General features: G+C 51.4%; 4 protein-coding genes, 1 non-coding gene and 1 pseudogene across 5 annotated transcripts; 4 read left to right on the top strand and 2 right to left on the bottom strand.

Annotated features, from left to right (window-relative positions):
* The first annotated feature begins 3,970 nt into the window (after window positions 1-3,970).
* MAPK7 (mitogen-activated protein kinase 7) lies at window positions 3,971-8,914 on the top strand. Its single transcript, XM_068976473.1, has 6 exons — window positions 3,971-4,594; window positions 5,192-5,357; window positions 6,216-7,294; window positions 7,377-7,954; window positions 8,215-8,348; window positions 8,511-8,914. The coding sequence occupies exons 1-6, from the start codon at window positions 4,363-4,365 to the stop codon at window positions 8,662-8,664; spliced, it is 2,343 nt and encodes a 780-aa protein (XP_068832574.1). The 5' UTR covers window positions 3,971-4,362; the 3' UTR covers window positions 8,665-8,914.
* A 30-nt stretch (window positions 8,915-8,944) lies between these two features.
* On the bottom strand, window positions 8,945-11,568 carry MFAP4 (microfibril associated protein 4). The gene is made up of 6 exons (XM_068976472.1): window positions 11,522-11,568; window positions 11,232-11,310; window positions 10,869-11,023; window positions 10,358-10,454; window positions 10,098-10,280; window positions 8,945-9,960 (listed from the first exon to the last, which is right to left on the bottom strand). The coding sequence occupies exons 1-6, from the start codon at window positions 11,525-11,527 to the stop codon at window positions 9,713-9,715; spliced, it is 768 nt and encodes a 255-aa protein (XP_068832573.1). The 5' UTR covers window positions 11,528-11,568; the 3' UTR covers window positions 8,945-9,712.
* A 13,187-nt stretch (window positions 11,569-24,755) lies between these two features.
* RNF112 (ring finger protein 112) lies at window positions 24,756-29,056 on the top strand. The gene is made up of 14 exons (XM_068977832.1): window positions 24,756-24,809; window positions 24,991-25,031; window positions 25,537-25,825; window positions 26,010-26,216; window positions 26,329-26,457; window positions 26,631-26,735; window positions 27,140-27,190; window positions 27,437-27,493; window positions 27,570-27,644; window positions 27,720-27,837; window positions 27,961-28,127; window positions 28,201-28,254; window positions 28,378-28,452; window positions 28,586-29,056. Exons 1-14 carry the CDS (start codon window positions 24,756-24,758, stop codon window positions 29,054-29,056), a joined length of 1,893 nt encoding a protein of 630 aa, XP_068833933.1.
* Window positions 29,057-52,742: 23,686 nt separating this feature from the next.
* LOC138084783 (small integral membrane protein 15-like) lies at window positions 52,743-52,959 on the bottom strand (annotated as a pseudogene).
* Window positions 52,960-66,126: 13,167 nt separating this feature from the next.
* TRNAW-CCA (transfer RNA tryptophan (anticodon CCA)) lies at window positions 66,127-66,198 on the top strand. The gene has a single exon. It is a non-coding gene; the product is annotated as a tRNA-Trp (tRNA).
* Window positions 66,199-78,620: 12,422 nt separating this feature from the next.
* SLC47A1 (solute carrier family 47 member 1) lies at window positions 78,621-116,866 on the top strand. Its single transcript, XM_068977460.1, has 21 exons — window positions 78,621-78,755; window positions 86,726-86,827; window positions 88,368-88,436; window positions 89,921-90,069; window positions 91,265-91,307; window positions 92,906-92,950; window positions 95,827-95,924; window positions 96,128-96,225; window positions 96,332-96,445; window positions 96,528-96,595; window positions 97,420-97,528; window positions 97,622-97,697; window positions 101,330-101,399; window positions 101,624-101,756; window positions 105,003-105,097; window positions 106,103-106,181; window positions 107,095-107,317; window positions 109,806-109,902; window positions 110,147-110,229; window positions 116,565-116,637; window positions 116,753-116,866. Exons 1-21 carry the CDS (start codon window positions 78,621-78,623, stop codon window positions 116,864-116,866), a joined length of 2,073 nt encoding a protein of 690 aa, XP_068833561.1.
* Window positions 116,867-118,762: the final 1,896 nt, after the last annotated feature.

The following is a 118,762-nucleotide window of genomic DNA, read 5'->3' as shown; positions in this document are numbered from 1 at the left end:
AGAGAGTAGCCTCAGCTTGCTGCAACTAGAGGAAAAGCTCTCGAGGCAACAAAGACCCAACACAGCCAAAAGCAAACAAACAAAACAGAAAGGAACTGAATAGACACTGAACAGACATTTCCCCAAAGAAGAATGGCTGATAAGCCCGTGAGAAGATGTTCAACATCATTAGTCATGAAAGAAAGTAAAAGTGAAGTCACTCAGTTGTGTCCGACTCTTTGCCACCTTGTGGACTGTAGCCCACCAGGCTCCTCCGTCCATGGGATTCTCCAGGCAAGAATACTGGGGTGGGTTGCCATTTCCTTCTCCAGGGGATCTTCCCGACCCAGGGATCAAACCCAGGTCTCCTGCATTGCAGGCAGAGGCTTTAACCTCTGAGCCACCAGGGAAGCCCTCATTAGTCATGAGAGTAATGCAAATCAAAACCACAATGACATACTACTTCATACCCACCAGGATGACTACAATTTAAAAAAGAAAAATAAGAAAATAATAAGTGCTGGTGAGGATGTGGAGAAATTGCAACCCTCAAATACACTGGGGAGATAGTGAACCGGTGTGACCACTAAAGCAAACAGTTTGGCAGTTCCTCAAAATGTTTAAAAAGTTTACCATATGACCCAGCAATCATACCCTTAGATCTGTACCCAAGAGCTCGGAAAGCCTAGGTCCACACAAACCTTGTCTGTGAATGTCCAGAGCACAATTAGTCACACCAGCCAAAAAGTGGAACGAACCCTAATGTCCATCAGCTGATAATGGGATAAACAAATGTGGTCTATCTATACAGTGTAACACATTCAGCTTTAAAAATAAAAATGAAGTTCTGATACAAGGATGAACCTGGAAAACATTAGGCTGAGTGAAAAAAGTCAAATACAAAAGGTCTCAAGGTCGCAGAGTATATGATTGCATTGATCTGAAACATCCAGAATAGGCAGTCTGGAGACAGGAAGTAGATTAGTGGTTGCCAGGGGCTGGTGAGGGGAAATCAGGAGTGACTAATGGCTTTCTTTTGAGTTGATGACAATGTTCTAAAATTGGGTGGAGTGATGGTTGCACAACTCTGTGAACCTACTAAATTCACGTACTGAATTGTACACTATAAATGTTCTACAGTATGCGAATTATATCTCAAAAAAAAAAAGCTGTTATAAGAATGAGAGATCCCTCTGGTTTTTGATACTTAATGATTTCAGGAAAAGTGTAAATGATTTGCTATATTTTGTCAAGGGGACAAAGAATGTATAGTTGTATTTGTGTGTTTCAGATTTTTATTGTTTCTTTTTTACTTCCAATGAAAGTGAAAGTGGCTCAGTCGTGTCCCCAGGCCAGAATACTGGAGTGGGTAGTCTTTCCCTTCTCCAGATCTTCCCAACCCAGGGATCAAACCTAGGTGTCCCACCTTGCAGGATTCTTTACCAGCTGAGCCACAAGGGAAGCCCAACAGGAAACTATAAAATCAGCCACCTGGCGTGAGACCAGGATTTTCACTTGAACCTTTTTATTATGATTTGAATTTTGAGCCACATGAGAACTTTTTCTTGAAGTAGTCAGTTGTGTCATATGAAGTAAGCTCATAAGACAAGGCTGAAGAATGTTAGATAACTGACAACTTTCTCAGGACAGAGTCAGGGTCTAGTAGGGGAAGTAAAGCAGCTCATGATGGATTCAAAAGTAAATGAAGGGACTTCTCTGGTGGTTCAGTGATTAAGAATCTGTCTTGTAATGCAGGGATCAGTGGGTTCAATGCCTGGTTGGAGAACTAGGTAGGATCCCACATGCCCCAGACCAACTAAGCCTGTGTGCTGCAGCTACTGACTTTGCATGCTCTGGAGCCACTCAGTGCAGCCAAACAAATAAGTAAAATATTTTTTTAAAAGTAAATGAGAAACAGGGAGGTTTTGCCAGAGAAAGTTGAATCGTCTATAACTTGTATACCAATTCTAGCTGAAATATTTCTAAAGAAGTATTTAAAGCATTCAAAATGTATGGGTCTTTTCTGCTATCTTATGCTTTATTCCTTTAGCAGACCAGATTGTCACAGAACTGGGCATTGGGTTCCCTGAGAAGACATGTTTCTGGGTCCTGCAGTTTTATGCCCTCTCTTTTCACTGATGGACACTGCAGAACTTAATGCACACATACGTCAGAGTTAAGGAAGGTTGTCTACCGTGTCACTTAAGGAAAGGCCATCATGGAAATGTTTTCAGAACTCAGTGCAGAAAATGTCCACTCCCCATGAATATGGTTTATTAATGGTCAAGGCAAATCATGTAACAGATAATTCGGCTTTTTGCTATGCTTTCAGGAAAACCAGAACCAAAGGTATAGTTAACTCAGGAGGTCCAAGTGATCTTTCCATGTTTAAATACGAGGTATTTATTTGTCCTGCTGCTGCTGCTAAGTCACTTCAGTTGTGTCCGACTCTGTGCGACCCCAGAGACGGCAGCCCACCAGGCTCCCCCGTCCCTGGGATTCTCCAGGCAAGAACACTGGAGTGGGTTGCCATTTCCTTCTCCAATGCATGAAAGTGAAAAGTGAAAGGGAAGTCGCTCAGTCATATCCGACTCTTAGCAACCCCATGGACTGCAGCCTACCAGGCTCTTCCGTCCACAGGATTTTCCAGGCAAGAGTACTGGAGTGGGGTGCCATTGCCTTCTCCATTTATTTGTCCTAGAGCTGACGTTATGCTCTCAGACATTTTCCCTGATGTTGTATTTTTAAAATGCAATCTCCACTTTTCCATCTTAATGTATGGGCCCCAGTGAACCTCCTAGAATTCACGGCAACCGACCCCCAAAGTATGGAAAAGAGTCAACAGAAAGAAGTTGTAACCACTAGAAAAGAGAAAGGGCTTCTGAAGTGCTGGAAATGTTCTGGATTTTTTTTTTTCCTCCACGTGACTTCGATACAGTGATATGTTCAGTTTGTGAATTTATTCATACACTTACGCTGTGTGGAACTTCCTGTAAGTATGTTTTAGTAAAAAATAAACCTCCAACAGTGGGGAATGTAAACAAAATTCCTTTCCAGTCTAAGGGATGGACCCTCCCTAGGGCCCTCAGGCCTAACTTCTGGGCTCCCTGCCCCCTGGCTCTCTTCTCGTCAGTCACTGGAGGACACACGACCTCCCGTGAGCCGCCTCAGGACGCAGAGATCAGCGCTCGGCGCGCACTCGCTGCGAGGTCGAACGCGGGCCCTGAAGATTGGCAGGGCACTGGCTCCGGCGGAGCTCTGCCTCCTCCAGGCGCAGCTGACCCTGTGGCCCTGCCTGCTGCCCTGCAGCCACAGCGCGGGAGTCGCTGGACGGAGCCGCCCCACGGAAGGTTCCCCGCCGAGGCTAGCGAACCGCTGGCCGAAGTCCGGGGCGCCGGAAGCTGAGCTGAGAGGATACCGGAAGTCAGGGCGGCTTCGAGCCGACGCTCTAGAACCCGGAGGACCGGGATCTCTGTGGTTGGATGTGACGGATCACCGTCTACCTGGGACCACGCATTCCCAAGCGCCAGGCTTCCGGGGCCCATCGGGAAAATGGGGGACGCAATACTCGGGCTTATAGGGGCTGATAAGGGAAGAGGGGCCTAAAGGGGACTGAGTGATGGTAACTACCGGTAACCTCAGCCCTCCAAGATCCCGAGGCCACCAGCAACTGACCTGAGAGGACCTGGAAGATCGGAGCGGATGCGCGCGCGCGCACGTAGGAGGCGGTGCCTCGCAGTCTCGCGGCTCCCGGGGCTGCTGGCGCGCCTGCGTCCGAGGACCGAGCCAGGCGGCCGCGCCCCGGCTAAGCGCCGAGCGCGGGTTGGGTGGTTCCCTCCTGGAGACTGGACCACGGCGCGGGCGCGGGTGGAGGCGTGGCTTCCTCGGAAGGTAGGCGCGGATTGGAGGAGCAAGTGGAAGGGGTGGGGACCTCAGTAAAGGCCATTCAAGGACTGGTTAGAGACTGAGGGGCGTGGTCTTGAGGGGGCGGGGCGGGAGACCGGCGGAGTTGAGCGTTCCGCTGAGGTGGTGGAGGCTGCCAGACCTATTGAGGGAGCGGGTATTCGGGTCCCACCCCCCAACCCCGACCCCGGGGCTGAACGCCTGGGCGGCGTCGAGGGCCCGTGCGGCGTCGGGGTGAGGCACCATTAGCCTAGTGAGGACCAAGAAGAGCGGGCGGCCCGCCCCTCGCTTTCTTCCTGGACCACGCCTCGCGGCGCCTCCCCCACCGCCGACCCTGCTTCCCGCGCTGGGTTGAGCTGGGGGCTCCCCTTGTGCGGGACGCGGAGTGCACGTGCTGCTCGGCCTGCGGGTCTGGAGCCTCCGAGGGGCCCCTGAGTCCGGGGCCGGGCCCCTCCTCGCCCGCGTGTCCACGCAGACGCCATGGCCGAGCCCCTGAAGGAGGACGACGGTGAGGACGGCTCCGGGGAGCCCCCCGGGCCGGTGAAGGCGGAACCCGCTGGCACCGCCGCCTCGGTGGCGGCCAAGAACCTGGCCCTGCTGAAGGCACGGTCCTTCGACGTGACCTTCGACGTGGGGGACGAGTACGAGATCATCGAGACCATTGGCAACGGGGCCTACGGGGTGGTGTCCTCCGCGCGCCGCCGCCTTACTGGTGAGCGACCCTCCCGGCCGCTCTCATGTGTGGGAACCAAGTCCCAGGGGGTGGGACCCGCCGTCCCAGCAGCCAGCAGAGAAGCTGGGATGTGAAATCTCAGTCAAGTCAGCAAGCAGGGGTTGGGCGCTGTCTGGGGGCCGGCCTCTGTGTTGGGCTCGGGTCTCTAGAAACTCTGGTGGCTCTACCAGCGCAGCAGTCTGCTTCCTCCTTAGAAAGGTGACAGTCTGGGTGATATCAGAATGGAGGTTCACCGGAGTGCGTTGTGGAGCAGACAGCAGGCATTGGGTTGGTGGTGGGATGAAGAGGCCTGAGACGCAGAGTGTAGGGAGGTACTGCTAACTCGCTGTGCAGTGTGCCCAACAAATTGCTGTGCCCAGGTCTCCATGTCTGTGACTTTGAGCTGTGTACCTGCCTTGGGACAGAGGTGAAGGGGAGATGTGGTCATGTACCTACTGTGCTCAGCGCAGGATCTGGCACATAGTAGGCCCTCTGTGGTAGCTGTTGTCACATGCATAGCATATCGAAAGAGGCCATGTGCTACTCTGCAGCTCACCAGCTATCCCAAGTGGCATCTACTTTTCCCCTGTTCCCCAGGCCAGCAGGTGGCCATTAAGAAGATCCCTAATGCTTTTGACGTGGTGACCAATGCCAAGCGGACCCTCAGAGAGCTGAAGATCCTCAAGCACTTCAAGCATGACAACATCATTGCCATAAAGGACATCCTGAGGCCCACTGTACCCTATGGCGAGTTCAAATCTGTGTAAGGAGCGGGGATAGGGAGGGAGGCAGAGTTGGCACCTTTTCTGAAGGCTGGAGCCACTCTGCTAAAGTTCTGGAAGGGCAGCTGAACCTAATGTAGGGTAGGCTGGGGAAATTCCCATGACTCCAGGACCAGTGCTCCCTAAGGGTTTGCCAGGGACAGCTATGATTTCTTCAAAAAAAGTGTAGAAGTGACAGGTTTATAGAATCTCAGTATGTGTGCATGCTAAGTCACTTCAGTCATGTCTTGACTCTTTGCGACCCTGTGGACTGTAGCTTGCCAGGCTCCTCTGTCCATGGGGATTCTCCAGGCAAGGATGCTCAAGTGGGTTCCCATGCCCTCCTCCAAGAGATCTTTCCTGACTCAGAGATCGAACCCGCGTCTCCTGCATTGGCAGGTGGCTTCTTTACTGCTGGTGCCACCTGGGAAGCCCAGAATCTCAGTATATAGGATGGCAAATGTAGGGTATTCATCCTATGTCTGTTCTTTCCTATTCCAGTAGCAGACGTCACTAGTCAGTCACAGAACACTGTCCTGCAGATTGCAGAAGGCTTTAAATTTTCATCATAGCCTTTCAAGCAGCCACTACCACACAACGAAGAGGGCCCCCAAACTAAACCCTGGGGGCCAGGCTGGTCTAGTCCAGCCTCATCTTTTCTCTGATGAGAAAAGCTAGGCCTGGAGAGAAAAGTGATTTCACTTGAGTCCATGGAAAAGTTGTAGAGAATCTTGATACCATGCGGGCAGCCCCTATAGGGTCTAAGAGTAAGACCTTGACCTGTCTGGAGCTGGGAGGGCGTGGTGACAGTGGGGTTGGAGTTTGGGCAAGACAGCCTGCGTCTCTCCCCTGCCTCTCAGCTACGTGGTCCTGGACCTGATGGAGAGCGACCTGCACCAGATCATCCACTCCTCACAGCCGCTGACACTGGAGCACGTGCGCTACTTCCTGTACCAGCTGCTGCGGGGCCTCAAGTACATGCACTCGGCTCAGGTCATCCACCGCGACCTCAAGCCCTCCAATCTGCTGGTGAACGAGAACTGCGAGCTCAAGATTGGGGACTTTGGCATGGCCCGTGGCCTGTGCACCTCGCCCGCTGAGCACCAGTACTTCATGACTGAGTATGTGGCCACTCGCTGGTACCGCGCCCCCGAGCTCATGCTCTCGCTGCACGAGTACACGCAGGCCATTGACCTGTGGTCCGTGGGCTGCATCTTTGGGGAGATGCTGGCCCGGCGCCAACTCTTCCCAGGTAAAAACTATGTGCACCAGCTGCAGCTGATCATGACGGTGCTGGGTACTCCGTCGCCGGCCGTGATTCAGGCTGTGGGAGCTGAGAGGGTGCGGGCCTATATCCAGAGCCTGCCACCACGCCAGGCTGTGCCCTGGGAGACGGTGTACCCGGGTGCTGACCGCCAGGCGCTCTCCCTACTGGGGCGCATGCTACGTTTCGAGCCCAGCGCCCGTGTCTCTGCAGCTGCTGCCCTCCGCCACCCCTTCCTGGCCAAGTACCATGACCCCGACGACGAGCCTGACTGTGCCCCGCCCTTTGACTTTGCCTTTGACCGCGAAGCCCTTACACGGGAGCGCATTAAGGAGGCCATCGTGGCAGAGATCGAGGACTTCCACGCACGGCGCGAGGGCATCCGCCAGCAGATCCGCTTCCAGCCTTCCCTGCAGCCTGTGGCCAGTGAGCCCAGCTGCCCCGACGTGGAAATGCCCAGCCCCTGGGCTCCGAGTGGGGACTGCGCCATGGAGTCCCCTCCACCAGCCCCACTGCCGTGCCCTGGCCCTGCGCCCGACACCATTGATCTGACCCTGCAACCGCCCCCACCAGCCAGTGAACCAGCCCCTCCAAAGAAGGAGGGGGCCATCTCAGACAACACCAAGGCTGCCCTCAAGGCTGCCTTGCTCAAGTCCTTGCGGAGCCGGCTCCGAGGTGCCTGGCTGGGGAATGGGGGGCAGAGGGGGAACCCCTGCCTGGACTGACTCTTACCTTCACCTTCCCATCCTCCTCGCAGATGGCCCCAGTGCCCCCCTGGAAGCTCCTGAGCCTCGGAAGCCGGTGACTGCTCAGGAGCGCCAGCGGGAGCGGGAGGAGAAACGCCGACGGCGGCAGGAGCGGGCCAAGGAGCGGGAGAAGAGGCGGCAGGAGCGCGAGCGCAAGGAGCGGGGCGCGGGGGTCTCGGGGGGCCCCTCCGCTGACCCCCTGGCTGGGCTGGTGCTCAGTGAAAACGACCGCAGCCTGCTGGAGCGTTGGACTCGCATGGCCCAGCCCCCTGCCCCCGCGCCCACAGCCCGGCCCCCCAGCCCTCCCGCTGGCCCTGCCACCCAGCCCACTGGGCCCCTGCCACAGCCGGCCTGCCCACCCCCTGCACCTGCAGCTGGCCCTGCTGCTCCCCAGACCACTGCCACCTCCAGCCTTCTGGCCCCCCAGCCACTGGTGCCGCCCCCTGGGCTGCCCGGCCCCAGTGCCCTGAGTGTTCTCCCTTACTTCCCCTCTGGCCCACCCCCTCCAGACCCCGGGGGGGCCCCACAGCCCTCCACATCGGAGTCACCTGACGTCACCCTGGTGACCCAGCAGCTATCCAAGTCGCAGGTGAGAGAGAGGCCTGATCGTGGGGATGCCTGGGTCTGATGCGGGGGAGGTGGGCTCTGAGGTTGTTGAGGCCAGAGCCTAGTGCTGACGAGCAGATTGTTAGAGACCCCAGCCCACGCTCAGGGTTTGTTGAGGCTGGCGCTGTCACCGCTGCTGTCCCGGCCTGGGCATGGGTGGGGCGGTATCATGGCCGGGCACCCTGCCAACCTCAGTCGGCTCTTGGTGGTGCCTGTGTTGTGAGCTGCCGTCATCCCCTGCAGGTGGAGGACCCTTTGCCCCCCGTGTTCTCGGGCACCCCCAAGGGCAGTGGAGCTGGCTATGGTGTTGGCTTTGACCTGGAGGAATTCCTAAACCAGTCTTTTGACATGGGTGTGGCTGATGGGCCACAAGACGGGTAAGAGCTGGGTCTGACCTTTTGAGTTGGGCTGTGGGTCCAATGGGGCTCTGGGTCCGGTGGGGCTCTGGGTCCGGTGGGGCTCTGGGTTTGGTAGGGCTGTCGGTTGGGGCTCCCTCTGCAGGAGAAGCCTCTCACCCCGTCTCCCCGCCGCACCCACAGCCAGGCAGACTCAGCCTCACTCTCAGCCTCCCTGCTCGCTGACTGGCTCGAGGGCCATGGCATGAACCCTGCCGACATCGAGTCCCTGCAGCGTGAGATCCAGATGGATTCCCCCATGCTGCTGGCCGACCTGCCCGACCTCCAGGAGCCCTGAGGCCCGCAGTCTGTGCCTTGCTGCCAGGGGCAGACCCAGCTTCAAGATCTGCAGGACTGTCCTGCTGGAGCCCTGCGCCCAGTCGGGGAATCAGCTCAGATCATTCTGCAGCTTCATCTCAGACCCACCTTGTGGCCTTAAGCAGCCACCTGAGCCAGCACAAGCCACACCAAGAGGGGGAGCCCCTCCCCCAAGCGATTCTTTTCAGTATCATAATTTTATTATTATTATTATTACATTATTATGATGACACAGTTTTTTTGCCCTCGGAAGGTTGCCTGTGAAATACAAGGTCTCCTCTAGTGCCTGTCTCCAGGGTGTGTTTTCGGAGTCGAGGACAGTGTGCCGTCATGGGGGCAGGCAAAGGTATCTGCGTGCACAACAGTAAGGCCGGTTTGTTCAGGTCCTGAGGTTTATTGAGACCTCTACTCCCACCTGCTCCCAGCCCCACAGAGGCGGTCCTCTGACCTTCGCACAGTCACACTCACCCCCGGGGCTGGTGGGGGGACCTCACATCTGTGCCCGCCTTGGCTGTGGCATTTTAGGGTGGCCTGTGGGAGCTGTGGTGAAATACAGTTTGGGTGTTGCGCTTCAGGTGCCTGGGTCAGGCAGGCAGGGGGCCGCTGAGCATGAGTGCAATGGGGCCGGGCCGTGGTGCTCACCCCAGGGGAACACGGGGGTGGGAGGAGGGTGAAGGGCCAGCCAGTGGGACTGCTGGGGTGGCCTGGCAGATGCCAGGAGAGGTCTACAGGGTCGGCCGGCAGAGGCCGCGGTCAGGAAGCTGGCTAAAGTGGGACACAGCCCCGTGTCCTTCGGGACAGGGTCTGAGTCCGGGCTGGACCGCGGTGCCTTTTGGAGGTGTGGGACGCTGCGGCAGCATAGCCTCGGGTGGCAGGGAGCAGGGGCCTGGCCGAGAGGTGGATGCCAGGGATGGGGACATCCAGCTGGAACCACGGGGGCCTGGCCGAGGCGGTGCTGAGAGCAGCGGAGCTGCCGGTGGGCCGGGTGGGATAGGGAAGGGGCGGTGGGCCGCGAGGGGGCCAGCCCCTCAGGCCCGGCGGATCTTCATCTCGGTGCGCTTGAGCGAGTAGTAGAAGCCCTTCCACTGGGCCCAGTTGATGCCATTGGCGTAGGAGAGGTGGGAGCCGCCCAGGTAGAAGCCATTGAGGTTGGCAAAGTGGCAGCTGCGGAACCAGAAGGCGCCCGAGGAGAGCGCTGCACAGTTCTGCACGAAGAGGTCCTGGTCTCGGTCAAAGGTGGAGAACTTCTGGCCGCTGTGGTAGGTCAGCGAGTCGCCTGGCAGAGGGGAGGGGCACAGGGCAGCTGAGATAGGAGGGCGGCCTGGGAGGGCCCCCCGAGCCAGATGCGGGGTGGTGGTGCTTGGGCCCAGTGCCCTTCCCCACCCCCAGCCCCACACAACTGGTGGAGTGTACCTGCCCCACCGTCCTCAAAGCCTGACACGTAGAGGGTGTAGCCGTCCTCCTCCGCGCTGACAGCATTGGGTGAGATGGAGAAGTCGGCGTACTTGGCGAAGGCCGTGTTGTTCTCAAAGTCCTCCAGGTCCACCCGCAGCTCGTACTTCTGCTTCAGTGTCAGCAGGTGCATGTTCTGCAGCCCTGAGAAGGGGGGTGCAATTGGCTGGTCAGCGGGGCCCTGGCTCCAGGGGCCCCCAGCCCACTGGGCCCTGCCTTACCCAGCCAGTACTCCCCGTCAGCACGGCCAAAGCCCAGCTTGTAGTCATTCCAGCCCCGGAAGAAGCTCACTGAGCCGTTGAATCTCTTCTGGAAAACCTGGAGCAGAGAGGGTGGGCCTGGGTGCCTGAGGGGCCGGGGGCAGTGCCCTCACCCAGGCACAGACCCTGTGAAGCTAAGGTGGTTTGTGAAAGGACCAAGTGGGGGCCAAGAGGAGGTGCGTGCTGGCCCCGGGGGCAAGAGCAGGTGGAGGGAGCCAGCGGGCTGGAGTTCAGGCACCTGGGGTGGAGTCTGGCACTGGCTGTGTGACTTGGGCAAGTTACTGCACCTCTCTGGGCTCCAGACTGTCATTTGTAAGGGGCACCTTGCTCCCAGGGTTATGGTGCAATGCAGTGCAGCCCCTAACCTACCTTAGGTGCCTAGCGTTTGGGGGTGGTGGCGCTCCACACACTGCTGTGAGCATCGTCCCAGGCTCACAGCCATGCAATGTGCCCCCGTTCCCCCTCCACTCACCGTCCACTTCCCGCCCTCCGTGGTCATGTCGCAGAAGACAGGCACGGGCACGCTGGGGCCTGAGGGGTAGATGAGGTACACGCCATCCGCCTGGTAGCCCTGGGCGTAGATGTCATCACAGTCCAGGGGCAGCTGGAGGCACGACTTCTCCAGAGCTGGGGCAGGTGAGGAGAAGGGGCCTGAGGCGACGGACACCTCCGCACCCCATGCCTGCCTCCCTCCCTAGGCCAGGGGTGCCAACTGGCTGGCCTACCCGCCCCATCTTAACAGGTTCAGCCAGCCCCACGCCCAGCTGTGAGGGCCCGGGACAGCCCCTCGCCCAGCCTGTCACCCAGCCTGCAGGCCAGGAGCGAGGCAGCTTACCATCTCCCCGGATCCCCAGGAGCTGGGGAGCGCAGGGGCCAGCGGAGAGCAGTACCAGCAGTGGCAGGACCAGGAGGGCCTGGCGACAGGAGAGCAGGGTCAGCACTCAGCCCTGAAGCCCCTGTCTCCCTGCACTTGCCCCTCACAGGAGCCAGCCCCGCCAGGAACCCCTGGTCTGCCCTGCCACCTCCACCTCCTCTGGGACAGGCTTGCGACAGCCCCCGTCTGTCCGTGAGGGCCCTCTGCGCACGGTGGGCTCAGCCCATACGGCCCTCTTCCCAGCCCCGTACCTCCATGCTGCGAGCTGGGCTCCGAGCTGGGCTCCAGCGGCTGGGTGTCTGCTGTCCCAGACTCTGTCCGCCCAGAGTTATGTGCTGGGCCCCCAGCCAGCCGCCTGCCCCGCCCCGCGGCTGCAGCACCCCTTCCCCTCCCCCGCTCCACTCATGCTGTCGGGGACCCGGGATGGGCCTGGGCCAAGGGACCACCTGGATCTCATTAGGCCTGTCTGGGCAAAGCGCAGAGGATGTCCACGCCCAGCAGACACCCCCGGACCCCTCCGCCGGCACCCCAGCCCCTGCCCTGCTTCCTGACCGCCCCCCTGCTCATGTCTGTTTATTTTCTCCCTCCTTCCCTGGCCTGGGTTTCATTAGCCGTGGTCTTTGTCCAGGGGAAGGCTGGGGTGAGGGTGTGGGGGTATGTCTAGGTTCTGGGGAGGGGAGGCCCGTTCCGGGGAGCAGAGGTGGGGTGGGGGGTAGCTCCAGAGCTCCCGATGAGGGGGCCGTGCCGGGGCCCAGGCTGGGGCCGGGCGTCTCCTGGCAGGGCTGGGACATTGCTGAGCTGTGAGCACAGGCCGCAGGCGTCCAAGTGCTGTCTGCCAGCCCAAGCCAGGGCCCCTCTCCAGCCCCCTGCAGCAGGCCCCCTCCCTCCCCCTCTCACACAGTCCTCTGTTTTTCTTTCTCTTGCCCCATTGCCGTCTTCCAAATGCCTTCACTGGGCGCGTCCCACCTCAGTCAGTTGCCTCAGCCCTGAAGCCCACCTCACGTCCTGCCCCCTGAGCCTCCGGCTCCGTCTCTGCCTCAGGCTCCCTCTCTCAGGGCTCCGGTGTCTGCTCAGGCTTCCAGGACAGTCTTCCCTGGGGGCCACCCTGCCACCTTCCCTACCGCCTCCTTCCCCTGCCCCCCACTCCAGGCCTCCCCGTGGCCTCAGGCCTGAGGCTGGGCTTCTCATCTTGGACTTGACAGGAGAGTTAAGTGTGACTCTGGCCCACCTGGAGGGCCTCAACCATGGCTGCTTGTGACCCCCGAAGTGCAGCCCAGCCACACCAGGCTTGTCCTGAGGAGGCCCCAGCTGAGCCCGCTCTGTTCCCCGAAGGGCCACCTGCCTGCTCCTTACTTGGCCTTGACCGTTGGTGGGCTGGTGTCGCTGGTGTCGCGGCCCACTTGTGGGTCAGACATCTGAGCACCTGCTGTGTTGGCTGCCCACGGAGTGGCAAATGCAGGCACCAGACAGTTCATCACACATGTCACATGTGTTGAGGAGCAGTGTTGGTTGAGCGGATGAGATGTGCAAAGGCTCAAAGTAAGAGCAGCGCCGGCCTCGGCCCCTTCTCCCTCCTGAGTCCTGGCCCCTTGAGTTTGTGAACGCTGATGACGGTCTTCTCTTCATAGCTGTGTGTGTCCCGGGGGAACCTGGAGCCAGTCTGCCTGCACCCAAGTCCAAGTTGTGCCACCTGTTAGCTACGTAACTTTGGACAGTTTCCCTAGCCTCTCTGGGCCTTGGTTAGCCCCTCTGTAGAACGAGGCCTGTGGTTGGGAACACACCAGGTGCCTGGCGCAGGGCCCACGGTTGATAACTATGTAGTGAATAGTCACCCTCATCATCACAAACGTAATAATTGTGTAATAATTTTTCTGCTGTGAACAGATTGCCTGAAATGGGACTTTTAGCCTCATCTGTGGAAGAGACGGTAGTCTTCCTCTCAAGAGCCGTTCTTCCCTTAGTCTTGAGTAGTGAGGTCCTGCCTCTTCGCTAGCCCCAGTGGTCCAGCCTCCCTTACTGAGGCCACATGTCTGAAATCTGGCCAAAAAGATGCACATGGATGTGGTGCAAAGGCAGCCGCTCTTCGCTCTTCTCTGAGCCCTCTGACCTGTCCGTGGGCACAGCAGCTGGACAGGGAGGAGGAGGCCCCTCCCATGGGTGGTAGGGGGTGATCGGGGAGGAGCTCAGCCCCTTGGACTTCGTGGCATGGTCGAGAGCCAGCCCTGACTGCCCTTCCCCAGGCCTCTTTCAGGCCGCAGAGAAAGGAACTTCTATCTAGTTTTAAGCCTCTTTGGGCTCTTTCCTGTTACACACAGCTGAATCTAATCCTAAGACATCTATCCTTTCAGCTAATTTTAGCACAGGCTACAGCAAGGAAAATAATGGATAATCAGTCTTCAAAACTAATAAAATGTAAAATTAAAAAAAAATACTAATAAACATGTCCTAATTCTAGCATCAAAGACTTCTGCCGAGTACAGCTAATAAGCCTAGGCCCCACCCCCTGCCCCCGAAGAAACCCAGAACACACACACCAAAAACAGAAGAGGAAAGACGGGGTAATTAAGGAGTGAGGTGGTCCCTATTGTGTTTTGCTTGTTAATTTTTCCTTAAAACCTTCACGTGGGTCAGCAAAGCAGGCACTCTGCTTGTTGGGTGTGGTGGGGTTTAGATGCACTCTTCAAGGACAGAAATCTGGCCCCATGCACTCCCTGTGAAGGTGGTGTCTGATGGAAACCCTTGGATGTCCTGAAGACATATTAGTGGGCATGTTTATTGGCCACCCAGCATGGACATGTCTTCCTGGGTTTGGGGGAGCCCCTGCCTGGAATGGTTGGTTGGTTTTGCAGATCTAATCTGCTGCCCTGGGACCCACTGTGGGAGGTGTTGATTTAAGCCAGGGTGGGGGAATCCACTCCAATCCATTGGAGTGCCAGTCACCCCCAGCATGTCTGCTCCTGGGTCACTGGCTGGGCAGCGGTAACTTTGCAGGTGAGGTGCTGGGTCTCGTCAGCTCTGCCTGGGCTGCCAGCCCTGAGCCTGGGTCTCAGTTCCTTGCTGCTTGGTTTATTCTGGTTATGAGTCTGAGGAAGTCCCCTTGCTGTGAGTGAGGGGCTTCTCTGACCAGCATTGCCAGGAGGCGGGAGAACTCGGGGTGATGGGATGGGGCAGTGGGCCCACTGGACAGGCCTATCTGCTGCGGCCCCCACCCCACAGGCCTTGCACGGGTCACCTGCCCACTGTGCTCCACCTGTCTGTCCTGCTCTGGCCCGGTGGGCCCAGCTGCTGGCTGAATTTGGCCCTCAGCAGGCACCAGCTGGGCGTGGGGGAGAGGTGCTCCCAGGCCCACCCTGCCAGGACCCTAGTTTGGCAATGGCTGTGTCCCCTCTCCACCCCAAGACGGCTCCCATGTAACCACCCCAGCTGGCCCTGACGACCTGCCTCCTCCCTTTATCCCTGCAGCCCAGGGTGGTCCCAGGTGCCTTCCTTAAGGCCCACAGCCCGGTGACAGTCACTTTATGAAATTCTCTACAAAGCAGAGCAGGTAAGTCTGCCTTTGTTCCCTGCCAGATCCTGGATGATACAGGTCTGATGCTGATTTTGTCCTGAAAGCCTGGCAGCCTGCAGAGCATCCGGGACCACAGCCAAAGATGAGGCCCCTCATCTCCCGCAGGCGGGCACCGCTCCTTCCACCTGAGCTGGAGAAGGCTGGGTGTGTGTTCCCCAGCCCCGGCTGAGTGAGGGGCTGCCTGCTGTAAGGAAGGAGGGGCTGACTGAGCCACTGACCCCAGGCCCCTCCCCAGAGGCTGCACCTGCACTGGGAGGGAGGCTGATGGGGAAGGGGTGGGGCCCTGGGGCCCCATGGGTGCTGTGGAGCGTCACATCAGGCCCACCGTGGGGTCAGGGCTTCAGGAGGTGACGTTTGAGGACACAGGCCAGCCCATCACCCCTGTGCCGGCGGCAGTAGACAGACACAGCCTCAGCAGTCCTGGAGCCAGAGGGGAGAGCGTGATGACAGGTGGGATGGTGGGGGATGGGGGAACCCTGCAGGAGGGTTTTTAAACACACGGTGCGGGAGGGGGTCACCAGGTGTGTGATGAGCTTGTGTACCGCCCTCTGATTGGCTGGCAGTGAGGGGACAGCCTGGTGTTTGCAGAATGTCAGTCATCCACCTCTGGGTCACACCAGGCTGGGATCTGCGTGCCAGTGGGCTGTGTGCAGTGAGCTTCTCCCACCTGGTAGGGGTCCAGTCTCTGCAGCACTCAGAGGCCGTGGTTCAGACTGCATGATCCAGTCCAGTTCCCTGAGGAGGAACGGAAGATCCTGGGCTTTGTTTTATGGCTAAACTATTATTATTTTGTCTTACTTGTCTTCTTCCCATTGTTTCTGCGTTTACTCACTTCTCTGATGAAACTTATTCTTTGGAATTCAGGGAAGACCTAGGAGGCTAAAGTTTTCCTATAAACAAGAGGCAGGCAGAGGCCATGGTCTGGGGCAGTCTTTCCCAGGAAGACCCCATCAGACCCCACACCCCCACCCTGACACAAGCGCAGCTCCCCAACAACAGCCCCACCAGACCCACGCCCTCAGGTCAGCATCACTCGGAGCCCACAGCTGATGTGAGGGGTCATGCCTGGCGCTGTGCAGCCTGCATCACATCCTGACACACACACAAAGCACTGTATAGAAGAGTCTTCCTGCCCTGGGGGTCCTCTCTGCTCCGCTTAGTCGTCCTGTGGCACCCTCCCCACCCCGCCCACCCCCACAGCCAGGGAGCCACCTTGAGGTGCTGATGCTGGGGGGTGAGGTGAGCAGCTCTCTGCCCAGGCGCTGGCCCCTGCTGCAGAGAAGAAGCCTGGGTTTGGGGGCCCAGCGCCCTGAGGAGGTTGCAGGTGCCGGGGTGGGGGGGTGCGTGCAGCACGGGGAGCCCGGCAGGCTGGAACAAGGGTGGTGTGCCTTTGTGGGCTGCAAAGCGCCCTGCACTTCATGTCCTTCCTGGAGATGACTTAGAGCCCCAGAGTGAGAAGTGTGGCCAAGGGTCATTCCACCTGATCAGGAAGACCAAGTGGCACAGAATTCTGCTTCCAGCAAGTGTTCTTCTCACCACCGTCAGCTCTGAACAAGCACAAACATCCCTTCATCTTTGCATCCCTCAGTGTTTATGGGTGCCTGTGCCATGCCAGTCATCACCGGGCACTCACGATGTGAGCAGTTTAGGGGATGCAGATGGACACCCACGTTCTCAGCATCCATCTCTGGAGCCTGGCACACTGCCATGCCGAGATGACCAGGATATACCCAGGAGCAGACCCAGTGGATGGCCTGCCCACATCAGTGATTGAAGGCAGGGAGTCTCATAGAGTTCAAGTTCGGGGCAGGAAGCCTCAGTGAGCAGTGAGAAGGTTCTGAGGGACCGAGACTGGGTGAGCAGCTTTGTCTATAAATGGCCAGATGTGAAATAGCTCAGGCTTCAGGAGCTCTTTGGTCTCAGACTTGAATCTTCAGCTCTGCCACCTTGGCCGTCCCTAGACATGCATGAGATGGCTGGGCTCCAGTGAGCCTTATTGACAGATGATGGGGAGGGGGCTGATTGGTGTCTGGACCCCTGGAATAAAGACTGCAGGGCCAAGGAGGGAGCAGTGCAGACATTCCAGTAAAGAGAGGTCTGAGCAGTGGAGTGACGTGCAAAGGCCCTGGGGTAGGAGGCACCTTTGCATTTGAGGGCTGGGGCGGCAGCTGACTGGCTAGGCAGAAAGGACAAGCGAGGACACAGGAGAGGCTCAGAGAAGGCGGGGCAGGGTCCTTTGGGGCCTCGCAGACACAGGACGGACTTTGGCTTGTGCAATTGTAAACAGTGGGAAGGGAGGGCCGTGGAGAATGCCAAGGCCCGTGCCTAATTGTCTCCCCGTGGTTACTCCAAGTCTCCTTCCTGCCTGAGGCAGAACTAAGAGCCCGTTCTTTTTCCTGCAAAGAGAGCTGGTCCTGAGTCAAAAGACAGACTCACTGAGGGAAGAAAAGTCCTTGGCCAAACATGTCCAGACCTGGTGGAAGCAAGCAAGGGTAGGTGTGGGGAACAGTTGTGTCCCCTGATCCTGCTGGTCCCCCAGGGACTGGGTCTCCCTCATATAGCAGTGGCCTTGCCGGTGAGTATCCCGTGAACTCTAGGGTCTGCCCTGGCTGCACCAGGGTGATCTCGGGTCTTATGGAGAGCAGGCGTGCCCTTGGAAGCTGGGGCCCCCACAGGCGGCCTCCGATCCTTGTGAACTGATTGGGGGCATGTCCTGGCAGTTCTAATGAAGCTGAAGCCAGGTCCAAGGTGGAAGAGCATGATGTTAATGGTTTTCCTTTTATCGAGGTCAGCGATGGTGCAGGCAGGGGTGCAGCTCATACTGGGTGAACCACTGTGTCACTACCTGCAGGTCAAGAGACAGAAGGTTTCCAGCCCAGAAGGTCACGTCTGTGTCTCCCACTCCCCAGCCCAAGGGAGACACCATTGTCACTGCTCTCGACTTGCAGTGGTTTTGTCTGTTCCTGAACCTCCTATAAATGGAATAATTCAATTCATATTCTTAAGCATCCAGTGTTCTGCTCAATACAAAAGTTTTTTTAAAAATAGTTCCATGTAGTGCTTCTCAGAGTGTCATCTGGGGTTCCCTGTGGGTGTCTGGGGCCCTTCCAGGGATCTGAGCGATGGAAAGCATTTTCACAGTAGTGTGTTAGTTGCACTCTGTGCCCTGCTTTTCCAGGGAGTGGGATGGAGTTTGCAGAGCCTGTGACTGCGGCTTCTCAAGACTGAACACAGAGGCTGGACGGCAGTGGGATTGCAGTGGGGCCCAGGGGCTTCTCTGGGCCATGCTTACTTTGGGTGAGATGCAGGCAAGGAGGCCCTCAGCTTGGGGGGAATGAGTGAGGGGCTGGAGGAGGGGAGGGCTGGGGAGCTGGGGGGGACTTGAGATGGGCAGGCCTCATGGGGAGGGAGTGTCAGGCTATCCTACAGGCAACAGAAAGCCGGTGTCCCATTTTAAGCAGGAAGGGACACCCTTCTAGATTGTTATTTTATTTTTAACTAGACTTTTGGTCTTGAGGTCATGGTAGGTTTCCATGCACTTGTGTAAATTGATACAGAGAGTGCCCAGGCATCTTTTTCTCCCCTTCCCCCCCTTTTTTTTGGCTGTGCCTGGTCTTAGTTGCAGCATGCAGAATCTTGCCTCATCCTTGCAGTGTCGGGATCTTTTCTTACGGTGACCTGTGAACTCTTGGTTGCAGAATGCAGGACCTTGTTTTTAGTTGAGGCACATGGAATCTTTAGTTGTGGCATGTGGGATCTGGTTCCCTGACCAGGGATAGAACCCAGCCCCCTGCACTAGGAGCGCAGAGTCTCAGCCACTGGACCACAGGGGAGATTCCGAGCCCTGGTACCTTGTCCTGTTTCCCCAGTGGGCACACGTTGTACGTTTGTCCTTCAGCATCACAACCCAGATGATACCATGGATGCGGTCAGCGTGCAGGACGTTTCCAGGACCGCAGGGTCTGCCCTCTGGCCCCGTTGATGGCCACTTGGTGCTGAATCCTGAACGGTGGGACACCTCATCACACGACGCCCTGGATCCTGGATCCTGTTGTCCCCTGTCTCGAGGCTTTCTCTGACACCCCTCCAGCAAGGGACAGGGTGCAGCCTCAGGGTGCTGATGCAGGTGGGCGTCCAGGCTCCTTACTCTGCCAACCCCACCAGTGCCCCAGGAGGGGCTGTGACCACCAGACAGGCTCAAGGTTCTGACTCCCCAGGTGGCCTCCACAGTGCTTTGGGGTCACGAGAGCACCTGTCCCCAGCTGGGAGAAAAGTCCAGGCTTCCTACATGGCCTCTTCTGACACGGCCAGGTGAGGGGGCATCTAGTCCCCCCTGGTGTCTGCTGGGGTGGCTAGGCTGGGGCTGTATCTCTTCGTGGTGTTTGGCTGGAGTGTTTGCTGTCTAAAAGTTTCCCATCTTGCAAGGCTGTCCCTCTCCTGATTCCTCAATTAGAGTGGGGATGCGGGGAGTTCACTGGGACTTTTTATGTCTGCCTGTTGGCCTTTCTGGGCTGCCCCTTGTCCAGCATCAGGTTCAGGACAGTGAGGCAGAAGGAGAATCCAGGGCACCAGCCTCCATGTGGCTCCTCAGGTCCCGAGGCCCCAGCCCCTCGCCTTCTCTCTCCTTTAGAGTCTTGTCTTGTTCTCTGCCTGGTGTCCGAGCATTTCATCATACTTCACACAGGAATGGGACAAGGCACACCTGCTCCATCTCCCTGTGAGTGGGATTTGCTCAACAAGACTGTGATGCAGTGTGACTTACATGGAGCACCGTGGGCCCATCTCCATGGACATGAGCCCCTGGCCACCTGATGAAGCAGGATCCCTTGTTCCTGAAGGACTCGTTTTGATTTACATTCGGGCTGGCAGGGTGTAGGGCTTCCCAGGTGGGCTAGTGGTGTAGAACCCGCCTGCCAATGAAAGATACATAAGAGATGTGGATTTGATTCCTGGTCAGGAAGATCCCTGGAGAGGGAAATGGCAACCCACTCCAGTGTCCTTGCCTGGAGAATCCCATGGACAGAGGAGCCTGGTGGACTACAGACCATGGGGTTGCAAAAAGAAGTCAGACACACACTAAAGTGAGTTAGCACATATGCATAATACTGGTGGAGCGTGTGGGGCAGGGGCTGTCAGCCCACAGTCTGTTCCTGGTGGCCACTGTGGATGGGCAGGGCTGGCCTCGGCCCTGGGGATGGCTCCCCAGCCTTCTCAGGCCTGTCAGCCGACCACCTCCCCGCCTCTGGCCCTGGAACATCCTCCGGGACCAGCTGCTCCGATTGGGGTGGGGCTCCTGCTCTTCCTGCCACCAGATTCATCATCAGAAAGCAGAAGCAGATTCCAGCGTTCAGACACCATCCTCCCTGACCTCTGGGGTCAGCTGGTCACTTCCTGTTACCTAACCTCACTCCACACTAGATTTCATCAACAAACAGACTGTGTGGTGGATTGCTGAGCACCTGGCTGTTATGGCCGCTCTGCTCTCTCCGGGTCTAGGCTATAGGGTGGGGAGGGGTTGAGAGAGGAAGAAGTGTGTGTGTGTGTACACATGTGTGTCTATGTATGTGTGTATGTGTGTGTGAGGGAGTGAGGTTAGCAGGAGGCAGGCATGGCTGTGAGCATCTGCAGAGCCTCAGTTTCCTCATCTGTAAAGTGGAGGAATGATTCCACCTTTGGAGGAAATCGGGGAGAACTACGTTTCTGTTGTTGAAAGGATTCAGCCTACCTTCAGTTCAATTCAGTTCAGTTGCTCAGTCGTGTCCGACTCTTAGCAACTCCATGGACTGCAGCCTACCAGGCTCCTCTGTCCATGGGATTTTCCAGGCAAGAGTACTGGAGTGGGGTGCCATTGCCTTCTCCGCCAGGCTTCCCTATCCATCACCAATTCCTGGAGCTTGCTCAAACTCATGTCCATTGAATCGGTGATGCCATCCATGGGATGGCAGCCTACCTTAGGGGCGAGTAAATGCCTGTGACCATCTCATCAGAGTAACAAACTAGCTGAAACTGGACTCTGTCTATAGGGCATGGTCTTCTCGCCCTCAGGCCCTGCCTCTGTAGGAACCTCTCGGATTCTTATTTGACAAGAGGAAGGGTCAGGCCCACTGGACGAGGAGGGGGCTGAGAGACCAGGCAGGGGGCAAACAGTGGGGAGACGCTGGCACAGTGAGGTGAGGTTGAGCCCAGCTGGCATTTATTGAGCACCAGCTGCATGCCAGGCTCTCACAATAACCCGGCAGGGGGGAGATTGTTATCTTTAGCTTTACTGTCAGGAAGCTGAGCTGCAGGGAGGGGAGTGACCAGGCTGGCAAGCTGGGCAGGGTTGGCATTTGCACCAAGGCCTGGGTGCTGCCAGGGCCTTCCAGCTGGTCTGGTCCACCTGGGGACAGCCTTGGCCACCAGATGGCTGTGGCGGTCTGGATGCAGAGGCTGAGCCTGCAGGGGGCCCGGCCCCAATCTGGCTGGCTGGCTGGCTGTCCAGCTGCAAGCTGCTGCCTCTCACCTCGGAGGGGTCCGGGGGGCCGGGCCCGGCTGGGTGGAGACTGTGGCGGGGAGTCTGCTCCTCAGGGCCAGCTGGCCACATCCTCAGCATCCTGGCCGACTGCCTGGATGCTCCAGACCTGGTGGGTGGCTAGGAGTCCAAATGGGGGATTTCAGGGGAGGGGCCTGGAGCTGGGCATGGGCTCGGATTCGGAGAAGTTGGTGCGTGATAGCGCAGGTTCCTCGGTTGCTGGTGGCCCCCCGCTAGCCAGTGTGAACCTCAGGGGGCCTTTAAGCGTTACCACTGTCACCTCCTGTCCCGACAGTAGTCAGTCAGTGCCCCGGCCTGGGCGTCGCGCCCCTGAAGCCCACCTTCCTGTCCGCCGTGCTGGGACTGTGGCTTCTCTACCCCTTCCTGACCCCCAGGCAGGCCACCCCAAGCCTCTGTGAGGTCATGTGACTCTGAATCTCTGCTTTCTTGTTTGCAGAGTGGGGCTGTGAGGGTTAAGAGGTGGCTCCAGTGTCCGTGGCCCCCTGCCCTCTGCCAACCTCCCAGATAGGCCGCTGAGCCCCTCTTCTGACTGACCACACCACTGCCCAGAAGTTTCTAGGTGCTCCACAAAATCTCCACTCTTGTCCTCATGCCCTTTGTTTCAGGGGACAGAGCCTAGTGTGCTCAGCCTGACTGCCAGGGCCTTTCCGGTGGGCTGCCCGGCTGCTGGCACACAGCAGGGACCACCTGTGTCTGCTGTCTGAGAGAAGCAAGAACAGATGAGATTCTAATTGGAAATGGACTCAGCCCAAAACAGACCCCTGGGTACCTAGTATCAACAACAGCTCTGCCCACGCCACCCTGCGGCTGAAGCGTCTAGTTTTAAATCAACTATTTATTTATCTATGACTGGACACTGAGGATGCTTTAATCTCCCCCCTTTAATTAGAAAAAAAAGTTTTTGATGACATGGCAGACCATTAACCTCAAAACTCCAGAGCAAGTCAGACGTGCCTGGAACCACCCTTCATTGTTTGTGGCTGAAGTCGGCAAAGATCAGTGTGTGAGTTGACCTCTATGCAGGTGAAGATCCCCACCAGCTGGGCGGTGGTGTAAGGGCAGGAGCCCCCAGCACAGCACCGCCTGCTCTAGCAAAACTTGGTGGCACTCTGGACGCAGTCCCTGGGGGTCAGGTCTCAGGCCTGGTTTAGCCGCCAGGTCTCCTGTAGTCTCTCTGCGTGGGTTCAGGGACGCAGATCTCATCACACGCCTCCTGCTTCAACTCCTTTAGGTTCCCATCGTCACGTCAGGAAAGTCTAAAAGCTGCCCCAAGTCCTCCCTAGGTCTGTGCTCTGTGGACCGCACTCCCCAGCACTGCCCCAGCCTGGCCTTGACACAGGCTGCTCCCTGTGCCTGCAACACCCACCCCCACCCAGCGCCTTTCACGGAGAGGGGTTAATGTCCACCCATCCCACAAGACTGAGCCTCAACAGCTGCAGGTCTGGCTGCAGGGCTTCCCCAGTCCCACAGTCTTCTGGGTTTCAGTGTCCGTGCTCGGGGTGGAGGCCTGTCCTGGGTTTGAACACAGCCTTTGAGCTCCCCCGGGTGAGGACCCCATCTGTCTCTGGTAGCCCTGGCAGCAGACTCCATAATTGGTACAGAAGAGGCACTTCCTAAAGCTTTGAGAACAAAGAGCGGAAAGGATAGATGGGGAAGCTCTCTGAGGGTGTCTGAGCCAGCTTGGGCCTGGGCTTCGGGGTGGTTGCTGGGGGCTCTCTGTCTGGGTAAACCCCCCAGCGTGGGTTGTGGGGAGGTGGCAACAGAGGGCTGCCTGTGCTGTGGGGACTGGGGGAGGCAGCTCTTGGTGACAGGTGTGACCCTGAATTGCTAAGCAGGTGTGGGATGATTGTTCTGCTATGTCCTCTTAGGGCAGGGCGGAGGTCGCCTTGATGGGAGGGGACTGGTGGCCCTGGGGGGTGGGGGTGTGTACTCAGCACATCCTGCTGTTCCTCAGGGCTTGGGAGGGTCCCAGCCACGAAGGCAGCTGAGTCTGGGTTTACCCACTGGACAGTACCCAGAGGCCGCTGGCTAGACAATGGCCTCCTGGGCCAGAGAGGGCCCTGGGGACAGGACTGAGGGATAGGCTGCAGAGGGTCCTGCGCGCCCCACTCCTGGCCTCTCCTCCCCCTCTCTCTCCCTGGGAGAAACGTCCTCCTACCCTCACCCCTTTGCTGGCCTAGCCTCCCCAGGAATGCAGATCCAAGTGCCCTGCCTTTGCTTGGTGCCCCCAGAGACCTGGATTCAATCCCTGGGTTGAGAAGATCCCTTAGAGGAGGGCACAACAACCCACTCCAGTATTCTTGCCTGGAAAATCCCATGGACAGAGGAGTCCCATGGGCTACAGTCCATGGGGTCACAAACAGTCAGACACGACTGAGCGACTAACACACAGAGGAGCCTGGTGGCCCGCTACAGCCACAGGGGAACACTGGGTGGAGGGTAGAGGTGGAGGAGGGAGGGCTGCTCAGGGAGGTTCAGGCCCTCAGGTGCAGACCAGGAACTTTGGATTCCAATCTAATGGTCGTATGGAGCCGGAGCTGTGGCAGGTATTTGAGTAGCCAGGGGTCAGCTGTGCTCAGGGGTCTGGGCTGGCTGTGTACTGCAGGGTGAGTGGGAGGGGCCCAGTTAGAGGGTCCAGAGATAACTCAGTGGGAGAGCAAGACACCACAGGACAAAGAGCCAATGTGAGAGCAGCCCAGGGGGCTGAGGAAGGCATAGCTGAAATGACCCTAGGGGAGGGATGACCCTGGGGGAGGGACTACCGCGGGGGAGGGTCTTGTAGGCCATGTGTTGTGGGTAGCATCATGGGCCCCAGCAGATGCCCAGCACCACGACCGTCCACGGGAGGAAGGAGACCATCTGGGGCTCTGGGTCAGCGCCCACCACGTGCTTTCCCGGTTCCCACACTTCTGTACCTCCTGCCTGCGGCCCTGGAAGAGACCCGCTGGGCCAGCAGGGGCAGTGCCAGCCTAGTTCTGTGTCTGCCACGCACCCATATGGTTTTGCTCTCCCTCCACCCTCCCCCGCCCTGTCCTTATCTTTCCCTCGTCTCCATGACGACTCACCACCTCGCTTGCCTGCATCCCAGCCTCTGCCAGGGATTCTGGGCTCAGCTCTTCTCGTCCCTCCCTCCTCCGGAGCCCTGGTTCCCGCAGTCCTGTCTCCTCCCCCTGGGGTGAGTCCAGAGGCAGCCTTCTCTTTTCCGACTGTCACATCCATTTCCCAGCCCTGCCCAGTCGTCTCCTCCGGGGAGACCACCCTCCCCCTCACCAGCCTCCACCTGCCACAGCCCCACCAGCGCTTCCAGGAGAAGAGCCATCCTCAGCACCGGCAAGGTCTCTCGGGTCTGTTCTCTGCTCTGGGACTCTTGCCCCGCCAGCCTCCCATGCCGAGGTCTGCCTTGTCAGTCATTTCCTTTTGTCACCGGCTTGGCAAACAGGCAAGGTCTTGGTCCTGAGATCTGGGGAGGAAGTGTGGGGTGGTGCTGGGAAGAGGCCCCCTTGCGGGGGATGGGTCTCCAGAGGGGGGATGGGGGCACCTAAGACCCAGGATGAAGACAGAACTCTGGATTCTCTTCTAAATAACATTTTTTGGGTTTTCTCTCCCCAATTTTCTCCAAGGAGAGAAAACGGAGCTTCATGGGGAACAGCAGCAACAGTTGGTAAGTGGAGGGCCTGGAGGCGGGTACGGGCCATGTGGGTGGGCTGGCTGGGAGCACGGAGGCCTGTCCCAGGGGAGGCAACACGAGGCTGGCCCTGGTGGGCTGTGGAGGGAAGGTCGGGAAATCAGGTGGGGTGCTTCAGGAAGCCTGTGCCAGTTCAGCCCTGGAATCTTCCGAGAGCCATCTGCCCCGCTGCGGGAGCCCCCTTATGTCCGCAGGCCCAGCGTGTTGAAGCCACTGCAGGGAGGGGGTATGGGTAGGTGGCCCCTGGAGGGACCCCTCCCCTCGAAGCAGGAGGCCGTGGGGGTGGATTTTCTTGGCATCTGTGCCAGACGCCGGCACCATCTTGTCTGCCCGTCCCTGCCTCCTTTCCTGGAGGGTTAGAAACAGGCCAGACCCGGGCGGGAACTTACCCGCGACGGCTCCATCCAGGGTTCCTCGTTTCGGGGGGCCCCTCTCACCCCTGTCTGGGGTCCCCGCACCCCGCCCCCACCGCCGCCCCCAGGTCCCACACGCCGTTCCCCAAGCTGGAGCTGGGGCTGGGGTCCCGGCCCACGGCGCCCCGCGAGCCGCCCGCCTGCTCCATCTGCCTGGAGAGGCCGCGTGAGCCCATCTCGCTGGACTGTGGCCACGACTTCTGCCCGCGGTGCTTCAGCACCCACCGCGTGCCTGGCTGCGGGCCGCCCTGCTGCCCCGAGTGCCGCAAGACCTGCAAGCGGAGGAAGGGCCTGCGGGGCCTAGGGGAGAGGATGAGGCTCCTGCCGCAGAGGCCGCTGCCTGCCGCCGCGCTGCAGGTGCCGACCTGGACCTGGAAGGAGGGGGTGGGGCGGAGGAGGGGGCGGGGCGATGGAGGTGAGCTTGCCGGCTTGGGCTGGGGCGACGGAGGGGCGTGGCTATGGGGCGGGGCGACGGAGGGAGTGGAGTTCGGGGTGGACACGCTCCAGCCTGGTGCTCAGGGAGCCTAGTCTCTGGGCCCAGGAGACCTGCGCTGTGCGGGCTGAGCCGCTGCTGCTGGTGCGGATCAACGCCTCGGGGGGCCTCATCCTGCGAATGGGCGCCATCAACCGCTGCCTGAAGCACCCGCTGGCCAGGGACACCCCCGTCTGCCTCCTTGCCGTCCTGGGAGGGCCACACTCAGGGAAGACCTTCCTCCTCAACCACCTGCTCCAGGGCCTGCCCGGCCTGGTGAGCGCGGGGCCGGGAGGGGGCTGGGGGACAGGACCAGGGTCCCAGGCGGGTTTGGCGAAGGGGAGCAGGGCCGGATGGTCCAAAGCTGCTCTGCTTCTCTGCCCCTCAGGCATCCGGCGAGGGCAGCTGGCCGAGGGGCGCGGGCTCCGGGCAGGGATTCCGGTGGGGAGCCAACGGCCTCTCCAGGGGCATCTGGATGTGGAGCCACCCCTTCCTGCTGGGGAAGGAGGGGAGGAAGGTGAGGGGTGAAGGGACAGAGGGGTCCAGGCCGATTCGGGCAGTGTGGGGGGCGGGGAGCAGAGAGGGTGGTGGGCAGGAAAGCTTTGGGGGCCAGGATGGGAAGGCGGGGTGGGAAGGGGCAGGGTTGGGGAGGTGCCTGGCAGGCTGACCCATGGCTGGCACTCTACGCAGGTGGCCGTGTTCCTGGTGGACACGGGGGACGTCATGAGCCCGGAGCTGAGCAGGGAAACAAGGACCCGGCTCTGCGCCCTCACCTCCATGCTGAGCTCCTACCAGGTGAGGCCCTGCCAGCTCCTCAAGGCTCTCTCCACCTTCCCAAGGCCATCTCAGCCGAGCCCCGTCCCACCAAGGAAGGTCACCTTGGCCCCAGAGCAGGTTCTGGAGGCGCCCCTGCGAGGGGGTGACCTCAGGGAAGGTGGGAATGTGGTTTGTCCTGAAGTTCAGTTGAAGTTTCCTGGGGCAGCTGAAGGTCTGTGGACCATTCTTGGGCCTGCCCCCCACCCCACCAAGGTCAGGCTAGTCCTGCCCCATTGCAGGGTGCAAGGGGTTTCCCCTCCCCCGGCTGATCCCTCCCACATCCTGAGCCCCACGGCTCACCTGAGGGTCCTTCCTTGCCTGGGTCCTCCCAGTGTCTCCTTGTCGTCACAGCCCCTCCCGCACCTTGTTCTCCTTGGTTGCAGATCCTCACAGCCTCTCAGGAGCTGAAGGACACAGACCTGGAGCACCTGGAGGTGAGGGGATGGCTGGCCTGGGGCTGCTCCCTGTCCCTGTGTTGACCGTGAGGCAGGGGACTGGGCAGCTGGAATCGAGTGCTGCCCGGCTCTGCCCCAGGGTTTGGTGACGTGGAGCAGGGCTGTGGGCTGGGGGCTGAGGAGAGGCCTGAGGGTCGTGGGCTGGGAGTTGGGAGGGTGTCCTCCGGGGGCTGGGAGGCACATCTTTGGAGTGGTCCAGTCGTGACCCCTGTGCCCTGTCCCCAGACATTTGTCCACGTGGCCGAGGTGATGGGCAGACACTATGGCATGGTGCCAATCCAGGTGAGAGCCCATCTCTGGACTTGGAGCCCAGACCCCGACGCCCCAGCTGCTGCTGTCAGCATCCCTTCTCTTCCAGCACCTGGACCTCTTAGTTCATGACTCCTCCCACCCCAGCAAGGCTTGGCAGGGTCACATGGGCGACGTCATCCAGGTGAGGGAGGGGACAGAGGGCCAGGCAGATGGGGCAGGTATGGGGAGCTAGCTCAGAGTGCTCCCCCTCCTTTAGAAATCATCCGGCAAGTACCCCAAGGTCCAGGGGCTGCTCCAAGGGAGGAGAGCCCGCTGCTACCTCCTGCCGGCTCCTGGGCGGCGGTGGGCGAGCCGAGGCCATGGAAGCTCAGGCGGTGAGTGTCCCTGGAGCAGGGACTCCCTGGCCTGCCCTCTTCCAGGCGCCCAGCCTGATACCCTCTCTCCTCCTAAAGCCGGTCCTGCTCCGGGCTCCTCTGCATGAGGGATCTCTTCCTCAGACACAGATGATGATGCCGGCCGCCTGCGCGCCTATGTGGCTGACGTGCTGAGTGCGGCCCCCCAGCACGCCAAGAGCCGCTGCCCAGGCTACTGGAGCGAGGGGCGCCCCACAGCCCGGGGGGACCGACGCCTGCTCACAGGGCAGCAGCTGGCTCAGGAGGTCAAGGTGTGAAAGCCCCCTGGAGCCCTGGACACCTGCTGCCCCTGCACCCCCTGACCCCCTACCGCTGTCTCTACAGAACCTCTCGGGCTGGATGGGAAGGACAGGGCCCAGCTGCGCCTCCCCGGATGAGGTACTGGGCCGAGGGGAGGACGTGGGGGTGGGGGAGATGGGCCGGACTCCTCTGGATGGAGCCGGGCAACCAGCAGGGGACAGGGGCAAAGGAGGGAGGCAGCCGGGTTTTCCCCCTGGACAGATGGCCGCCCAGCTGCACGACCTGCGGACGGTGGAAGCTGCCAAGAAGGAGTTTGAGGAATACGTGCGGCAGCAGGTGAGCCTGGCCTGCTGGGAGCCTGGGTGTCCTGCAGCAGAGGAGCCAGGCATCGTATAGGAGGAGCCCAGGCAGGGGTCTGGTGGGAGGTACTTGGCTCCGGGTCAGGCCCCTTCTTCCTCCTCCATCACAGGATGCAGCCACCAAGCGCATATTCTCTGCGCTCCGGGTACTGCCGGACACCATGCGGAACCTCCTGTCAGCCCAGAAGGACACGCTACTGGCCCGGCACGGGGCAACCTTGCTGTGCACCGGGAGGGAGCAGACCTTAGAGGCCCTGGAGGCCGAGCTGCAGGCCGAGGCCAAGGCCTTCATGGACTCCTACACCGTGCGCTTCTGTGGCCACCTGGCCGCCGTCGGCGGCGCAGTGGGCGCGGGGCTCATGGGCCTGGCAGGGGGCGTGGTGGGCGCTGGCATGGCCGCAGCGGCGCTGGCCGCAGAGGCTGGGATGGTGGCAGCGGGAGCCGCGGTGGGGGCCACAGGGGCGGCCGTGGTGGGGGGAGGTGTGGGTGCCGGGCTGGCGGCCACGGTGGGCTGCATGGAGAAGGAGGAAGATGAGAGGGTGCAGGAGGGGGACCGGGAGCCCCTGCTGCAGGAGGAGTGACCCCCGCCCGGATGCTCCAGGGCTGGATGCTGGGGGGAGGGGCGGATGTGGGAGAGGGCTGGGGGTGCTGATCCGAGGGCCCCTGTGTACCACACTATCCTACGGCCCATCTGGGCGGTGACAGAATCACAGTCACCAAGAAAGCGAGAGGGCCCAGGGCTGGGAGGGGCCTGAACAAAGCCTTGGGCTGTTTCTGTCCCAGACAGTCCCAGACCTGCCTCTCTTCCTAGATGAACAGTCCCAGGGTCTCCCACCAAGAGCGTGACCCACCCTCTCCACCCTGGCTGCTTTCCTGGGACTGCAGCAGGGCTGGGCGGGCACCATTCTGAAGCCTCCCCTTCAGAGACACAAGCAGCCCCGGGATGGAGGGTCCTGGTGATCAGGATCAGGAGCCCCGAAGAAGGGCTGAGAATGGGACTGGTGCCCCCACCCCAGGTGGCACACAGTGGCCTAACCCCAGAGCAGAGACTCCTCCCAAAGTTACCCCAGCAGAACGGGGGCTGCCCCTCCTCCGGCAGCCCCAGGGAGCCTGCACGCTCCCTGAGAGCAGGGCCCCTTACGTGTCCCTCGTGGTTGTGCCCTTTGTCCAGCCTGGTCAGTGCCCACGTTCTCTATGGAATGCCGTCCCAGCAACAGGTCAGAACCAAAGAAAAACACCAGTAGTTGTTGAATTACACCAACAGCCCTCATTGCAGATTCTAGGAAAGTCCTGGGGGGACAGGTCCACGGACCACACCGCCCCCTGACCCTGGGGGAGACCCCTCGGGCCCGTTGGCAGGAGACCTGAATGCAGCCCTACGACAAGCCCGAGGAGAACGGGAGAGCCCCACGAGGAGGCTTCTAGGCTATTAAACTGCGAAGGATTAATGGGTGCATCCTACAAAAAATAAAACGTGTGTGCTCGAGTGTCAGCGTCCCAGTAAATCATTGAAGCAGCTCTAGAGCTCAGCCTCCACGGGGCTTTGGGGACTGGGCAGTGAGCCCAGGCGCTCCATGACGGGGACCTGCAGACAAGGAAGAGGGGCCAAAATCCAGAGACCTGGGGGCCAAGGGCTTGTCCGCCCACTATGACTGGGTCCCACTCCCATCGTCTCTCCCACCTCGCTGGCCCTGGGGAAGGTTGTCACTTGGTTTCCATCTAAGGGTGGAGGTGGACGGGGAGTGACTACTGGAGCCAGAGGCAGGAGGAGCCAGGACCTCTCTGCAGGCCAGCACCTGGCGATCATCTGCTGCCCTGGTTCTGCCCAGGCTGCACTCAGCAGGACAGCAACTGAGTCTGCGTCGGAACCCTGTCCTTTGCAGATGCAAACCCAGAGAGGGGACATCTCAGCTGACACTGCCCTGGTGGCTGATGGCAGGAGAGCCTCCAAACTCCTGACCCCTAGCTGGTATCCCTCTGCCGAACTGAGAGATTCCTTTAGGGTCAGCTGTGCTGAAATTGAGGTGTCAGGACCAGCTCTGGGAAGCAGTGTCTGGAGACAGACAGAAGGGCATGGTCTGGGATCCAGCTCCACAGCAGAAGTCAGAGAAATCCCAATGCCCGGCCTGGGACGGGTGGAGATGGAGGGGCGGGGTGACTCTGGAACTTCTAGGGTTGGGGCTAGAAGTGAAGGCAGGGCCCAGAACGTGTGTGTTTGTCGAGGACAGTTTCTGGAAGCATCTCATTGGGTTGTTCCCTTGTCATCCAGTGGACACACAGGCTACAGAGCCTCGCAGGCTTTGGGGTTCGCAGGCTCAGGATGTAGGGGAGTCTCCGAGGAGTCAGGAAGGGAGGGGGCGGTCTAGCTGGAAGCTCCCTCCCCTGGGGCTGCAAGGAACTGCAGTGCGCCGCACCCACTGCTCTCTGGACAGAAGGGAGACTTCCTAGTGGGCCAGGCAAGCACTCTGCAGAGGCCGGAAGGATCACATTGAGCCACATTTGCCTTGTGTCTTACAGCTCTTAGAGCGTCTCCCCAGAGCCTGGGGCCCACCTGGGGCATCGAGGACATCGAGGGCCCGCTTTTATCAGAAGTTCAGAGAAATGCCGCGTCTCCATTGAGAAAACTAGTCAGAGATGAGCTGGGCCTCGAACACACAATCTCTGATGCCAAATTCGTTGCTCAGGTAAGCCCACATCACTCCCTCCCCCAACCCAGATCCTGCGATCAGGCCTCTCCAACACTGGTTCTGTAATTCACAAGAGCCCAGGGACTGTGTCGAGACCTCGAAGCCTGGTTGGTTGTAACCTTTCTCTCTTGTGAAGGTAACTGATTCCACATTCTTTGGGTGACAAGTGTCAGGTTAGAGATCTGGCTGGGGACTTGGCCTGTGGTGCTTGCTTCTGGAGCCTCCTGGTGCTGAAGCTGGCCACAGAGGGAGGGAAGCTGCATCCTTGGGCCCCCTCCCCACCCCGAGCCCCCAAGTCATACTCTGAAACCCTCGTGCCCAGTGTGTGGTATTAGCGGGTGAGGCTTTTGGGAGGGATTAGGTATTGAGGGTGCAGCTCTCATGTATGGGGTTAGTGTCCTTGTCAGAGATGAACAGACCTGGCAGAGCCCGCAGCCCCTTCCACGTGTGAGGGCCCAGCTGGCTATGCTCCAGCAAGTGGGCCCTCCCCAGCTGCAACAGCTTGTCCGCTGGCCCCAGGAGCTTGGACTTTCAACTCCTCAAGCATGAGGAATAAACACTGCCCCTTCTGTGGATTTTATTACAGCAGTCCCTTTATGTTGACGTTTCTGGGAAGAAAAATCTCTGAGTTTTAATTCTGGTAAAAAGCTTATTTTGGGCTTCCCATGTGGCTGAATGGTAAAGAATCCACCTGCCAAAGCAGGAGACACTAGAGGCACAGGTTCAATCCTTGGGTGGGGAAGATCCCCTGGAGGAGGAAATGGCTACCCACTCCAGTATTCTTGCCTGGAGAATCCCATGGACAGAGGAGCCTGGTGGGCTACAGTCCGTGACTGAAGCAACTGAGCATGCAGGCAAAAAGCTTATTTAGCCTTTAAAAACATTTGCATACCTATCAACAGGACAGAGGAAGAATTTACAAATATGAATTTTCTCTAGGAAAAGTCTTAAGGGAGGGGGGCAAAAAGAGCTCTTCCCTTTGATAACCAGGGAAAATTCAGTCTTACATTTATTCACCCTCCAGATTTTCCCCTTTTGTTGTTATTTTAGAGCAATGAGACAGGCTGGGACCCCGGACTATTTCCCAGAGCGCTTGCACCTGGACAAACGTGAGGGCACACACGTGGGGGCAATCATGAACAATGAGCTGCAGAAGCCACAAACCAACCACCATGGCTGAGGTGCGGGAGCTAAAGCTGGGAGCTGGGGAAGATCTCTGTGCACTGCCCCACCCAGGGGGCGGGCAGACCGCCCAAGCTGCCCCCCGGCCCCACCCGCCCTAGTTAAGGGCCCAGCCCGCCCCTAAGAGCCACAAAGCCGCCTGTTGCTTGTTCCCACTGCGCATGTGGCAGGAGCTCCAATAAGCCTCACCTGAATTTCTTATCTGGCCTCATCGATTTCTGTTGATCAAAGAGTCCAAGGACTCGGGTCAGGGCTATACTTGGTGACCACCCTGGTGGGCTGTCTGTGGGGCCTTTGCCTCTTCCCTGGGAGAGGATGCAGGCACCTTCGGGACCACTGAACAAGCTTCCCTGAGCGGCCGGGACCCCGTGTTTCAGCGTCTCTCCTTCAGTAAGTCTGCTCCCTCACCCCAGGGCCTCGGCACCGGTGCTCAGGCACAACTTCTCTCCCCTTTGTCCCAGCCCTCTCCTGACCTCTCTCATCTCCTCCTCCTGTCCTCTTCTTCCACGGCGGTGGACGACGGGCAGCTACAGCTTTTCTCAGCCGCAACAGCTGCTCCCTCTGGCCAGCAGCGGTCACCTGACGAGGGACAGACAGGCAGGAGACATGTGACTGGCTGGTGTCCAGGCTCCATCACCCCAGGGGGCAGTGGACAGGGTACTCAGCCCTTTCTGGAAGCGAAGGGACTGGTGCTTGAATAGACGCCCACCGCCTGGGTTGAAATGGCAGCTTCTCTCTCTCTGTCTTTTCTGTCCTTCCTCCCCACCTTGGTTCTCACACCCACACTGCCGCCCCTCTCACTCTGGACACTCCCTATGGGGTCACATTTTCATGACTCCCCCAGTGCTTTTCTGTCCCCAGCTCCCGCCAGCAGGAGGGGCATCTAAGAGGGGAGCAGGGCTGCACAGAGTCCTCCAGGGACAACGTGCAGTGACCTCATCTCTCTGTTTCTTGTCTGTAATAGACAGTGTCTGTTGCTGCTACATGTTAAGGCTTGAGCAGTGAGTTTAAAGGGGTCTGTGTTTCATGGGGTTTTGTCTGTCCAGCCTCTCCTGTGCGTCTCTGCTGGGCTTAAATCCAACACGTGAGGCTTGAAATGCAAGCACAGCCCATGTGGCCTGAGACTCCCGCCTTGGGTGACTTAGTCGGACTTCAGAGAATTAACCTGTTGATTAAAATAGAGTCCAAGGGGCTTCCCTGGTGGTCCAGTGATTAAGAATTCGCCTGCTAATGCAGAGGATGCCGGTTCAATCCCTGGTCCAGGAAGACCCACATACCATGAAGCAACTAAGCCTGCGCCAACGATTGAGCCCGGGTGCGGCGAATGCAGAGGCCGAGCGCCTGGAGCCTGTGCCGCATGAGAGAAGCCCCTGCAACGGAAAGCCTGTGCACCACAGTGGAGAGCAGCCCCTACTCACAAACCTGGAGACAGCTCACCAGCAACAAAGGCCCAGCACAGCCAAAAATAACTAAGTAAATAAATATATTTTTTAAAGCAGAATCTATTTAAAAAAAGAAATTAAAAATAAAGAGTTCAAACACCTGGGTCAGTAACAGCAACACTACAATTTCTAATGATCTCCGTTGCTATTTCTACCTTTCTTGTATTTTGCAGCCATTGGAATTTTCAGCCATTCTGTAAATACAATGCCAAGTAATTATCAGAATCCCAATGGGGTGAATTAGAGAAGTCAGTACAATACATGATTTGAGGAGAAATCTTTAATGCATACCAGTGTTAAACACTTAAATTCTTGATTATGTGAGGGAGGAAAAAGCATCTTTTCTTTTGCTGTATATCTGTTAAAAGCAAGATGACATTCTCAAAATGGAGTCACTGATGCTGAGCTCCACATCACCAAACTTCACTTAATTACCGTTTCAGACTCTCCCCGAAATAGGATCTTAAACCAGGGAAACAGGAATTGCCTGGTCGATACCAGTGAGGTCACACTGGCCTGGTGGACCCCGGCTTCCCCTACAGGGAAGTGACCTCTCAACTACCACCTCACTTTTCAGCCCAGCGTGACTTCCTGTTCCTGCCCCTTCTGCCTGTGAAAGTCTTGCCCTCTGTACAGTTCCTTGGAGCTCCTGCCAGAGGCAATGCCATCTAATTCATAAGTCATTGAACAAAGCCAGTAAGATCTTTAAAACTGTACGCAGTTGAATTTTGTTTCTTAACATACTTGTCTGCGTTCTCAGCTGGGAGCCATGCAACAAAAGCCAGATGAACAAGAGAAAAGCACACAGATTTATTTAATGTAAGTTGTCTGGGATGCGGGAGCCTCGGTAAGGAAACAGAAGCCTGAAGAGGTGGTTACACCTGTGTGTTTTTAGAGAAACATGCTAGAACCAGAAAGGGTACGACTCGCTCCATGGATTAGCGGCAGGGGGAGGGGGCTCCACAATGCCTGTCCGTACTCTTTCCTCCCCTCCTCACTCATCGAGGAAACAAGGGGTTCCTTTCCTCCAGCTGTGGGAGGGGTCCCCTCTCACACGACAGCGTTATGAGAGTCAGAAACTGCTTCCTGAACCTGCCATTTCTCAAATCCCTTCATCTTAAAATATTCAGTGTGCCAAGGTGCCAAATTCTGGGGCAGTGTGTCCTGAATCCCGCTGATAAGCAGCGTGCAAAATCCCCCTTCTGGTGCACGTTAGTTTTACAAACCATATTCACTGTTGCTCACACTTTCACATGATCAACTATTTGAGTATCATTCTGTTGCTCACAGTCCCACCCAATCTTTCTTTGCTCGAACCACACAGCCTGTGGAACTTCCCGGACCGGGGTGGAACCCAAGTCCCCTGCAGTGGAAGGGCAGAGTCTTAACTCCTGGACCACTCAATGCTAACCTTAGGAACAGTGTAACTCCAGGGCCTGATAGTTGGAACATGCTAACATTTTCTCTTGTAAGAACCAACACATTTGTCCCAAGATCCCCGTGATCACACAAGAAGCTTCACACTTCTGTGATAACTTTGGCCCTTAAGTAAGTTTCTGTCATCCTAAATGTTTCCCAGACACAAAAGAAAAGACACCCATAGCCATCACCTAGTACTGACACATCTCGTGAGGTGCCCTTAGGAGGTTCAGGCTCAGCTTCCACGGCTCTGAGTCTCAGGACTGACCCCCTGGGGGCCATTTCCCACACCAGTCGCTGTGTGATTACAGCCAGTCTGAGCTGTCTGTGCTGGTGATGTTCTCAGAGCCACAGTGAGGCCACAGGCTCAGCTGCATTATGGCTGAGTGACCTCTGAGTCCTTGTGGGGAGTTTTTGTCCCAGTAGTATTCTGAATTTCCCCCATTTCCATTCCAATTGTGTTTGTTTTAGTAATTGTCTCAAAGTACTAAGTTTACTAATCAAAATATTAACATCAAAAAGCATCAGCTAGGACTTACCTGGTGGCGCAATGGATGAGAATCCACTTGCGAACGCAGGGGACATGGGTTTGATGCTCAGTTGGGATGGTCCCCTGGAGGAGGGCACGGCAATTCACTCCAGTATTCTTGCCCGGAGAATCCCATGAACAGAGGAGCCTGGCGGGCTACAGTCCACGGGGTCACAAGAGTCGGACACGACCTAGTGGCTAAACAACATCAAGAAGCCTGTTAGTTACTTTCACTTCAACGTTGTCACAGATTACTTGTGAAGAGGGTCCAGCTTTACTTTGTGGCTACGTGAGTTGCTGGACACCTGTGCCCAGACCATGTTTGGGAACCCCAAGAAGACCATGCCTGGGGGGACACAGCAGTATGATGGCACCTTTGTGGCCAATGAATTGTGAGTCTTTGAGCAGCTGAGGTGTCACAGCTGTGAACAGGACACGGGGGCTGCCTGTGATGACAGACAACTCTACTAGGAAAATTTTCTCCCTGGAGTTCCAAGCAACCTCAGTGATTCTAGAAAACTTGTGTCCAGTCCTCTGGGAATGTCCCTCACCTTGGAAGCATGGATCTGGCTGGGTTCTTCTCTCACGTGGAAGTTGCATCAGTGCATGTGAGGGATCCTCCCGGGTGACAGTGCCCGTGTGGCTGGTCCCTCCAGCTCCTGCGACTCGAGGCCTCAGGGTGTCCAGGGAAAGCAGGCCTTTTGGGTATGAGTGGACCAGCCTGGGAGTCCTGTGTCCACGGGACATGGCCTCAGATCCAAGGTCACAGGCCCACTTGATACCAGTGTGTTATGTTCAGAGGGTGCAGCTCTGTTGCTGGGACGGTGGGACAAAGCTTCTAGAGTTGGGCTGGTCCACTCCACTGTCTGGTGGGCCAAGAGGTTGGGGCAAACGCAGCACGATTCACCAATGATAGTGGACATAAGGCCAGCTGGGCATCCCACTGACCACGGCAGGAGACCTCACCCCTTCCAAGGCCTCAGTCTACAGGCACAACTGGTCCCAGAAGCATCCTGGGCTTTCCTGGCAGCAGCCGGACAGACAACTCATCTCCGGTATGTGGTGGACATGATGTCCTCTGGGGAGAGCATGGTGCCTGCAGACTCCCTCTTGGGTGGTAGACTCACATGGTTCTATGATGAGACAGCAAAGCAAGCAGGTGTGCTGAGGCACAGCAGTTGTTTTGTTGGCTGGTGGCCAGAGTTTAGTAGAGTTCATTTCATCCTTTCTCAACCCATTTGTCTGTTTCCTTTTGTGAATCATTATTTTTTCAAACGAACAGCAGTCATCTGTCACATTGCAAGAGAGAGCATCCACCGTTCAGCAGGGGCTTGGGCAGCAAAACGGCCCCCACCTCCCTGGAACCCAGCCTGGGCCCCATGGATCCTGTCTGCCTGAGGGTGCTTGAGCGGTGAGGCCCCAAACAACACAGAGCCTGATTTCCTGTGAGACATTGTAGTTCCCACCATAGGCATGAATGCCCTATTTTCCCAAATTTGCCCTGTTGCATAACAAGCCCTAAACAGATGTTCACAAATACCACAGATACTTACTGCCTGTAGATTTGCTGTGAGTCCTGAGCTGGGAGCGATGGTCCAGGGGCTGCTGAGGGTTATCTCAGCTCTGGCCGCTTTCCTTTCAGGCAGAGCCTGGGCTCCTGAGGCTCCCTGGCACCTAGCACCACTTGAAAGCTGATTTCAGCCATTTTCATCCCACACCTGGTCCAGCAGAGGATGGGAGCAAACCTGAACTCGGGACAGCAACATCAGGTGAGTCAGACTGGGCCTGCTGGCTTCCTCAGCGCCCCTCGTGTCGCCTACCTGGCTGTGGCCCAGGGTCCGGTGAGAGAGCTCAGGGCTGGCTGGTGATGCTCCTCCACAGCTCGTGGACGGGCGCCTGCAGCGCTGGGTGTCATGCACCTGAAAGGGGCCTGTCAGGGCGTGTGCAATATGCAAAGTCCAGTGACCCAAAGCGGACTCAGGCCCTTTTGGCCCACGTGTCTGCTGCCACCACAGCATGAGGCTAGTTCCAGCAGCGCCGGGAAGTGGGCTGTGGGCCTGGAGTCTGTTAAACTCTGCTTCCTGTTCTGTGAAGTTCTGTGGATTAGCTGCAGACTGGTCAGGGGTGTCGAGTCGTTCTTCTAGACGCAGCATTGGGACGTTTTTCTCTGCAGCTGGGGAATCCGTCCCTGAGAATCCACTTTGACATTAAATCTACTCCAGGTGTGTGTGATTCAGTGGTTGCTCAGAATAGCTTTTTTTATTCTTTTACGTTAAACTGTGTCTTTATATTGAGGGTGGGTTTCTTATGGGCAACATGTTTTGAGTTTGTTTTTTTTAGCCCATTTTGATAGGATCTGTTTTTTGTTTGCAGCATTTAGGCTATTTATATTTAAAATAGTTGTTGATGGGATGTACCTTCGTGTGGTCTTCTTCATGGTTCCTGTGCTTAGAGTTCCTTGAGCTTCTTGGATCTGTTGGTTTCTATCAAATTTGAAATTTAGGACATTGCTCTTCATATAGTTGGTCCTGCTCCCTCTCGTTCTAGGATTCCAATGGCACATATGCTGCATTAGTTGATGTTGCCCTGATGTTCTTTTTTTCCTCTCTCTTCAGGCTTTCCCTGTCTCTTCTTCTCCGATCTTTTCTCTGTCATGCCTACTCTGCTAGTAGTCCCAGCTAGTCTTTCTTTTTTAAAAAAATTCTCCCATTTGTCTCCTGGTCCTCTGCATTCTCCAGCACACAGGGCATCTTTATGATGCTGTTTGTACGTCTTTGTCTAAGAAGTCCATCATCTCTGTCACACATCTGCAATTTTCTCCTGGCTGTGGGTAATATTGCTGATAATCCCTGGTGGCTCAGTGGTAAAGAATCCACCTGCCAGTGGAGGAGACATGGGTTTGATCCCTGGGTTGGGAAGATCCCCTGAAGAAGGAAATGGCAATCCACTCCAATATTCTTGCCTGGAGAATTCCATGGACAGAGGAGCTTGGTGGGCTATAGTCCATGGGGTCGCAAAGAGTCGAGTGAGACAAAACAGCAACAACAATGGGTAATATCTTCCTGCTTTTTTTCATGCTTTTTGATTTTAAAAAAATTAAATATTTTAAAAACATACAGGAGCTTCCCTGGGGTCCAATGGCTAAGACTTTGCCTTCCACTGCAGGGGATGAGGGTGTGATCCCCGGTCGAGGAAATTTCATATGCCATGAGGTGTGGCCAAAAAAAGAAAAATCCAACATGAAAGCTTTAAAAAATATATATATGTATAATGTAAGTTTACCATTGTTATCATCTTAAAGTGCACCATTTGGTGGCCTTAAGTTATATTCAGGAGCCATCACCACCATCCATCTCCAGACTATTTTCACCTTGCACAACTGAGACTCTATACCCATTAAACACTGACTCCCCCTCCCCACTCTTCCCAGCCCCTGGAAACCACCTTTCTACTTTGTCTCTAGAAATCTGATAATTCTAGGAACTTCCCATGGGTGAAATTGCACAGTATTTGTCCTTCTGTGACTGGCTTATGTCATGGGGCGTAATGTCTTCAAGGTTCATCCATGTTGTAGCATGTTTCAAAATTCCCTTCCTTTTTCAGTCATGCCTATTGACATTTAGTTGGATGCTTGACATTGTGACTTTTATAGTGTCTTTGGGTCCCAGATGTTGTTTAATTCCTTTAAAGAGTCTGAGGTTTTCTGAGAACAAATAACTTGAAAGGATCAAACTGATCCCTGGTAGCTTCACTGTGTTCTGGAAAAAAACGCAACGGTCTTTCAAGGAAGACAGTAATTGGCCTCGTGTATTACAAGGTTTTTCCATGGTGGAAATTTCCCCATCCTGAGTGAGTGCCAGTTGTTCAGTCTGCAAGTTCCACATCAGATTTCTGGGTGAAAAACCTCAGAGGCACTAAGCAAACGATCAGTTTGAAATACCATATTGGTATCAGTGAAATCTAAAAACACAAGTCCAGTGGGCTCATTCCTATTGTAATAAATGCGGATTATACTCCCAGTATAATACAGGCTTCACTGGGATGTTATGTGGATATCCTAACTTATCCTGTATACTCTGAGTAATTGTTAGAGGTTTCCAGATATTTAACCACCCCTCCAGTCACTCATACATCCTAAAAAGAACATCCAGCAGCTTCTAAGACAAAATTAACACCAGCTATTTAAAAAGAAACTTCCAGAAGGAATCTGATTCCCTTTCCACGCATACTCCACAGAATACAATTCCCACAAAGGGAATAAAACAACTAGAAAAAGTGGTGCAGGCGTGTCTCTAACCTTTACAGAAGTCGTAAATGATGTCACATGTTCTGAATGCCTAATAAACCGATCTAAAGGCTTACACTAAAACAGGCACAGATGATGGGACAGCCTTTGACCTGCCGTTAGCCTGCTGTACAAAAATCAGTACTCCTTGTGAGGCCTACATCAGTACAGCAGGGCAGACAGAACAGCAAGTGACGGGGCTGGAAGGGAACGGGTCTGTCTGTCTAAAGCAGACCCTATAAAATTCTGGGCCCTGTGGGCTTTGAGACCTACAGGAAGTATTAAGAGTCATTTTCTTTATGTTAATTGTCTATTTTGTTGTTGGTTTGTATGTCTTTCCAGAGATTTTGTTTGCTTATTTTATTTTCGAGAGATGAATTTTTTTATTGGAGTATAATTGTTTTACAATGTTGTGTTCGTTTCTGCTGTACAACACAGTGAATCAGCCATATGTATATATAATAATCCCCTGAAATCTAGTTGATTTACAGTATTGTGTTAGTTTCAGGCTTACAGCAAAGTGATTCCATTATATGTGTATATATATATATTTCAGATTATTTTCAATTATAGGTTATTACAAGTGATTGAATAGAGTTCCCTGTGCTATACAGTAAATCCTTGTTGCTTATCGATTGTATGTATAGTAGTCTGTATCTGTTAATCTCACACTCCTAATTTATCCCTCCTCCCACCTTTGGTAATCAGAAGTTTGTTCTGCTTGTCTGAGTCCCTTTCTGTTTTGTATATAGATTCATTTGTATTATTCTTTATATTCCACATATAAGTGATATATGATATTGTTTGACTTCACTAAGTATAATATTCTTTAGGTCCATCCATATTGCTGCAAATGGAAATATTTCATTCTTTTTTATGACTCATACCATCTGCTAATGGGCACTTGGGTTGTTTCCATGTCTTGGCTATTGTAAAACAATAGCCAAACCTCATTGTAGTTTTGATCTGCATTTCTCTAATATTTAATGATGCTGAGCATTTTTCATGTGCCTATTGATCATCTGTGTGTCTTCTCTGGAGAAATGTCTGTTTAGGTCTTCTGCCTGTTGGGTTGTTTTTTCCGATACTGAGGTGTATGAGTTGTCTGGATATTTTGGACATTAAACCCCTGTCAACAGCATCATTCACACATATTTCTCCCATTCAGCAGGTTGTCTTTTTATTTTTTTGATGGTTTCCTTTGCTGTGCACACATGTCTTGTCCAAGGTTTAAATGCTACCGTATAGCCGCTGTCACATCAGACGGTTCAACCATGCAGCCTACAGCAGAGAGAAAAAAGGGATTAACCCTGAGTCCCCTAGAGAGTGTGTGTAACACACATGCTTCTGGTCTTAATCAACAGAGTGTTGACAAGGGTAAAAATCTGGGCATCATGAATTAATGTCCTGCGGCCTGATGTCATCTGTCTTTGGCCAAAAGCGGAACTGAGAGAGAAGAAAGCAGCTCCTGACATCTGGAGCTGATCTGACACTTGCAGCTAGATCTTAGCACAGTCACGAGCTGTCTGAGGCTCACCGCCAAGCCGTTATGTTCTGTCGGACATAAAATCCTCGCAGACGATCAGCCTCAGGGGTTACTGAGGTTACTCAGAGACCAGGATAAAATGAAACACAATAAGCCCGCTTAACAGCTTTGTCTAAGAACAGACACAAAGGTCACCCACAAAGTTCCCAGTCTTAGCGTGGTCCCTGCACCTGGGAGCATTCCATTCCAGAGCAGACCCAGCTTCCTCAGATGCTGCTCCAAACTGCCTACCACCACCCAAGTCCTGCTCCAAGCTCTGCTCCACAGAGCCTCAACGATGTCACCTACAGAGGAGTCCCTGACCAGAAAGGGTTAAACACCACGTGTCACAGAGACCTCCCTGCGCTGAGCCCATCCCAGGAGCAGCATGGCACACACCCGACAGACACAGGATTCTTAGACATACCTCTGTATAGAGTCACTCATGTCTGTGCCACTGGTAAACACAAGCTTCAACTTCATTTTTTATTTAAATTAATTCAGTTCAGTTCAGTCGCTCAGTCGTGTCCAACTCTTTGCGACCCCATGAATCGCAGCATGCCAGGCCTCCCTGTCCATCACCAACTCCTGGAGTTCACTCAGACTCACGTCCATCAAGTCAGTGATGCCATCCAGCCATCTCATCCTCTGTCGTCCCCTTCTGCTCCTGCCCCCAATCCCTCTCAGCATCAGAGTCTTTTCCAATGAGTCAACTCTTCGCATGAGGTGGCCAAAGTACTGGACTTTCAGCTTTAGCATCATTCCTTCCAAAGAACACCCAGGGCTGATCTCCTTCAGAATGGACTGGTTGGATCTCCTTGCAGTCCAAGGGACTCTCAAGAGTCTTCAACACCACAGTTCAAAAGCATCAATTCTTCAGTGCTCAGCCTTCTTCACAGTCCAACTCTCACATCCATACATGACTACTGGAAAAACCATAGCCTTGACCGGACGGACCTTAGTCGGCAAAGTAATGTCTCTGCTTTTGAATATGCTATCTAGGTTGGTCATAGCTTTTCTTCCAAGGAGTAAGCGTCTTTTAATTTCATGGCTGCAGTCACCATCTGCAGTGATTTTGGAGCCCCCCAAAATAAAGTCTGACACTGTTTCCACTGTTTCCCCATCTATTTCCCATGAAGTGATGGGACTGGCTGCCATGATCTTTGTTTTCTGAATGTTGAGCTTTAAGCCAACTTTTTCACTCTCCTCTTTCACTTTCATCAAGAGGCTCTTTAGTTCCTCTTCACTTTCTGCCATAAGGGTGGTGTCATCTGCATATCTGAGGTTATTGATATTTCTCCTGGCAATCTTGATTCCAGCTTGTGCTTCTTCCAGTCCAGTGTTTCTCATGATGTACTCTGCATAGAAGTTACATAAGCAGGGTGACAATATACAGCCTTGACGTACTCCTTTTCCTATTTGGAACCAGTCTGTTGTTCCATGTCCAGTTCTAACTGTTGCTTCCTGACCTGCATACAGATTTCTCAAGAGGCAGGTCAGGTGATCTTGTGTTCCCATCTCTCAGAATTTTCCACAGTTTATTGTGATCCACACGGTCAAAGGCTTTGGCATAGTCAATAAAGCAGAAATAGATGTTTTTCTGGAACTCTCTTGCTTTTTCCATGATCCAGTGGATGTTGGCAATTTGATCTCTGGTTCCTCCACCTTTTCTAAAACCACCTTGAACATCTGGAAGTTCACGGTTCATGTATTGTTGAAGCCTGGCTTGGAGAATTTTAAGCATTACTTTGCTAGCGTGTGAGAAGAGTGCAATTGTGAGGTAGTTTGAACATTCTTTGGCATTGCCTTTCTTTGGGATTGGAATGAAAACTGACCTTTTCCACTCCTGTGGCCACTGCTGAGTTCTCCAAATTTGCTGGCATATTGAGTGCAGCACTTTCAGAGCATCATCTTTCAGGATTTGAAATAGCTCCACTGGAATTCCATCACCTTCACTAGCTTTGTTTGTAGTGATGCTTTCTAAGGCCCACTTGACTTCACATTCCAGGATGTTTGGCTCTAGATGAGTGATCACACCATCGTGATTATCCGGGTCACGAAGATCTTTTTTGTACAGTTCTTCTGTGTATTCTTGCCACCTCTTCTTAATATCTTCTGCTTCTGTTAGGTCCATACCATTTCTGTCCTTTATCGAGCCCATCTTTGCATGAAATGTTCCCTTGGTATCTCTAATTTTCTTGAAGAGATCTCTAGTCTTTCCCATTCTGTTCTTTTCCTCTATTTCTTTGCATTGATCACTGAAGAAGGCTTTCTTATCTCTTCTTGCTATTCTCTGGAACTCTGCATTCAGGTGCTTAAATCTTTCCTTTTCTCCTTTGCTTTTTGCTTCTCTTCTTTTCACAGCTATTTGTAAGGCCTCCCCAGACAGCCATTTTGCTTTTTTGCATTTCTTTTCCATGGGGATGGTCTTGATCCCTGTCTCCTGTACAGTGTCACAAACCTCATTCCATAGTTCATCAGGCACTCTATCTATCAGATCTAGGCCCTTAAATCTACTTCTCACTTCCACTGTATAATCATAAGGGATTTGATTTAGGTCATACCTGAATGGTCTAGCGGTTTTCCCTACTTTCTTCAATTTAAGTCTGAATTTGGCAATAAGGAGTTCATGATCTGAGCCACAGTCAGCTCCTGGTCTTGTTTTTGCTGACTGTATAGAGCTTCTCCATCTTTGGCTGCAAAGAATATAATCAGTCTGATTTCGGTGTTGACCATCTGGTGATGTCCATGTGTAGAGTCTTCTCTTGTGTTGTTGGAAGAGGGTGTTTGCTATGACCAGTGCATTTTCTTGGCAAAACTCTATATAGTGGCTGTGACGGCCGGCGCACTAAGTGCAAGCGGCTGCGACGGCCGAGAGGAGCTACTCCACGTCCGAGGTCAGGGGCAGCGGCCAAGAGTGCCAGGTTGCAATGGCGCAGGAATGGCCGAGAGGAGCCACCCTGTGTCCGAGGCCAGGGGCGGCAGCCAGGAAGAGCAACCCACATCCAAGGAGCGGTGGCTGCGCTGGCGCAGGAGGGCCTAGAGGAGCTATCCCACGTTGAAGGTCAGGAAGGGAGGCGGTGAGGAGATACCCTTCGTCCAAGGTAAGGAGCAGTGGCTGCGCTTTGCTGGAGCAGCCGTGAAGAGATACCCCACGCCCAAGGTAAGAGAAACCCAAGGAAATTAATTATCTATTTTTCGCTGTGCTGGGTCTTCATTGCTGCGCTCGTTCTCTAGTTGCAGTCAGCAGGGGCTCCTCTTCATTGCGGTGCGCGGGCTTCTCATTGTGGCGGCTTCTCTCGCTGTGGCTACCCAGCTCTAGGAGCACAGGCTCAGTAGTTGCGGCCCACGGGCTTAGTTGCCCTGTGGCGTGTGGGATCTTCCCAGACCAAGAATCTAACCCATGTCCCCTGCACTGGCAGGTGGATTCCTCACCACTGGACCACCAGAGAAGTCCCTAGTTATATTTCTAGATGATAACAATGAGCAACCCAAAAAGGACATTAAGAGAACAACTGCACGTAAAATAGCATCCACATGAAAGAGATGGGGTCAATCTAGAAAGTGTAATACTCATATTGTAAAAAGTATGAACATTGTCGAAAGAATTTAAGTTCAGTTCAGTTGTTCAGTAGTGTCCGATTCTTTTGCAACCCCACGGACTGCAGCATGCCAGGCTTCCCTGTCCATCGCCAACTACCGGAGCTTGCTCAGACTCATGTCCATCAAGTTGGTGATGCCATCTATCCATATCATCCTCTGTCATCCCCTTCTCCTTCTGCCTTCAATCTTTCCTAGCATCAGGGTCTTTTCAAATGAGTCAGTTCTTTGCATGAGGTGTCCAAAGGATTGGAGTTTCAACTTCAGCATCAGTCCTTCCAATGAATATTCAGGGTTGACTTCCTTTAGGTTGACTGGTTTGGTCTCCTTGCAGTCCAAGAGACTCTCAAGAGTCTTCTCCAACACCACAGTTCAAAAGCATCACTTCTTTGGCACTCAGCTATCTTTATAGTGCAACTCTCATATCCATACATGACTACTGGAAAAACCATAGCCTTGACTAGATGGACCTTTGCCAGCAAAGTAATGTCTCTGCTTTTTAATGTACTGTCTAGGTTGGTCATAACTTCTCTTCCAAGGAGCAAGCATCTTTTAATTTCATGGCTGCAGTCACCATCTGCAGTGATTTTGGAGCCCCCCCAAAATAAAGTCTGTCACTGTTTCCATTATTCTCCCATCTATTTGCCATGAAGTGACGAGACCAGATACCATGTTCTTAGTTTTCTGAATGTTGAGTTTTAAGCCAACTTTTTAACTCTCCTCTTTCACTTTCATCAAGAGGCTCTTTAGTTTCTCTTCGCTTTCTGCCATAAGGGTGGTGTCATCTGTGTATCTAAGGTTATCGATATTTCTCCTGGCAATCTTGATTCCAGCTTGTGCTTCATCCAACCCAGCATTTCTCATGATGTACTCTGCATATAAGTTAAATAAGCAGGGTGACAATATACAGCCTTGATGTACTCTTTTCCCGATTTGGAACCAGTCCATTTTTCCATGTCCAGTTCTAACTGTTGCTTCTTGACCTGCACACAGGTTTCTCAGGAGGCCAGTAGGTAGTCTGGTATTCTCATCTCTAAGAATTTTCCAGTTTGTTGTCATCCACACAGTCAGAGTCTTTGGTGTAGTCAATAAAGCAGAAGTAGATGTTTTTGGGGAACTCTTGCTTTTTTGATGATCCAACAGATGTTGGCAATTTGATCTCTGGTTCCTCCACCTTTTCTAAATCCAGCTTGAACATCTGGAAGTTCATGGTTCACATACTGTTGAAGCCTGGCTTGGAGAATTTTAAGCATTACTTTGCTAGCATGTGAGAAGAGTGCAATTGTGAGGTAGTTTGAACATTCTTTGGCATTGCCTTTCTTTGAGATTGGAATGAAAACTGACCTTTTCCACTCCTGTGGCCACTGCTGAGTTTTCCAAAGTTGCTGGCATATTGAGTACAGCACTTTCACAGCATCATCTTTTAGGATTGAAATAGCTCAACTGGAATTCCATCACCTCCACTAGCTTTGTTCATAGTGATGCTTCCTAAGGCCCACTTGACTTCTCATTCCAGGATGTCCGGCTCTAGGTGAGTGATCACACCATCGTGGTTATCTGGGTCTTTAAGATCTTTTTTGTATAGTTCTTCTGTGTATTCTTGCCACCTCATCTTAATGTCTTCTGCTTCTGTTAGGTTCATACCATTTCTGTCCTTTATTATGCCCATCTTTGCTGAAATGTTCCCTTGGTATCTCTAATTTTCTTGAAGAGATCTCTAGTCTTTCCCATTCTATTGTTTTCCTCTATTTGCACTGATCACTGAGGAAGATTTTCTTATCTCTCCTTGTTATTCTTCTGAGCTCTGCATTCAGATGGGTATATCTTTCCTTTCTCCTTTGCCTTTTGCTTCTCTTCTTTTCTCAGCTATTTGTAAGGCCTCCTCTGACAGCCATTTTGCCTTTTGCATTTCTTTTTCTTGGAGATGGTCTTGATCTTGCCTCCTGTACAATGTCAAGAATCTCCATCCATAGTTCTTCAGGCACTCTATCTATCAGATCTCATCCCTTGAATCTATTTGTCACTTCCACTGTATAATTGTAAGGGATTTGATTTAGGTCATACGTGAATGGTCTAGTGGTTTTCCCTGCTTTCTTCAATTTACGTCTGAATTTTGCAATAAGGAGTTCATGATCTGAGCCATAGTCAGCTCCCGGTCTTGTTTTTGCTGACTGTATAGAGCTTCTCCATCTGCAGCAAAGAATATCATCAATCCGATTTCAGTATCGACTGTCTGGTGATATCCATGTGTAGAGTCTTCTCTTGTGTTGTTGGAAGGGAGTGTTTGGTATGATCAGTGCGTTCTCTTGGGAAAACTCTATCAGCCTTGAAGGAGTCTTTTGGGCCTAGAAAAGAAAATAACAGTTTCAAAGGCCCTTGCTGAATCATCTAACTTCAGAGAAAACAAAACAGAACTTTAGGTTGCATCTATCTGGGACTTATCACCCCCTAGCCAGAAACCTTCCACCCCCTACACCTGCACAGAAGAGTTATCACCCCCTGCCCAACTACAAATGCCATCTCAACTAAAGAATACCCAAAACATCCCACCTGATTAATGTTTCCCTTATTGCTTCCACAAACCTTCCTATAAATATGGAGCCTCCCTGATCCCTCTCCACACTCAGCCTGGTTGTTAGGCCGACTGTCGCCCCTCCTTGTCTGAATAAAGGTAACCTAAAAGCCTCTTCATGAAAGTGAAAGAGGAGAGTGAAAAAGTTGGCTTAAAGCTCAACATTCAGAAAACAAAGATCATGGCAGCCGGTCCCATCACTTCATGGGAAATAGATGGGGAAACAGTGGAAACAGTGTCAGACTTTATTTTGGGGGGCTCCAAAATCACTGCAGATGGTGACTGCAGCCATGAAATTAAAAGACGCTTACTCCTTGGAAGAAAAGCTATGACCAACCTAGATAGCATATTCAAAAGCAGAGACATTACTTTGCCGACTAAGGTCCGTCCGGTCAAGGCTATGGTTTTTCCAGTAGTCATGTATGGATGTGAGAGTTGGACTGTGAAGAAGGCTGAGCACTGAAGAATTGATGCTTTTGAACTGTGGTGTTGAAGACTCTTGAGAGTCCCTTGGACTGCAAGGAGATCCAACCAGTCCATTCTGAAGGAGATCAGCCCTGGGTGTTCTTTGGAAGGAATGATGCTAAAGCTGAAAGTCCAGTACTTTGGCCACCTCATGCGAAGAGTTGACTCATTGGAAAAGACTCTGATGCTGAGAGGGATTGGGGGCAAGAGCAGAAGGGGACGACAGAGGATGAGATGGCTGGATGGCATCACTGACTTGATGGACGTGAGTCTGAGTGAACTCTGGGAGTTGGTGATGGACAGGGAGGCCTGGCGTGCTGCGATTCATGGGGTCGCAAAGAGTCAGACACGACTGAGCTACTGAACTGAACTTCTATTGAGGTCGTCTTTCCTCTTTCTGCCTCGCCCGAACTATACCTTACAAGCCTTTGCCTTGCTCCATTTTGTACTTAGGCCAAATTTGCCTGTTACTCCAGGTATCTCTTGACTTCCTACTTTTGCATTCCAGGCCCCTATAATGAAAATGACATCTTTTTTGGGTGTTAGTTCTAGAAGGTCTCTACAAGACCTTCATACATAGCTTCTACAAGGTCTTCATACAACCGTTCAACTTCAGTTTCTTCAGCATTACTGGTTGGGGCATAGACTTGGATTACTGTGATAGTGAATGGTTTGCCTTGGAAACGAACAGAGATCATTCTATTGTTTTTGAGATTGTATCCAAGTACTGCATTTCGGACTCTTTTGTTGACTATGAGGGCTACTCCATTTCTTCTAAGGGATTCCTGCCCACAGTAGTAGATATAATGGCCATCTGAGTTAAATTCACCCATTCCAGTTCATTTAGTTCACTGATTCCTAAAATGTCAATGTTCGCTCTTGCCATCTCCTGTCTGACCACTTCCAATTTACCTTGATTCATGGACCTAACATTCCAGGTTCCTATGCAATATTGTTCTTTATAGCATCAGACTTTACTTCCATCACCAGGCACATCCACAACTGGGAATTTGAAGAATTTAAATTTAAAAGAATTTAAAGACCTAAATAAATGAAAAGACATCCTGTGTCCATGGATTGGAATGTTTAATATTGTTAAGATGATGTTATTCCCTGGGGACTTACTGATTCAAGACCATCTCTCTCAAAACCCTATCAGCATTTTCGTGCAAAAATGGAAAATCTGACCCTAAAATTTATACAGATCACTGTTTTCCAGAATTACAGGGCTCAGATTGTCCCTACTGCCAACGTGTGCTCAACTGACACAGACACTCGGGGAGGGGGAGCTACTTGTGTAGGGTTATGAAAGCAAGGGGTATGCAGTATAAGATACTCCTCCACCTTGCCAAAAAAAAAAAAAAAAAAAGGAGAACATGTACAAGAAGAGCCAGGTGATGGATATGCAATGCGAGGGACAATGTGGATCTGCTTGCCGGCAAATCTGGTGAAAATTATAAAAGCAGATGGGGTTGCAAAGAGTTGGAAAACACTGAGACAACTCAGCACGCATTGGAGACGTTCAAGCCCGAGGGTGCTCTCGGGGGTGGAGGATGTGGTGAAAGGCAGTTGGAGGGAGGTTGGTGGGATCACTGGACACACAAGCTAACTTCAGCCTGGTTGGTTTGCCCCAAAACCGGGAAGGGAGAGAGCTGGGAGGAGACCACTTGGGGTGATAACACATCTCAAACCCTGAGCCCTACAGATATCTCTTCAAATGAGTGGGAACTTGATGGGTTCGGGCTGTGGGGCAAGTTACACCCCCAGGGGACTGCTGCAAACAATGGAGGAAACAGCATGTAATTAGTGAGGTTTAACAGCTGAATGTACTCAGGGAAAGAGACAGAGAGCCCTGCCAAAACCAGTGTCATTCCAAGGTGAGCACCGCATATCCAAGGCTGTGCCCTCAAGGACCTTCCAGGCTCAACACTGCAAGGATGCAAACAGACTCTACTGAAATGATCCAACCAGTCACTAAACAAATAAAAAAGAAGTGATAACAGACCCCAGGGAGAGGACCAGTACCCAGAGTTGCTGTCATGTATTATCCAGAACGTCAGGGTCCAACAGAATTATGAGACATGCAAAGAAGGTGGAAAGTATGACCCATTCACCAGGACAGAAGCGGGGTGGGGGGTGGGGCGGGGGGGGCGGCGGTGGGGGGGGGGGAAGCAGGCACAGAAACTGACAGTGAGTGAGACCAGATGTTGGTTTTCACAGACCAAGCCTTCAGAATAGCCATTATAAATAAATTCAGTAAGTCAAGGAAGACATGATGATGGTGCTGCATTCAACAGAGGGTAAAAACAAAGAGACTGAAATTGTTTTCAAAAACGAATCAAATGGATCTTCTGGAATTGAAAGGACAATAGCTGAAATAAAAGAAAAAATTAACTAGGGGAGCTTGGCAGTATATTTGAACTGACAGAAGAAAGAATCTGTGAACTTGAGGATAGGTCCATAGAGATTTCACGATTCGGTCCCTTCTGGTTTGTAATGTTTCTGCTGAGAAATCTGCTAATCATCTGATGGGAGCTCCCTTGAATTGGACAGGCCGCTTTTCTCTTGCTGCTTACAGGATTCTCTCTTTTCCTTTTGACAGTTTGATTAAAATGTGTCTCAGTGTGGGCCCTTATCCTAGTTGGAGTCCTTTGAGCTTCTTAACTTTGGATGCTCCTTCTGTTCCTCAGAGCTTGGCCATCATATCTTCCATTAAGTTTTCTCTCCCTTTCTCTCTCTGTCTCCTCACTCTGGAAATCTCAATGTCTGTACTGTCAACTTGAAGTGTTCTATAGGTTCCTACGGCTCTCTTCACTTTTCCTCATTCTTTCTTCGTTTTGTTCCTCCAACTCAGTGGTTGCGAATGACTTGTCTTTGGGTTTCCTGGTTCTTTCTTTTGCTTGACCCAGGTGGCTAGTGAACCCCTCTAATGAATTTTTAAATTCAGTTATTGTATTTACAATTCAGAATTTGTTCAGTTCTTTTTTTGTAATAGTTTCTTTCTTGATACTCATTTTGCTCATCATTTTCCTGATTTTGTTTAGTTGTCTATCTGTGTTCTCCTGTAGATCATTAAACTTCTTTAACACAATTATTTTGACTTATTTGACAAGTAATTCAGAGATCTCCCTTTTTTCTTTTTTTGGTTTGGTTTCTGGACATTGATTTTGTTCCTTTGATTGGGGCATCTTTCCTTGTTTGTTCATGTGTCTTGTGATTGTTTGCTGATTTTTTAAGTATCAAATTTATTTCTATATCTAGTTTCATTTTTAAATTAAAGCTATTGGACAGTTTTTTGCAATTTAAAATTTATTAATAGAGGTGAAGAAAACATTAATAAGCTATTAATTATTGACAACAAATAAAATTATCAACCATGTATTTTAAAAAGCCATGTTAAAGAGTAAAAAGTTTCAATTATACTATTTAACTGAAGGAAATATCCTTTTACCTCTTTATTTCTAGTTATAACATTCTCATTTTGACATAATTTACCCCTTTTTCACCCAATTAATACAATGCAAACAAAATTTTTCCAAATGTTAAGACTTTCTTTACCATTTACAACATATGACATAACTGTAACTCTTTAAAAGTTCCTTAAAAGAAAGTTGAAATTTTAATTTTTACTGTGAACCTGTCTGATCAAAAATTAAAGACATCACTACCACATGAATTAAAACAAAGAATGGAATAAAAACAAAAGTGGTTTCTATATAATCAGGAAGTTATCTGATAAGACATTTTAACTACTTCACATTTCTACTTAGCACAAGTGAGAATAAACTGGTTCTAAGGTATATTACAACGTTTGGCATTTCCACTCTTAAGCTTTAAATCATAGTGTTACTCTACTCAAGTCATTGCTAAGAAAATGGCAGTGTTCATAAGTACAAAAATTATTATATCCAGTAGGTGGTCTTCTACACAGTCAAGATAACAGGACAATTCTTTATAAAATTAGATTTTTAAAAATGCAGGATATCTGGTAATTATCAGTATCTCAAAAGCTAAAATGAGAAAAATACAGAAAATAGAGAGGTACGCATTGAATAATATTATTTAGCTTTGAGGAAACCAGAAATTATTCTATTCCAAGAAATAAGTAATAATGATAAGAGATGTAATTAATACACCATATATCTTTTAAGCCAAAGCACATTTTTCTGCTCAGAACAACTTTGATTTCTACATTCTTAATCTCCTTTGTCCAGAACAGGAGCCCATTTTAAGCCATTATTTGAGTAGAGTTCATAAACTAAAGCCACTTTTCTTCACAGGATGTTTTCATTTTAGTATTCATACGTAAGCTGCAAAAAGGCAAATGAAAGTACTAAGAATTTGTAGCATAATAAATGCCAATTTACAGTCTGTCAACAGACTTCTATTCTGAACCTGAAAAGTTGCCACAGTACAGGTGAGAACTACATGATTCTTCCATAGACTCAGACTTCGTTTAGTAATATTGTCATAAGATCCGAAAGGAAACCTTAATGGGTCCTTTCAAGGATGCATGATTTTCCGAATAGTTTTTCTCTGGATGCACAGCCTGTTCATTCTTTCAATCCTTTTTTAGTCATTCAGCTTTTGCGATATTTTCTTGATGTTTTTGTTTCTTCTTTTGCTCCTTTTCCCTGGCCTCAATCATCTTGGCCAGTTTCGAAGATAGCACAGCGCTTGCTCAGAAAAGATGGAGTCAGAGCCAAAATAAGGAAGCCATATGGGTCCTTTGCAGCCCATTCCACAGCATACTCAGCCCAAGCCTTTAAGTCAAACATCTTCGTGGAAGCCTTATGCTTGAGTAGTGATCTCTGATTTTGTCCAGGGATTATCAGCCAGTCACAATTTCAGATGACCTTTGGTTGGCTGTCTTCTTTAACTCTACCAATATACTTCTGAGAGAAGGCTTAAATTCTATATACTCCTGTGCACCTCAATTTCGGACCCCAAGTGCAAGCACCCTACATAGTTTAAGGAATAAATATTCTTCTTCTTCCTTCAGGAAAGGATCCACCAGGCTTGCTCTCCCGACCAGACCCACATGGCGCCTGAAGCTAAGGACAGCTCAACAGCCACCCACACTTTCACTTCCTTGTGTTTTCCTCTAGCTCACCCTTCCTCCCCCGCGGGCCCAGCGGGGTGCGAACAGCCTGTGGTCCCGGGAATCAGGGGTCGCCCCCACCACACCCTGGGCCACTGGCCCCGTGGCCACCTCCACTGAGCACTGCCGCCCGCCTCCCCTTCATCTCACAGGGGACACTGGGTTCGGACCCCCACTCCCGACCTATTTGCTGAATTTTATGCTTTGAGAAAAGTCACCTCTCCCAGGCTTTCTACAAGGGAATGCACTCACCAATTAGCACAGCTAGAGACTCTGGTGTCTCTGAAACCTTATGTGGGCCTGCCTGCAACTTCTTCCACGTGACTTCCCGATTAGGTTTGCCGGGTTCTTCTCCAGGAGCACTTAGGCCTTTGCTCCCTCTAGTGTGCATCTGTGGGACTGCATGTTCCCTGGCTCTGTTCCCCAGCAACCCTTAGGCATCTGAAGTATGCCAGCTGTCCATTAGCTCCCCAGAGCCTGGGAGATAAATACCAGTCCTCAGAATGCCAGCTGGATTCATGCTCTGCTCTTCTCTCTCCCTCCTGGGGGTGCTACTCAGTCAGGCATGTCCTCCTGATCGCACCAAGGTGCCCTGGCCTCCGTGTGCCGCACTATGGGCCCCGCTGGTGTTAGTGCTGCTGAAAACTGCCCTCATTCCTTCTAGCTTTCGGCAACCTCCAGACCTCCAAACTGCGTTAGTTCTGTTAGCCCTGGAGTCAGGAGAGACAGACACCAGTCCCTCGAGTGGCCCTCTAAAAGCCTGGAGTGTTGGTCCACGTCTTATGTTCTCTTCCCCAACACCCTGGGACAAGCCGCGCCAGCCAGGGGGTGGGCAGTCACAGAGGAAATGAAAGGCTCTTCTTACACTTCTCTGTGGAGCTGTTGTTGACTCTGCATTTGCCTAGGGGACTACAGCTTCTTGGAAATGGCACCCCCACTCCAGTGTCCTAGCCTGGAGAGTCCTGTGGATGAAGGAGCTTAGTGGGCTACAGTCCAAAGAGTCGTACAGAGTCAGACACAGCAACTAAGCACAGCCCTGCAACTTGTTAGCTGGTTTCTGAGGTTCTCCTAAAGGTATTTTGGTGTTTCTAGGGTTAATTTGGTGTCTCTGTTGGGGATGAGGGCTGAGCCTTCCTATTCTACCATCTTGCTGCCATCACCCTGAGTCTTCTGTTCATTACCGAGAGATCACATGAGGTGTCAAGACGTATAGAGCATGTCAGTCACTCAGTTGTGGCTGGCTTTTTGCGACCCCATGGACAGTAGTCCACCAAGCTCCTCTGTCTGTGGAATTCTCCAGGCAAGAATACTGGAGTGGGTAACCATTTCCTTCTCCAGGGGATCTTCCTTCCCCAGGGATTGATCCTGCATCTCCTGCATTGCAGGCGGACTTTTTGCCATCTGAGCCACCAGGGAAGCCCAGGATGTATAGAGTCCAGTTGTCTAAAAGGTGCTTAACACAGACTTTGAATGAAAGGCTGAATGAGTGACACACAAAGACCCCATCTCCTTTAACTAGTAAGGAAACTAAAGATCAGGAATGCCCAAAGTCCAAGGCCACCTGCAAGCAAGAGATGAGTCTGCAGTGGGTTGAATGGTGTCACCCAAAAAGGCACGCCCACCATAAACCTCAGTTGCGACCTTATTTGGAAATAATAGGGTCTTTGCAGACATAATCCAGTTAAGGGTCTCAAGATCGTCCTGGATTTAAAGTAGGTCACAGTTCCATTGACCGAAGTCCTCCTAAGAGGAAGGAGGGGGAAACCGGAGACAGGGATACAGAATTGAAGATGTCTCATGAAGACAGAGGTAGCTACAGGCCAAGGACTGCCAGCAACCCCAGCAGCCAGGAAAGAGGCATGAAACACATGCTCCCCCAGAGCTTCCTAGAGAACTAACCCTGCTGCCACCTTGGCTTCAGACCACTGGCCTCCAGACTGGGAGAGAATAAATTTCTGGCGTTTTAAGCCCCCAGTTTGTGGTTCTTCATTCCAGCAGCCCTAGGGATCTAATATAGGATGTAACTTCCCACTCAGAGTTGTAACTTCTATTCCCGATCCCACCATAGATCTTGAGAAGGGAGTTGGGTCTGTTAAAAAAAAAAAAAAAAAAACAAAAAACAACTACAGGTCCGAAAATGGAGTCACCTGCAGACAAATACTATCTAACCTAACTACACTTGCAGTGTCTCCCAGGAATGTGACCTTTAACCAGTCAGCTGGAATTAGGTATCTGCATGATGGAACCCCCCCTCCCCCCAAAAGAAGGTGACCCTGCCTAAAGCAATCCACTCTTAGAAACTGTCTTTTTTTCCTAGTCCCCTTTTGCCTGTAAAAGCCTTCATTCTGTACAGCTCCTTGAATCTCTTCCTCATGTGCTGGATGAAATGCTGCCTGATTCAAGAATCTCTGAATAGAGACTTTTCTGGTGGTTCCCTAAGACTGTGCTTCCACTTCAGGGGTCACCGGTTCAATTCCTGGTCAGGGAACTAAGATCCCACCTGCCTCGCAGTGTGGCCAACAAATAAATAATTAAAAAAGAATTGGATTAAATCATGAAAACACTGACAGAGCACAGGTATGTTCAGAGTACTTTATTGGTTCCCATGCTAACCTCACAGTAGCCCTGAAGTGAGGCTCCCACTGTCGGTCCTCTTTATACCTAGAGCTGAGAGTGAGGGAGTTTAAGACACACCCTAGACCCACGCGAGGGCCAGTGACAGGTAGGGACTCCACCCAGGCAGCCCAGCTCGAAAGCCATTCGATTACACTCTCAGAATGTGGGCAGTAGCCGTCCTCCAGCTCAGTGACTTCAGATGGACTGTGGAGGGAAGGAGCAGCAGGCCAGTCCTGGGGCGTCAGGAAACCTTGCTGTGACTAGCATCTCTCCCAGCTCACTACTCAGACAGACCCCTTCGTGGACTTCCCGCTGGGAACACAGAGAAGGTTAGGGTCCTCAGGGACAACATTTGCAATTCTCATCCAGTCTTAATTACTCGGCGGGTACGGTGTTCACTCTCCTCTGGGAGCTGTGAGGAGCAGACTCTCAGAATCCACACTCGCAGCCAATTAGACCTGACCCGGACGCACAGCGCCTCATTTTCTGTGCCCTCAGATTCCCCTCCCAGCCTTCCTCCTAAGCCAGCTCATCTGCGTCGTCGGGCAACTGGCCTCGATACGGTCTACGATGAAGTGAACAATAAACTGGAGACATCGCTGTACAGGACACACGCGGACTCCTGGGGATCGAGCCGGGAGGGGGCGGGGAAGGTTGGCGGACTTCCGGGATGGTGACTGGGTGCATGACGTCACCGCGCCCCATCCAGGCGTTCGCGGAGCCGCCTCGGGATTGGCTGCCGGCAGGTGCGGCGGGAGCTAGAGGCGGAGCTCATTGCCTCAGTGCGCCCTCCTTGTGGTCGAGGGTCTTGCGCCTGGGGGTTGAGACCCGGCCTCGCCCACCTCCCACCGCCCGCCAGGTCTGGGCGTGGCATGCGAGTCCTGCGGATCCACCTGCCCCTCGGCACCTTCTGCCGCCTCCCTTCCGGGGAGCGGGACGGGGGCGAAGTCCAGAGGAGCGTTGCCCTCGGCTCGGCTGGGCTGGGCGGCGTAGGCACAAAGAGGACACTGATGGCCCGCGGGACCGCGCTACAGCCTGGGGACAAATTGAGCCTGGAGCGCACTGAGCCTCTGGAAACACCCATAAAGAGACTGAGTTAAGAGTGTAGGAACTGGGTGGTCCAGTGGTTAAAAATCCACCTTCCAGTGCAGCGGGTGCGTGTTCCATCCCTAACCCTAACCCCTACCCCTAGCCCGGGGAACTAGATACCCCATACTGTGGGGCAGCTAACCCTGTGGGCTGCAACTCCTGGGCATGTGCCCCATAGTGGGGAGAAGCCGGAGTGCCACTACTGAGACCGGATGCCGCCAAAAATAAATATTTTAAAATATAGAGTTTAGAACTCTCAGCTCCCAAAGGTGTGGAGAGTGCAGTTCTTTTGCGAGGAACCCTGGGGTTGGGTTACTGGTGTTTTTTCTGGAGTAGGTTGAGGCCCTTGGTCCTGGGCTGGAATTTTTGGAAGCATTTTGGGAGCCTACAGTTATTCCTGTTTTATTCTTAGGAACATTTGCCTTCAGATAGAGAAGCTATAGATAGACTGAACAACAGATTAAACATTCAAAAATATCTCTGTAAAAATGGCAAAGTCCTTATACTGTGACAATATGAATGGAAGCCCAAAGCAGAAAAATCTTTCTGGGAAAGTTAAAAAATAGCTCAAGTCTCCTCCAGGAGAGTTATTTCACATGAGAAAGAATGGAAGAAAATGCAGAAAGACTGTTGCTAACCTGTATCCTTCAGTCCTGCAGTACTTGTAACTGCTCAGCAGTGAGATGGAAGAAAGAGCCTGTAGACAGTGACAGACAGAGGCATCAGTGTTTTTTGGATGGGCACCTTAACAGGTCAGAGGCAAAGGTCCTGGAGCAACACCCCACTGAGTACAGGGGAGGGCAAGCAGGACGTGGCAGCGGTCTTCACTGGAGGGGGCTGCTCTCAGTTGTAGGGAGCATGATGTTAGAAGCCCCCCTTGGTCAACAGGGGGACTCCCACACAGCTCTGGGTTAGCAACAGTCATGAAGGCTGATGTCTCCTGATGATGACCAAACATACTGGAGCCATTCTGGTCCTTTGGCTAGAACAAATTTTAGCTGGGGGTCAGGCTGATCACTGGAGAAGGCAATGGCAACCCACTCCAGTATTCTTGCCTGGAGAATCCCATGGACAGCAGAACCTGGCAAGCTACAGTCCAAGGGGTTGCAAAGAGTCAGCCACGACTGAGAGACTAACACACACACAGCCTGATCATGCTGGCGATTCCTTATTAAACTTGCAGATAAAGACGGGGATGCAGTGACTTCCCTGGTAGTCCAGTTGTTAAGAATGCAGGGGACTCAGGTGTGATCTGTGGTCAGGGACCTAAGAGCCCACATGCCACGAAGCAACTAAGCCCATGAGCCACAGCTAGAGTCCCTGTGTGAAATGAAGAGCCTGTATGCTGCAACTAAGACCTGAGCAGCTAAATGAATAAATAGTTAAAAAAAATAATAGGAAGCAATCTTTTGCTTAGCATAAGGGTGAGGCAGGGCCAGTGGGGCATGGGATGTACCAAGAGCAAGAGAGCAGCCATTTATGGGGACCGACAGACCATACAATCATAGGAAAAGGCAGAGTTCCATGAAGAATTCAGGTTGTGAAGACTAAATGAGGTGACATATAAAATACCTACTGGGACCTCCCTGGTGCTCCAGGGGTTAAGGTTTCACCCTTGAAACGCAGGGTACGAGGGTTGAATCTCTGGTCCCAAAACTAGGATCCCACATTGCCACAGGGCAGCTAAGCCCATGCTCCACAAAGAGAGAAGCCGAGCAGCCACAATAAAGACCCAATGCAGCCAAAGAGTAAAATGTGTACCACGGTGCCAGGGACGTGGTAGGTCCTCAGAAAAGTGGTAAAATTGCAAAGATCTGAGTTTCCAGATGACTCAGAGTAGGTTTATGAATCATTTTGTGATGATTCCCCGATTTACATATCCGTCAGATAATACAAGGTCACACTGGCTATCCTGGGGACCCAAACAGGGTGATTTGGTTGGACTCCATTAATCCCTAATCAGAGAAGAACAATACATTTTTGAGAGGGAGAGAAATAACACAAGAATGTAAGGTGGAATAGGGGCTGTGAGGTACCCATTTTCCAGCTTACAGGACTCTGAGTAAGTACTGACAGCAGGTTTGCTTACTGCTTGTGCTTGGAGAGAGCCCAGCATTAGGTTAAATCACATCTCGCTCCATAGCCCTGGGCAGTCCTGACAGCCCCATGGTCATGAACTCTGACATGTCCATGGAAGCCTAATAGACACTCTTAAGAATCAGGAAACAGGGATGTCCTGGTGGTCCTGTAGGTTGACTCTGAGCTCCCAATACAGGGGGTGGGATGAACAGATTCGATCTCTGGTCAGGAAACTAGATATCCCCCTGCTGCAACTAAAAAAAATTTTTTTAGAAACATATTGTGCTCTTTGGAGCTCGTTTTCAAAGCATTACTTGGCTTACAATCCTTTTACTCCGGTTATATCACAGTTTAGATTGAGGCATGTTGCAACACATGGACTGTAGCCTGCCAGGCTCCTCTGTCCATGGGATTTTCCAGGGAAGAATACTGGGAGTGGGTTGCCATTTCCTCCTCCAGGGAATCTTCCAGACCCAGGGATGGAATGTGCATCTCCTGTGTTTCCTGCATTGGTAGGCAGGTTCTTTACCACTAAGCCCTCTGGGAAGCTCTTAGAATTGAGGAGTCCATGGCAAAGAAAAGCTGGGTGATTTGTCTGGTGTCACACAGATAGTGGCAAAGACAGGACTGGTACGCTTGCCACCTCCTTGGTAGAGGGAACCTTCCACAGTAATGTTCTTTGTCTAAGTTTAAACCCATATTTAAATCCTGATGAATAGGGACAGGCTCTTCCTTTTATCATTCTTTCATGTTGGAAGACAGGGGTTTTAGTTCCCAGGGGATGGCACTGTCTCCATTTGACTGTTGATGGAATTTCAGGGCCCTGTCTGTCATCAAGGCCTCTGTGTGTGTGCAGCACACAGCTGCATCTGGTGAGTGACAGCCGGAGGGTCTTTGATTTAGTAAAATGCCAAGGCTCTCTCTAGGCTGGGGACTTCCCTGGTAATCCAGTGGCTAAGACTCTGCCCTCCCAATGCAGGGGACCCTGTGTTTGATCCCTGGTTGGGGAACTAGATCCCACATTCCACAACCAAGACCGATGCAGCCAAATAAACAAACAAATATATATTTTTAAAAAGGAAAAGAAGGGCTTCCCTGGTGGCTCAGTGGCAAAGAATCCACCTGCCAGTGCAGGAGACACAGGTTCAGTCCCTGGTCCGGGATCCATAACTGCTGAGCCCACGTACCCTAGAGCCTGTAGTCCACGACAAGAGAAACCCCCACAATGAGAAGCCCATGCACCACAACTAGAGAGCAGCCCCCACTTGCTTCAACTAGAGAAAAGTCCAGGCAGCAATGAAGACCCAGCACAGACAAAAATAAATTAATTAATTACTGAAAAAGTTTTTTTAATAGTAATAGAAGATTGACGATCCCAAGTGCCACAACTAAGACCAAATAAATTAAAAAAAAAAATCTCCAGGCTGAAGAACATCTCCAGAAACACGTACAGTCAACACTGTCACATGGGGCAAAGTTGAGAAAGTCACACTTATTGTCACGTGGAGTAACTGGACAGGACCCTCATCCTCGCTAGCTGCACCCACAGCTGATGACCGTAGATGGAACTTTCTGCTTTCAGCTCTCCGTCTCCAAGGTAAAGGACATCCACACTGCCCCAGTCTCCCCTGACCACAAACAAGCATGGCAACCTTCTCATTAGCTCAGTGAAGACATTCTAGCCCTGACAGATCAGCCAGACTTACTTGGGTTTATACCAAACCACATCCTCAGCAAAACCAAAACCTAAGAGGGTCACAGAAGCTTTAAAAGGAAAAGACAGGCAGGGAGGTGCAGACTGGTTTCAACTATAATCCTCTTGAATTTTCCTGTGTTGAAGGAGGGCTTTTTTTTTTTCCTAATCAAGGTTTTCAAGGCACAGAGCAAAGAAGGAAAACCTGGCATAATACAAAATCGTCATGAAACTAGAAATGCCTGAAATTCAAGACTCTCTGTCGACACAAATAATAACCAGAGTATAACAGGAATGACAAGAGTTTTATTTGAGTCAAACAGGACTGTAGCCTGGGAGACAGCCTCGGAGGAGCTGCTTCGGAGAAGCATGGTTTTCAGCTCAGTTTTATATCTTGTCAGAACAAAGGACATCAAACAAGTCTGGGGTACATTCCTTCAAGGTTTCAAAAAGCAGATGAGCCAATATACAGCGAGTCAAAATGGCCTTGGTGCCTGGGAAGGGAGTCTTACCACTGAAGGAGAAACCAACACTGGCGTCCCAGGCAGGGAGTCTTTTAATATTTATATATTTTTAACATGGACATTCTTTGCTTCTGGTCTGTGAACATGTTAATGATCAAAGCAGATGTACAATGTACATTTGATAGGCCCCAAACAGGCTGTTCTGGTTAGCATCAAATTCAAGTTAACTCCTGTATAAACCAGAATGACTTTCTCATACCTCAGTATGTGAAAACTTCTTCCATTATCCCCAAATCTGCATTTTTAAAACTTTAATTTTTCTTTCTTTTTTTTTTACCTCTGTGCCACGGCCGGAGGCATCCCTCTCCCATCATGGGATGTAGTGGCTTTTCTTCTCAATTAATCAGGAGGCCACAGCTTGGAGGAGTCCTGCCCTTGGCCTGGGCCTCCAGATTACCCAACATTGGTTTCTAATATATCTAATGAAAAAATGGTTTAAGTTGTTTTTTTTTTTTTGACCATTGTAAAAGCCTTTCTTGAATTTGTTACAACATTGCTTCTGTTGTTTTATGTTTTGGTTTGTTTGGCTGCAAGGCATGTGGGATCTTAGCTCCTGGACCAGGGATCGAAACTGCACCGCTGTTAGAAGAATTAAGATTGAAGCCTTGTTCAGGTTTCAGAGACAAAGAAAGCAGAGCAGGCCTCTGACTTGTCCCTAATCTGCCTGGATGCCACCCTGGCTACGTGCCTGCCTGCACTTGCACCGACTTTTACCAGCCAGCTGGGCGGCATCATAGATAAGATAGGGAGTGAGTCTTGGAATTCTCCTGAGCCCTGGAGATCCAACCAGTCTCCTGGGCCTGGAGACTATCAATGCTCATAAGATAAAACAGACAGCATTAACCTGAAACCAGAGCTGAAGTTTGCTCACAGACTGATGGCTATATCAGTCTGTGGCCTGGGATTTTAAGTGGGAATCTCAGAACTGAAGTTTTGAAGTCTCACCCACAAAGTGGACTCACTGCCTGGGACATTTTCCCAGTTCAGACTCCGGACTTGCTGTGACAGGGGATTTCCCAGTGCTGTTTAAGTCTGGATGTTGGTTACAACCCAGTCTGATGATGTATCCTCCGCTGTTTCTATTTCTCTTTTAATGTTAATATATTGAAAGTAAGCTAGATAATTCTCTAATAAATACTGGTATTGTTCATTTGTTTGCAACGTGATTAATTTTGTTAACAAATCCTTTGAACCTGAGATGAAAGTTAAAACTTTTGGCAGAACAACATGCTGCATTAGAAGGCAAAGTTTAACCACTGGGTTGCCAGAGAAATCCTTGTAATGAACAATGAAATGTCCCATCCCTGCATTCTTCCTCCGTAACAGTTACCCCTGGAGTCTCAATACAACGTCTCTTTATTCAGGGAGCTCATAAGCACAAGCACTTGCCAAGGCCAGCCCCTGTGCTCACTCCCTTGGAAATTAGACTGAGCTGTGGATCTTGGGTTTCACTGTCACCAACACAGCTCTGATGAGAACAATCTGGACAGTGCATCTTTGCACACATCCTTAACTGGTTCTTTAGTACCTATTCCTTTTCTCTAGAAGAGCAGATGTTTAGACAGAAGCATTTTTAAAATATTTGCCACATTACAATCCAAACAGCTATTTCCTGTTCTTTTCCAGTCCTGAGTGAGAATATCTATTTCCCCACACACCTTTGTTACTGATGGCAGTTATCCTTTTTTTTTTTTATATTTTATTGGACATTGACTGTTTTGTCATTTTGAAAATTTCTATATTTTGCAGGAGTTTTTTGTTCTTGTTCTCTCTCTCTCTCTCTCTTTTTTTTTTTTTTTGGCATAATGGAGTTTAGTTCTAAAATAAGGAAGCAGTTCTTTTTGATTTCTGGGCATCAGCAGAATTTTGTTGAACAGCAGGGCTGGAACTAGGGTGAAGCAAGTGAGGCATTCTCTGAGGGGTTGGGGCTTATCTCCACAGTTAAATTTTTTAAGTTTAAAAAATATTTTTAAATAAGATAAGTTTTTAAAATGTAGTCTTTTGAAAAATAAAAATTGTTGAACTTCCCTGGAGGTCCAGGGACTAAGCTTCTCAGCCTCCACAGCATGGGCTGCGAGTTTGGTCCCTAGTGGGGGAATTAAGATCCCCCATGCCTCAGGCGTGGTCAAAAAAATCTACAAATAGATGCAAAAAATTCATGATGAACAAGCAAGCAAAGTTTTTTTTTTTTTTTGCAAGCAAAGTTTTAAGAGGAGTTGACCCTGGAGGATTTCCCTAGCCGGCCAGTGGTTAAGGCTCCCTGCTCCCATTGGGCATGGGTCCGATAACCCCGAGGCGGGACCAAGGGTAAAAGAGGACCTGACTGATGCTGCACAACTGCACACCTGCCTCACTCCTTCGCTCTGGTCTGCCCTGGCGGGGACGGCGCTCACTTTTAAAAGGGCCCGCGGATGGCATCCGTACAAACCTCTGCCATCCCTCCGTCCGAGTGCATCACCGTACTGGCCTGTAGGGGCGTACGCACAGCGCATCACACATCAGGTTTGCATCAACATCCCAGGAGGAGGGGCCCGGGCCTGAGTATCCAGAACTCTGAGCTGGGTTTCAAGAATGTATCTGACCTTTCCTTGTATTAAGGCATTCTTTCCAGGAGATTCTGGGCCCTCGACATCCGTGGGAAAGGCACTGGCTCCTCCTCACAGTGACCTTGCTGTGCGGCCAGGGCTGGAGGCTTGCGGGGAGGAGCGACGCGAGGGAGTGACCTGCCCGAAGCTGCGACCAGATCTCGTTCACTCCCTCCCCTCTCTCGGCTCCCCATTCCTGCACCACCCCCAGCAGGGTACACTTCACCCCTGGGCCATCAAAATTGATAAGGAGGTGACTCGGGGCTCTGGCTCCCTGGCATCTGGACACGGAACCAGCAATGGTGCTGCGGGCTGGCAGGCCCTTTTCCTGGAAGATCGGGGACAGAGGCTCCAGTCTCTGATGCCCTGATGGCCTTGGGTCCACCCCAAATGCTCCCAATGTCATACGTGGCCACAAACACAGAGACTGCCGCAATCCCTTTCCATTGACAAGTAGAAGCTCTGGTGGTCTCACCTGCTCCCTCCAACCCACACTGCCCCCCCACCCCCCAGCCCCAGCTTCACCCGTGAGCACCAGACACAGTTTTCCTTCTTCCCACAAAGGCTTCCCTCTCTCCTTCTGTAAAGAATGCCAGGACCTTCGGATGTCCTAGTTATTGAATTAACTGATACCTCTTGTTCTTAATCAGGCCAGGAGAGCACTCTTTCTTACTTCTACCTTTTTAACTTAGGAGTATGTTTACTCATTTATTAAATAGTTTTGCCTTTCTTATCCAATAAAAAGGAAAAAGTACTGTTCAAAAGCAGGGACTCAGGATTCCCATGAAGTGATCAATGAGCCCTTTAAAATTATGATACATCGTGTGCTAAGTCGCTTCAGTCATGTTCTACTTTGTCCAATCCTATGGGCTGTAGCCTGCCAGGCTCCTCTGTCGATCCAGTTCTCCAGGCAAGAATATTGGAGTGGGTAGCCATTTCCTCCTGCAGCGGATCTTCCTGACCCAGGGATTGAACCCGCATTTCTGGCATCACCTGAATTGGCAGAGGATTCTTTACCATTAGTGCCACCTGGGAAGCCCTGCCCTGAAATTAGGCTAGGAAATGTATTAATTAACATATGGGGACAATATAGTGACAAGTGAGAATATAAAAAAAAAACCAAACCGTTATGTACAGTATAATCTCATCTCAAAAATGCACTGGAAGAGGGATGCTTAGGTCTTTCTCTGTCTGGGAGCCAGATACACATTATCACTTTGTGAAAATTCACGGTTGCTTTTCTGGGTGTGTGTTAGTTGCTCAGTCTTGTCGAACTCTTTGCGACCCTTTGGACTGTAGCCTATCAGGCTCCTCTATCCAAGGGATTTTTCAGGCGAGAATACTGGAGTGGGTTGCCATTTCCTTCTCCAGGGGATCTTCCCTGACCCAGGGATTGAACCTGTGTCTCTTGCATTGCAGGCGGATTCTTTACCCACTCAGCCAGCAGGGAAGCCCTTCTGGGTGTATACGACCCATTACTTGAAAGTTCAGTACCGGATTTGGGAAGTAGAGGTAGCTGATAAAAAAATCTGCAAAAAAAAAAAAAAAAACAAACACAAACCCCAATCAATATCTCTGGGTGGTGGACGGTCAGAGATTCCAATTTTCTTCCAGGCACTGTTGTGATTTTCCTCAAAGACAAAGTTTACTTCTATGGTTTAGAAACAATAATTATATATCAACTATGTTGTTGTTTAACTGTTAAGTCGTGTCCAACTCTTTTGTGACCCCATGGACTTGTATCCCGCCAGGCTCCTTTGGCCATGAGATTTCCCAGGCAAGAATACCGGAGCAGGTTGCCCGGTCCTCCTCCAGGGGGTTTTCCCCACCCAGGGATCGAACCTCGGTCTCCTGAGTTGGGAAGCGGGTTCTTGACCACTAAGCCACCAGGAAAACTCTAAAACCAATTGTACTTCAATTAAAAATTGACAAATGCAATGAACTAACTTGCAAAGTAAAAAATAATAGTAAAGTCGTTGCGTTTTTCAAGCTCGTTTATCAAGTTCTGACTCTTCAGGCTACCCACCCGCTTTCTTTCCTTGGAGTCGGGCGGGGGACTTCTCTGAAAGGAGTCCCGCCCTCCAGATATCCGCTCCGCCCCGTACTAGCTCGAGGCCAGGCTTCCCTGGGACGCGCATGCGCATGGACTCGGCTCCGCCCCCCGAGTCGGGGCGGGATGAACGAAACGCCAGCGTTCTGCCGCGCGGCGGCGCAGCCTCGCCGAGGCCTTTAGCTCCCGGGCAGCTCCTGTTTTCCGTGACCTCGTGGCGCAATGGTAGCGCGTCTGACTCCAGATCAGAAGGTTGCGTGTTCAAGTCACGTCGGGGTCAGGTCGGCTTTTTTCCTCCCAAAGTACAGGGGTAGCAGAAGGAGTGGAGTCGAGTCCCATCCCAAGAGATTTGATCTCGCGCAGGTGTTTTATCCCGCCCGCCCTGACGGCTCGTGGGCCCTTTTTCCTCTCGTCGGGAAGACAGAGCTGATGCTCACGGTCCCTCCCGGGACCCGCCATGGGCTGTGCGCCGGGCCTCTTGAGTCACCCCTTCCCGAAGTCAGCCCCTCCCGCCCGACTCACGTCTCCCCTCCCCAGCCCCGCTCCCCGGAGGGTCTCCCGGCGGGAGGTGTCCCCGCGGACTCCGCAGGTGTCTAACCCCTCGGCGGGCTCGGCTGGAAGGTCCAGTCAGCAGGTCTGATGGCCTTGGAACCCGCGGCGGGGGCTGCTCGTGCTCCCCACCACGCCCCCCTCCCAATCCCCCCGCCCCGGACCTGGGGACTGACGGCCGAGCTCTGCGCAGCTCCGATGCCCGGAGATGCCCGGGCAGGTGGAGCCCGGCTTCCACGCAGGTGCTGGTACCCGCTAGCGGGTGGCAAGCACGATCCTGAGAGAGACCAGGACTAGCCCTGCCCTGGAGTGGGCGGAAGGGCCAGCCATAAAGAGCCAGCGTTTCAAATCTCAAATGACGAAAAAATCCCCAGGCTTAGATCTGTGCCTGCAGACTGGAGGAGAGCTGCAGGGCCTGAGGAACTGTAGGCTCAGCCAGCTCAGGGTGGCTCTTCTCTTACTCTCTGTCCATCCGCTGCTGGACCAGGGCCCACTTCCCCTACACCCTGCGCTCAGGACTGACCTTCCTGCCTAGTGGTCCCAGGACCCAGTTTATCACAGGGGCAGTGAGGGGCTGCCCTCTGCTGGTCTCCCTGGTAACTCATGAGCCCACCTGAGGTCAGTTTCCCCTATAACTGCAGTCTCCCCTTCCGGGGAGAAGGCAGCCGTCCTGTCCACCCCTCTGTCCACCTGTCCACCTCTCTGTCCACTGCACACGGTGGGCTGTAGCTCCAGGACTTTCTTCAGAGGCATAAGTTCCTCTATGTTCTATCATCCATGTCGCTGTTGCTGACTCTGGCTCTCTCTTCTGCCTTGAAACTAGGCAAGCACGAGGCTGGTAGGTAGTCTTGCAGGCCACCAGGAGCACATCCGTACAAGCCCAGACATCACAAGTGGAAAGGAAAAACATGTCAAGGGGTTCTTCGCAGGAGACAATGAGGGACCAAGGGAGTACTGGGGAGATTTCCCCGTGCCTTTTGTGCACCTGGTTGGAAGAATTGAGAGATTAGATCCAAAGGGAGTAGCCCTTACTTTCGTGAATAACAATGTAAAAAGACTCCTCTGGGTTCCTGAAAACAGAATAAAACCCACAGGATCCATACTTCACCTACAGCTGTTCAGTTTCCCTTACTCTCATGACCAGAAAAGAAAGGAACGTGGAAAGACAGACACAGAATGACCTGGTCACAGGAGCTAATAATCTATGGACATTACCAGAAAACATGGTGAAGCTGATTCTCAAAAATGGCTTTTTATACCACTTTGAATAACTCTTCTTGCGTATTGTCAGTGAAATCTATGTATGTTTTTACTGTACAGTTTGAGTACAGGAGATTTACATGAAACAAAAAGAATTAATAGATTTTAATTAACTTTAATAGAATCAGCATGACCTTCTAAATGTTAATATCAAATATATGCAGCAATATTGTATTTATTTTGTTTAAAATTTTTCATAAATGAAAAACAACATCAGAAAATGAATTACTAAGTAAAAGAAAAAATTGTTTCTCTCTGGAAAAATAAAGCAAGTTGCACAAAAACTTTAAACACACAAAATATGTAGACACATACTCTGCATGTTAACATGTAGGACTGTGGGTGGGAGACACACCAGCTCTGGGAGAGCGGTAACCACTGGCTTGTCCTGAGTTGGCAACAGGGACAATAGTTGGAAAAGCTGCCAGTTACTGATCAGAGGTGGGGTGTTTGAGACCCACTGTTACAGGGGTTGTTTAGCTTCCAGGTTTTTATAGGAGATGACAGGCTGCCTTCCTGGGCTGGTCACTGTCGATAAGGGGTTGGTTTCCTGGGCGTGCTGCTGCCCACTGTGAATTGGGCTCTATTTTTATACTGGTTTGGCTATCATCCATGTGTATATTCAGTCTCTCAGAGGTTGTTTATTCCCCAGCTGTCTCCCTGCAGGGTCCCTGGAAACCTCGGCCTGGATAAACGTCCATGGTTCCTGTGGAGTAATCCTGCCACAGGCCCTCTCTGTCCCCAAGTGCTGGGACCCACGCCTTCCCTCAGGTCTGCATGCCCAGGGCGGACAAGGCACCCCATCCCTCCCAACCTCAGGTGACTGTGCTGTTCAGGACTCTGTGTGCCCGAGGCCAAACAAACTAAAATGGAGGCATTTGGAGCAGAGAAAGGTTTATTGCAGGATTGAGCAAGGGGGATGGATGGCTTGTGTCGTCCTCAAACGCCGAACTCCCTGAAGGGTTTCAGCAAACGTCTTAAAAAATATTCATTTATTTAGCAGTACCATGTCTTAGTGGCGGCATGCAGGGCCTGCAGAATCTGCTCTGCAGTATGCGTGATCTTAAGTTGCAGCTGTAGCATGGGGGATCTAGTTCCCTGACCAGGAAACGAACCAAGGCCCCCTGCATTGGGAGCATGGAGACTTAGCCACTGGACCACCAGGGAAGTCCCAGGAAAGCATTTAGAAAGGCCAGGGGAAGGAGGGCATTCCCAGGGTCTGTGGTCAGCCCGTTTGCAATTCTCTGATTGGTTGATGGTGAGGTCACAAGGTGGGGTCACAGGGGTTCACAGTATCAGTCCTTAGGCCCTTTAGGTCTGGGGCAATTAATCATGTGTGAGTTTCTCCCATTTGGTGGTGGTTTTTAACATCTGCAAACTCAGGAAGTATTCCTGAGATGCTGTAATCTGGGAACTTCACAGAGGAACTATAGCAGAGGGGGAGGGGATCTGTTCTGGGAAGGCCCCGCAAGGTCTCAGCAGCACAAACCAAGGTCTTTGACCTGCTTTCTCTTTCCTCCCCATGCCCACTTGAACTTGAAACTCATTACCCCAATCTTCAGGTGTCAGTGCCACTCCCCACCTTGTGAGGGGCAGCCTGGCTCAAGGGGTGAGCTTAGTCCTGAGGGACATGACCAGGACAGAGGGCTCCCTGCGACCCAGCTCACTAGAGCTACCCTTTGCGGAGACAACTCTAGCAAGCTGGAAGAAACGGCATGAGGTCTGCTGACTCTGTGCTCCAGGGAACACACATTCTCCAGGGGACACACTGAACTGACAGCGGCGGAGAAGGGAGATGAAAGCGGCCGAGGAAAACCTGGACATACCTTCAAGTGTTCTGAGCAGACGGCAGAAGGAGATCTCATTTGTACAAAACACATCCTGCTCCACAAGGCTGGAGAAGAACACACCAGATTGTCAGCATTGCTTCTCTAGGGTGGTGAGATATTTGTCTGCATTTTCTCACTTTTCATCAACAGTGAAGAATCTGGAATCCAGTATGCCCGTCTGGAGCCTGGCCCTGCCTCAGTATGACCTGGACAATTACTGTCACCTCTCAGTACTTGGTACAGGCAGTAAAGAATCTGCCTGCAATGCAGAAGACGTGAGACTCGGGTTCAATCCCTGGGTTGGGAAGATCCCTTGGAGGAGGAAACAGCTACCCAATCCAGTATTCTTGCCTGGAGAATTCCATGGGCAGAGGAGCCTGGCAGGCCACAGGCCATGGGGTCACAAAGAGTTGGACACCACTAAGCAACTAACACACACACTCAGTGCCTATGTCCTTGTCTGTAAAGTGGGAGCCACCAGGGTTCCTGGCTCAGAGGACAAACGAGAGAACTGAGGGGGTGGATTTACACAGGGCGCTTCAGACACTACAGACCCTCCTGCTGTGATCAGAATGACTTTTCTAAGGTTATTGCTATTTCCAAGGCCAAACCCCCTTCTCAGTAAAAGAGGATTGCATCAGCGGAACCACAGCGTGTCCTGCCTCCCCTCTGACCCAGACACTCTGTGCACTATGTGCTGGGACAAGGCTCTGCAAAACCCTACCAAGGTCCCCCACTTGGGCCTCTCAACTGGCCCCCAGGTCGGGGCTCCGACCACAGGTGGGAACCAAGCAAGGAGGAAGCTGGACTGCAGCGGCCAGCAGAGGGCGCCAGAGGCGAACCCAGCCGAAGAGGGCCGTTAACCGCGAGCATCTTTTTCCCTCCAGCGAAGCGAACGCGGAGCCTTCTTGTTTGAGCGCCTCTGGGAGAATTTCTGGAAAGCGATGTGACCCTCGTCTGTTTTCAAGTAGTCATCTAACACTTTCACCGTATGTAATCGTTGCAGGGGTTGGCATATTGTAAATAGTAACGTTAAAATAAAGGGCTACATCATTAGTTTAACTATAACCCAGGAAATATTAATACCGCCAGGATTTGATACTAGGATGAATTTAAAAATATAAGGACAAGCTCTTCTTTATTAGACAGTTTGCATGTTTCCTCTTTCTCTTTGTATTTTCAGTCCCCTCCTGCCATAAATTTATAATAACATGATATACTTTTAAAAGTATACTTTTCTCTACAAAGATGCAAATATAAATTATAAAACATAATTTCATAAAATTAAATGTGTTGGACTTCCCTGGTGGTCCATTGGTTAAGACTCCACACTTCCAATTCAGGGACTGTGCGTTTAATCTGTGGTTAGGGAATTAAGATCCCGTGGGCCGCACAGCAAGGCTGAAAAACAAAAAAAAAATAAAATATTTCCTGATATCTTAGAGATCTGAAGTGTTCATTTTTCTTTGAAACTGAATCAACACTATAATAATGTTAGCATAGTACTGATACAAACTGTACAAGTATGAGTTTTGATAGTAAAATTTGAAATGATCAAATTGCCTCTTTAAACAAATCTTAAATTTTATACCAGAGTATAGCTGATTCACAAAGTTGTGTTAACGAATTGTCTCTTTGTTTGGCTCTTCAGAAGTGTTTACACGCTGGGATGGCATCTCTAGGGAGGAGCTGGCTGGGTGAGAAGCGGCTTTTTCTTGACGAAAGACTCTGTCAGGGAGAAAAATGATTTCCTCTGCCCTTCTAGGTTCTTCTGGCTGGTCTAAGAGAGACAGAGTAACAGGAGAAAATCAAGTACAGTTTAATGTTGAAACCATTTCCCTCAGATAGGGACTTGAACTTGACCAAAACCCAGTCTTCCAACTAAGATCACAGACCTGGTTTCAGGACCTAATGAAGCTCAGGTCCTTGATGTCTCATCGCAGAAAGCATTCAGTGAGAGACAAAATGATAGATAACAAGTGGATTTATTTAGAGAATCACACTCCACAGACAGAGTGTGGGCTGTGTCAGAGGGTGAGTACGGCCTTGAGATATCATGTGGTGAGCTTTCAAGGCCTGGGTGGTTTCACAGGCTAAACCACAGGCTAATGAGGGGAAGATTATTCCAGTTGTTCTGGGGAAGGGGCAGAGATTTCCAGGGATTGGGCTACCACTCACTTTTTGTTTTTGTTTTTTTCCCAAGTTCTTCACTATTCTGTTTTTTAAAAAAATACATTTATTTATTTTAATTGGAGGATACTTGGCAATATTGTGATTGTTTTTGCCATGCATCAACATGAACCGGCCATAGGCATATATGTGCCCCCCAATCCTGAATCCCCCTCCCACCTTCCTTTCTACTCTATCCCTCTAGGTTGTCCCAGAGCTTTGGGTCCCCTGCTTCATACATAGACTTTTTGATCTTTGATGGTTGCCTTTAGAACTCTCATGGTGCCTCTGGGTGTGTCATTTAGCTTGCTGATGTGTTACAGTTAGCAAATACTGAGGATCAAGGTCTAGGCCTCTGAGTCACCTAGGTCATGCCCCGCTCCTTCCCTCCTGTTTCAATATCAGGGACTTCCGGGGGGTCCAGTAGCTAGGACTTTGGGTTCCCAATGGAGGGGGCCTGGGTTCCATTCCTTGTCAGGGAACTAGATCCCACATGCCACAACTAAGACCCAGCACAACCAAATAAATAAATAGGACACAATGGATACTCTTTAAGGCCCATCCAGCATTAACACTCTAGTCTTCTCTTCAGCCTTATTACTCTGCGTGTGGTCCTCAAACCTGCAGCAGAGACTGCCTGGGAGGAGAAATGCAAGACCCAGACCCCACCCCAGCGCCACTGACCCCTTGTTCATCATTCAGTTGTGTTTGACTCTGTGACTCCAGGGACTGCAACACGTCAGGCTTCCCTGTCCTTCACTGTCTCATGGAGTTTGTTGCTCAGACTCATGTCCATCGATTCGATGATGCCATCCAGTCATCTCATTCTGTCACGTACTCCTCCTCCTGCCCTCAATCTTTCCCAGCATCAGGGTCTTTTCCAATGCGTCAGCTCCTCGCATCAGGTAGCCAAAGTAGTAGAGCTTCAGCTTCAGCAACAGTCCTTCCAATGAATATTCGGGACCGATTTCCTTTAGGATTGACTGGTTTGATCTCCTTGCTGTCCAAGGGACTCTTCAGGAGCCTTCTTCAGCACCACAGTTCGAAAGCATTGATTCTTCAGCGCTCAGCCTTCTTTATGATCCAAATCTCACATTTGTACATGTGAGATGCTTTTAAAAACATCTCCGGGTGATCTGCAGATGCTCTCCTACATAAATTTGAGGCTCCTCAGAGGGAAGAATGAAACAACCCACATGAATATAAATACATACCTTTTATAGACTCGAGGGGCTAGGATGCCCCCTGGCAGTGGAGAAACGACGTCTTCATTTCTGAGCCATTTCTCCCATCTGACTCCATGGAATTTCTGCAAGTTCGGTGTTTTGTTCCTAGAAACAACAGATACTCACAACCCATTTTCTGGGTGACAGGTGTGCAGATGAGCAGAGTTGGATAGTCCTATCGCCTCATCACCTGATGTAAAATTATGAGCTTTTATTCCACCTTCTCTGGAACCAGGCAGAAGTAACTTGCAGACTCCTCCTCTGCCACTCATTAGCCACTTAGCCCTGGGCAAGTTACTCAGCTGACGGACTCGGTGAACTACCCCCCTGAAGAAACAGATTAGTAACCCGTCCAGGGTGGTTTCGAGGATTATGAACTCCCAGAGGAAAGCACTTGCCAGAGTCCTGGATTGAGGTGGGGGTTGGTGATGTGATGGAAAGAGAGTGTTGTTACATAAGATCACAGGCAGGGATATGACATGCTTATGGCTGTTGTATTAGTCAGCTTGGGGTGCCGTTACAAAATACATCAAAGATGGAGTGTCTTAAACAACAGAAATTACCTTTGTCACGGTTCTGGAGGCTGGAATTCGCAGAGAAAGTGCCAGCTGACCCAGTTCCCGGTGAGGACTCTCTTCCTGGCGTGTGGACAGCCGCCATTTTGCTGCGTCCTCGCAGGGCCTTTCTCGGTCATGCGTGGGCCCGGAGATCTCTCTTCCCCTGTTAGAGCCACCACTCTCGTCAAGTTCCACCCTTGTGACCTCATGACACGTTAATTACCTCCAGATTACCTCCTCTCCTGGAGCTTCTCTGGTGGTTCAGATGGTAAAGAATCTGCCTGCAATGTGGGAGACTCGGGTTCAACTCCTGCATTGGGAAGATCCCCTGGAGAAGGAAATGGCAACCCACTCCAGTATTGCCTTGAGAATCCCATGGACAGAGGAGCCTGGCGGGCTACAGTCCACGGGGTCACAAAGAGCCAGATACAACTGAAGTGACTTGGCACGGCATATTTCATGTTAAGATTCTTGTTATGAATTTTTTTAATGTATGTATTTATTTTTAGCTGCACTGCATCTTTGTTGCTGCATGTGGGCTTTCTCTAGTTTCAGTGAGCAGGGCTGCTCTCTAGCTGCAGTGCATGGGATTCTCATCGCAGCGGCTTCTCTTGTTGTAGAGCACAGCTTTCAGTGGGTGTGGCTCAAAGGCTCTGTGGCACAGGGGTTCAGTTGCTTCTCGGGCACATGGAAGCTTCCCGGACCAGGGACTGAACCCGTGTCCCATGCATTGGCTGGCAGATTCTTAACCTCTGGACCAGCAGGGAAGCCTTCAGGCATTGTTTCTGAAGCTCTGCCACAGTACAACTGAAGCGACTTAGCACGCATGAGCACACAGCACGGAAATGCCTGTGCTCTGGCCAGAGAGCCTTTCACTTTGATTCTTTTAATCCCAGTGGATGAAAAATGGAAGACACCAAGACAGAGACAGGTAAACAGTTTTGTAGGCATGTTATTCCCTATGGAATGTAACCCGCAGAAGACAGGTGAAAGCTACAAGGGTAGCTTTGCAAGTAGACAACTTCAAAGTGTTCCCCAAATCCCCCACAACTACACAGTGGTTTTACCTGCTGTCAGAGGTGAATCTTTGGAGGGTGTTTTCTAGCTATTGGCTCTAGCAGTGGTGGGGGGGTTGCTATGGGTCTGTGTAAACAATAACTTCCGGGAGCTGAATTGCTATGGATATATTATTACTAACCGAAGTCCATACTTAACTCAGATTCCTTAGTTCTTGCTTAAGGTCCCTTTTCTGTCCCAGGGTCCCACTCAAGCACCATGGCACGTTCTGCCCTCATTTATCTTAGGCTCCTCTTGACTGTGACAGTTTATCAGAATGTTCTTGTTTGGGTTGATGTTGACAGATTTGAAGAGTGCTTATCAGGTATTTTCATAGAATATTTCTCCATTGGGATTTGCCTGATGTTTTTCAGATGATTAGACTGGAGGGTTATGGTTTTGGGGAGGAAGACCACAGAGATAAAGTGCCATTTTCATTACATCCTATCAAGATGCCCTCCTCCCCCAAAATCCCTGTCCCCCGGAACCTCAGATGTGACCTGATTTGGAAACAGGGTCTTTGCAGATGTGATGAGGTTAAGATGAGGTCACATGGGTTAGGGTGGGCTCTGATCCAGGGACTGGTGTCCTTTAAGGAGAGAAAACAGACACAGAGGCAGAGGTTGGAATTATGCTGCCAGGGGCCAAGAGATGCCAACAACTCCCAGAAGCCAGGAGAGAGCCCTGGAGCAGATGCTCCCTGAGCTCCAGAGAAGGAACCAGCCCTGTCAGCTCCTGCATTTTAGACTTCTGGCCTTCAGCACTATGAGAGAATATACTGCTGTTGGTTTAAGCCACCAGTTACAGCACCCCTAGGTACACACTTAAGTACATACTATGAGCCTGATTTATCACTGTTGATGTTAACCTTGGTCATGGGGCTGAGGTCGTTTTTGCCAGGTTTCTCTGCTATAAAGTCACTATCTCCCCCTCCACACACACGCCCTTCTATGGTGTGCTCTTTGGAAGGAAGTCCCTGTACACAGTCCCATTGTACTTTATTTGTAAAAACTAACTGATTCATTAATTTTGGGCTGCCCTGGGTCTTTGTTGCTGTGTGTGGACTACTCTCTAGTTGTGGCTCCCTAGCTCGGTAGCTGTGGTGAGTGGGCTCAGTTGCTCCACTGCATGTGGAAACATCCCAGACCAGGGATTGAACCTGTGTCTCCTGCGTTGGCAGGAGGATTCTTAACCAATGGACCACCAGGGAAGTCCCCACAGTCCTTTAAAGAGTTGGGAATGCTCCATGTCATAGGAGGGTTTATTTGAAGGCTCTTGAGAGTCCCTTGGACAGCAAGGAGATCAAACCAGTCCATCCTAAAGGAAATCAACTCTGAATATTCATTGGAAGGACTGATGCTGAAGCTAAAGCTCCAATACTTTGGCCACCTGATGTGAAGAACTGAGTCATTGGAAAAGACCCTGATGCTGGGAAAGATTGAAGGCAGGAGGCGAAGGGGACGACAGAGGATGAGATGGTTGGATGGCATCACCGACTCAACGGACATGAGTTTGAGCAAACTCCAGGAGATGGTGACGGTCAGGGAAGCCTGGCATGCTGCAGTCCATGGGGTCACAAAGAGTCAGACACAACTAAGCAACTAAACAACAACAATCATGAAAGAGGCTTTTCTCCTTCCAGTATTCTCATATATGTTATTACCAACCTAAAGGACTGATCATATCTGTTGAAGGACTTAAGTGTAGCAACTTTTAAAATTCCTTTAATTAATCCTGTTGGCTTTATCCCCATGTAATTCCTTTGGACCATCTGGAATTATAACCATGAACGATGCTTTGATTTCTTCTCAATAGTTATACATCACATTTCTGTTTCATGACTTCTAACGTTGATCAGGATACCAGAAGACTATTAAAGAGCTGGGCTTGGAGATCTAGCATACATCCTAGCATTTTTGTCTGGTGGGACCCTCCATGTAACTCTGGTGGGACTCTTGCCAGTGACAGACAGCACCCAACCTTTCTGGTACAGAGTTGAGCCGAAGGTTTTGGGTCCAGCCAAACAAGATCCTATTTCCCTGGCCAGGGTGGCAAAGGCGGGCAGGAAACCTAAACAGGGCCAACCAATTTTCTCCGTTTTTAGTTTGTTTGGTCCCAAAGAGAAGTGGGGAGGGTCTTATTATCTGGATCACAAGGTAGGAAAGATGGGAATGAGGATTGGGAGAGGCTACCCTCCTGAACAAGCAAAAAGGGGCTGCCTACAGAGAAAGATGAGGCCGAGTAGTGAAGAGCAAATAGTAGGGAGGGGACTTCCATAGTGGTCCAGGTTAAGAATCTGCCTTCCAGGGCAAGGGACTTAGGTTTGATCCCTGGTCGGGGAACTAAGATACCGCATGCCACTGCCGGGCAACTAAGCCGAGCGCTGCAACTAGAGAGAAGCCTGCACACCGCGATGAAAGACTCATGGAACTAAGATCCCACATGCCTCAATGAAGGCAAGACTCCATGCACTCAATAAAATAAAATAAAATAAATTAATTTTTTAAATGGTTAAGATAAGAGGGCGGGAAGACAGATGCAGAGGCAGAACACTCATGACCTTGTAAATCCCTGAAGCCAGACTTCCAACTGTGTGACCCTCTCAGGATTTATGTTTCCCTTTTTGTAAAGTTGGGCCTATTAAAACAGAATGAACTGACTGTTACTGAAATCACTCTTGTTTTGGTGGCTAACTTTTCTTAGGCCATTACCCTGTACCAACCAGGCTGAGAGCACTTAGTCCATCTCATTTTTTTTTTTTAAAGATACTTTTGGCCACCTGACTTGAGGGATGTTAGTTCTGCAGGGGAGGACTGAACCCTTGTCACTGGCAGTGAAAGTGCAGAGTTCCAACTACTGGACCATACCATCTCATTTAATCCTCACCACAAAGGGCAGTTGTAGATATGGTTTCGAGTTCACAGATGGGAAAACTGAGGCTCTGAGGGACCAGCAAGTTGCTGGTGCTCTCCTCATAGACCCTGGTGGTGTCTCCGGAGCCCAGGTTTGCTGACACACAGCCTCTTGGTCCCCTTGCCAACAAACACTTGGCACTGGCCGTTTGCCTCTACCAGGATGCAGTCACTGGCCACTGCAGCCCCAACCTTCATCACACCCTGAAAGGATTTCAGAGTGGAGATCAGGAATGAGGCTGTCTGCTCTGGGAAAATCCTGGCAGAACAAGCCTGCAGAAGATATTCTCAGGAGAAGATTTTCTGAGCCTAATTTTTGCATCTCCTCATGTCTAGAAAAACACTAAAATCATGAAGGGGGACATCTGCTCCTGACCAGCAGCAAACCTTTGCCAAAGAGTGTGTTTGACTGCACACTGGCCCGTTCACTAAAATAGTGCATAGTACTGACGCCCCTCTACCCCCACCTCCCATTTTTGGAGGAGTTCCTCAGAGCGCTCTGAAATGTCACCTTCCAGGCTATAATCCTCATTTTGTCCACAATAAAACTTAACTCACAACTCTCTCACGGAGCATTTTAAAAATCAATACCCTTATCCAGCTGTTGGATAAACATCCAAGACCAGAGAACCTGAGTCCTGGAGCTTGAAAATGTGGCCTTGTGCGCTATCCTGGCAGAGTCTAAGTTAACGAACGGGCGCACGCGGGCGGGGTGGGGAGAGAAGAGCGTCCGCAGTCAAGTCCTATGCGGTCTCCCAGCCCTGTGCGCAGAGAAGGCGCTCCGGAGCCGGAGGTGTCTGGCTGCCGGGGCGGACCCTCAGTGGCCAACCTGCCAGCGCTTCCACGAGGCTTTCACCCCAAGCCCTGGGAGGCGCGGAGCCGGCGAGCCTAGCTCCTGAGGGCCCAAGCACCCTGCCCCCGCCGCGCTTTCCACTTTCTGTTTCTTTCCGGAGCTTCCTTCAACTTTGTATTCGGAGACCCTGAGTTGGCAGGCCTTTGCCAGCGAAGCGGGCGACCTGGGCCGGGCGGCGGGGGCGCGCCCAAGGTGGGCGGCGGGCGGCCCAGGGCGGGGACTGCAGCGCGGCTGGCCCGGCCCGTCCTCCCCTCGGCCTCCTGCGCGCTCCCCGTGGCCGGCGCCCGGCACATGGAGGCGGCCGAGGAGCTTACACCCGGGCCGGGAGCCCGGGCGCTCAGCCCGGAGCGCCGCGCGCCGCGCTGTCTGCGGCTGGCCGACCTCCGGCGCGAGCTGGGGGCGCTCCTGTTCCTGGCGGGCCCCGCGGTGAGTAGGGGGCCTCACCGGGGGCTGGTCCCGGGGGCGGGGGTCCCAGGGCGCAGAGCTAGCAGGAGGCGGTGGGCGCGCGCGCGCGGGGCCACGGTCCCGGGAGCCTGGAGGCGGGCAGGTCCGGGCGCCTTCGCGTGCGCCCGGGCCGCGCTGGCCGCCCTGTGCGGCTGGACAGCTAGGGAGTGGGACCGGCCGCGTCCAGTCTCCCGCTCCGGAGCCTTCTCTGGAGGAGGGCTGCCGAGGAGCAGGCGGAAGCCACCAGAACCGCAAAACACTGCGGAGAACACCGAAAACTAGCCGTCGATTCCGGCCGTGAACGTGCGTCTCTGGAGTAACTCCAGGTGGGGAGCGGTGTCTTTTAGACCCACATCTTCAGGCCTCTGCCCAAGGAAACTAGCGGCATCCTGCCTCACACGCCCTTCCCCAAGTCTTGTGTTTAAAACGTTTTTGATGTGGTTCTCTTTGGGGCTGAGGGTTTTTTTTTTTTTTTTTTTCCTCCATTATCATTGTCAGTTTAGGACTCTTTCTGTGTTTTCTGTTTAAAGGTAATTAGAATTCTGAAACCACAACACCCACAAACCAGAATCTCATCATTGTTCTCCTGCCAGTTTGGGTGATTTTCAAATCAACAGGGTAAGGGAGCCCTTTCTTCAGACAAGAAGAACCTGAGATGGTTCTCAGGGGAGAATAAGCTTTTGGACTGGAGAAGGGAATGGTTCCCCACTCCAGTATTCTTGCCTGGAGAATCCCATGGACAGAGGAGCCTGGTGGGCTACAGTCCACGGGGTCACAAAGAGTCAGACGCAACTGAGCGACTAACACCCAAGCTGTTGGGCTCTGGGGTGATGAGACATTCTGCACCTGCAGAGGCTGAGGCAGACAGGAGTGACCTGATGGTGACCCCGCTGTTTGTGGGATCCTGGGATGCCCATTGTGTTGTACCAGGTGGCATGGATGAGGCCGGGAGAAAGCCATGGCTTGAAAATCCATGTAGCGGGGAGCTGTTGGCAGCCAGAGGGAAAAGAACACCTGGTTAGGAATCTTACTTGTGGGTCCAGTTCTCTGTTTTGACCTCAGAAGGGAGGTTAGGAAATGGCTATGTGAACCTGAGTCAGCTGGTAACCTCTTCCGGCTTCAGTTAATCCATCCATAAAATGCGGATAATAATACCATGCTTGGCCCCACATTATCTCACAGGTTACTGTGAGAAAGGTCTCTGTAACGCTTCCCAAGTGGCTCAGCAGTAAACAATCTGCCTGCCAATGCAGGAGATGCGGGTTCCATCCCTGGGTTGGGAAGATCCCCTGGAGGAGGAAATGGCAACCCACTCCAGTATTCTTGCCTGGGAAATCCCATGGACAGAGGAGCCTGGGTCCATGAGGTCACAGAGTCAGACACGACTTGAGCAACTAAACATGCAAAGCTGCTATTGCTCTGCTAAGTTGCTTCCGTTGTGTCTTGCGACCCCATGGACCATAGGCTGCCAGGCTCCTCTGTCCCCGGGATTTCCCAGGCAAGAACACTGGAGTGGGTTGCCATTTCCTTCCCCCAGAGGATCTTCCTGACCAGGGATCGAAAACTTATCTCTTATGTCTCCTACATTGGCAGGTGAGTTCTTTATCACTAACACCACCCTGAAAATGAATAATTAAACAAGGTAGCCTCTGAGATGCAGCCACTCCCAGGGCAGGCCCCTGTCTCTGCTAGCCCCCAGAGTCACCCAGTCCCCTTGTCGGTCTGCAGGGATGGTGAGCACATGGCTGACATGCAGCCCCCTGCCCTTTCTCTCTGTACACTTGTGTGTGTGTGCCTGTGACGATGTTAATTATAGACATAATCTATGTTCCTTGTAGAAAAAACAGAAAACCGAGACAAAGGAAAAGTCTCTGAAATGATCTGAAATAACCAGAGAGTTGGGAAATGTTCCTTGCAGCCGTTTGTGGGACTGTTTCTGTCTGACTGCTTTACGCAGTCGGGTCGTAGAGTTCTGACACCGGTTTAATTGGGTTGTATATGGGCTCCTCTTGGTCCCTCTCTGTCTCTGTTCCCCTCTCCTCTGGGTTTTCTGTTTCCTGGGGGCACAAGGGAGGGGAGAGGTGCCCCTCATTGCCTGCTCAGGGTCCCCCTCTTCACTTTCTGAGGGTCCCCCATCCATTAGGTAGGACCCTGGTCTGGGGCTCCTCTCTCTGATTTTCTGTCTCCGGTTCACCCTGTCCCTTCCAGGCCTCTCATATCAACAGTGACCCACGAGGATCCAATGTAGGAATCGGGTTGAGGGACTAGGACTTACCACACCTGCAGTGAGCTTTAAATGAGGGCTGTAAAGAGAGAATAATGCAGAACACAAAGGCAAGCGTGTGAGATGAGCCGTGCACATCTGAACAGAGGCTGGGCCACATTTTCCTTTAAAGATTTAGGTAAACTGTGCGTTTGTTGGGGCAGGAAGGCAGTTGTTGAAGTTACCTGGCCTCAGGCGTATCAGCTGAGTTTTCTCCTCGTCATTAGCTTCTCTTCACCAGACTGAACTGTCAGTCCTGAAGAATAATCTCAAAGAGGGATTGCGTGCTCCTCAGGGACACAGGCTGTGCAGTGCATTGGTGAGGACAGAAAAGATCTGGGGTAGCCAGGCCCAGAGAGGGCCCTGGTTTCCATCTCCATGGAAACAGGCTCACCTGGGAGAGAGTTGAGGGGGTCTAGGGCTGAAGGACAAAGACTAGTGACAATGCCCCCCAAGCAGAAGGGCATCTGAGAGACTGGCTTCCTGCCCACGGACCTGCAGGCTGATCTCTGACTGTTAGCCTGTCGGTGGGGAATGAGGAGCTGGGGTTGATCAGTTACCTTAGGTAAGATGTCGCAGGAGCAGACTTGCTGGGGGCAGAAAATGACCTTGGCCGAAGGTGGGAGCTTCTAGGCAGTCCAGTGGTTAGGACTCGGAGCTTTCACTGCCAAGGGCCCAGTTTCAGTCCCTGATCAGGGAATTAAGATCCCACAAATCCAACTGCCCCCTGCCCTCACCTTTTCCCAGCCCCAGCCATCCCTCACATCCCACCCCCTCCTGCCTGGAACGTTCTCCCAGACAGACAGGGCCCTTTCAATTGCCCGCTCACCATCCAGGTTTCGGCAGAAACTTCTGTGACTCCTGAGCTCCTGTGTTGTCTGCAGTGCCCGTCTTGTTTGATCCACTGTGTTGTTCCGTGTTGAACATCTTTCCCTGTGATGCCCTGGGTTCCCTGGGGTGGGGCTGGAGCCATGGTGTTCACCTTACTCAGATCTATGCTCCCGTGCTTGGCCTGTACTCGGTGCTCCAAAGGAGTGGACGAGAATCGACCTTCTTTTTTTTTTTTCAATTTCAAATTTATTTAATATAAATTTATTTATTTTAATTGGAGGCTAATTACTTTACAATGTTGTATTGGTTTTGCCATACATTGACATGAATCAGCCATGGGTATACATGTGTTCCCCATCCTGAACACCCCCCCACCTCCCTCCCCATCCCATCCCTCTGGGTCATCCCAGTGCACCAGCCCCGAGCACCCTGTATCATGTACTGAACCTGGACTGGCGATTCTTTTCACATATGATAATATACATGTTTCAATGCCATTCTCCCAAATCATCCCACCCTCTCCCTCTCCCACAGAGTCCAAAAGACTGTTCTATACATCTGTGTCTCTTTTGCTGTCTCGCATACAGGGTTATCGTTACCATCTTTCTAAATTCCATATATATGTATTATACTGTATTGGTGTTTTTCTTTCTGGCTTACTTCACTCTGTATAGTAGGCTCCAGTTTCATCCACCTCATTAGAACTGATTCAAATGTATTCTTTTTAATGGCTGAGTAATACTCCATTGTGTATATGTACCACAGCTCTCTTATCCATTCATCTGCTGATGGACATCTAGGTTGCTTCCATGTCCTGGCTATTATAAACAGTGCTGCGATGGACATTGGGGTACACGTGTCTCTTTCAATTCTGGTTTCCTCAGTGTGTATGCCCAGCAGTGGGATTGCTGGGTCGTATGGCAGTTCTATTTCCAGTTTTTTAAGGAATCTCCACACTGTTCTCCATAGTGGCTGTACTAGTTTGCATTCCCACCAACAGTGTAAGAGAGTTCCCTTTTCTCCACTCCCTCTCCAGCATTTATTGCCTGTAGAGTTTTGGATAGCAGCCATTCTGACTGGCATGAGATGGTACCTCATTATAGTTTTGATTTGCATTTCTCTGATAATGAGTGATGTTGAGCATCTTTTCATGTATTTGTTAGGAATCTGTATGTCTTCTTTGGAGAAATGTCTGTTTAGTTCCTTGGCCCATTTTTTGACTGGGCACACCAGGCAGGCTCACACCCGCTGTCCTTCTGGCATCCAGCCCCAGGGGTCACTCTCCCAAAGCCTCCTGGCCAGAAAACGAGGGTCTCCATGACAGGAGGCAGAGACATGCACAGACAGCCCGGCCATCTCTCTTGTCCACTTAGCCCTGTCTGAACCCCAGGCAGGAGTCCTTGAGGTGCTGGGGGAACAACCTGTGGGCCCAGCAGCAAGCCCTGTAGGTTCTGTAGGTCTGGTCCTTGATGGCCCCCTCTTGATTGGAAGAGTATAGTGGGGTGGGGGGTGGAGTATGCTGAAAGACAGATCCCTCAGCCCCATGGATATCTGGACTCTGTCTCTTGAAGTGGGACTGGGCATGGGTCTTCTGACCAACATCCTCAGGTGATCTCAGGTGTGTGGTTAGCAAACATGAACTCTGGAGCCAGGACCCCCGCCACCCCTGAGGCTGGGGTGTGGAAAGTCTGGCCATCCAAGGACTGTACCACTGGAATGACCCACCTTCAACCCAACAGTTGAGTGGATTAGCTCCGCATGAGACGTGGGTTTGATTCCTGGGTCAGGAAGATCCCCCAGAGGAGGAAATGGCAACTCATTTCAGTATTCTTGCCTGGGAAATCCCATGGACAGAGGAGCCTGGAGGGCTACAGCCTATAGGGTCACAAAGAGTCAGACATGACTGAGCACACACACACACACTCATGCGCGCACAGACACACACACAGGCACTCATGGATTAGCTCAGCTAGATTTCCCAGCCTCTGCTCTGAGAGGGTCAGCTGATCCCACCCGTGCACTGGGCATTCACCCTAAGAAAATGTCTGGCCCCACCCAAGTAAGAAAGACATTCTGTGCAGTGCACTTTGTATCAGCAAAACCTGGAAAGCAGCCCAGAGACCTGACCATGCATTTTCCTGTGAAGCCACAGAAACAGCTTACCTGTGGCCTGTGGAGTTGACCGGACACTGTTCTGGAAATATTGAAGTCTGATGAAAAAGGGGAAAACAGACCTATGACTATCGTTTGCAACAGTTTATGACAGTTCAGTTCAGTTCAGTCACTCAGTCGTGTCTGACTCTTTGCTACCCCATGAACTGCAGCATGCCAGGCTTCCCTGTCCATCACCAACTCCCAGAGCTTGCTCAAACTCCTGTCCATTGTTGAGTCAGTGATGCCAAACAACCATCTCATCCTCTGTTGTCCACTTCTCCTCCCACCTTCAATCTTTCCCAGCATCAGGGTATTTTCCAATGAGTCAGTTCTTTGCATCAGGTGGCCAAAGGATTGGAGTGTCAGCTTCAGCATCAGTCCTTCCAATGAATATTCAGGACTGATTTCCTTTAGGATGGACTGGTTTGATCTCCTTGCTGTCCAGTGGACTCTCAAGAGTCTTCTCCAACACCACAGTTCAAAAGCATCAGTTCTTCAGCTTTCTTTATGGTCCAAATCTCACATCCATGCATGACTACTGAAAAATCTATAGCTTTGACTAGATGGACCTTTGTTGGCAAAGTAATGTCTCTGCTTTTTAATATGCTGTTTAGGTTGGTCATAGCTTTTCTTCCAAGGAGCAAGTGTCTTTTAATTTCATGGCTGCAGTCACCATCTGCAGTGATTTTGGAGCCCAAAAAATAAAGTCTGTCACTGTTTCCATTGTTTCCCCATCTATTTGCCATGAAGTGATGGGACCAGATGCCATGATCTTAGTTTTCTGAATGTTGAGCTTTAAGCCTACTTTTTCACTCTCCTCTTTCACTTTCATCAAGAGGCTTTTTAGTTCCTCTTCACTTTCTGCCATAAGGGTGGTGTCATCTGCCTATCTGAGGTTATTGATATTTCTTCTGGCAATCTTGATTCCAGCTTGTGCTTCATCCAGTCCAGCATTTCTCATGATGTACTCTGCATATAAGTTAAATAAGCAGGTGACTGTATACAGCCTTGACATACTCCTTTCCCGATTTGGAACCAGTCCATTTTTCCATGTCTGGTTCTAACTGTTGCTTCTTGACCTGCATACAGGTTTCTCAGGAGGCAGGTAAGGTGGTCTAGTATTCCCATCTCTTGAAGAGTTTTCCAGTTTGTGGTGAACCACACAGTCAAAGGCTTTGGCATAGTCAATAAAGCAGAAGTAGACATAGTTTACGCACAAAAAGGCTTAAAAAAAAATCTGAAAAGACTGATAGTGATGCTGAATTTACCCAAATAAGGGCCCTGTGCCCTTTACAGTTAATATAAATTCACAATCAAAGAGACACCAACTCTGTGAATGAAACCACAGAATATCTGTGGGGTGGGGACAGCACTTATTCATGGCCAGTTCCTGGGAACAGGCCTATGGGGGCCCCTGTTTCTGACTTTAGGGTCTACAGAATTGGGTTTTTCATATCAACCTTTTTCAAAATTTCTATATTTTTGGCTGTGCTGGGTCTTCATTGCTGTGTGGGCCTTTCTCTAGCATGCTGGGCGGGGGCTTCTCTCTAGTTGCAGTGCGCAACTTTGGTCTCTGCAGTGGGGGAAGCAGGAGCTGGGTTGAGGTTTGGAATTCGATGTGGAGATGTTTGCACCCTTGCCCCCGCACACGCACATGCACGCACACGTGCATGCACGCACACGTGCACACACGGCTGAGCGCAGGCCTCTCATGGTCTGTCGATCTGGGTCCACCTGCGGAGATGCACCTGTCTGTCCCCAGGTGTAGGGAGGGAAAGCAGGTGGTCACCTGTACCGTCACCAGCAGGGCCAGGTCCAATGCCCACGTGGCAATCTTGGGTGGTTGCGGCACTGGCCGATGGCAGTGTGGGTCGACAGAGTGAGGACGAGGGTCACTGGGAGCCTCGCCTGAGCTCACCAGAGGAGCTTTCGCCCTCGAAGGACTGAACGGCAGCAGTGCTGGCTGGACCTGCACAAGCTCCCTGAACCCGGGGTGTGCACTTTGAGAGGGGCGTGTGGGGCCGATGGGCTTCCCGGGAAGTCCTGCACCTCCAGGGTCTGGCAGGTCACAGAAGGTGGTTTTAAATTAACCTGAGGAGATAAGTCAGTGTCCAGAGGTGAGGCAGGAAGTTCTGGAATGGTGAGGGAGAATGAGTCCATGTTCCCCGAGCTGCATTTGCCGTCATATTGGAGGCTTTGTGGAATCTGAGATGCTCGGCAGACTGGTAAAGATTTGCCCCATCGTTCCAGACCCCACCGCCTTCCACTGAGGTAGCCTCAGGTCTGCCTCAGGAGTTCCTCTCTGTGGACTGTTCTGTTGGCAGTTGAAAGCTGTTCTCTTCAGCCCTCAGGAGGAATCTGAAATAACAACGGGGTCATCTCAGGAGGGAGCCTCTAGAAATTTCAGGGAAAATAGGCATGCCGTCTATGGTATGAGAATCTACAGTGAAAAATAATTTTAAAAGTTGGAAGTTCTCAGAAACATGATACTGGTGGTAGCAAATGAACTTGCATATTTTTCAAGAAGTCCACCCGAGGCTGCTCGTTTGCCTGTGAGAGCTGGCGGAGGCTCCGTGCAAGCCAGACCTCCTTACCTCTGGTCGGAGCCCACCCGGGAGGGTGGGGTCACCTGGGAGGCCCGCCCCTCCCTTCCACTGCCGTGGCGGCCCTCGCCTGCAGCCTCGTGTTTTCCATTTCTTCCCAGTTCCTGGCCCAGCTGATGGTGTTCCTCGTTGGTTTTGTGAGCTCTGTGTTCTGCGGGCACCTGGGGAAGCTGGAGCTGGACGCTGTCACACTGGCAATTGCTGTACGTACGGGGCTGGCCAGCTCCGAGCTAGGGAGCCGTCTGTGTTCATTTGCTCCTGCGGCTCTTACAGATGATCAGAGTTTAGGGTTTTCAGGGAAGACACGTATGTGTCTGAATCCCTCACTGTTGGAGGCCACTGGTCTGAAAGGGGTTTCACTGGTCTAATCTCCAGGTGTGGGCAGGGCTGTGACCATGTTTCCATCCTCAGCCTGCCTCTCCTTCCCCAGGGAGCCGCCCCAGGTATGTGTCTCCTCAGGTGCCAGGCTCTGCATGGGGCGTCTCTGGAGGGCCAGAATTCTGTCTGCCACGCCAGCTAGTCTGCCATCCCTGGAGCTCTGGCTCCCACCCTGACCCCACATCTGGGAGAAGAGAATTGTTCACCAGTAGAAACCCTCCCCCTTCCCCCAGCTCTTGATTTGTCTCTTATCCCGAGATGCCAGAATATGAAACCCTGGGTGCCCGGGTCCAAACCTGAAACCGGGAGGAGGGACTTCCCTGGTAGTCCAGTGGTTAAGAATCTGCCTTTCAGGGCAGGGGACATGGGCTGGATCCCTGGTGGGGATCCCTTGTTGCTCCACAACAAAGACCCAGCTTAGCCCACCCCCCCAAATAATAATAAAACTTAAAAAAATTAAATAATAAAAGTTAAAAAAAATCAGGAGGCACCACTCCTCTCTGTACCCCAGACGTGAGCCCCACAGCCACAGAGAGGCATCATTGCCCTCAGCCGTGGTTGTTGGCCTGGGGGCCCTGCTGGCTTGCTCACTTGAGCCAGCAGATGTTTTGCTGAAGTTCTTGCTGCAGGTGTGTCCTCTGAAAGGCACGCATCGGCCTCCCATCGGGCATTTGAACTTGCCACCTCTGAGCCTGCAAGGTGCTCTGAACCATCCCCAGGGGCTCGTGGCTTGCTTTGCTTTCAGGGAGCAGCATGGACAACCCTAGTTTAATTATCCTTTTTGGTCTCTGATGTTTAGATATTTGGGGAGCTCAGCAAGCTTCCTGCAGATCCTTCTTGGCCACGGAAGTTCAGGAAAGCTGGTGCTTCTGGGCTGGGCCTGGCGGGGACTGCTGTCCCTGGTGCCTCCCATAGACTCGGGGGGTAGCAGGTGGAGGCAGGCAGGGCCTCAGTCTTCCTTGGTTTGGGGGTGCTGTGGATGCTGGAAGGCCTGAGTCTTGGCTCTGAGACTTGCTCCTGCTCTCGCAGAGTCCTTCAGGGCGTTGTTTGGGTCATCCTTGGTCACTAGCAAGTGGGCTCACCCAGGACTGCTCTGTGCCATGCCGCAGACCCCTTAAAAGGGTTCATGGTTCTCAGAACCTGGGAAAAAGGTGCCCAAGACCTGGGGAACAAATGCCTAAGAAAGACTAATGCAGTGTGGTCACCACGGCCTTGACTGTCCTTTCCTCCCAGCACTGTGTCCGTCCTTTAATTCAGGGCATGGGGAGGTCTGTGCACAGGCTCCGGGCGGAGTGCTGAGGGCTCCGGGGCTCTGACAGACAGACAGGGAACCTGCCCCTAGCCTCCTCCCTGGTTTGTTCCCAGGTGGTCAACGTTACTGGTGTCTCGGTGGGGTTCGGCTTGTCTTCTGCTTGTGACACACTCATCTCCCAGGTGAGTGGGAGCCCCAGGTCAGGTCACTCCCCCCGCCCCACCCCAGTTGGAGGGCAGAGACCCCCAGGGCAAACCCTTGCCACATTTCTCAGCTCTCCTGCTGCCTCCAAAGTGTGGCCGCAGGTCTCTCTGGTCTGGGAAGTGGTGTTTTTCTGCATGACAGCCCTACTGCTACGTCTTGACAGATAGGGGATGTTTTGTAAAAGTCCCTTTTATCACTTCCAACATTGTGGAGCTCGGTATGTCCAGGGGTCCTCAAACGTGCATGTGTGTCAGAGTCACTTGGGGGCCCCCCACCAGCCATAAGCCTGAAGAGCCAGGTCTCGGGGGTGGATGGGGAGTGTCCTGACTGGTTGTGTATGCTGGTCCCAGTGGCTAATTTCAAGCTGCCCAAGATGTCACTGAGCTGGCTGGGGAGGGATGTGCATGGTGGGTTTTGTAAGCAATGGGAGCTGGCTCCAGTGCCTCCCCGATCCCCAAGTTTCTGCATCAGTAGGTCTGGGGAGGGGGAGGCCCAGGACATCATATTTCTAATAGGTTTCCAGGTGAGGCCACCCTGACTGCACATTAGGATTACATGGACATGGGGAAATTTTACAAATTATTGGTGTCTGGGACCTACTCTGGACCAGTTAAGTCCAGACTCATCTTTATCAATCCTCTGTAATCAATGATTTAAAAATGTTCCCCAAATTAAACATCCATTTATGATAAAAAACTCTTCAGAAAATAGGCACAGAAGGAACGTACCTCAATATAATAAAGACCATACAGAAAAAGACCTTGGTGCTGGGAAAGATTGAAGTCAAGAGAAGGGGGCAGCAGAGGATGAGATGGTTAGATAACACCACTGACTCAATGGCGTGAGTTTGCACAAACTCCAGGAGATGGTGAAGGACAGGGAAGCCTGGTGTGCTGCAGTCCACGGGGTTGCAAAGAGTCAGACATGACCGAGCGACCAAACAATGATAAGGTCACAGCTAACATTCTCAGTGGTGAAAAGCTGAAACCTTTTCCTCTAAGATCAGAATCAGACAAGGATGCCCTCTTGCTCCACTTTTATTCAACATAGTATTGGAAGTCCCAGCCATAGCAATCAGAGAAGAAAAAGAAATACAAGAAATCCCAATTGGAAAGGAAGAAGTAAAACTGTCACTGTTTACAGATGACATGATGCTATAGAAAATCCTAAAGATGCCACCAGAAAGCACCTGGAGCTCATCAATGAATTTGGTAAAGTTCTAGGACACAAAATTAATATGCAGAAACCTGTTGTGTTTCTATACCCTAACAATGAAATATCAGAGATATAGGAAATGTTCCTTAGGTGATTCTGATGAGCAGCTGCGTTTGAGAACCACTGATGCCTAAAATGTAGCAGTCTCTGCGGCCATCTGTCTCCCATGGGGCGTGATTGGAGGCCTCTGGGGGACAGTGAGGGTGCTGTTTCTGTGTTAATGTGTTGGTTTTGACTGTGCATGCAGACGTTTGGGAGCCAGAACAAGAAGCACGTGGGCGTCATCCTGCAGCGGGGCGTGCTGGTGCTGCTGCTCTGCTGTCTGCCCTGCTGGGCGCTCTTCCTCAACACCCAGCTCATCCTGCTGCTCTGCAGGCAGGACCCGGCCGTGTCCAGGTGAGATGGGCCACCCCTCAGCAGGATAGGTCCATCCCGGCAGAAAGATGGTGCCGGCCAGGTTCAGGCTCGGGGGGTTCCCAAGGCCAGGGACAGGCCACGCACCAGGAGTGAGTTAAGCTGTCCTCAGCTGATTCTCCATACCTGGCCTGTGGGATAACATACCCGCTCCTTATTTGGGTAACTTTCAGGTAAATAGTTTTGGGTGAAATATGATCTGCAAACACCCTCCACGTGAAATAGTGGTTCATGGTGTTGGTTCCCGGTTTTGTGATTTTTGGCCCTGGTCAATATTAAAATCACCTGAATGCTTTTAAAGCCCACCGCTGGGGAATTCCCTCGTGGTGCAGCAGTTAGGACTCTGTGCTTTCACTGCCAAGGGCCAGGTTCGATTCCTGGTTGGGAAACTAAGATCCTGAAAGCTGCATGGTGTGGCAGAAAAAAAAAAAAAAACAACAACACCCCCCGACCTGGTACCCTCCTCCAGCATTTTGTTCTTTTCATTTGTTTGTTAAAATATTTATTTATTTGGCTGCATACGAGATCTTTGATCTTGGTTGCCACCTGTGGGATCTTTAGTTGCAGGATCTAGTTCCCTGACCAAGGATCGAACCTGGGCCCCCTGAGTTTGGGAGCATAGAGTCTTAGCTACTGGATCACCAGGGAAGTCCCTAGCATTCTGGTTTAATTGGTCTGGGGTGCAGCCTGGGTGCCCATGTCTTTCAAAGCTCTTTTAGATGATTCTAAAATGTGACACAAGGTTTGAGAGCCGCTGGTTTAGTTGATAAAGACCTTTTGTGACTTTCTGCTCAACCAGTGGCTCTGAACCCAGGGGACATTTGGAATGTTAGGAGACGTTTCTGGACGTCAGAACTGGTATGGGGGTGTCGCTGCTGGTGGAAACCAGATGCTCCAGAACATCTTGGGATGCACAGGACTGCCTCCACGGCAAGAATTACCCAGCCAGGGTGCCCAGTTTGAACCCCCTGTCCTGGACCTGGAGAGACTTGGGAGAACCAAGAATGATCACTCGGGTCATAGGATGACATGTTCTGTGTAGATTCCGATGGTGCTCCAGCAGCTTCAGCCTGTACGTTTAGGAAGAGCCAAGCATGTGAAGGTAGTGTTGCTGTGTCCTGCCTACCTTTCCCTGGAAACGGAGCACTCTGTCACTTTTTCCCTCTTCCTTGTACAGGCTTACCCAGACCTATGTCATGATCTTCATTCCAGCTCTTCCTGTAAGTGTCCACGGGGTAAGGGGGTCCCTCCTTGAGGTTCATGGGTAAAAAGGCAGCAGAGATGCCTTGAGCTCAGGGATCTGGTTCAGCCCTGCGATGATGCCCACATGAGGAGTTGGTTCCTTCAAGGAAGTGTAGTTTTCATCATACTCGGGAAAGACACAAACCTTTGTCCCTCAAGAAACACCAGGGTCAAGAGGGCTGCAGAGGCCAGGGTCCCCGCTCCTGTAGCAGAAGGGGCCTCTGCTCACCCACGGGGAGGAGCTTGGACTTCTTCTATAGATGGTGAATCCTTGCCACCACGGACTCCCAGGGGCCTCACCTGGAACTTTGAGGCTCTTGCTTGCTAAGCCTGAGGCACAGAACCCACGTGTGTGTTAGTGTTCAGGGGGGCCCTACCTGGTTGGTGAATAAGCACAGCTATTTCATTTAGTTAAACACGTGGCCGGATTAGTCTGCTGAGCTGCTGTAACAAAATATCACAGGCTTAAACAACAGAAACCTATTTCTCACAGTCTTGGGGGTTGGCAGTCCAAGGTCAAGGTGTCGGGACTGGTTTCCTCCGAGGCCTCTCTCCTTGGCATGGAGGCCCACCCCCAGTGTCACTTGTCTGCCCAGAAGGGCACCAGTCCTGCTGGATCAGGGCCCCCCCAGTGACCTCATTTAAACTTAATTGACTTTGGGCTTCCCTGGTGGCTCAGATGGTTAAGAATCTGCCTCCAATGCAGATTGGAGGATCAAATCCAGATTCGATCCCTGGGTTGGGACGATCTCCTGGAGAAGGAAATGGCAACCCACTCCAATATTCTTGCCTTGAGAATTCCATGGATAGAGGAGCCTGGCAGGCTACAGTCCATGGGGTTGCAAAGAGTCAGAAATGACTAACATTTTCACTTTTAAAGACTTTATCGAATATGGTCACGTTGGGCATGAGGGCTTCAGCATACGAACTGGGAGGGGATATAATTCAGACCTCAGAAGCAGTCATTTGCCCTCATAATTGAGATTGTGGTCTTTACTTTTTCATTTTAAATTGAATATTCTTTTCTAAGATTTTTTTTGGATGTGGACCATTTATTTAACATCTTTATTGAATTTGTTACAGTATTGCTTCTGTTTTATGTTTTGGGTTTTTTTTGGCGGGGGCGGCCCTGAGACATGTGGGATTGTAGCACTCCGACCAGGGACCAAGCTGGCACCCTGTACGTTGGAGGGTGAAGTCTTAACCACTGGACTACCAGGGAAGTCCCTGAACCGAATATTCTTGAGTTTATTCCACCAAATAGGACTGCAGCCTAATCTATAGAAGGGGGCGCCCATCCAGAGTTTGCACGGGCCTCTTGCACAGCCCAGTGCCCCCAGGAGAATCCCAACCAAGCACCCAAGGAAACCACTCTCCCAGCTCCTCTTGGGGTGCTTAGATCGTGTTCGCCCATAAGAGAGATGTCCGGACTTGGGGTTCCCGTCCTGCCCCCGAGCCTCCTGAGAGGGCTCCCACCTGGGCCTCCTGTGGGAGTGGAGGGCAGGCTGGCCGAGGTCTCAGCTCTCCACTGTGAGGCTGGCCAGGATGCTGACCTCTGTCCCCTGTTGTCTTGCAGGCAACCTTCCTCTACACGTTACAAGTGAAGTACCTGCTCAACCAGGTAACTCGACTCTCCTGTCCTGTGGGGGTGAGTGCATCTCTCCTTTCAGGGGTCAGGGAGACCCGGTGGAGAGGCTTGCCTATCCGGAGCCCCTGTGGGGTGTTTCCCTGAGGGGTGCAAGCAGGGCTGAGGAGTCAAGGAAAGGACAGGTCGTTATTGGCACTGGAAAAGTCGGATCCAGTTCCCATTTGGAAATATTGTTATTGGTGGGCCGGCAGGGAGGATTCTTGGCCCTGCACCATTGCCTGGCTCCGGAGGGGTTGGGGGTCGACCTTTCAGCTCCGACCATCTGGGGATGTGAAAGCACCCCCTTCCCCACGATGGGAGGTGCCTCATGTCATCAGGACTCTTGGTGGGTGGCTAACAGCAGTGGCCAGAGCCCGGCTCCGTGGGTGTGGAGTCATGTGTGGGACCGTCTACTTCCTTCCAGAAGGACCAGATAGATAGGGTACCAGGTGGTGGTAGGGTACCAGCCCATGAGGGCAGGCTCTCCCGGGCTTGTGTGACAGGATGGTGGAGAAGAAAGCTTTCTACCTATTTAACATCCTTAAAGTTAAGGTGTTATCCTCGTAATGGAACAAGGTTTCCACTGATTCCACATTTTTATTAGTATCAGAATTGTATACTTGAAATGCCTGTAAAGAGGCAGAAACCAGCGTGTGCCCTGGATTCTGGGCTGGCCCCTCATAGTTTGTTACCCCGTTTGAGGGCCTTTGGCCTGTCAGCCCCCCAACAAACGTGGGGCTCCTGAGTGGTTGAGTGAGGAGTGGGTGTGAGGACCCCTCCCTGAAGGCCCTGAGGCAGGAGAGATGACCTAGAAGAAGGAGTCCTGAGCTGAGGAGTCAGGAAGGTGACTCAAGTGGTGGAGGATGCATGGGTTTCTCGAGGTGGGAAGGAGAGGGGGTGCAACCCAGACTGAGTGGGTGCAGTGGGAGCCTGGACATGGAAAGGGGTGGCCCAGGCTGACTAGATGCAGGAGAGAAGGAAAGGATGGAGCCGCCGCCTATGGGACACGTGAAGGACAGGTTACTGGGGTAACTAAAGGACAGAGGATGCGGAAAGGTGAGAGGCAGGCTTGTGGGGATTCAGAGGGGGCTGTGCAATGGGCCGGGGCCTGGGGGCCTTAGCCTCAGGCCCTCCTCGGTGCCTCTGCTGTTTCTCCTCTTTTCTCTCGGTGGGCTCCCACCCAGGCCCCCTCTGCCAGGTGGTCCCACAGCCTCTATCTGAAATGCACATCGGGTCACCTGCCTCTCCTGCTGAAACAGACCAGGGCTCCCGGTAAACAATGCTTGGCAAGGTCCTGGTCTGGCCTCTGAGCCCGAGGCCATGAGCCCGCAGGCTGCAGAGCAGCCAGGGGAATGTGGGTCTCAGGGCACAGAGCGGGGGTGGAGGTGGGGTGGGAGATCTGAAGGACGGTGTGAAGGGAGGGCGGAGCAGAGGAACCGCAAATAAGCGGCCAGTGTCCGCCTGCCCTGCAGAGCGACCAAGCCCTCCCTCCCCGATTGCTGTGTCCAGAGATGCTGTGGCTCCCGTGGGAAATCCAGATTGCTTTTTAAAATTAATTAATGAATGACGACTGCACTGGGTCTTCATTGCTGCTCGAGGGCCTCCTCTAGTTGTGGGGAGGGGGCCCTAGCACCCAGGCTCAGCAGCTGTGGTACCCGGGCTCAGTTAACCTGCAGCATGTGGGATCTTCCAAAACCAGGGATTGAAGCTGTGTGCCCTGCATTGGCAGGCGGATACTTAACCACTGGACCACCAGGGGGAGTCCCGAGATGTTTGATTTATACTGTGGTTTCAAAGAGCAGAATTTCAAAACACCCTATGATTTGGGGCATGACGCTTTACAAAGAGGTAGCACTTTTTAAAAATTGGGGTATAGTTGATGTACAATAGTCTATAAGTTACAGATGTACAGTATAGTGATTCACAATTTTTAATTCCCATGTATCGTTGTTATAAAATACTGGCTGCATTCCCTGTGTTGTGCAGTATGTCCTTGTAGATTATTTAACTCACATATATTAATAGTGGGTTCTACCTCCTAATTCCCTCCTCCTATATTTCCCCTCCCCCTCCCTCTTCCCACTGGTAACCAGTGGTTTGGTCTCTGGGCTTGTGAGTCTGTTTCTGTTTTGTTAGATTCACTAGTCTGTTTTATTTTTAAAATTCCATACATAAGTGAAAGCATACAGTATTTGTCTTTCTCTGACTTAATTCACTGAGCATAATGCCTTCCACGTCCACCCATGTTGTTGCAAATGGCAAAATGTCACTCTTTTCCATGGCCGAGTCATCGTCCATTGTATATACACGCCACATCTTCTCTCTCTGCTCATCTGAAAGGTGACGTTGTACAGTGAGGTGACCCCTTGCGGTGGGCGGCCCCTTCCAGTCGGGGGAAGCAGTGCTTCCTGCCTTCATCACAGCCGACTTTCTCTGCGTCCATTTTCTGTCCTGATGCTGTGAGGAGAGACGTCAGCCCTGGTCCCGTGTCGCTTCACTCTCATGCCTTCAGTCGGTCAGAGATGTGGGAGGCCTGGAGCTGCTCGGCTCTATCCCCCACCCCAGGGTCATAGCGTCCCCGTAGTTCCCGACCTTCAGCGTTGGTCCAGGTGCCCAGGGAAGGTGACGTGTTCATGCTGCTCCTGTGCACGAGCCGTCTCTCGTCCTCCCCCTCCGCCGCTTCCCTCTCTCCTGCTGCGTGTCCGTGGCCAAAAAGATGCCCTTCCGGCCAACCCAGAGGAGGGAGTGCCCGGTGGATGGGAGCAGCAGCACGGGCACGCCTGTGACAGCTGCCCTGCTGGCCATGAGGGCGCCTGTTTGGGTGGCAGTCGGTGGTCCCCATGGGTCTCCAGCGCGGCCCCTCGTTTCAGGGAATCATCCTGCCCCAGATGGTGACCGGTGTGGCTGCCAACCTGGTCAACGCCCTCGCCAACTACCTGTTCCTCTATCAGATGCATCTTGGGGTTATGTGAGTCCTGGGGAGTCCTGGGTCAGGGAGCGGGGCGGCCTCCTGTGGATTTCCAGGGCAGGGTGGGGCGTCCATGCCGACCCTCCTCCTTGGGCCGCTCTGGACCCTGCGGGGGGATGCTGCTCTGGGAGGAGGTGACCCGGGGCTGCTGTATCACCAGCAGGGCAGAAGGGGCACCCCTCAGCGTGTTCTCTTCTGCCCAGGGGCTCGGCACTGGCAAACACGGTCTCCCAGTTCACCTTGGCTCTCCTCCTCTTCCTGTACATCCTCGCCAAGAGGCTGCACCAGGACACCTGGGGAGGTAAAGGCTGCCTGTCTCCTGCCTGGACACGACTCCTGTCTCGGCTCGAGCCCTTGCCCGGTGGCCGTTTGTGTCGCAACCAACTGCATCTGTGTCCTGCCTGCAGGCTGGTCCTGGGAGTGCCTGCAGGACTGGGGCCCCTTCTTCCGCCTGGCCATCCCCAGCATGCTGATGCTGTGCATCGAGTGGTGGGCCTACGAGATCGGGAGCTTCCTGAGCGGTCAGCGTGGGGCCGGCCGGTGGTGGCTTGGGGACAGCCAGGGCCCGTGGGAAGCACGTGGTCACCCATCCCTCTCCCACAGGTGTCCTCGGCATGGTGGAGCTGGGAGCCCAGTCTATAGCATATGAGCTGGCCGTCATCGTGTACATGGTGAGCATACGAGTCCGTCCTGGGGCGGGGCTGTGTGCTTCCCTCCAAAGAGTGCTGAGCACAGGCGTTCAGCGCATACAGGTTGTGAAATGATTCCTGAAGGGCACATTTCACCCTGAAGCCTGGGAGGGTCCTTCTGGTGTGGCAGCGGGTGTTCCCTGTGAGCTGGAGGGCCTTGGGGAGACGGTCCAGAGGACTGGGTCGCCGCCAGTCCTCCGACTCCTAACGCAGTCCCAATCCGAAGGACTCGGTTTGATGGCACACTTGTCAAACATGCCGACTCTTTTCCTGTTTCATAACACAGATGCGGTGGGGACAGGTGGGGGATAAAGGTGACAGTGCTGCAGGAAGGAGGGGCTGAGCTCCATTCCCGCCTGCCTCTGTTGCCTCTGGATACTCAGTGACACTTGTAGGTTAGACCCCCAAGGAATGAAAACAGATGTTTGTACTGAAGTTCCTAGCAGTTCATGATTGCCAAGAGATGGCAGTGTCCCACGTGCCCAGGCATGTGCCTGGGGATGGCTGAGTGGACCCCATGCGTGGGCAGGATGTTGTTCAGCCAGAAGAAGCAAGAGGGTGCTGATGCTCTGGAGAACCCTGGTCGTCAAACGCTTCCCTTTGACTCTCTTTTACTGAAAGCATCAGCTGGACATTCTGAAGGGCTTTGTCCTCCCCAAGTGTCACCTTAGAAATGCAGCTGGGAGGTGGGAACAGAGGGCCTGTGGTGTGGGAAGGACCACGGTGTGCACAGGTGTGCGTGTGCGTGTAGGACTGACAGGAGGACTGATTCTCAGCATCACCGTCAGGTCCCCTCCTCATTTCAGGTCCCCACAGGCTTCAGCGTGGCTGCCAGCGTCCGGGTGGGGAATGCACTGGGGGCTGGGGACATCGAGCAGGCCAAGACGTCCTCCGCCGTCGCCCTGCTGGTCACAGGTGCCTAGACTTGGGGATGCGCCCACAGCCCCCACGCCCTTCCCTGCAGACCCCCTTTCTCACCGTGTGCTTCTCCTGCCATCTGACCTCCAGGGCTCTTTGCTGTCATCTTTTGTGTCCTGTTGTTAGGCTGCAAGGATGTCGTGGGTTACGTGTTCACCAAGGACCGGTGAGTGTGGAGGTTTTCCTGGGATGTAAATCTGCAGCAGAGATGGTCAGTGGGAGCTGCTTTCACACTGGGCCTCCTGGGTGGTTGCATCTTTGGGGGGAGCCTGAGTCACCTCCAAGATCAGACATGCAGTTGTTACCTGGCAAGAACGGATAGGATGTAGGAACTAACTAATAAGCTAGAAGCCGAGTCAGTGGGCATGGGTGGCGGTGTACATTTCTGTAAGTGGAGTACTCACATCTTTTAAAGATGGTAACTCTTTTTGGGTACCACTGCCTCCATCTTCACTGAAATACTTCCTTCCCAACAACACGAGTCATCTTGGTGGCCCAGAAGCTGCCCAAGTGCTTGGCTGGCAATAGTCTTGTAATGTGTTTGTCCATCTGAACTGAAGTGGAACTCTCACCCCTGAGCTGTCTCCACACATCACATTATCAATCACTGAAGAATTCTTGCACCAGCAAAGTCCCCCGTGCTCTGCAGATCCCATTAGGTTGGTTTGATAGCTTTCGTCCATGAGGCCACAGTACATGCTGTCTTGGTAGCTATATTGTGCTGTTACCCCTTCCTTGGGCTTCTTTTTACTTATTTTTGCTGAACCATGTGACATGTGGGATCTTAGTTCCCCAACCTGGGATCGAAACCCACACCCCCTGCATTGGGAGTGCATTCTTAACCACTGGACCACCAGGGAGTCCATAACCTGGGGTTCTTTTGTCAGCAGTTACAAAATGCAGAATTGACCCCTCCCTCCTAGATTCACAAAGCAGGTGGTGTGGATGGAACTGACCCTCAGGCTATTCCTCAGGAATCTGTCTTTTGACTTCTGGGTGGGTTGTCACCTTTCAGCCTTTGCCGTTTTGCTGTGAAATGTTTGAATATCCCTCACATCAGCGTGAGTCAGATGTAGCCAGAGATCATTCTCAGCTTATTCACTTGATCAGAAGTCTGTCTTGCAGGATGGCTTCAGCAGGACCTGGTAGGAAGTTTGATTCTCAATCTGTGCACTTTTGGAAAATTAAATAGAGCAGGGAATAGAGTGAAAAACAAGAGGCCCACCAATGGGATTTTTGATGGAATTAGGAGACATAGAAAACTCACAAAATCAAGTTATTTGTGATATGGCCAAGCTCAGCTGAAACTGGCAGAACTAATGACACATTCTGAGGTTGACACAGATGCCTGACCCAAACAAAGGGCAGAAAGGCAGTGTGCACCTCTATGCAGTCATAAACGGGGAAATTACTGAAAAACCATGGTTTTCTTAAAGCGGAAGAGACTAGTTTGCACAACTTTTGCAAGTATATATAAAATCTGGGGAAATAATTTCTCAAAACTTATGCTACCAACAAGGACCTACTGTATAGCACAGAATTATACTCAATATTTTGTAATAACCTATAAGGGAAAATAATCTGAAAAAGTATATACATATGTATGTGTATAACTGAATCCCTGTGCTAACACCTGAAACTAACATAACATTGTAAATCAACTGTGCTTCAATACAAATTACAAAAAATTCTAATTAAAAAATTATTCTAGAAAACATAGGTCTAAATAAATCAATTTGTTTAGAAATAAGAAATAGTTATTTTTAAAGTACCAGGGGACTTCCCTGGTAGTCCAGTGGCTAAGACTCCAAGCTCCCAATGCAGGGGGCCTGGGTTCTATCCCTGGTCAGGGAACTAGATATCACATGCTGTGACTAAGAGATCCTGAATGCCACAATTAAGACCCAGTGCAGCCAAATAAGTAAATAAATAAAATATATACATATATATTAAAAAAGCACCAACTCCAGGGACTTCCCTGGTGGTCCAGTGGTTAAGACTGTGCTTCCACTGAAAGGGTCCCGGGTTCAGTCCCTGGTTGGGGAACTAGATCCCACATGCCTCACAGTATGGCCAAAAATTTTAAAAATGAAAATAAAAGCACCAGCTCTGGAGGGTTTCAAAGGAGAATTCTATGAAATCTTTAAGACGTAGATAATCCCAATGCTGCCTTAACTGTTCCAGAAAAAGGAAAATTTCCTCATTCTGTTTAGGAAGCGTGTATGTCGGTACCGAAGCTGATGAAGTTTTCACATGAAAAAAGAAAGCAATCCACAGGCCAATCTTCCTAATTAATGTCGATTTTAAAATCCAAAATAAAATATGAGTAGATAGGATTCAGCAGCATATTAAAAATAATATATGCTGATGGAATATGAATATAGGGGATTCTCTAGTGGCTCAGTGGTGGAAAGTCCATCTGCCACGTCAGGAGACACAAGTTTGATGCCTGGTCCGGGAAGATCCCACTTGCCGTGGAGCAAGTAAGCCTGTGCACTGCGATTACTGAGCCTGTGCTCTGGAGCCTGGGAGCCACGGCCACCAAGCCCACGAGACCTAGAGCCCGTGCTCTGCAACAGAAGCCACTGCAGTGAGAAGCTCCGCCACCATAAGGAAGGGTGGCCCCTGCTCGACGCAACTAGAGCGAAGCCCGCACAGCAGCGAAGACCCAGCACAGCCAAAATAAATATTTGGATTTTAAAAAGTGAATGTAACACACGAGGCAGAAAAATCAAGGCACAGAACACCACGGAGAGAATGTCAGAACATGAAACCATACATCAAGTCCAGAAGGGGAAAGAAGAATATGTATTTGTCCTTGCTTTTACTTTCATGAGCACTGGACAAATACAGTACCCAGAACTGTTCCTTGGTTTGGGGGCAGGTCACGGGAGGACTGGGCAAGGAATGGAAATAAGATTTTCCTCCATATGTTTTTCATGTTGTTTAATTTCTTTTAACCATTGGCATATGTTACCTATTCAAAAAGCAAAATAACATTTGAATAAAAGAACTGTACTTCTGTCCTTGTTTGGCAGGGAGGGGTGGCCATCCTGTTCTGTGCTGGATTTCTTAATTATTTATTCATTCAACCAACATTTACTGCCAGACAACATTGTATGTTTCTTCGTTAACCACCTGAAGGAACTGGGAATACTCGGCCATTCCAGCCCCTGGCGGTGTCTCTCTGTCTCTAGCGGCAGAGGTGAGGGTCAAGGCCCGCTCTGTAAACTCTATCTGTGGCCTTTAGGACTTGCCAGCCTGGTTCCCTGGAGGGAGCCTGACCCTTATCCTGTTGTGCGTCACTCAGACACTTGGAGGGGACATGGAATTGTGTGAAAAGGAGGATGGCTCTATAACCCCCATTTTATTTTGGGGGGTGCAGGAGAGGAGTACAGAATCATTTGATTGATTGGCTTTCATTTTAATTTTATTGGGAGTCTAGTTGATTTATAGTGGTGTGTTAGATTTCAGGTGTACAGCTAAGTGAATCAGCTACATGTGTGCATATATGCACTCTTTTTTAGTGAAATCATTTGGTTGAACTGTTTGTGTTGACCACAGGGACTATGTGTTTTCTAAAAGTCTTGAGATACTGCATACAGTAGTTTTCCACTGCAGACCAAAACAAGGTAAGACTCCCTGAAAAGGATGTTGGTGGGACACCTGAGCCTGTTAGCCACACACGGAGGCGGAGCCCTGCCTGGCGGTCAGAATCACGGTCACCAGGAACCACACTGCCCCTCCTCTCTGCCTCCGTCTGCCTCCCAGTCATGCTCTGCTTTGTTCTCCTAACAGAGAGATCATCTCGCTGGTGGCCCAGGTGGTCCCGATTTACGCGGTTTCACATCTCTTCGAAGGGCTGGCTGTGAGTACTGTGCGGTACCTCCTCAGCCGCCTTTACGATCCACGAGTTTCTGCTGACGATGGTAGATTTTAATGGAGAAGAGCGGTCGGGGAGGTGGGATATTCCTCTCACGTCCACTTCACGAGGTCCTGGACTTGAGGCAGAGTCCCCTGAGGTGGGGGGTGCTGGGGTGGGCATCGTGGGGCAGCATGAGCCGTGTTCATACGACTGGCGTCCACCCGCAGTGCACCTGTGGAGGCATCCTGCGAGGCACTGGGAACCAGAAGGCGGGCGCCATCATCAACGCCGTCGGGTACTACGTGCTCGGTCTTCCCATCGGGATCTCCCTCATGTTTGCTGCTGGGCTTGGACTGCTGGGTAAGCCTCCCCCCAGAGCAGGAAGAGCCGGGATCACGGCCTGGGAGGTGGCTGTCAGAGCTCGGAGACAGATTTTGAGACGCGGCTTTAAAAGAACAGAGAAACGGGTGACTGCCCAGCTTTGATTTCTAAAATAATACTTGGGCGTACATCAGCGTTAATACGTGATTACATTAAAACCTGAGCACACTAGCTGGGTGCAGTGGAGACAATGCTCATCTGTATCCCTCAGCTCTTGGCCAGCTCAGAGGCGGAGGCGTCATCTGATACAGAGACTCAGCTTTCAGATCAACGTTCTCCTATGTTGCACATTTTTCTCCTTCAATAATATTTTAATGAAAAGTATGGGAGATGTTCAAAGAATGGAGTTGCCAAGGCAAACTTCAATGGTGTAGAAAATTATTTATTCTGAGTTTCTGGCCTTATTCATATTTTTGAAAGTCATTTTAAATCTTATTTTCTGGCAGTTTGTGAGATCTTAGTTCCCCGACCAGGGATTGAACCTGGGCTGTTGGCGGTGAAAGTGCCAAGTGCTAATCACTGGACCTCCAGAGAATTCCTGGCATTATTCATATTTGGGGGTTTGCCAGTGACATAGCTAAGGAAAATATTAATATTATAGGAATTCACTTTGAAGTATAGATCTACGTCCCAAGAGCTGACTAGGCCCACTCTGCCATTTAACAAAAGCTCACCTACAGAGTGTACAGCAGAGAGAGGTGAGAATCACCCTAAAAAAATGTTAGGGTGCAAACTTGCAGTTGGAAAATAAGTCCTGGGGGTGTGGGGGTGTGACTACAGCATGGTGGCAGTTGCTCCATCACTCTGTCTTGTCCAATTCTCTGCAACCCCATGGACTGCAGCCCACCAGGCTCCTCTGTCCATAGGATTTCCCAGGCAAGAATACTGGGGTGGGTTGCTATTTCCTCCTCCAGGGGATCTTCCCAACCCAGGGATTAAACCTGCGTCTCCTGCTTTGCTGGTAGATTCTTTACCACTGTGCCACCTGGGAAGCCTGTAGTTAATAATACCATATTGTATATTTGAAAATTGCTGAGAGCAGATCTTAAAAGTTCTCATCATAAGCAAAAAAAAAATGTGTAGCTATGTAAGGTGATGGATGTTAACTGAATTTATGGAGGTGGTCATTTCACAATACATACAAATATTGAATCATGATGTTATACACTGGAAATAATATAATGTTGTATATTGATCCATATATAAAAAACGGGGGGAACTTCCCTGGGGGGTCCAGTGGATAGGACTCCTTGCTCCCAATGCAGGGGGCCTGGGTTTGATTTCTGGTTGGGGAACTAGATCCCACCTGCTGCAATTAAGACCCAGTGTAGCCAAATAAATAAAAATTAATAATTTTTTTTTTAAAAGCTGGGGAATCTGAGGAAGTGAGGGCTCTGTGAGAAGACAGTGGACACTCCCTGTACCAACTGGTGTTGAAACTCGTGTCCCCTCTGGCAGGACGTGCTGTCCACCTACACCAGGAGCCCTGAGAAGTGTCAGGAGCTACAGGTTCTCACGGGCAAGGCCAGAAAATCACAATGGCCATCCTAAGTCCCTGAGGCTTTCCCAACATCACTTTCCCGGGTCCTGCCCAGAGAATCCTGATAACCATCCCGTTTCAGCATTCCTGCTTGAGTCAAACAGGAATCTTTTCAATAGTATAGTGAAATCCTTGGAAACTTAGCTCCTAGCTTTCAAAATACAGCTGGAGGTAGCTGGTTATGGGCTTCCCAGCTATTGTTAGTGGTAAAGAACCCACCTGCCAATGCAGGAGATACAAGAGAGACAAGTTCAATCCCTGGGTCAGGAAGATCCCCTTTCGGAGGGCATGGCAACCCACTCCAGTATTCTTTCCTGAAGGATCTCATGGACAGAGGAGCCTGGTGGGCTAGAGTCCATGGAGTCGCACAGTCAGAAGCGACTTAGCGTGCACACACACATGTAGGTGGTTATCTAATGTTTAAGATGGTCAGAGGAGCTTGTGGTTTCTGTGGAGTGGGAATTTTCAGAAGAGGAAGGCTTTGCTTTCACTGGGTCCACTGTAGGAGTGACAGGTTGACTGTTCTAAAGATCAGGCTGATCACACCTGTAAAGTGCAGTGTGGGGTGATGGATACCACAGAGCAGAGTTGAAAAACGTGCACGAGCTCTGGCCACCCAAGCCTTAAAGCATGAGTCCCATCCAGCCCCCTTCACCGTACCCAGATCTAGCCGGCTACAGACATAAACGCAGACCACCCACCAGGGACCAGCAAAGATTCTTCATGCCCGGCTGTGGCACAATTTGATGGAGACTCCATGGCAGGTGGCATGGGAGGGGGAGGGAGCCATGGTGGGGCAAAGGGGAGGCCCAGAAGTGGGGCATCTTATGTGCCTGGTCAGGGGGCACATTTGCTTTTCTCTGGGTGGTCTTAAGCGGGAAACTGGGACAGAAGTTATGGAGGCTGTTAGTTACAGGTCAAAGCTTGGATATTCTGTGTCAGTTATTGCAGAAACTATTTAGCTTATCCCTAAAGAATGATCTGGCCTCTCAGGAGTCTGACGTGAAGCAGACTGGCTTCTCTGCTGTCAGTTATGGGTAAGGGGTTGGCTTCCTAGACAGGTTGCTTTAGATTGTGGGTCAGGGATCTATTTTTGTATAAGGTCTGACAACTGAGACCACCGTCAGCTTGGATATTTAGTCTCTCACAGCTTGGAGTTTCTGACTCTGCTGTGGGTTCACTCTTGGCCAGAACCCTCGTCACTCAGGTTCCCCTCTGGGTTCTGTGCGAGTGTCTGGGGCAGGGTTTTTGGGTGAAAGCGCGGAGTCTTAGCACCTGAACTGCCAGGGAATTCCTGACGTCTGCAATTGTAGAGTGGCAGAGTTTGTAGAGTCCGCTTGGTTGAGGACGATGGTACAAGGTATTGGGAGTCTGGAGGTGCTGTTAGAAAGCACTTTGTCCTGGAATATTCACTTTTCCTAATAGCCAAGCATTATGGTCACAAAGGCCAAAAACAGCCTCCAGATATTTGTTCTGAGATCCACAGACCCAGGAGTGGCCTCAGGGTTCTGGGCTTCCTGGAACCTCCTGGAAACCAAGAGTGAGCAGGGTGGAGGTTTCTGGCTCACTGTGGGCCCCTCCTCTGCCATAAGAACAGATTCTCAGAAGTGATTTAGGAGAAACACGCTCCCCAGGGCAGCTGGCTTTCCACCGAGTTAACTTCTGTTAATGATCCCCACCTCCAGGTCTGTGGTCAGGAATCACCATCTGTACCATCTTTCAGGCTGCATGTTTTCTCGGCTTCATTGCCCGGCTAAACTGGAAAGAAGCCTGCCAGCAGGTAACCATAGACGCTGCTGTCCTGCCCTGGAAAACACACAGAACAAGCTTCGCCTTTCTTTGCCTTATTTTGGAAGGTTTTATTATTATTATTATTATAAATGCTACCTTTTTTATCATTGTTTTATTTTATTGAAGTGTAGTTGATTTACAAGGTCATGTGAGTTTCAGGTGTACAGCACAGTGACACATTTATACACACACAGACAGATATGCATATATACTCTTTCAGTCTGAAAAGGATTTTTATTTTTTGTCCTCACCACATGGAATGTGGGATCTTAGTTCCCTGACCAGGGATTGAACCCATACCCTGTGCAGTGGAAGTGCAACATCCTAATCATGACCGCCAAGGAAGCCCCTTTTCTTTTTCAGATTCTTTTCCCTAATACAAAATATTGAGTATATATCATTGCTGTTTTAACTGGGCCTATTAACTCAGGTGTGAAGGACATCTGTTCGCCTTTGTTTATTCATTCAGTAGAAGAACAGAGGGTCTTTTCCTCCCTGGGTCCTATGTTAGACTTCCGCCTTGCTCCTGAACAGCCCATTTCAGGACAAGATTTAGAAGTGGAGAGAAAGGTGGGGTGCCAGCAACTATATCCTGTTTGTCTGGCTGCAACAGGACAACGGGGTTGCAAAGTCAGACATGACACCCACTGAACAACAAAGTTTCATTAAGATACCCGTGGGCATCTTTCTCTATGAACTTTCTAGGATCAGGGCAGCATGTTAAGTAGGTGATAGAGAAAACGAATGAAGGAAGGGGAAGGGAGAATCCTACAGTTGGTCCCCGACTTGCCTCGTCTTTTTTCCAGCCAACCTTCCCCATGCACTGGCCCCACATCAATCATTAGAAAAGAGGATTCCATGCTTGTTAACTGGAGAGGCTCCTGTGTTCCCTGTCAGTGAGAGAAAATGGCTGGGTTTTTCTTCAGCGAGGGTCAGGCCAGGCGTGTGGCTGCACTGTGATGGAGCCTGTGGACTGAGGCGTCTCCTCTCCTAGGCTCAGGAACACGCCAATCTGAAGCGAAGAATGGCTGGGAACGGCACGGCCACGCTCCCTCAGGACCCGCTTTGCCCAGGTATGATACATCTGTCTCTGCTCTTGGAAAGGGCCCTCTAGGTGTTCACAACTAGCTTTGCTGTGCTGAGCTCCCATTTAAATAGGGAAATACATCCAGTTTCAGGTCAACAGTTGACGTTTGTTTGCTTTAATTGCTGACTCACATGCTGCCATAGATGATTAAGAGTTGCAGGTGATCAGTTCAGTACTGGTGCAAGCATTTAGGGTATTTTCCTTACTGTTCCTCTTCTGAAGTATCATGAGACTAAATCTAGGTCTGGGTCACTATCCTGCCTGGTTCTTTGAGGGCCCTCTAATGGGAAGGCTTGCATCTCCCCCGCCAACATGCTGTGAGCACTCTTGAATCACCTCTGAGGTCATCCTTTCCTTCAATGACCTTATTTTCTTTCTAAGATGCTAGTTTGATGGGTGCTGGCCCCTTGAACATTTCCCCTAAAGCCTGTTAAACTAGGGCTTCCCTGGTGGCCCAGTGGTAAAGAATCCACCTGCCAGTGCAGGAGGTTTGATCCCTGGGTTGGGAAGCTCCCCTGGAGGTGGAAATGGCAACCCACTCCAGTATTCTTGCCTGGAAAATCCCATGGACAGAGGAGCCTGGCAGGCTATAGTCCATGGGGTTGCAAAGAGCCAGACATGACTTAGCAGCTAAACAACAACAAAAACTCTTAACCTAAAGAGCTACCTTACTTGAATTTGTACACAATGGGGCAGAGCCCCTGCTGACCCCAGCAGGATCTAGTCAGTGTTTGTGGGTTCGTGGACAACACCTGAGTCAGGATTTTCTTTATTCTCCATGGTCAGGAAGCAACTGCTTCCCGAATTATCATTCTCCCAGCTGGTACTGCATCCGTGCTTTTCCTTTTATACAGATGAAAAATATCCTTTTAAGGTGCTGAGTTCATTTTCCCCTCCAGTGGGCCCTGAAAATCGTGGAGGAATGTTGATAAGAGATGTTGGACAGAAAGAGGAGACTCAGTCGGATCAGCAGATGCGCCAAGAAGAGTATCTCGAAGTTCATCCCAGGGCCGCGTGGAGGTTGTCCGGGAGACAGCTGGTGCTGCGGCGGGGGCTCCTGCTCCTGGCGGTCCTTGTCATCTTACTGGTGGGGATTTTAGTGAAAGTCTATGTCCGAGTTCCGTGATATGGCAAGAGAGAGAGAAAGTCAGGCCAAGGGATGCTTCTGAGCTTAAACAAACAGAAATTCATCGGCCCAAATGTTACTAAGCTGTGCTCATGGATGCCAAGAACTGACAGTTCCAAGATACATTTCTGATGAAGAAAACGAACGAAGGTAAAAAGTATGCGCGAGTCCAAGACAACATTGGGGAAGATTACATCCACCATCCTTTCCACCAAGGACCACTGTGTACTGGCTGCATCATGTAGGACTTTGATGTTTCTTCTGCTTACTGTTTCTTAAGCTACAAACCTATATTCTGAGCACTTAAAGACTCTTATATTTGAATTATTTAAAATATATTTTACAATATATCTTCCTCATGCCTTAGATTATTATTCAGTGGGAAACGATATTTGTTAATATTCCTTTGGACTTCAGATCTCAGGTACCAAGGGTGGTGGATGTGCTTAAGAAACTAATAGGGGAGAAGACAGATTACCGAGAAGAAAGGAGTCAGGTGGCATCAGTTAGCTTGCCTCGCATTCAGGGCCTGTCTGATCATTGGTTTGGACCCATATGTTGTGGCGGGGGTGGGGGGAGGCAGCGGGGAGGGAAATGAGGGGCCTGCGCTTTGTTTTTTTCTTTCTTTATTAGCTGTGCTGGGTCTTTGTTGCTGCTCAGGCTTAGCTGCGGTGAGTGGGGTCTACTCTGGTTGCGGGGCTACGCTCATTGCGGCAGTTTCTCTTGTTGTGGAGCACGGGCTCTAGGGCACACAGACTTCAGTAGCTGAGGTACTTGGGGTTCGTTGCCCCAAGACATGTGGGATCCTCTCAGACCAAGGATTGAACCCGTGTCCCCTGCATTGGCAGGTGGATTCTTAACCACTGGACCACCAGGGTCGTCCCAGCACTTGGTTTTTCTAAAGTGGTGGACAACCGACAGAAATCCAGGGTTCAAAAAGCTAATTCAGGCAAACTGGAGGGGGAAATCAGACCCTTTCCTATGTTGACAGAAAGAAGGGCTGAAAAAGCTGAAAAGCAGCAAAAATGAAGAGTGTTCTAGGAGAGGGGAAGGTTACATCCCAGAAGGGCTTCCTTTGTGGCTCAGACAGTAAAGACTCTGCCCGAAATGCAGGAGACCTGGTTCAATCCCTGGCTGGGATCCCAAGGGTGGGATTCCTTGGAGAAGGAAATGGCAGTCCACTCCAGTATTCTTGCCTAAAGAATTCCATGGACATTGGAGCATGGCAGGCTACGGCCCATGGGGTCTCAAAGAGTTGGACAGGACTAAGTGACTACACTACATCCTGGACAGGCCCTATTGTTTGGGTGGTTCTCATCTTAGAAAAGGCACAGGCTTTTATTGGCTGGCTTCCCTTGTAGCTCCGTCGGTAAAGAATCTGCCTGCAGTGCAGGAAACCTGGGTTCGATCCCTGGGTCGGGAAGATCATCTGGAGAAGGAAATGGCAACCCACTCCAGTACTCTTGCCTGGAAAATCTCATGGACAGAAGAGTCTGGTGGGCTGCAGTCCATGGGGTCGCAGAGTCAGGCATGACTGGGAGACTAACACTTACTTACTCGCGTATATCCAGAAGATTCCGGGTGGACCCATCTCAAAAAGATGAGATTCTAACGAACATGCCCTTCTCCTTGACTTTGGGGATCGTTGGGAAAGTCTTGGAGTCATGAAAACCCCATCACTCCTAACTGTTAACGGGCAGGAGGACGGTCCACAGAGGCCTTGGATGAAGGGGTGAAGCTTGGATGCAGCCTGGGGTTGGGGGTGGGGGAAGATGCGATGCCAGCCAAGCGAGCCTCAGGACCTACTAAGTTCCCTGCCTGCGGGATGGGGACCAACAGCCAGACCTGGCCTTTGCTGGGAAAGACCAGGTAACCAGGAAAGGGGAAAAGTGAGCGCCTCTCGAGTGAAGACACCGCGCGGCAGGTTTTCGGTGTGTGTTGGTGGGGGGTGGGGGAGTTCTCTTAAGGCCCTCATTCCTCTTGGGTCAGTAAGTGGAAGGCCATCTTCCAGACGAAGGCTGCACCCAAGGGGGCCCTCGCGATGGGGCCCCAGCGATGTCCTCGTCCCAGTTCGTCGTGCCCTCCCCACCCCGCGCCCTAGATTTCTCAGCAGCCGCCAAGTCCAATGAGCTGCAAACTGCTGGCACCTGGGGAGGGCAAGCCCAGGAGAAAATGCTTTGACTCGGTGGGGGGCGGGGGAATGCTGACTCCAGGCCTCCTCTCTTCCAGTACTTTTCCCACGCGCCCCCACGAAGGCCGCCCCTCCACCGAGCCCCGGGGGTCACGGAACTGCGAGGGTTCCCCCAGCCCCGGTCGGCCGCGGCGGCGGGCGGGGGGGTGGCGGATGGCGGGAGGTGGAGCCCCCTCCTCACCCGACCCCTCTGCCCCGCCTCGCCTCCCACGCGCTCCCTGGGCAAACCAACGCGCCTGAGCTCAGGCCCCGCTGGTGCCAGCATGGTCACCTCTGCCCCCTCTGCCATCCAGACCCCCGCTGGCACGAATGCCTGCAGGCCCTGAGAGGACCTCTGCCGCCCGACGTGGGGACGTGAGGCCGAGACTGGCGGCGCTCGTGGGCCCTGTGGTGAGTGAGCAGCCCGCCCCCAGCCCCGCGGTTCCCGTCTTCGCGGTTACCCCGTGTCCTCCGCTGTCCCTCATTCCGCGGTCACACGTGGTCCTTCATCCCATGGTCCCTCCCCGCGGACACCCCTTGTCCCCCGCGGCCCCCCCAAGTCCTCCCGTCCCCGTTGTCCGGCCCGTGGACAGGGTCCGGCTCCCTCTGGGCCCGGGGGCCGGTGTAACGCGCTGCCTCCGCCCTCGCCCACCAGTTCCCCGCGCGGCTGCTCCTGTTTCTCATCAGCACAGTGAGCGCGGTGTTCCCCGGACACCTGGGCAAGGTGGAGCTGTCTCGGTAGGTTTTTACATTCCTTTCATTAGGACTGCCTGGAAAATCCCATGGACGGAGGAGCCTGATAGGCTACACTTTCATTAGGACCGAGGAGAAGGAAAAACCTGGAATTTAAATGGTCTTGTCTGGCACTTGCACCTTTATGGAGTCAGAGCTTGCCCCGAGGGTGCCATTACCTCATCATCAGATTTAGAAAGAGATCCTATGGACTATTTAGAAAAGGTGTTTTCCTTACTCTCAAACCAGCCCCAGGGGAAAGTGAAAGTGAAGTTGCTCAGTCGTGTCTGACTCTTTGCGACCCCATGGCCTGTAGCCCACCAGGCTCCGCAATCCATGGAATTTTCCAGGCCAGAGTCCTGGAGTGGGTTGCCAAGGGACCCACCTCTAATTATGCAAGAAATTTGTAGCCATGGGACAACTCTGCAGGTAGAACATGAAGAACCACATTTCCCCCTTTATTATGAAGTTAAACTAGGTTACTTATCTACATCTAGGCTGGCTGCCATTAGCTAGAATTAGTTCACTCAGTTCAGCTCAGTTCAGTTGCTCAGTCATGTGGGACTCTTTGAGACCCCATGAACCACAGCATGCCAGGCCTCCCTGTCCATCACCAGCTCCCAGAGTTTACCCAAACTCATGTGCATTGAGTCGGTGATGCCATCCAACCATCTCATCCTCTGTTGTCCCCTTCTCTTCCTGCCAGTTCACTAAGGCCACACTATTTCAGCCTCATAGTAAAGTGTCTCCCATGGATTGAAATTATACCTTCTCTGAAGACGTGCATTTTGGAGAGTTCCCTGGTGGTCCAGTGATTAGGACTCTGCCCTTTCACTACAGAGGGCATGGGTTCAATCCCTGGTTGGGGAACTAAAATCTCACAAGCTAAGTGGCATGGCCAAAACCAAGAAACCACCATGACATCCCTGCTTTTTGTTGGTGAAGTCGTGGACAGCTGCCTGTCTCCTGCATTTCATCAAGGCCTTCAAAGGTGAGAAACTCCTGCTGGTGATGGCAGGTGGTCTTTCCCAGTCTCAGAAAATGCCCCTTCTGTCCCCGTCTAGATGGGTGTACAGCCCTGAATCGTGACAGCCTTGGTGCATGGAATCAGACGTTTTATTTTCAGGTCTGTTATTGTGAACCCATTTGGTAGGTTGCCTTTTCATTTTGTTGATGGTTTCCTTTGCTGTGCAGAAGCTTTTAGTTTTATGGAGTCTTGGTTATTTTTACCTAGTGCCTTTGATTTTGGTGTCAGATCCCAAAAAACTTACTGCCCAAGTTTTCTTCCAGTTTTATGGTTTCAGCTCTTTCACCCACTGTAAATTGATTGTGTGTGTGGTGATACATAGGGGTCCAGTTTCATTCTTTTGCACGTGGACTCCCCTTTCCCGGTGTCCATTTTTGGACAGTCCATCCAGTACACCATCCTATATTTTTCCTCCTTGATGATCTCTGGGTGGCCTCTTCTATGCTCAGACACCCTCAGGACCAGAGTGCCTGTCTCCTTGGCTGTGTTGGTCCACCTCTCTCCATCTCACTGGCTTCCAGAACCCCCGAATCCAGTTTGGGTCCCCCACCCTGCACATTCCCAGCCCTCCACTTGCACCCACAGTAGAAGCTTTGAACTTTACACCTCCACTCACCTCCTTTTATCCCTGGAGCCCTGTCTGGTCCTCACACCTGTGTCTCATGGCCTCTGCCCTCACAGGGTTTTCTGTGCCCTGATCCCTTCACCCTTCCTTCCTCTGCAGCCCGCTGCTTGGTCCCCTCCCAGAACCCAGGGCCAGTCAGTGCCTGACCACCCCTCCTTCGTCTTGCTTCAGAACTGCCACCTGGACCATCGCTATCCTCTTTTGAGACCTGGGCACAGAACCGTCCTCTCTCCTCCAGCCCCTTCCCTTTAACTCGTCCTGCTGAATTATGATAAAGGTCTCCAGGTCTCATTTTCTGTATAAACTTGTCTCCTGTCCACTCCCCTCTGGCCTCTGTCCACTTTCATCCCTTGCCAGAGAGTCTACACTACATCTCAGTAATGCAGTAAATACAAACCTAAAATTATACAGATAGGCCTGAAAAGAGCATGTGGGACGCGGGTATGTTGCAAAGGCAGGCGTTTCTGTGGACATGGTCTCAGATAAGGGGTTTCTGTGCCCGTCCTCCCTTGGGCAGTGAGTGGCAAGATAGCGAATTGCTAGGGAGAGAGTAGGTTCATTTTGAGAAAACTATTTCTGAAAGCCAGACACAGTTAACATTTTTTCTTTTTTTACCTTGTGAGAAAATTCTGAATATATTATGACAGGATTTTACAAGAGTGGTTTTAAGATAAGAGAACATTTCTATATACTCACCTTGTTCCACAAAGCATTTGAGTTGGTTTATAAATATACTTCCAAAAAAGGCTCACGTGTGACTTTGTATTCAATATAAAACTCTTTGAGAGATTGACATGCTTCATCTTTCTCTCTTCCTGGAAGGCAGAGGTGTCTCGGAGCTTTTGCCCTGACGCTGTGAACCTGGGCCCCCCACCCCACCCCGCCCCCACATTGGGAGTGTGGAGTCTTAGCCACTGGACCACCAGGGAAGTCTTGAAGTGTGAACTTTAAAATGGTTTTGATGTTAAAACAATACACCATATAGTCATGACTGGAGTAAGAAGCGGAGAAATGGCTAACCACAATAAATACAAATGAGAAATAGTAGAACTGGAATATGTGAAAGATGGAGACCTGCTTTACACATACTAGGAATTCCAGAGGGCGAGGCTCTACTGGTGAGGATGCAGAATGCAGGCGTTGATGAGAGAGATCAGAAGAGGACTGACGTGATGATAATGATATTATATTCAGCAATAATAACATGATATTAGAGATTCTAACCTGTGCAGTTAGGCAAGAAAAGGAAGATGCGTTGATTTAGAAACTGAAAGGCTGACATGGCTTCCCTGTCCTTTGTTTGTGGATTTTTCTCCAGTGGACCTCTCCACTACATAGGAAGCCTCAGTGGGCAGCTCAGTACAGAGGTGGGCTTGGTCCCATGACGTCTTTAGGGTTTGTGGGCAGGGGGCAGAGAGCAGCAGCCCTGCCCTCCCCCACCAGCTCACCCCACCTCCCATCCCCCAGGATGGGAAGGGCTTAGCTCTGAGGTGCTCACAGCACCAGGGAGCTCTGGCACTTTGCTTTTCTGTTTGCCCAGTCTCTGTGCAGTGACCTCAAGGGAGGGGTGGTCAGCAGTGAGGTCTGGCTGAGCTGCCTGTGACCCAGAAGTGAGTCCCCAGCACCGCTTACCACTGCCTCCTGGGGCTCCCCTGGAAAGAACTGGTGGGACCTAGCCTTCTTTACTGTGGTCCTTCCCTCTTCCTGAAGCTCGGCTGCTCATTTATGTTCAGTGTTGTTAATGGATTTCATTTCTGATAGCACCTTTACTGACATTTTTGTGGCATTTTGGGAAGAAAGAGGGATAAGCATGTGAGCTGGCCGTTCATCATGAGCTGAAGCCAATACATATACTTTGGACCTACAAGTCTTGTAAATTTTTGTATAGTCAGGTCCACTGTTTCTCAGATTCTTAACAATTTTTAATACATATGTTTTTATCAACTTCACTTAAGTTGCCTCTCCAATAGCAACAAATTAGATGGTTCTTTGGAGGATGCTGCTTCTAGTAGGAACAAGAAGTTAAAGCTGACGTGCAAATTATTACAAGCAGACATGAGATTCAGTTCAGTTCAGTCGCTCAGTTGTGTCTGACTCTCTGCAACCCCATGGACTGAAACACACCAGGCCTCTCTGTCCATCACCAACTCCTGGAGCTTATTCAGACTCATGTCCATTGAGTCGGTGATGCCATTCAACCATTTCACCCTCTGTTGTCCCCTTCTCCTCCTGCCTTCAATCTTTCCCAGCATCAGAGTCTTTTCCAATGAGTCAGTTCTTTGCATCAGATGGCCAAAGTTTTGGAGTTTCAGCTTCAGCATCAGTCCTTCTAATGAATATTCAGGACTGATTTCCTTTAGGATTGACTGGTTGGATATCCTTGTTGCAAGGGACTCGCAAAAGTCTTCTCCAACATCACAGTTCACAAGCATCAATTCTTTGGTGCTCAGCTTTCTTTATAGTTCAACTCTCAAATCCATGCATGGCTACTTGAAAAATCATAGCTTTGACTAGATGGACCTTTGTTGGCAAAGTAATATCTCTGCTTTTTAATAAGCTGTCTAGGTTGGTCATAGCTCTTCTTCCAAGGAGAAAACATCTTTTAATTTCATGGCTGTAGTCACCATCTGCAGGGATTTTGGAGCCCCCCCAAAATAAAGTCTGCCACTGTTTCCCCATCTATTTGCCATGAAGTGATGAGACCAGATGCCATGATCTTAGTTTTCTGAATGTTGAGTTTTAAGCCAACTTTTCACTTTCCTCCTTCACTTTCAACAAAAGGCTCTTTAGTTCTTCACTTTCTGCCATAGGGTGGTACCATCTACATATCTGAGGTTATTGATATTTCTCCCAGCAATCTAGATCCAGCCTGTGCTTCATCCAGTCCAGCATTTCTCATGATTTACTCTGCATATAAGTTAAATAAGCAGGGTGACAATATACAGCCTTGATGTACTCCTTTCCCAATTTGGAACTAGTCTATTGTTTCATGTCCAGTTCTAACTGTTGCTTTCTGACCTTCATACAGGTTTCTTAGGAGGCAAGTCAAGTAGTCTGGTATTCCCATCTCTTGAAGAATTTTCCTGTTTGTTGTGATCCAGTCAAAGGCTTTGGCATAGTCAATAAAGCAGATGTTTTTCTGGGAACTCTCTTGCTTTTCCAATGATCCAACATATGTTGACAATTTGATCTCTGGCTCCTCTGGCTTTTCTAAATCCAGCTTGAACTTCTGGAAGTTCATGGTTCATGTACTATTGAAGCCTGGCTTGGAGAATTTTAAGCATTATTTTACTAGCATGTGAGATGAGTGCAATTGTACGGTAGTTTGAGCATTCTTTGGCATTGCCTTTCTTTGGGATTGGAATGAAAACTGACCTTTTCTAGTCCTGTGGCCACTGGTGAGTTCTCCAAACTTGCTGGCATATTGAGTGCAGCACTTTCACAGCATCATCTTTTAGGATTCATAACCAATTATTAAAGTTTTGGCATCTGAAGGGCTGTACTTCAGTTTAGTGGGTAATTAGGCACAAGGAATGCTGGACACATGATGTGTGATGGGGTCAGATTTCGTCAGCTTTTGCGATGTTCCTAGAGTGCCAGGTTTGTTTTGAGTGCTTGTTTCACATGGGTTATTTAATTTTTTTAAACGGCTTTACTTCTTTTTTTGAAGCCCCAATACTTTGGCCACCTGATATGAAGAACTGACTCACTGGCAAAGATCTTGATGCTGGGAAAGACTGAAGGCAGGAGAAGGGGACGACAAAGGATGAGATGGTTGGGTAGCATCACTGACTTGATGGACTTGAGTTTGAGTAAGGTCTGGGAGTTGCTGATGGACAGGGAAGCCTGGCGTGCTGCAGTCCATGGGGTTGCAAAGAGTCGGACATGACTGAGTGACTGAACCTTTTTTTTTAAATTATTTTTGGCTGTGCTGGGTCTTTGTTGTTGCACACAGACTTGCTCTACTTGCAGTGAGCAGGGCCTGTTCTCTAGCTGTGGTCCTCGGGCTTCTCCTTGTGGCGGCTTTTCTTCCTGTGGAGCACAGGCTCTGCAGCGTGTGCGCTTAGCATTTGTGGCACTTAGTTGCCCCACAGCATGTGGAATCTTTCCAGACCAGGGGTCGAACCTGTGTTCCCTGCATTGGCAGGCAGATTCTTAACCACTGGACCCCCAGGGAACTCCTGGTTCTTTTAATTTTTACATATTATTTCTATATTTACAGTTCACTAAATCTTGTGGAATGTAGCAAAGTTGAATGGACTTTTCAGAGTGTGTGTTTAGCTAATAAGGGAGGTGCTTTGCCCTCATACCCAGCATCTTTAAGAGGTTCCTATTTTGCTGCCCCTTTTTTGAAAAAAAAAAAAAGATCATCTTTTGGCGCGGCAGGTCTTCCTTGCTGTACGAGGGCGTTCTCTGGTGGCAGCAAGCAGCAGCTACCCTTTGTTGAGTGCTCGGGCTTCTCACTGCGGTGGCTTCTCTCATTGCAGAGCACAGGGTTTAGGTGCACGGGCTTCGTAGCTGCAGCACAGCAATCGCTGTGGTGCAGGGGCTTAGTTGCTCCACGGCAGGTGGGATCTTCCTGGACCAGAGATCAAACCAGTGTCCCTTGCACCGCAAGGTGGATTCTACCACTGGACCACCAGGGAAGCCCCTACTTGGCTGCCTTTGATGGGGGAGCGGTCTGGGCAGCTGTTACTTGCCTGTAACAGCCAGTGAGGTGATCCGCTTGTTTACATCACACAGCAAGGACACACTGGACCGGGTATGGATCCCGGACCTCTGACTCCATCTCGGGTTTCCATGCAGGTGGACCCCAGTGCGCTGGTATTCTGACTCTCAGACCCGACTTCTTGTGACTTGTGGTTGTTTGTTCCCAGGTGCCCCCTGGCCTCAGTGTGGTGGCCAGTGTCCAGGTGGGCAACACCCTGGGGGCGGGAAACAAAGGACAGGAGCGGCACTCCTGCGTCATCAGCCTCCTGTGCATGGTGTGATGCGGCTCGAGGCTGCCTTCCTGATTTTTATCCGAGTTAAATTTGTGTATCACGAGTTCTCCAGGAATTGGCTTACATATGTAAACTCAACTGAAATTTTATTCTTTATGTTGTCTCCAGTTTACTCTGTTAAATAAAACTCTTGATTATGATTTTCTGTTATCAGGTGCCAACTAAATACTGTTCTCCTGGGCCCTAAAGGTAATCATTGCAAACGCAGTTGTGACCATGTGCAGGCTCCTTTCTGATGAGCATCTGTGTACCCGGCCCTCCAGGTCTCTGCACCCTGACCCCTGGGCAGTCTGAATGTTCTGGAATCCGAGCAGTTAGAGAAGGTGTCATCTTACTGAGCATCTTTTCTATGAGAAAAAGGAGTTAGAATCACTTCAGTGATTTTCAGTTCAGTTCAGTCGCTCAGTCGTGTCAGACTCTTTGTGAACCCATGAATCGCACCACACCAGGCCTCCCTGTTCATCACCAACTCCCGGAGTTCACTCAGACTCATGTACATCGAGTCGGTGATGCCATCCAGCCATCTCATCCTTTGTCGTCCCCTTTTCCTCCTGCCCGCAATCCCTCCCAGCATCAAGGTCTTTTCCAGTGAGTCAACTCTTGGCATGAGGTGGCCAAAGTACTGGAGTTTCAGCTTTAGCATCATTTCTTCCAGAGAACACCCAGAGCTGATCTCCTTTAGAATGGACTTGTTGGATCTCCTTGCAGTCCAAGGGACTCTCAAGAGTCTTCTCCAACACCACAGTTCAAAAGCATCAATTCTTCGGTGCTCAGCTTTCTTCACAGTCCAACTCTCACATCCATACATGACCACAGGAAAATCCATAGCCTTGACTAGATGGACCTTTGTTGGCAAAGTAATGTCTCTGCTTTTCAATATGCTGTCTAGGTTGGTCATAACTTTCCTTCCAAGAAGTAAGCATCTTTTAATTTCATGGCTGCAGTCACCATCTGCAGTGATTTGGGAGCCCCCCAAAATAAAGTCTGACATTGTTTCCCCATTTATTTGCCATGAAGTGATGGGACCAGATGTCATGATCTTCGTTTTCTGAATGTTGAGCTTTAAGCCAACTTTTTCACTCTCCTCTTTCACTTTCATCAAGAGGCTTTTTAGTTCCTCTTCACTTTCTGCCATAAGGCTGGTGATTTTAGGTGATTTAAAGGTGACTTTAGCTGTCTTTTCCTGGACAGTCAGAAGAAACACTTAGATTTCTTAAGTCACTGACCATGAGAAGTCGGTATTAGGATTACTTCTACTTCCTGTTGGGTCTTCAGTATCTCTCAGGTGTCTGTGGCCTTGTAATGGGATCTTACTTGCTGCTTTAAAGGATGTGGTTGCCTCTGCATTTACAAGTGACAAGTATGTACATCTTCTGGAAGGACACTGTAGATTTTATGCCTGCTTTCTTCACTGTACTTTTCTCACTCTGAGAGGTGAGTGGCATTTCACTCTACAGGAAAATCTGTAGTGCAGCCAGGACTGAGAACCAGAGCTGAACTTGAACAGGTTTGAATGAAGGAAGCCTGAGGAGACCCCCTCCATCCCTCCAATCAATCATTTATCAAACCAAAGTGGGGTTTCTCTTGTACTCAGTGTGTTTGTGCTCAGAGTGTGGAAAAACCTCACCCCCAGACAGGCAGTTTCCTGTCCGGGGCACGCTGTGACAGCAAGCCCTCCTGGATCACCTGGGCGGTGTTTGTGCAGACCACTGACTCAATCTTAGGTTGAATTTCACATTTTCTGTGATGATGTGTTTGCATAGTTATTTAGACTGTTACTAATAAGTGTCCTAAATAAACCAAATCTTGATGAAAATGCCTCAATAATTTTCACAGTTGCCCCAGATTATGCTTTTGAAGAAATTTGGCTTTACTGCTGTAAAG

This window comes from Capricornis sumatraensis, chromosome 8, assembly GCF_032405125.1.
Source record: "Capricornis sumatraensis isolate serow.1 chromosome 8, serow.2, whole genome shotgun sequence".
NCBI classification, from domain to species: Eukaryota; Metazoa; Chordata; class Mammalia; order Artiodactyla; family Bovidae; genus Capricornis; species Capricornis sumatraensis.
This window is presented reverse-complemented; position numbering and strand designations above follow the sequence as displayed.

Bases quoted from the DNA above. Each gene is read 5' to 3' on its own strand.
- MAPK7 (XM_068976473.1), top strand. From the start codon at position 4,363: ATGGCCGAGCCCCTGAAGGAGGACGACGGTGAGGACGGCTCCGGGGAG. The intron at 4,595-5,191 runs GTGAGCGACCCT...CCTGTTCCCCAG, and splicing joins CGCGCGCCGCCGCCTTACTG to GCCAGCAGGTGGCCATTAAG. The intron at 7,295-7,376 runs GTGCCTGGCTGG...TCCTCCTCGCAG, and splicing joins CTTGCGGAGCCGGCTCCGAG to ATGGCCCCAGTGCCCCCCTG.
- SLC47A1 (XM_068977460.1), top strand. From the start codon at position 78,621: ATGGAGGCGGCCGAGGAGCTTACACCCGGGCCGGGAGCCCGGGCGCTC. The intron at 91,308-92,905 runs GTAAGTGTCCAC...GTTGTCTTGCAG, and splicing joins TCTTCATTCCAGCTCTTCCT to GCAACCTTCCTCTACACGTT. The intron at 92,951-95,826 runs GTAACTCGACTC...CCCTCGTTTCAG, and splicing joins TGAAGTACCTGCTCAACCAG to GGAATCATCCTGCCCCAGAT.
- RNF112 (XM_068977832.1), top strand. From the start codon at position 24,756: ATGCCGAGGTCTGCCTTGTCAGTCATTTCCTTTTGTCACCGGCTTGGC. The intron at 25,826-26,009 runs GTGCCGACCTGG...CTCTGGGCCCAG, and splicing joins TGCCTGCCGCCGCGCTGCAG to GAGACCTGCGCTGTGCGGGC. The intron at 27,838-27,960 runs GTGAGTGTCCCT...TCTCTTCCTCAG, and splicing joins AGGCCATGGAAGCTCAGGCG to ACACAGATGATGATGCCGGC.
- MFAP4 (XM_068976472.1), bottom strand. The intron at 11,024-11,231 runs GTAAGCTGCCTC...CACCTGCCCCAG, and splicing joins CCTGGGGATCCGGGGAGATG to CTCTGGAGAAGTCGTGCCTC. The intron at 10,455-10,868 runs GTGAGTGGAGGG...TCTCTGCTCCAG, and splicing joins CGGAGGGCGGGAAGTGGACG to GTTTTCCAGAAGAGATTCAA.